The sequence below is a fragment of the Pelobates fuscus genome, chromosome 2 (assembly GCF_036172605.1).
Source record: "Pelobates fuscus isolate aPelFus1 chromosome 2, aPelFus1.pri, whole genome shotgun sequence".
Lineage (NCBI taxonomy): Eukaryota > Metazoa > Chordata > Amphibia > Anura > Pelobatidae > Pelobates > Pelobates fuscus.
This window is the reverse complement of record NC_086318.1, coordinates 369,713,795-369,857,973: the sequence shown is the minus strand read 5'-3', so window position 1 is coordinate 369,857,973 and position 144,179 is coordinate 369,713,795. Positions and strand designations below refer to the sequence as shown.

The window sequence follows — 144,179 nt, the reverse complement described above, 5'->3', positions numbered from 1 at the left end:
TCATGACTTTGTCTACATTACCCCGCCTGTGTCTGCTGTCGCGGCATCACAGGCCTGTTTGTAAACTTTATTGCACCAAAAATAAAGAATAAAAAAAAAAAAAAAAAATCCTAGTAGGAGCTGCCCTTTAATTAGTACTTTTGATTTGCAGTTTTTTTTTTTTTTAACCCAGTTGCATTGGGGTAGGAAGTGGATGGGAGAGGTAAGATTTGAGTGAGATATAGAGATAACCTATTCATTTAATTGATCCTAACGTGGCGGATTGCAAGCTTATTTTAATTAACAGTAATACACAGGCCCGGACTGGCCATCGGGCACACCGGGCAAATGCCCGGTGGGCCGCGGTGGCCATGGGCCGAGGCCGGCAGGGGAAGTCCCAGGATCTCTCCTGCCTGTCTATGCAGGGCTGGCACTATCCGAGCGCCGGCCCCGCTGTTTTCAATGAAGGGCCGGTGAGGAGATCAGAGATCTCCCTCACCGGCCCCCTTGGAGAGACGTGTGGCTGGGGAGGGAGGGAGAGGACCCGGTGGAGCTCTAATTTGCAGCTCCGCCGGATTCCTCTCGCGAGATATATATATATACAGGGAGTGCAGAATTATTAGGCAAGTTGTATTTTTGAGGATTAATTTTATTATTGAACAACAACCATGTTCTCAATGAACCCAAAAAACTAATTAATCAAACTAAACTAATCAAAGCTGAATATTTTTGGAAGTAGTTTTTAGTTTGTTTTTAGTTTTAGATATTTTAGGGGGATATCTGTGTGTGCAGGTGACTATTACTGTGCATAATTATTAGGCAACTTAACAAAAAACAAATATATACCCATTTAAATTATTTATTTTTACCAGTGAAACCAATATAACATCTCAACATTCACAAATATACATTTCTGACATTCAAAAACAAAACAAAAACAAATCAGTGACCAATTTAGCCACCTTTCTTTGCAAGGACACTCAAAAGCCTACCATCCATGGATTCTGTCAGTGTTTTGATCTGTTCACCATCAACATTGCGTGCAGAGGCAACCACAGCTTCCCAGTCACTGTTCAGAGAGGTGTACTGTTTTCCCTCCTTGTAAATCTCACATTTGATGATGGACCACAGGTTCTCAATGGGGTTCAGATCAGGTGAACAAGGATGCCATGTCATTAGATTTTCTTCTTTTATACCCTTTCTTGCCAGCCACGCTGTGGAGTACTTGGACGCGTGTGATGGAGCATTGTCCTGCATGAAAATCATGTTTTTTTCTTGAAGGATGCAGACTTCTTCCTGTACCACTGCTTGAAGAAGGTGTCTTCCAGAAACTGTCAGTAGGACTGGGAGTTGAGCTTGACTCCATCCTCAACCCGAAAAGGCCCCACAAGCTCATCTTTGATGATACCAGCCCAAACCAGTACTCCACCTCCACCTTGCTGGCGTCTGAGTCGGACTGGAGCTCTCTGCCCTTTACCAATCCAGCCACGGGCCCATCCATCTGGCCCATCAAGACTCACTCTCATTTCATCAGTCCATAAAACCTTAGAAAAATCAGTCTTGAGATATTTCTTGGCCCAGTCTTGACGTTTCAGCTTGTGTGTCTTGTTCAGTGGTGGTCGTCTTTCAGCCTTTCTTACCTTGGCCATGTCTCTGAGTATTGCACACCTTGTGCTTTTGGGCACTCCAGTGATGTTGCAGCTCTGAAATATGGCCAAACTGGTGGCAGGTGGCATCTTGGCAGCTGCACGCTTGACTTTTCTCAGTTCATTGGCAGTTATTTTGCGCCTTGGTTTTTCCACACGCTTCTTGCGACCCTGTTGACTATTTTGAATGAAACGCTTGATTGTTCGATGATCACGCTTCAGAAGCTTTGCAATTTTAAGAGTGCTGCATCCCTCTGCAAGATATCTCACCATTTTTGACTTTTCTGAGCCTGTCAAGTCCTTCTTTTGACCCATTTTGCCAAAGGAAAGGAAGTTGCCTAATAATTATGCACACCTGATATAGGGTGTTGATGTCATTAGACCACAGCCCTTCTCATTACAGAGATGCACATCACCTAATATGCTTAATTGGTAGTAGGCTTTCGAGCCTATACAGCTTGGAGTAAGACAACATGCATAAAGAGGATGATGTGGTCAAAATACTCATTTGCCTAATAATTCTGCACTCCCTGTATACTACAGCACCCCTCACACACATACTGCACTTCTAAACACTTTACGTTCCAGACACACACTAGATCCCTTACCCAACTCTGGATCATATACACACACTAGATCCCTTTATACACTCTGAATCCATTATATACACACACTCAGTAGATCTCACACACATTTTGGGTCCTTCAAACACACACTAGACTCCTGTATACACACACACTGCACCTAAAATACACACTCTGGATCCCTTATAAACACACTAGATTCATTGTAAACAAACACATACTACACCCCTAAACACACACTCTCTACAACTCCTACAAACACTACATCACCTATATACACACACACACACACACCATAGCCTGTATGCACACACTTACTACATCCCCTATAAACACATTCTCTACAGCCCCTAGCCACATATGCATTACATTACACCAAAAACACAACACAACTAAAACCGACCTTATTACACAATACCACACCACAATCAGCTCACTCTACACACACGCAATCCCACAAGCAGGCTCCAAACACATGCACAATACTCTTTCCTGGCTCTTTTGTCTCCTGGTATCCATTTATAGAGACACCAGAGACAAATTGCAAGGAAACAGAGTGCAAGCATGTTATTAAATTTGCTTGCACTGTGCAGAACAAATACAGGGCTTTTTTTCTCATGCTAGAGCTCTTTAGCAGAGTTCTGCGCATGGTCTGCCCTGGAAGAGCATTGAACCAACATGCTCACTTTGAGAGGGGGCGTGTTTGTCATTGGTGATAACGAAACACACCCTCTCTGCCCCGCCCCCTTCTTAGTGGCCGCTGTGATAAAAAACTCCACTCCTTAGATGGCTGTTAGAAATCCTTCCTGGGTCATGGCTGCCTAAAATGCATCCAAACATTCAGTATCTCCTCCCTCTGCATGCAGACACTGAACTTTCCTCATAGAGATTCATTGATTCAATTCTTCTCTATGAGAAGATGCTGATTGGCCAGGGCTGTGTTTGAATCATGCTGGCTCTGCCCCTGATCTGCCTCTTTGTCAGTCTCAGCCAATCCTATGGTGAAGTACTGTGATTGGATCAGGCCACCACTTCTAATGATGTCAGCAGACTGCTTGTTTTTCTGAGTCAGCATGCAGAGTTACAGCTTCAGGCTTGAATACAGTAAGATTTTGCTATATTAATGGAGGCATGAGGGGCCCAGGGGGGCTAGATGGTGGTGTTAAAACTATAGGGTCATGAATTCATGTTTGTGTTCCTGACCCTATAGTGATCCTTTAAGGTAATGCAGACGCTGGTCTCTCTAACACTGTGGCATGTTCCCTTTCACTACATACAGCTTTTCTCTGTCCCAGACTATATACCAGGAGCTTCTACCTGCTAGTAAGAAGGTAAGGAGACAAGTGGACCAGCGAGTGCTAGGGGACAGTCCCTAGAAAGCGTTGAGCGAGCGCATCATTAGATGCATTTATGCCAAGCTCGGGTGCTGTCTGCATAGTATGCCCTTAGTTGGCCAGCTGCATGATGGGCAGGCAGCCTGACATGCATTCATGCCAGGCTGGCCTAATTCTTTGGGCAGACATGTCCTCTTTTTGGGCATGTTCGCCCCTTTTGGCAGGTTACGTGATTTGTGTCAGTGGCACACCATTTTACCGTGCCCATTGACTTCCTGCTTGACTGGACACTGCTGTAAGGGGTTATGGATTTGCTTGAAAGATGAAAACATAAATTAGTGAGAGATTAGCCTAGGGCAGGGATAGGCAACCTTCGGCACTCCAGATGTTGTGGACTACATCCCCTATAATGCTCTTACACCCGTAATACTGGCAAAGCATCATGGAAGGTGTAGTCCAAAACATCTGGAGTGCCGAAAGTTGCCTATGCCTGGCCTAGGGTATGTGTTTTATTATAGCTGCTGTTTTCTTTCTCTCCAGCACCATCTCCATCAGATACATGATGCTTGGGAGTGTTTTACTGTTTTTGGTCGATATGATCCTGTAATTAGGTCCGTCATAATTGTCAGCACCAGGCCCACTGGGCTCTTAATCTGGCCCTGATCGTACTACATCTAAGTTTAAATGTGTACCTATCTTGATTCCTAACAAAAATGTGCACCAGTATTGACTATATGCCATCACTATTCAGCTTCATGTTAAAACGTATCTTGTTTTTGCTGTTGTGGCAAAGTGAGAATGCATGTAACCCTCAAGCACGTCAAAAATAAAGAATTAAAAAAATATATATATATATAGTAAAAACCAAAGAAAAGAAATAGTTACCTGCGCTCTCTCCTTAATCCCTATGTATATTTAGACCAATGGAGGTCATTTAGTTGCTCCAATGGCCATTGGAGGGAATGCCCGCCTGCCAACGTCAAGGCAGACCCCCCTACACTCACTCACTGACCGACAGACACACACACTCACTGACAGACACAAACTGACATGCACTGACAGACATACACTCACACACACTCACTGACAGACATACACTCACTCACTGACAGACACACACAGACACTCGTTGACAGACATATACTCACTGACAGACACACACACACTGACAGGCATACACTTACTCAATGACATACATACACTCACTGACAGACACTCACTGACATACATACACTCACTGACAGACACACACAGGCAGACACTCACTCACTGACAAACACTGACATACATACACTCACTGACAGACACACACACTCACACACAGGCAGACACTCACTCACTGACATACATGCACTCACTGACAGACACACACAGGCAGACACTCACCTCCCTGAGGTCCAATGTGAGGCAGCTCCTCACGCCTCCCACCTGCTGTTTAGTATGCCGGGGCCGGAATGACGTCATATTCCAGCTCCCAGAATCACAGAGGGCATATGAGGGAGGAGTGAGAGGCTGCAAGTAGAGCCTCCCTCGCTGCCTGCCTTCTCCGTCCTCCTCTCCTCCGGTCACCGGCATTTGATGGCAGAGCAGGCACCTGTCATCAAGGTAAGAAGGTGCCTGCTCTGCCATACTGTGACAGGGCTCCTCTGGTCGCCCCCACATTCGGGTACCTGGAGGAGCAGCCCGGCGCTGAGGGGGGAGGCTCTAGAGCCACTCGCCCAGTGCTGCGGTTCAAGACAGGGGGAGCCCACCAGGAAATATCCCGGTTGTCACCCCCAGCAGGTCGCCCTGCTGGTAGACAGCCACTGAGGGCAGACTTGGTGCAACTGAGGGCAGAATCTGGAACTGCAATGTTTAACATTGCAGCACTAAGTGCAAAAGGGTCACAGCACCCAGATCACTTTAATGAGTTGAAGTGGTCTGGGTGCCTACAATGTTAAATAAATAGAAAAATATTGATTATCTGGTCCATAGGCGTGCGCACGGGGTGTGCCGGGTGTGCCTGGGCACACCCTAATCCCCGCGGCACGCCTATGGAGTGAGACCGGCAGGGGAGATCTCAGGATCTCCCCTGTCGGCTCATGCAGAGCCGGCGCTATCCGAGCGCCGGCTCTGCTCTCAGCCTCCCTCCCCACCGACCCACAGGCAGGGAGGGAGGGAGGCAGGAGAGGACCCGGGGAGCTCAACCAGCAGCTCCGCCGGGTTCCTCTTGCGAGATCTGAGCGTTGCCGCAGCAACGCTCGAATCTCGCGAGAGTGAACTCTAGCCCCGCAGGGTAGAGTTCACTCTCCACTGGACCACCAGGGAAGTGGCGGTAGCATGGTCCCCCCTCCCTACATAAGGTAACAAGGGAGGGGGGATATTAACTAAACGGCACCTCACCTCCACTGGACCACCAGGGAAGGCAGCAGGAACAAGAATCCCCCCTCCCTACATAAGGTAAGAAGGGAGGGGGGATATTGAGTCATGTACCCCCACCTCCACCCCCCACAATCACCCACACACATACAGCACACACACCCACACACACAGCACCTACACACATACAGCACCTTCACACATACAGCACCCTCACACAGCACACACACACATACAGCATCTTCACACATACAGCACACACACACATACATCACACACACACAGCACACACACAGCACCTACACACATACAGCACACACACACACAGGACCTACACACATACAGCACTTTCACACATACAGCACCCACACACATACAGCACACACACACAGCACCCACACACATACAGCGCCCTTACACACATACAGCGCCCTTACACACACACACACACACACACACATACAGCACCCACACACATACAGCACACACACACATACAGCACACACACACACATACAGCACACACACGGCACCCACACACAAACAGCACCCTTACACACACACACACACAGCGCCCTTACACGCACACACACAGCAGTGTGTGTGTGTGTATAAATATATATATATATATACACACATACATATACACGCGGCGTGTGTTTGTGCTTTAGGGTGCACACCCTAATGCAATAGGCTGCGCACGCCTATGATCTGGTCTCATAAATTTGTACCCATAGATTTCCAGCTTCTTTCATTGTTTCAAGTCTGCCAAAATATATTACAGACATTGATGTACATAGACACAAACATACAAACTACCAGGCACACAGACATACTCATGCAGACATCCACATTCAGGCACAAAGAAATGCAAGCCCAAACACACAATCATATAGTGATATAATTATACAGACACAGACATGCAAGTGCAGGCACACCAATCAACAGAAATATGGCCACAGACACACAATCATACATGCACACAGTTATAGAGACACAGACATACAGCCATACACAGATTTAGAGATGCATACTAAGCTATATGTACAAACAAGGCCAGTCACATAACAGGGCACTGAGAGCTAAAATTAATAAAGGAAACATTTTAGACCAGGGCTTTTCGGGGGCACACTCAGGGCTCTAGCCTGGGTCCACGCTCACTGCCGATGCCCCTGCCTTAAGGAATATCTGACCTCAAATAAACATTTCCTGTAGTGGTTCCGTCTCGCACTTAAACGTTCATGATGTGTGGCTTCCACTATAAAGAACTTATTGAGCTCTAACATCTGAAGGTTTCCACAAATGGACAGATCGCTTAACTTGGGGTTTATGTCCAGATTTTCACTGGGCCATGCCAGAAGACTTCACCTTCCTCCAGAGCCACGGTTTCATAGATCTGTTTGTTTTGGATCATTGGATAACCCACCTATTTTAGATTTAACTTTGGATCACAACCCAAATAGCCTCAAAATAGCCAAACTGGAAACATTTCAAATTAAAGAATGTTTCCAATATTGCTATTTTTGGCCTAAACTCGCTTAGAATGAACTGTTTACATGTAATATCAACATAAAAGCAAAAGATGTAAATAACAATGTGTTCACAGCGGTTTGTTTGCAGGTGTACTTTTAATATCACGTGTGCTTATTGAAAAGTAGAACAAAACCACAAGAGTTTCAGTATGTAACCCCTTTCTCAGTATGTTCCCACTCGTTCACTGAATTGGAATTTTTTTTTGTTATTTCAAATTTTTCATGAATGCAATAATAAAAATTTGACATTGCAACTAAAGAGTCATTATTGGTTGCATAAGAATAGCAAGTTTTGCAGAGTAGTACCAGGGTGGATTGCAGATTATAACCATACCCCATTTGGTATGAACCCTATGTTGGGAATAGATGAAGAGGAACAGTTGTGTAACCAACTAAGCTAACCATCCTTGAGGCCCCTGAAATAGTCAGACAGCAGGCAGATGTCTACAGTAATGATTAACTGAAAAAGTGACAAATATAATAATGAATTGTGCTTGCATAGCAAGACCACTTAATGTTATCTCACATATTTATTATTATTATTATAGCCAAATTTACCACCCTAACTCCTCCCACAGTTTTTACACTACATAGACAGAAATATACCAAAACGTGCGGATTGTTCCCCATTGGATTGCTATTACTTTGTGGAACGTTTCGTCGAATGGTTCACGGAATATCGTCGTTCTTGTGGCGAAATTGGTCCCATAGGAATGGGGCTGATGTGTACTGTAGTGGCTCCCACTGCAGAAATAAAATGTGCACGTGGCGCCCACCATTTTAAATAGGGCTGTATATTCCGCTTGTGCTTCAACCTTCATGGTGTAGACCGGGATCATGCCGACTGGTCCAAAAGGGTGGAGAAATAGGACTAAAGCTAGCAATATGGGCAGCTTGGGTCTCTCTGGGACGTTGGAATCAATCGCCTCTCTCCTTCTCAGGGCTCTCCAGTCCTCAAATCAGTTTTCCGAACATGTTCGTTTAGAGTGAGAATTACTGATATTGAGTTCAGTGCAGACTATTGTTGCTCAAATGTCCACCTGAAGCATTGTTTGAGTAAAAAAAAAAACAGCCAGAAATCCTTGAATAGTTATTTGAACGTCTGAAGCTCACTCAGGATGCATCAGTCTGGAGTGGCAGCCCCCACTGAACTGGAAGTTCACCAAATCATTTCTGGAAACTTCATATACATTTTCTGTATAATAAATAACTTAGTTTTCTTTACCAAGACTGAGTAGCAATGTACTATATTCAATTAGATTTTTTAATAAAGCTGCATTTTTAGCTCATCTTATCCTGTTAAGCAGATTTAAAAAATTTAAAAAGAAAGGTTACCAACATGCTTGAGAAGTTAAGCTGCCAAATAAGGTGAAGTGCTCCATCTAGTGGTACACCATATGTACTCCTGTCCTGATGCTTGGAAGCGTTTTAATGATGGCTGCTATACATGTCTTATTTTAAAGTGTGCCTACACTGAAAATATAGCAAAAGTAGAGTGTAAAATTTTTTCCCCTTTTTAAACAATGAGGTGTTTCCAAGTATCCAAGCTGTGACTGTAGCTTAGTTGGAATATTTTTTTCAACATTGCAACTTTTGCGTAAATTTTGCAATTCAGTCAATGTTTAGTAAATAAACCCCTAGAATCTGACGAACACGGTACAGGATCAAATTCAAGATGAAAGAGTCTGAAGATGAGTGGGAATCTGAGTGCTATCGTTTGTGCACTTATTAAAGGAATACTTCAAGCACAATAATCTCTACAGTGAGCTGTAGTGATTATGGTCCCAGTAGTGTCAGTGTCCTGATGCCAGTGGTGCCATTGCACCCTACCCTCTCCCCCAATGTAAAGAGTAAAGCTGTTTAAAAACAGTTTGACTTCTTACCTGGGGGTGCCGATGTGATTTCCTGCCTCCACTATGACTTAGTGGGAGTAGCATCCAGCAAACCCCAGGTAAGATGCCAAACCTTTCTGAAACAGTATAACTCCTTACAATGGGCTGGGGAGAAGGGGTTCCAGGACATTCCTGACACCATAACCACTATAACCTAGCTTAATGTAGTGGTTATAGTGCTAGGAGCATTTCCTCAATACCTGTAATTGTATATGGCATGCCAAGGTGCAAATATGCAGTTGGCAAAAAGTAAAATCCAATAGTTTGTCTGCCAGTAACAATTACATACATGCAGCATTCTAAATTCACCCAATATTTATTAGTTTTCTGTACAATATGTGTTTATACAACATACAATATACAACTGTGTTTTTTCGGCACAGTGAATGTTGTTGACTATACCCACTGTAAATGCTTTGCCAGTCTGTGGGAGATATTATTATGCTATTATTATGTAATTATGTATATAGCACACAGGAATTTGTTGGCGCTATATACATAATGACATAATAATAGCATAATAATATCTCCCACAGACTGGCAAAGCATCAGGGGAGACGTACTCCACAACAGGCCTGTGTTTTGCTTTTCTGATTTATTTATTACAAATTGGTATTATAATTTTTGTACACACTGGTATGTTCAACCATTAGAGAGCATAACTTACTGTCTGTGATTTCACCCATCTCTGTTCTAAAGCATGTCCTCTGTTTTTAAAATTTCTGGTGGCACCGCCAAACCACGCTGCCTTATAATGTTGAAGGGCCAGGTGCATTGTGGAGCAATGGAGTGTGGTACAGTTTTTACATTTGTTTTGAATGTTTTTATTGTTGTCATGTCATAAACTTGTACATCAAACATATTTACGTTAAAGCAGGTTGTCGCCTGCGCAGAGGTGCGGGTATTGGTATACGAAGATAAATGCAGATTGTCGCCTGCGCAGAGGCGAGTATATCGGATCACTTAACCGTGCATAAACTTTGCGAGGATTTATATGTCTAGGCTTAAAACAAACATGTGACAGTAGTGTTCTGGCGCTGTGTTCCAACCTTTATAACAATATGAAAGGCAATTAATGGCATGTGTCTGGCTAATTACTCAGTCACGGTTGCTGATGCAGAATTTCTCATCATGAACATATAACGTATATCGGTCTGCGTGTGACAAATGATTATTAACCAAATCTAAACCGAAGTAAGTATGCTGTTGCATTGACAGGTCAAACTTACTTAGGGCAAATAACAGTTTAGGTCAATCCTTATCGAACCCTCAAAGAAATACAGTGTTGCAGTAAGGGGGCAAATAGAGGCAGTGACGTTTGGTAAGACTATCTAAGAGAATAATGAAAAAGCAAGGCCTTTTATATTGCTTACAGCTATTCCGAGTGAGGTAGTGTGTGCAATAATTTACGACCTTAAACTTCAGCTCATATGGGCACTGCAGCATAAACAGCGTATACATGGCTAAAACAATATATTAAGCAGGCATCGTGAGGCTGTGATAGGTCGTAGCTGTTTGTCCTAAAGCAGCACCTAGTGAATTCTGACACAGGCATGCGATAATAATGAATGCATAAAGAATAGAAATCAATAATAAGAACTATAACAATATGGGAGCAAGGCTGGTAGTAACTTGTGTGGAGGCAGACCTCCCGCTCCATGCACCTCCCCAGCACCACATTGTTCCCTATGGAGCGAGCACTCCCGTGTCTCTCCCAGTGCCGGCCTCACACTTAAAGCTGGTACACAACCCGTCCGCCGGCAGGGCAGTGCACTCCCGCCTCACAGGGCTCATGGCAGCGGGGACATGGTTCTCCGGGAACCCCCGTACCCAGAGACTGGGGTGCTCACTGCTCCGGTCGGCAGTGAGTGGCCTCCGTTAGTTCGGGGTCTGTGTGCCTCCCCACTAGAGCTCTCCATTCCCTCCGTGTCGGTGTCGACTTCTGCTGGCTTGCTGCTTCACATACAGCTTTTGCCAGTGTAGGCGGCCAGCGTGCACCCCACGCAGGAGCTCTCGCCATGGCATGAGTCGCCGCCATGTAGCCGGGATAACCACCGCCGGCCAGGGGGGGCAGGGCTGTGCCCCAGGCCGGGGGTGAACTCATGTCAGGAGGAATTATCTGTGCGGTGTCTCCCGCTTGGGTGTCTCGGGGCTGCGCCTCTCTGCGGCGCCATGCCGCGTGTTGTGACCGCGGGCGGTCGGGTGCTCTGCCGCGTGTAAGTCGGGCACGGCCTCCATTGCCCGTCCGGCTTGTGATAGGCTTTGTGCCGGCGTCAGAGATGCGCTGGGGCTGTTCCCTGTTAATTGCTGTCGACTTTTAAGCAGTCTGGAACGGCTTTTTGTGCCTTTTTGCTCGGGTTAGTGCTGGAGCCCATGCATATGGCGTCTATTCGGCCCGGCCCCGCCCCCCAGTTTTTACATTTGTATATTATTAATATACCATAGAGAGGTGAAATCTCCACAGTTTAATAATGAAGTAAAATCAATCTTAGGCCCAACGGTCTAACAAGACGCTCCCTTTAATGGTTTGTAACTATCTATATAAGAGCTGCTAAATATGAGGGAATGGCTAAGGAAATGTTTATGGAATAGGGGTCACTGCAAATAATGGGATTTAATTTACAAGTTTAATAATCTCACTTCAGTCACAAATACAAAGTCTACACCCTGTTCCAAATTATTAGGCAAATTATATTTTTCTCCTTTACCTAAATAATTGATGTAAATAACAGTCAGCATAACTCTCATGTTATCAACTATTAAGAGTACAATTAAAATGTTATTGAACAAACCTCCTAATGACTAAACAGTATTTTTTTTAAACATAAAAAACTTACAATGCACTGTTCCAAATTATTATGCATAGTAAGTTTCAAAACACTTTATAGGTTGTAAAGAACTGAAAATTGTAATTTGTTGTGTTTGCAGCATATTTACTGAAATCAAAAGTTATTTCAATCAAACTTATAACAACATTTTAACTTTTTAAACATTTTAACAGGTCACGTTACATTTTAACATAGGTCCCCTTATTTGATAGCAGCTTCACAAGTCTTGCATCCATTGAACTTGTGAGTTTTTGGACAGTTTCTGCTTGAATTTGTTTGCAAGATGTCAAAATAGCCTCCCAGAGCTGCTTTTTGGATGTAAACTGCCTCCCACCCTTATGGATCTTTTGCTTGAGGATGCTCCAAAGGTTCTCAATAGGATTGAGGTCAGGGGAGGGTGGAGGCCACACCATGACTTTCTCTCCTTTTATCCCCATAGCAGCAATTGATGCAGAGGTATTCTTTGCAGCATGAGATTGTGCATGAAGATGATTTTATTACAGAAAGCATAGCTCTTCCTTCTGTACCAGGGAAGAAAGTGGTCAGTCAGATACAGTGGCGGCTCTAGACTTTGTGAGGCCTTAGGCGAAACTCAAACATGAGGCCCCCACTAACATCTAAAGTTAAAAATAGGATTTGCATTGTGTGTATAAGGTGCTGTTGCAGAGGGTGGTAGGGTGGCTGTGGCAGAGGGGGGTAGCGTGGCTGGGGCAGAGGGTGGTAAGGTGGCTGGGACAGAGGTGGTAAGGTGGCTGGGGCAGAGGGTGGTAAGGTGGCTGAGGCAGAGGGTGGTAGGAGGACAGTGACAGGCTAGTGGGGTGGTAGGAGGGCAGAGGGTGGTAGGGTGGCTGGGGCAGAGGGTGGTAGGGTGGCTGGGGCAGAGGGTGGTAGGGTTTCTGGGGCAGAGGGTGGTAGGGTGGCTGGGGCAGAGGGTGGTAGGGTGGCTGGGGCAGAGGGTGGTAGGAGGACAGTGACAGGGTAGTGGGGTGGTAGGAGGGCAGAGGGTGGTAGGGGCAAAGGGTGGTAGGGTTTCTGGGGCAGAGGGTGGTAGGGTGGCTGGGGCGGTAGGGTGGCTGGGGCAGAGGGTGGTAGGGTGGCTGGGCAGAGGGTGGTAGGGTGGCGGGGCAGAGGGTGGTAGCGTGGCTGGGGCAGAGGGTGGTAGCGTGGCTGGGGCAGAGGGTGGTAGCGTGGCTGGGGCAGAGGGTGGTAGGAGGACAGTGACAGGGTAGTGGGGTGGTAGGAGGGCAGAGGGTGGTAGGGTTTCTGGGGCAGAGGGTGGTAGGGTGGCTGGGGCAGTAGGGTGGCTGGGGCAGAAGGGTGGTAGGGTGGCTGGGGCAGGAGGGTGGTAGGGTGGCTGGGGCAGAGGGTGGCTGGGGCAGAGGTGGGGTGGTTGTGGGTGGCTGGGGCAGAGGTGGTGGGGTGGGTGGTGGGGTGGCTGGGGCAGAGGGTGGAAAGGGTGGCTGCAGGTGGTGGGGTGGCTGGGGCAGAGGGTGGTGGGGTGGCTGGGGCAGAGGGTGGTGGGGTGGCTGTGGGTGGTGGGGTGGCTGGTGGGGTGGCTGGGGCAGAGGGTGGTGGGGTGGCTGGGGCAGAGGGTGGCTGTGGCAGAGGGTGGTGGGGTGGCTGGGGCAGAGGGTGGTGGGGTGGCTGTGGATGGTGGGGTGGCTGGTGGGGTGGCTGGGGCAGAGGGTGGTGGGGTGGCTGTGGGTGGTGGGGTGGCTGGGGGAGAGGGTGGTGGGGTGGCTGTGGGTGGTGGGGTGGCTGGGGCAGAGGGTGGTGGGGTGGCTGTGGGTGGTGGGGTGGCTGGGGCAGAGGGTGGTGGGGTGGCTGTGGGTGGTGGGGTGGCTGGGGCAGAGGGTGGTGGGGTGGCTGTGGGTGGTGGGATGGCTGGGGCAGAGGGTGGTGGGGTTGCTGGGGCGGCTGGTGGGGTGGCTGGGGCAGAGGGTGGTGGGGTGGCTGTGGGTGGTGGGGTGGCTGGGGCAGAGGGTGGTGGGGTGGCTGGTGGGGTGGCTGGGACAGAGGGTGGTGGGGTGGCTGGGGCAGAGCGTGGTGGGGTGACTGGTGGGGTGGCTGTGGGTGGTGGGGTGGCTGGGGCAGAGGGTGGTGGGGTTGCTGAGGTGGCTGGTGGGGTGGCCGGGGCAGAGGGTGGTGGGGTGGCTGTGGGTGGTGGGGTGGCTGGGGAGAGGGTGGTGGGGTGGCTGTGGGTGGTGGGGTGGCTGGGGCAGAGGGTGGTGGGGTGGCTGTGGGTGGTGGGGTGGCTGGGGCAGAGGGTGGTGGGGTGGCTGTGGGTGGTGGGGTGGCTGTGGGTGGTGGGGTGGCTGGTGGGGTGGCTGGGGCAGAGTGTGGTGGGGTGGCTGGGGCAGAGGGTGGTGGGGGCAGAGGGTGGCATAAATACCTTATGTTTCCCTGGTGGTCCAGTGGGCGGCCAGGCTGTTTCCCTGGTGGTCCAGATGGCGGCCAGGCTGTTTCCCTGGTGGTCCAGTGGGCGACCAGGCTGTTTCCCTGGTGGTCCGGTGGGCTCCATTTACAGTCTGCAGCTCCGCCGGGTGCAGAGCTGCAGACCACGTGGTGAGTTTAGTCTCGCGATCTCGCGATCGCGAGACCCACTCAGTCTGCAGCTCTGCACTCGGCGGAGCTGCAGACAGGCTGGCTCTCTCCCGGGCAGGCATAGGAGGGGCCTCGCACCCGGCGGCATTAAGGGCAAGCCGCCGGGCCCCATCCTGTGTCGGGTCCTCGGTCTCTGACCGAGGACCCAACCTGTCACACTGCCCTAAGGCGATTTAGGCGGCCGCGAGGCCCCCATCAGCGCGAGGCCTTAGGCGGCCGCCTAAATCGCCTAATTAGAGAGCCGTCTCTGGTCAGATACTCCACATACTTTGCAGAGGTCATCTTTACACCTTCGGGGACCCTAAAGGTGCCGACCAGCTCTCTTCCCATGATTCCGGACCAAAACATGACTCCACCACCGCCTTGCTGACATCGCAGCCTTGTTGGAACAGGGTGGCCGTCCACCAACCATCCACTACTCCATCCATCTGGACCATCCAGGGTTGCACGGCACTCAGCAGTGAACAGGACTGTTTGAAAGTTAGTCTTTGTTGTGGACATGAAATATTAACCTAATTCAAGTTAGTAAAATGTCTATTTACATTATATAGTTTCAATCAGTATTAATCAATTTATATGTGATTTACCTAAAATGGCCGCTAGGGCCAGGGAGTTTCCCTTTGACATCGACTAACACCCTCACTAACAAGATGGCGCTGGAATCTGGGGGAGACCTGCAAGATACCAATGACATCACACCCGGTAGGAAGAGCAATAAATCAACCACTTAATCCCTAACCAATTATTGATGTATTATTCCATGTTATCTCTGACAAAGCATATGATGTAATTTTGCTTTATAAGGGGCATGCCACCCCCTCTAAATAAACATTCCTTAAGTTTTTCATTAACTTGAAACTTGTGTCTGGTGTGAATTACTTCGGGAGCGTGCACGCACAATTTCTTTAATTTGGCCAGGGGCAGATACACAAAATAATCAATCAATTGAATTGATATCCACTTCATTCTTCATGTATTTTTCTGCCCAATGCAGCCGTTTCTGCTTGTGAGCATTGGTTTGTGGTGGCCGAATAGAAGGTTTATGCACAGTTGCAAGACTCTGGAGGACTCTACACCTTGATGTCCGTGGGACTCCAGAGGCACCAGCAGCTTCAAATATCTGTTTGCTGCTATGTAATGGTATTTTAGCAGCTGCTCTCTTGATCCGATGCATGGATCTGGCAGAAATCTTCCTCAATATGCCTTTATCTGCACGAACCCGTCTGTGCTCTGAATCGGCCACAAATCTCTTAATAGTGAGATGATCACGCTTAAGTTTTCGTGAAAGATCTAATGTTTTCATACCTCGTCCAAGGCATTGAACTATTTCACTCTTTTCGGCAGCAGAGAGATCCTTTTTCTTCCCCATATTGCATGAAAATGGTGCTCTGCTTAAAGGAGCACTATAGTCACCTAAATTACTTTAAATAAATAAAGCAGTTTTAGTGTATAGATCATTCTCCTGCAATTTTACTGCTCAATTCACTGTCATTTAGGAGTTAAATAACTTTGTTTCAGTTTATGCAGCCCTAGCCACACCTCCCCGGGCTATGATTGACGGAGCCGGCATGAAAAAAAAAACTGGTTTCACTTTCAAATAGATGTAATTTACCTTAAATAATTGTATCTCAATCTCTAAATTGAACTTTAATCACATACAGGAGGCTCTTGCAGGGTCTAGCAAGCTATTAACATAGCAGGGGATAAGAAATTCTTTATTAAACAGAACTGCAATAAAGAAAGCCTAAATAGGGCTCTCTTTACAGGAAGTGTTTATGGAAGGCTGTGCAAGTCACATGGAGGGAGGTGTGACTAGGGTTCATAAACAAAATAATTTAACTCCTAAATGGCAGAGGATTGAGCAGTGAGGCTGCAGGGGCATGTTCTATACACCAAAACTGCTTCTTTAAGCTAAAGTAGTTCAGGTGACTATAGTGTCCCTTTAATAATGTGGAACACCCTCTAGTAGTTTTTCCGTAAATTGGGCTCACCTGGCAATCTAATTATCACAGGTGTCCGAGATTGTTTTCAGTGATCAAAAGAGCCCTGAGACACAATGCCATCCATGAGTTAAACTGAAAAACAAAATATTCAATCTTTGTGACACTTAAATAGAATTTGCATAATAATTTGGAACAGGGTTTAGTGTGGGACCACCATTGTAAGTGGAAAAGGGGACAGTTTGTGTAAAGTCCAACGCTTGCATCATGGAAAGTAGGTCTTACCCAAACCGTGAAACATTAATATCCACCAGAATAAGCCATAAGCAATCATCTAAAACTAGTCCATACACCAGCTCTGAGAATTTCTGAAGAAATAGCTCCCCAGGAGGACAATAGATCAGAAGAAAATATTTTGGATGTCCGACTGTACAAAAATTGGAAAGTTTTTTTCACTTTTAAAGGGGGGCTAAATCTAAATCTGCAGGAAAGAACTTTAATGGTAAACATACATGTTTGTAACATTAGAGTTTCCCCTTAAATATTTACTCAGTTAACTATGGCACAAAATCTTGTATTAGAATTCTGCGGTGCCTACAGGCACCTGACAAGGAGTTGAAATGCAGCAAAGCTGGAGTGTCCAAGATTGACTTACTTTTGTCACCTTTATTTTGAGTGCCATCCATATCTTTAAGCCAAATAAGGCAATCTATTATACATGGGGCTTATGTACAATGTGTGTTATCCTCAATGTTCTAATGGAATTCAGAAAAACATTCTAAGGGAGGGATAAGCAAAAGTAAGTTTTTGTAATCACTGGAGTGAGAAAATAAACAAATGCCTTCAGCTAATCCTGTGATCATCATGGCTTTTAGTGGTCTAAACTCTTTAACCCAGATAGACTTGAAGAAGGGCTCACTTTAATGGACGTGATCCTTGCACACATCCCTTGATCTTAATAATGCCTTGAACTATTTTCAGGTCTTATCGGCTGTCTGGAACCAAAGCAGTGCAGTCATTTAATGGTTGCCTTAGGTCATGTATTAAGATGCCGTCAACATATTTCAATTACCTTTAATTGTTTTGATATAATCAGGGGGAAAAAATAAAGCTGACTTATTGCAGCCGCCAAATCTAAATGATATTAAAGGGAACGATAAAGCAAAACATATATTGGAACGCTCAGATTACCGTATAGGGAAAGAACACAGTTTATATTTTATTTTTAGAGTGAAATTGTCATAAGTAAGATCTTTTAGCACAACGTGCTGGTTAACAAAAATGTTGCTATGGGATGTGCTTTAAAAAAAATCTCAATGTTTTATATATTTTAAAATTTGTGTTGTGTGCCTGGTTGTATTGACTCTGCCATGGCACACCATGCAAATTAATGAAATTTTAATTTTGCATCTCACCTGCACTACACACGTCAGTAAACATTTCAAGCTCCTCACTAAGTGCATGCTCTATTCACTGCCACAGCATAAAACATCATTGATGAAGTAACATAGAAATTATTTTCCTTCATATAGGAGGATGTTAATGCAGCCCTTCCCAAATATGCAAGTCGCTCTACACAAATTGCCCTGACGTTTGGTTGGCAGGTAAAAGTATTTTTACACTTCCAGTCATGCCCTGGGACTGTTTATGTACTGCAACAACGGTCTCAAGTAGGCTGAGAGTGTATTCATGTTGTATCTCTGATTATCTGGTTTTCGACTTTGGCTTGTTTTCTGACCTTCCTGATTACTCCTATTCTGACCTTGGCTAGTCTCATCACCATCTTGTTGCTATCTGTAATCCCTTGACCATACTTACTAATGCCTCACAAGTCTGGCAGGACACAAAGAGGGGCTGGAGAATCGGCTAAAGAGGCACATATGGGTTAAAGTGGGAAACACCCAGAGGGGCTGGGGACACACAAATAGACACAGAGGGGCTGGGGGGGGGGGGGGGGGGAGACAGAGACAAATTCTTACCCTCAATTGTCTGGATTGGATATGTGAGTGTAATGTGTCCCTCTTAGTGTATCAGTGTGAATGCTGTGTGTTGCTGTCATTCTACCAAAGTAAGTACAAACCAGCGTGTCCCTTTGAGTGTATTAGTGTAATAGCAGTGTGTCCCTGTTTGTGTGACTGCTATGTGTGTCTGTCAGTGTATTAAAGTAAGTGCAGTGTGTCACTGTCAGTGCATTAATGTGAGTGCAGTGTGTCCCTGTCAGTGCATTAAAGGAGCTCTATAATGTTAGTTTTACAACACTGTGTTCCTAACACTATATATAGTGTTGCACTGTCCCCGCACCCCCTAGTGAATAAAGGGTTAGTTTTTTAAAAACTTTTTTCACTTACCTGATTCCAGAGCCAAGGTACTAAACCTGGATCTCTCTCTGCCTCCTCCAGCCATAGGGGGAACCTAATGCACAAGTGCGGAGAGCTCCACGTAACCATTAGGCCTTCCCCATAGATAAACATTTTGTGAGCTTTGAATTTGGTGTTTAATGACTTTAATTGGCCATAGAGTACCCTTAGAATGTATGCATGTTCAGGTGACTGCAGCCCTCTTGGTTTCATACAGCCAGGTAATGGAGTTGATGGTGTGGAAGACCCAGTCTGCCTTGGTTTTGGGCAGATAAAGTATATTTCAGTGCACAATATGGAGCCTTCGCTGCCATATACAGTTATAACTGGCATCTAGAGATTGGTCGTCTTTTTTATTGTAACTGCTATCGGAAGAGTCTGAAATAAAAAGAAGACATTAATTTTAATAGTGTGTAATCAATCCAAGAGATAGGCCGATTATGCCAGCGAAACAATGGTCTGGTCGCCAGGGTGTAATTGGCTCTGTAGAGCTCAGCTGGATCTGCAGTTAAATTGAACCCCAGCCAATGCCATTTAAAGGATGTTTGGGAAATTTGTATGTAGTAGTTCGACTCCACGAGTGCCACATCCCTAGCTGACATGTTATGGGACATGGCTATAGAGTTATCTATGTTTACCCCAAAATTTGTGAGCAGGGTATGTGAATTAAGCATGGAGATGGTTGGATTTGTCAAAGTTATGAGTATGACACAGTAAATTTTGTCCGTGCTATTTTAATAAGTTTTATGTCTGAATCTGTCCGAAATGCCTGAATTCTTAAGCCCAAATACGATTTTTCATATGGTTTAAGTAAGCAGTGCAACAAAAACAAATGTCTACAACCAGTGCATAATTGCTCTACAATAAAGCATAGAAACCGCAATGCCACAACCCATTCAGTAGGGGTCGCTGCAGATTCTTACACTTTCAGGGTTATTCACTAAAGTCTAACTCCCCCACTCATTTTTCTCTCTCTCCTTTTCCTCCTTTCACCACTATATGGAGCTATGTGCTGTTTTGCCAGAGGAAATGGATACAGGCAGGAGATCTTAGATGTGTCTTTGATATGATGGACTGTTTGTATACTGCCGTCCTTGTTTTTTCACAATTTGATTTCATTTTGGCATATAATCAAAGTATTTCATGTATTGGACGCTGCACAATCTTCAATAAACATAATTTTATACAATAGCATTGGGACAGGTTGAAATCTGATGAACAATCATTGTTTGTTCTGAACCTGTATAGTACCTGCCTGGAAATCTTAAGGAAGGGAGGACATGACTGCTGGCAGGGATAAGGGGTTGGGTCATAAGGGGATACATTGTGGCACATGGGGGACATTAAGATGGGGAAAAAGGGGAGGGTACTCACCAGTTCCCGGGCAGAGGTGTAGTGTTGCTAGCTTCAGGTGCGAGAGGTCCTGGGGGGGGGGGGGGGGGGGGGGGGGAGACAGAGACAAATTCTTACCCTCAATTGTCTGGATTGGATATGTGAGTGTAATGTGTCCCTCTTAGTGTATCAGTGTGAATGCTGTGTGTTGCTGTCATTCTACCAAAGTAAGTACAAACCAGCGTGTCCCTTTGAGTGTATTAGTGTAATAGCAGTGTGTCCCTGTTTGTGTGACTGCTATGTGTGTCTGTCAGTGTATTAAAGTAAGTGCAGTGTGTCACTGTCAGTGCATTAATGTGAGTGCAGTGTGTCCCTGTCAGTGCATTAAAGGAGCTCTATAATGTTAGTTTTACAACACTGTGTTCCTAACACTATATATAGTGTTGCACTGTCCCCGCACCCCCTAGTGAATAAAGGGTTAGTTTTTTTAAAACTTTTTTCACTTACCTGATTCCAGAGCCAAGGTACTAAACCTGGATCTCTCTCTGCCTCCTCCAGCCATAGGGGGAACCTAATGCACAAGTGCGGAGAGCTCCACGTAACCATTAGGCCTTCCCCATAGATAAACATTTTGTGAGCTTTGAATTTGGTGTTTAATGACTTTAATTGGCCATAGAGTACCTCTTAAGGAAGGGAGGACATGACTGCTGGCAGGGATAAGGGGTTGGGTCATAAGGGGATACATTGTGGCACATGGGGGACATTAAGATGGGGAAAAAGGGGAGGGTACTCACCAGTTCCCGGGCAGAGGTGTAGTGTTGCTAGCTTCAGGTGCGAGAGGTCCCGGGTTCAAATCCCGGACGAGCCCTCTTTTGTTTTGTTCTGTTTTTATCTTATATTATTATGAATAAATGATCATGGACCTCTATTTATAAGGAGGTCCAGGCGTTCCAAGCCTCCTACGCGCCTGTCCCCCAGTCCGGTGTCCAGACGAAGATGTCGCCAGCGGGGTGAGCGGATTGGCACCGCCAGGTCTTCCCCGGCGAGAGGTGGACGGAGATCGGTGGAGGCCATCATCGTTGGTGGACAAGATGGCGGCGTGGCGGGAAGATCTCGTAGCCCGCCGTCTCCTCCGGTCCCAACGGCGGGAAGAGAGAGGACACCGGAAGTGAGTGTCAGTGTCGGCGTGCGTCAAGGCACCGGACGTCATCATCGGGCGCAAGCGGAAGTAACGCGCACCGGCGGCGCACAGAATCCGGAAATGACGTGTAACGTCGGCGCCCTGTCCAGAACACAGAGTTCCCAGGGCGCCGGACGCAGAGGATGATCGGCAGGGAGGAGAGGAGACAACAGGAGCGCCCAGACATCCGGAAGCAACCTCCATCACCCTGAGGCAGCCGGTTTCGGTGTTGTTCACCTGGAGCACAGCTCAGGTCCTGCTGCAGATGTCCCTAGGAGGTCTTGGTCGGATTCTGCTTCAGAAGAAGAGGAGGTTTCGGTGCCAGCAGTTCCCCAGCGGTCCGGTGAGTGGTTACATTGCGCTGGCGTGCCAGGGGCTGGGGCCCAAGATCAGTCTAGTGAGTGTTTGCGCCTGCTTAGGACCCTAGTGGCCAGTTTCCCTTCACATCTTACTGGGCAGAATAATAGGGAGGTTCAGCTACAGGGATTCCCAGGGCAGGCTCAGGTACAGGTGCAGGGATGTTCCCAAACCCCTATGGGTCAGCCTGCTGCAGGGGCTTTTCGTGCGGGTTCGGTGGGATGTGATCTTGCACCATTAGGTTTGCATGTCCCTATGGACATGCAAGAGAAAATATGGAGAGGTGAGTATGTGGATATGCTGTCCATGGTCTCTCATGACAAGGATTCCGTGGAAAGACCGCGCCGTGGGGAGGTTCCCGAGGCAGAAAAAGGTAAGCAGATACCCAGAACCTTTGGCAATTGGTTGCAAGGGTTTAACATATTTGCCAGTATCCTAGTGCGCCGTTTCCCAGATAAGGCTCCTGCCCTGTTCGGGTACTTAGACCTAATTTGGGGAGCCTATAAAATCTATGGCGGGCAATGCTGGTATCGCTATGACCAGCAATTCCGACAAAAGTTGGCGGTGTGCCCAGGTATGGATTTCGGCGTTCAGGATGGCAGTCTCTGGCTGTTAATTATGACTCCCAGTAGACCATCCCCTTTTCCCGGGCCTGCCGGAGGGACCTCCGGCTCCTCTGCAGGGCAAAGAAAAGGTGTGTGTTGGCTCTTTAATGAGAGGCACTGCCACAGCTCCTGCAGGTTCCGCCATGAATGTGCACATTGCGGGGAGCTCACCCAGCTGTGCGCTGCTTCAGAAAGGGTCTGGAAAGGGTCCCTCTCGAGACAATATACCTAGGGGAGAGGACGCCGGTGGACGCCCTATGGATGCGCCCGTGGCTCGCCCGGTATCATAGATGTCGCGATACGCAGACATTGTTTGATGGTTTTCAGGTAGGTTTCTGGATCCCCTTTGTTCCCTCTTCCTTGCCTCAGTTTGCGGACAATCTTCGCTCGGTTAAGGGCAAGGAAGATATTTTACAGAAAAAAAATGCAGGTTGAGGTGCAGGCGGGTCGCATGGCTGGCCCATTTATTGCGCCACCTTTTCCTAACTTACGGGTCTCCCCTCTGGGCTTGGATCCCAAAAAGGACCCAGGTTACTTTTGTTTGATCCAGTACCTGTCCTATCCGTCGGGTGAGTCGGTAAATGATGCCATTGGCAAGGACATTTGTCGCGTGCGATATGCATCATTTGATAGGGCTTTGGAGTTAGTTCGTCGGGCCGGTCACGGTGCTTTGTTGGCAAAATCCGACATAGCATCGGCTTTCCGTCTTTTGCCTATTCACCCCTCCTGTTTTCACCTATTAGGCTGTTTTTTCCAGGGTTTTTTTTTACTACGACATGTGTTTACCCATGGGTTGTTCTATTTCTTGTTTTTATTTTGAAATGTTTTCCTGTTTTCTGGATTGGGTAACGAGACAGGAGGCGGGTTTGGAATCGGCTACTCATTACTTGGATGATTTCCTTTTCGTTGGCCCTCCGGGTTCGGGTGAGTGTGAGCGGCTTTTACAAACGTTTAGGGCAGTTATGGGATATTTCGGGGTCCCCGTCGCGGAGGCTAAGACGGTGGGCCCGGTTCAGGTTCTGTCGTTTTTAGGGATTGAGATCGACTCTGTCGATATGGTTTTCCGGCTGCCGGATGAAAAGTTGTCAGTCCTCTTGAGGCTGATTGACCTGGTTCGAGGGGCGAGGAAGGTTCAGTTGCGACAAATGCAGGTGCTTCTGGGGCACTTGGCCTTCGCGTGCCGAGTTCTTCCCATGGGACGTGTGTTCTGCAGGCGCCTTTCTCTGTCCACGGTAGGGGTTCAGGAGACTTTTCATTTTATCCAAGTCACGAGGCGTCTGCGCGCGGACCTCCAGGTGTGGAGCTCCTTTTTGGAGCGATACAATGGGCGCTCCTGCTGGTTGCTGGAGGCTGCATCTAACTCGGAGTTGAACCTCTTCACGGACGCATCCAGCTCTGTGGGGTTTGCGGCATACTTTCAGGGTAAGTGGTGCGCAGAGGCATGGCCAGCACACTGGCTGGGTTTGGATGTTATGCGCAACCTGACGTTTTTAGAGCTGTTTCCCATTGTGGTCTCTTTGGAGCTCTGGGAGGAGGCTCTAGGCAACATGACAGTGGTTTTTCACACAGACAACATGAGTGTTGTCCATGTGATAAACCGTTCCACCGCCAGTTCCCCTCCAGTTCTTGCGCTACTGCGACGGTTGGTACTTCTTTCCTTAAAGTTTAATGTTTGGATTAAAGCTTGTCATGTCCCGGGTGTTCATAACGTGGTAGCTGACTCTCTTTCTCGGTTTCAGTGGGACCGTTTTCGGGAGTCGGCGCCAGCCACGGAGGCAGTGGGTATCCGATGTCCGGTTTCCTTATGGGAGATCGATTTGGAGGATTGAGAAGCTTGGTGTCGGACTCCTTAGCTGACTCTTCCTGGAAGGCATATCAAGCCGTCTGGCGGACATGGCTGTCCTCGTTTTCGCAGGGCCTGGTGCTGGGGTCGGAGTCCGGGCGATTGGAGGCGACTCTGATAATGTTGGAGTCGATGATTGCGCAGGGTAAGTCTTGTTCTGCGGCCGAGAAAGCATTAACCGCCCTATCCTTTCTGTGTCGGTCAATGGGTTGGCAAGACGTTTCTCGGTGGTTCGGAATACAGCAAGTTATCCGGGGTTGGAGACTTAGGAGGGCCCCAGACCGCCGCCGCCCCGGTGTCTGCCGACTTGCTGGGACGGATTCAGGCGGCTCTGGGGGCAGTTTGTTTCTCAGACTACGAAGCCTCATTATTTCGGGTTGCATTTGCATTTTGTTTTTTTGGTAGGTCGGTTGGGCCGCTGCTTCTGGCGGATATCCGGTGGTCCGAGGACTATGTAGATGCTTTCATAAGGCGTTCCAAGACGGACCAGGTAGGTAGGGGTTCATGGGTATGTATCGGGGCCACGGGCGGCAGGTTCTGTCCAGTCCGTCTTTTCTCAGATTATTTGCAGATTAGGCCGATGTGGTGTCTCTCTTTTCTGGTTCATAGGGATGGGTCCCCCCTCACACATTATCAGTTCTCAGCCCGGTTCCGTGCTGCCTTGGTTGCATACGGGGTGAAATCCTCGTCATTACTTTGCTCATTCTATCCGGATAGGGGCGGCCACCCAGGCTAGTTTGTGGGGTTTCTCGGACGCAGCGATCCAGCGCTTGGGTAGATGGGGTTCACAGCGCTACAGGTCCTATGTCAGACCTCATTTACTATAATGCATTTTCTCCGTAGGTCCTCGTCCCCGCTGCATTTGGATACTGGGACATTCATACGTTTATTGGGCAGCGCGGCGAGCTGAGGAGCGTCACTATGGGAGAAATTTGGGTTTTTCCTATGAGATAGCCAGGGTAAGGTGGAGGGGTATTAGGGGTATGTTGTGGCAGCAGCTGTATTCTGAATGCGTATCCCTTCGGAGGTACGTGTCGGAGCCAGTGACTCTAGTGATTCATGCAGGGGGAAATGACCTAGGGCGCAGTAGGTCAGTGGACCTCCTGCATGCAATTAGACACGATCTGGCTCGGTGTATGGCTCTTTCCCCCGAGTTGACCCTTATTTGGTCGGACATAGTTTCCAGGACATGTTGGCATTCTGTCACGTTCACAGTAAATGATGTGGAACACAACTGCAGATTTCTTAGGACTTTGATCTTTTATTAAGACACTTAGATGGAACTGAGACTTCAGTTCCAGAATTACAGTTACTGTTTCTTTAAATAATAAACGGTTTGTTTCATTTAGCATTGACAAGGTTCAGAATTCATTAGAGTCCGTTATTCTTGTTAACAGTTCAAATTATAAGAGATTACCGTATATACTCGAGTATAAGCCGAGTTTTTCAGCACATTTTTTGTGCTGAAAAACCGGAACTCGGCTTATACTCGAGTCAATAGTCTGTATTATGGCAATTTGCATTGCCATAATACAGACTGAGGGAGAGGGGGCTGGCAGAGATCTTACTTACCCATCCTGCAGCTCCTGTCAGCTCTCTCCTCCTCTGCGCCGTCCGTTCAGCACCTCGGTCATCTCCCAGTGTAAATCTCGCGAGAGCCGCGGCTCTCGCGAGACTTACAGTGTGAGCTGACAGAGGGAGCTGCACGGACGGCGCGGAGGAGGAGAGAGCTGACAGGAGCTGCAGGACGGGTAAGTAAGATCTCTGCCAGCCCACTCTCCCCCAACCACTGAACTGCCAATGCTGGACCACTAGGGAAGGAGCCCCCCTCCCTGCCATGTATCAAGCAGGGAGGGGGGACGAAAATAAAAATAATTAAATAAAAAATAATAAGGAAAAAAATATATTAAAATAATACAAAATAATAATAAATAAAATAATAAAATTGCCCACCCCCCCACCACTGCAACACACACACACACACACACTGCACACACACATACACACACACTGCACTCATATACACACACTGCACTCATACACACACACACTGCACTCATACACACACTGCATTCATACACACACACTGCATTCATTATACACACACTGCATTCATTATACACACACTGTAAATAAATATGCAATTAATATATTTTTTTTAGGATCTAATTTTATTTAGAAATTTACCAGTAGCTGCTGCATTTCCCACCCTAGTCTTATACTCGAGTCAATAAGTTTTCCCAGTTTTTTGGGGTAAAATTAAAGGCCTCGGCTTATATTCGGGTCGGCTTATACTCGAGTATATACGGTATATACATTGGAATTATCAGTAGCAAGAATGGTGCAGCAAAACTTAAATAGTACTTGTTTTGAGGGATGCTGTAGCAGGCTTGCTGGACAACTTGATAGCAGACTTTAGTATGAAGAAATAAGATTATCTGTAGCAAGACAGATACAGCTGAACTTGAATAATACTTGATGTGGGGAAAGCTGTAGCAGGCTTGCTGGAGAACTTGATAGCAGACTTTAGTATGAAGAAATAAGATTATCTGTAGCAAGACAGGTACAGCTGAACTTGAATAATACTTGATTTGAGGAAAGCTGTAGCAGGCTTGCTGGACAACTTGATAGCAGACTTTAGTATGAAGAAATAAGATTATCTGTAGCAAGACAGATACAGCTGAACTTGAATAATACTTGATTTGGGGAAAGCTGTAGCAGGCTTGCTGGAGAACTTGATAGCAGACTTTAGTATGAAGAAATAAGATTATCTGTAGCAAGACAGGTACAGCTGAACTTGAATAATACTTGATTTGAGGAAAGCTGTAGCAGGCTTGCTGGAGAACTTGATAGCAGACTTTAGTAAGTTGAAATAAAGCTTTAGCATTATTAGCTCTTAACTCAGAGACTGTAAGTTACTTAACTTCTAGAAGTAGAGGGATTATGTCCCCAGCTCTCCTCCGAGGCGGTTGCTTCAGTGAATGGTTGCCGAGAGTGCTGGTATCTGTCTCTGATGAGGAGAGATGTTGGGGACTTGAATATTCCTCCGGTCCGGTCTAGTAGCGAGTGGTCGTCTCAGCGAGGTATGTGAGCCGGTGAGTTTGGCGCAGTACGCGTTTCAATAATCCAGCATCTATCAGCTGGTGCGGTCGCATTAAATAGCAGACCGCGGCAATGGGGGTGTGGCTAAGCTCCGTCAAACCCGGAAGCATGAGCAGACATCGGGAGGCTTAAGGCCTGACACATTCGCTGCCTCATGCAAAGGGTGTGGAGCGTAGTAGGCGCAAGCTAAGCGTGGCCATTGGTAAATTTGTCCGCCGGATTGGCGGTTTTGTCATTAGGCACAGGGAGCTGGAAGGGGACAATTCCAACTTGATGCGGAAGGATCGGGTACACCTCTCCCTCATAGGGTTGGATACTCCAAAAGAGTGTTTATGATGGTGTTGTTTTGGTTGTGTGCTGTTGTTTCTTTGTTTTGTCACAGCTCGCGGTAGTCCTGGCCAGCGAAGAGGTTTGGAAGAAAGTGCCCAAGCAGCTTGGGGAGTCGCAGCCTGCTGAGAGCTGATGGCGGGGGCAGGCTGCATCGGACTCGTGGGTCATTTGATAGAGCTGTCTTTTGGTAATCCCCCAACAGCTGACAGGTTGTGGACGCTGGTGATGACTTATGTTAATTCTGTTAATAAAGCTGTGGCCATTGCCCTTACCCATACAAAAGGTGTTGTGTATTTATTGGGCAACGGGTGGTGGGAGTTTTGGTCCGGGGTCAGCAGTCATGCAAAATCTAAACATCTTTCTCTCTAACAAATCTTGTGAACATTGTCAGGGTTTTGACATCCAAATGTCCCAGATTATTTTTGTAATTTAAACTGAGAATATTCAGACGTTAGTAAATAAATTTGGAAGTGGTACTGTGCGCCTTTATTTGGGCTACCTAATATATCCCTATCTATAGCCACTATACCCCTTGTCCTCCCGCTACAGACACTATGACCAACCCCACAGCTCATATCCTTGCACTATAGCCCCTACCTCCCCGCCCGCCCCCCAACTCTTATTCTCCCACCACGACTCCTATCTTGCCCAGCGCAGCCCCCACCCCCCACTATAGACCCTATCATTCCCTTCACAGTCCTATAGCCCATTATAGCTCTATCCCCCCACTATAGCCACTATCCTCCCTCCATAGCCACTGTCCACCCACCACAGCCCTTATCACCACACCACTGCCTCTATCCCCCACTACAGCCACTATGTCCCAACTACAGCACCCATACTATTTTTTTCCAATCCACAGCCCCTCCTCCCCCTCAACACACACACAACAGTCCCTATCATCCCAACTTGCACACTACAACTCCTATTCCCTGCAAACATTCCCCTAAGGGCAGCAATGTGTGCATAGTATATGCATATTTAAAGAAAATTCCAGCATACTTTAGTAAATTATTATATATTATATTTATGCAGACTAATTATTGTGAAGAGTACTAACAAGTCAAGCAATTTCATTAGAAAACAGAAAGAAAGTTCTTGATGACCGTTTCACTTTCAGAACTCAGAAAATGACTGTATGTAAGGAAAAAAGTTCATTTTTCCTGTCCTTATTACAGGAACACTCCAATTTTTTAAAAAAAAATCAGTACTTTTTTATTTAAAAGTGTAAAAAAAACTACAAGACACCCTTATTCCATCACCTGGGTAGTCTCCTTGTTTCAGTTCCAATCCATATCCTGTTATGTGATGTAATTCCAGTAAAATACAAGTTTAGCAGGCTAAGATTGCCACAAGGCATATGTATGTATATGTGTTTGTAGTATCAGTTAGTTAATTACACGTAGCTAAGATACTGTCATCACTGTACTGACCAGGTGCAGGAATGTAAGAACTGGAATTACGCGTCCCTCTCCTTTGTATCAGATGAGCCACGTGGTTAGACCGGATGGATGAGTTTAGACTCTATTCATTAAATAGGTTAAGGGTATGTGTGGGTGTAGTTAATTGTGGGAGGAGCTACAGTGCTATATAAGGAATGTACTCTATGTATTCAGTACTCAGACTTTGCTGTATTTTGGTGACGCTAGTCCCTCTGAGTCCCGATCGGTGATCCAATAAAGAATCTCTTCCTTCCTGAAGAAACCTGTGTCCATCTCTCTGTGCTTGGCTTCCGTCAGTTTCTCCGGTATCATTTGGTGCATTGGCCGGGAAGCTCATCGTTCAACGGTAGCTGAGAGGCAGAGGCGTGAGACGGTCTATCTTTGCCCACGTTCTCTACGGCTGCACCCCTGAACTTCTGCGTGGACCTCCCTTCGTCTCGGCGCCACTGGTCTGTTGTCCAGGAGATCATCGGCCTCTACGTGAGAAGTGCTGGGGTGTCCCCGTCGATGAGTGTGAACTCAGGTTCAGGAACGAGGAGGTAAGATAACTGCTGTTTTAGACGGCAGGACCCGCTAGGGGTATACCGATTGTGCGGTAGGCCCAAAGGGGTTTTTGAATCTGTATCTGCCCCCTCTGTCGGAGGGAAGGAGCGAAGGCGCACCGCTCGATCGAACGCTCTTTAGTCAGACCGTTTGATTTGGTTAGTCAGGCGGGGTCCTGGTGTAAGATAGCCCTAGCCGGACACCGGTGTCTTGTCTAGACTAGCGTTCTAGGGTGTATATTACGTTCGCTAGGTCGGAGGGACCGGGAGACTAAGCGGCGCCTGTGTAAATTCGGTTCGCTAGTTCTCATCCTATCTGGGCTAAGTGGGAAGGCGTGTAAATTTGGAACCCACTAGACTTTTGATAGTACGACTAAGAGGCGCCTGTGTAAATTCGGATCTCTAGCTCGTTGTATAGTGCGACTAAGAGGCGCCTGTGTAAATTCGGTTCTCTAGCTCGCTATGTATATGTGGTGATTGGGCAGTGTGGCTAACCAAAACGGGTGTATATAGTTTTAGGTAGTCCATTCAAGGTACTGGCCAATAGTTTAGTTGGGAATTGTAAATGTGTTAACGATTGTTTTAGTAAAGTGTATATCTTGTTAGATAGCGCGAGCTCAGCCGTCTAGCGAGAGTGTTAATAGTGTGTTGCTGTATTATAGTGCACGGTACCATAACCCTGTATATTTACTGACATTATATAATAAGTACTAATCATTGTCGTCCATTGCATGTTTAACACCATAACCACTAATAATTGTATTGTGACCTTAACTTGTGCTTTGACCTATGCTAACCGTACTGTAACCGCTATTTGTAAAAGACGATGTTACTGGGGTGTGTTATAGACGGGTAATTCGTATATAGAGAATTATAGCGTGGGTGACTGTGTAGTTACGCCAAAGGGCATAATATTGATTATATAGTGACTGGTGTAGCAGCTGTGTGTGTACGGGAATTCCCTGAGTGTTTATTGTTATTGTGTACGTTTCACTTGGTAACCATACCACGTGGTGCTGTTGCCAGAGGAAACGGGTGTGACTGTTGAATAGTACGCGTGTATAGTATTCGTTGTCGACGACGTTCCATTGTTAAGTATGGGTGCGTCGCAGTCAACGATTCCGGATCCCTTAGGATGTATGGTTAAGAATTTTAAAAAGGGATTCAAAGTTTGTGATTTTGGGGTAAAGATGTCTCCTGTACGTTTGGTCACTTTGTGTACTAGGGAGTGGCCTACTTTGGTTGCGGCATGGCCGCCACGTGGCAGTTTGGATCCAACTCTGGTACAGCGCTTACACGTGGCTGTATCAGGTAGGCCTGAACTTTACGGCCAGTTTCCTTATATTGATTGTTGGAGACAGGCCGTAAATGACTCGCCAAAATGGCTCCGGACATGCCACGAGGAACAGTGTCGCCTCATGGTAGCTAGGACTTGTTCGTCCACTAGGGCTGGTGTTAGGCCCATTTTGGACACGCCCCCTGAGTCCGAGATCCCTTTGCCGCCCCCTTACTTTCCGGTAAGAGGAAGTGACGCAAATACAGGAAGTCCTGTAACCCTTCCCTCATTACCCTCATCCACTTCCGCTTCCTCCTCCAGTACAGGATCCACCCCCCCTCGTACTAAATCTCCCCTTCCGGAACCAGAACCCACCCCCATTAGAAACGAATATCCTGATTTGGCGCCACTTCAGACTTCCGGTCAAGCTTCATCTAGCTCGGCCCGAAGTGTTCTATTCACTACCTTTTCCCAAAACCAACCTCCCACATCCCCATACCCTATATCTCTCCCCGACCGGAACCCATGACTGACGCCTCTCTACGTAGCCCCATCCAAACCCGACAGTTGACTGGTGCCCAACAATTAAAGCACTATCAGATGCCTCTTCGCTTAAATCCCGGGTCAGCTTATATCGATGCCGCAGGTCAAATGGCACACGCTGACCCTGTCTTCGTATATGTCCCTTTCACCACTACCGACCTTTTAAACTGGAAGACCCATAATTCCTCGTATACTGAGAAACCACAAGCCATGACTGATCTGTTCACCTCAATAGTACAGACACATAATCCGACATGGGCTGATTGCCAGCAGTTACTAATGACTTTATTTAACAATGAGGAAAGGACAAGAATAAATCAAGCAGCCATTAAAGCATTAGAGGATAGAGCCCGTGCTTTGAACCAAGCTAATCCAGCAGCATGGGCCGCAACACATTATCCCAACACTGATCCCGATTGGAACGTAAATGGTGCTGATATGGTTCAACTCAGAGCCTATAGAGACGCTATAATTGCTGGCATGAAAGCCGGAGGAAAGAAAGCCATTAACATGTCGAAGACAGTTGAGGTGATCCAGAAAAGCGATGAAGCGCCCAGTGTCTTTTATGACCGATTATTGGAGGCGTACCGCTTGTACACCCCCTTTAATCCGGAAGACGCAGACAATTCCCGAATGGTTAACTCCGCCTTTGTCAGCCAAGCTTACGGAGATATTAAGCGCAAGCTACAAAAGTTAGAAGGGTTTGCAGGTATGTCAATCTCCCAACTAATGGAGGTAGCTAATAAGGTCTATATGAATAGGGAAACAGAAAGCAAGAAAGAGGAGGAGCGCAAGATGCGTAAAAAGGCTGATATGCTAGCGGTAGCGATCGCAGGCGTAGATAAACGGGGCCCAGATAGAGGCAATAATAGATGGAGTAGGGAGCCTTTGAGTAGGGATCAGTGTGCGTATTGCAAGGAAGAAGGGCATTGGAGGAACGAATGTCCGCAAAGAGAGCAGTACGAGAGAGACCAACCCAGGGCAGGCTACGGAAACTTTAGAGGCAGAGCGAGAGGTAGAGGAGGCCCCGGAGGGAGTAATGGGTATAGAGGGAGTAATGGGAACAGAGGAAGTGTTAGGGAAGATAGGTATATTCCAGCAGCGCAAAGGTCCCGCGATAGAGAAGGTAGGGACTTCGTAGGATTGGCTGACACGGTCATGGAGGACTATTGATACCGACCGGGCTCCATCCCCCTTGGTCGAGCGGAGCCTATGGTCGATGTATCAATAGGGGGGAAAAGGAGTGCGTTCATGATCGACACTGGTGCTGAACATTCAGTGGTGACTAATCTAGTTGCTCCTCCATCTGGAAGGACTATTACTGTGATAGGAGCAACTGGAAGAAGTGCTGAAAGACCGGTTCTTAAAAGTCGACTCTGTACATTGGGAGGCCACGTAGTAAAACACCAATTCCTTTATATGCCTGAATGTCCAGTCCAATTGCTGGGACGTGATATGCTATCCAAATTACAAGCGCAGATTACGTTCCTACCAGATGGAACAACATCTTTAAAGTTTAATGGACCTTCAGGTATTATGACTTTATCCGTACCAAAGGAAGAAGAGTGGCGACTTTATACAGTGTTGACTAGCCAAAACCCTAGGAGTGATGAGACATTGTTTAACATACCAGGAGTTTGGGCAGAGAACAACCCACCAGGACTGGCCCGCAATATTCCACCAATAAAAATTGAACTGAAACATGGGGTTTATCCAGTGAGCCTAAGACAATATCACATTCCGCAGAAGGCTAAGAAGAACATCCAATCCTATCTGGATAAGTTCATACGGTATGGTATCCTAAAATTCTGTACTTCCCCCTGGAACACCCCATTGCTGCCTGTTCAAAAGCCCGGCACAGATGAGTATCGACCTGTGCAGGACTTAAGAGCAGTCAATGATGCGGTTGTTAGCATACATCCAGTTGTACCCAATCCATATAACCTGCTTGCTTTAATTCCGGGCGGGGCTACTTACTTCACAGTCTTAGATCTCAAAGATGCCTTCTTTTGCCTCCGAATTGCCGCAGAAAGTCAATGTATTTTCGCTTTCCAATGGGAGAACGCTGTAACGGGCTCAAAACGCCAAATGACTTGGACAAGACTGCCCCAAGGGTTTAAAAATTCACCTACCCTATTTGGTTCAGCCCTAAGTCAAGATCTATTGGATTTCGAGTCCATCCCAGGAGAGTGTGTATTGTTACAATATGTAGATGACTTGTTGATAGCAGCAGTTACAAAAGAAAAATGTCAGCAAGCAACGCACGATCTACTACACATTCTCTGGAAGGCAGGATACAAGGTGTCCAGGAAGAAGGCTCAGTTGTGTTTGCCAACTGTCAAGTATCTAGGATTCCATATCTCTGAAGGTCAAAGGATTATGGGGCCAGAGAGAAAAGAAGCTGTCTGCCAAATACCAATACCCAAGAATAGAAGACAAGTGCGAGAATTCTTGGGGGCAGCAGGCTTCTGTAGGATATGGATTCCCAGTTATGCGATACTAGCAAAACCTCTGTACGCAGCTATCAAAGGTACAGAGCACGACCCCTTCCTATGGACCCAAGAACAGCAAACGGCATTTGAAGATGTGAAGAAGGCTTTGATGAGTGCCCCAGCATTAGGTCTACCTGATCACACACGACCATTCTACCTGTATGTACACGAGCAAAGAAGAATGGCTGTGGGAGTATTGACACAGTACTTGGGATCATGGCAAAGACCTGTTGCCTACATGTCTAAGCAACTGGATGCAGTGGCCAGCGGACTTCCACCTTGTCTAAGAGCCGTAGCTGCAGCCGCCCTGCTAGTAGCTGAAGCCGATAAACTCACTCTGGGTCAAGAACTTTATGTACGAGTCCCACATGCAGTACAGACGTTGTTGGATTACAAAGGAAATCATTGGTTTAGTAACAGCCGTATGACCAAGTATCAAGCAATGTTGTGTGAAAACCCAAGAGTGCATTTAGAGACTGTAAACACCTTAAATCCAGCTACCCTTTTGCCGCAACCTACTGAAAGTCAACATGATTGTTTGGAAGTAATGGATGAAGTATTCTCAAGTAGACCAGATCTTCGTGATTTTCCCATCCAGAACCCCGATGTTCAATATTACACCGACGGCAGTAGTTATGTGAAAGAAGGGATCCGCTATGCAGGATATGCAGTGACAACAATAGACAAGGTGATAGAAGCTCGGCCACTGGCGAAAGGAACATCAGCACAAAAGGCAGAATTAATAGCACTAACACGAGCGTTACAATTGGCTGAAGGTTTAAGAGTAAATATCTATACGGACTCTAAGTATGCGTTTTTAACCACTCATGCCCACGGAGCTTTGTATAAAGAAAGAGGACTACTGAATTCAGAAGGCAAAGAAATCAAGTACGCAGCTGAAATCCTACAACTATTGGAAGCAGTGTGGGAGCCGAAAGAAGTCGGTATCATACATTGTCGAGCGCATCTGAGAGGAGATGGTGATGTAACCAAGGGAAATCGGATGGCAGATAGTGCAGCTAAGCGTGCTGCTGAATCAGGAAGACAGGAGTATGTAGGGCATATAGCTGCTCTTATACCAACTCCACTGTCCCAATGGACTCCAGTTTATACAGCTCAAGAAGAGGAGTGGTTAAAGACTGAACCGGGAAAGTATTTGGAGAACAAGTGGTATCAGCTAGAAGATGGAAGAATAGTCATACCAGCATCACTAGCGGTAGAAATTGTCCAAAATTATCACAACGGGACACATTCTGGGAGAGACAGTACTGAAGAATCTCTCAGGAAACATTTCTACATACCAAGATTGTCCAACTTGACTCAGGCCATTGTACGCAGATGTGTAACGTGTGCTAAGAATAATGCAAGACAAGGACCAGTAAAGCCACCAGGAGTCCAGTTTATGGGGGGACTCCCCATGTCCGATCTACAAATAGACTTTACAGTAATGCCTAAATCGGGTGGACATCGTTACCTGTTGGTAATTGTGTGCACCTATTCAGGCTGGGTAGAAGCATGTCCTACTCGTACAGAGAAAGCAGGAGAAGTTGTAAGATTCCTGCTACGAGAAATAATACCCCGATATGGACTACCCTGTTCTATAGGATCGGACAATGGTCCAGCTTTTGTTCACCAGTGCCTACAACAACTGACTCATATGCTTGGTATAAAGTGGAGGCTTCATACTGCATATAGACCCCAGAGTTCTGGTAAGGTAGAGAGAATGAATAGAACTATAAAGAACCAGTTGGCTAAAATGTGTCAGGAAACCCAACTTAAGTGGAACGTTCTCTTACCTATAGCCTTATTGCGAATCCGCAGTACCCCTACCAGAAGGATGGGCCTCTCTCCTTTTGAAATCATGTATGGGCGACCACCTCCCGTACTTGGTAACTTAAGGGGGGACTTGAGTCAGTTGGGAGAAGGAATTACCCGGCAGCAGGTTGTAGAGTTGGGTAAGACTATGGAGGAGGTACAGAAATGGGTACAAGATAGATTACCTGTGAATATTTATCCCCCTGTTCATAGTTATCATCCAGGAGACCAAGTGTGGATTAAAGAGTGGAATAATGTACCGTTAGGGCCCAAGTGGAGAGGTCCTTATGTTGTTCTTTTGTCTACCCCTACAGCGATAAAAGTAGCCGAAGTAACTCCGTGGATACATCACTCCAGGGTTAAACCAGCAGCAGTCGATTCTTGGCAAGTTACAGCAGATCCAGAGAATCCCTGCAAGATCCGGTTAAAACGCACTACTCAGTCGGAGTAACGAGGAATTATTGTGGATTACAAATTTTATTGTTACAGGTGTGAGTGAGAAGGCCATAATAAAGCCTGTCCGCTTACCATCACATAGTGTATAAGCCAGGAAAGTCTCGAAGGGACACCTGTGAAGACGAGCAGAACTCCATTCCCTGCAGCCCTCACATCCTGGAAGCTGAGGCGCCATCGCACGGACGAAGACTGAGGATGACGGCGAAAGATGTGCTTTTGATTGTGTTTATTTATATGTGTTTTTATATTCAGGAAGGTAGAGGTACCGACACTCCTAGCTGTGAGGTATGCATTAAGACTATGAGAACAGGTAACCATATTTCCCAAACCCTAATTTGGCATTCACAATACGAATGTAAAGGAGATGTATCGAGATGTAGATACTTAAATATAGATTATAGTGTGTGCCATTTAGGAGTAGGAGAACCTAAGTGCTTCAGTCCGGAGTATCAGCCTCGTACAATTTGGTTGACTCTCAGGAATGGAGATCCTCAGGGGACCCTAATTAATAAAACGGTGTTAGAATCCGTACATTCTTCGGGTGTTCTGCTATTTGATGCGTGTAAAGCGATATCAAGTGGTAGAAAACCGTGGAATGTATGTGGGGATCTTAGATGGGAGAGGACGTATGGGTCTAATGATAAATATATTTGTCCCAGTAGTAAAAATAAATATGTAAGTCCTAGATGCCCAAATAGAGATTATAACTTTTGCCCATATTGGTCTTGTGTGGGGTGGGCGACTTGGGGACAGACAGTAGATAAAGACATGATAGTGACTAAGTTGCCGACTAGCCCTTATTGTAAGTCTATGGAATGCAACCCAGTCCATATACTCATTAATAACCCCGACAAGTTCTTAGATAAGTATGGAAATTTATTTGGGTTTCAAATATACGGGACGGGTTTAGATCCTGGGACATTATTGTTTATAGGAATAGAGACTGATACGGTATCCTCCCAGACTCATCAAGTATACCATTCCTTTTACGAAGAGATGAGTATAGATAATAAGATCCCCCATAACGCTAAAAACCTGTTCATCGATTTAGCTGAAAGTATTGCCGGTAGTCTTAATGTTACCAACTGCTATGTGTGTGGAGGTACTAACATGGGAGACCAATGGCCTTGGGAAGCAAAGGAGGTAATGTCCGGTTCTGAGGCAGTTGACCAACTAATATCTACACAAGCCGATTATCATTTGAGTGTTAGAGGTAAATCTGAGTGGAGATTAAAGACCTCCATCATAGGTTATGTTTGCATAGCAAGGAAAGGAATGATGTATAATACTTCTGTAGGAGAATTAACTTGTCTAGGGCAAAAAGCTTATGATGATGATACAAAGAATACAACTTGGTGGTCGGCTTCAAATGTCTCAGAACCATCTAACCCGTTTGCTAGATATGCCAATTTAAAGGATGTGTGGTTTGATCTATCCATCACATCTACCTGGAGAGCCCCAGCAAATTTGTACTGGATCTGTGGTAAGAAAGCCTATTCGGAGTTGCCACAGGACTGGGAAGGGGCATGTGTGTTGGGTATGCTCAAACCATCCTTCTTCTTGTTACCGATTGAAACAGGTGAGACTTTAGGTGTTAAAGTGTATGATGTGAATCATAGGAAGAAAAGGGGACCCTTAGAGATAGGCACCTGGGAAGATAATGAATGGCCTCCCCAGCGTATCATAGATTATTATGGGCCAGCCACGTGGGCAGAAGATGGTACCTTTGGTTATAGAACCCCAATTTATATGCTCAACCGTATTATAAGATTACAGGCGGTGGTTGAGATTATCACAAATGAGACATCACAAGCGCTCAATCTTCTAGCGAAGCATAACACCAGGATGAGGACAGCAGTCTACCAAAATAGATTAGCCTTGGATTACCTTTTGGCAGTAGAGGGAGGTGTATGTGGGAAGTTTAACCTAAGTAATTGCTGTCTTCAAATAGATGACGAAGGGCAAGCAATAGCTGAGCTTACTAGCCATATGGTTAAACTAGCGCATGTGCCTACTCAGGTATGGAAAGGGTACAATCCAAGTAGTTGGTTTGGTAGCTGGTATGAGTGGTTTGGAGGGCTTAAGGCAGTGGTAGGTGGAGTCCTACTGATTTTACTGTTGTGTCTACTCCTGCCGTGTCTTATACCCTTAGTAGTTAGGTCTGTGCAAAGCCTGATAGGAACTATAGCAGAGAGGAAGGCTGCTGCACAGATAATGGCGATATATAAGTATAAGGCTCTAGATCAGGGAGAACCAATGCAGGAAGATGAATGTTGAAGATTCACATCATAAGATAAGTCTGGTCGGGTTCATGGTAACCTGAGGTATATGCAAACCAAGGTTAAGTGATGCCTCAAGTAATTGTGAAATATCAGAGGCATCAAAGGGGGGAATGTGATGTAATTCCAGTAAAATACAAGTTTAGCAGGCTAAGATTGCCACAAGGCATATGTATGTATATGTGTTTGTAGTATCAGTTAGTTAATTACACGTAGCTAAGATACTGTCATCACTGTACTGACCAGGTGCAGGAATGTAAGAACTGGAATTACGCGTCCCTCTCCTTTGTATCAGATGAGCCACGTGGTTAGACCGGATGGATGAGTTTAGACTCTATTCATTAAATAGGTTAAGGGTATGTGTGGGTGTAGTTAATTGTGGGAGGAGCTACAGTGCTATATAAGGAATGTACTCTATGTATTCAGTACTCAGACTTTGCTGTATTTTGGTGACGCTAGTCCCTCTGAGTCCCGATCGGTGATCCAATAAAGAATCTCTTCCTTCCTGAAGAAACCTGTGTCCATCTCTCTGTGCTTGGCTTCCGTCAGTTTCTCCGGTATCAGTTAAGTCATCATTAATGATTACTTGTGTCCAATATGACGTTTCTTATAGAGCAGCATTGGGACACACGGTGCATGCGCAACAATGCTTCTCTATGACAAGCACTGAAACTAATGCTTTGCTACGAGAAGCTCTTAGTTCCACTAAACTACAATCCAGATCAGTGAGGCAGGAAACCCCCAGCTGATAGGAGTTATTAAGGGGACTTCTGAAAGTGGCAGTTTCTCTTGAAATCAGCACTTTTATAAACTAAGCCAGTGGGGACATACAATTAACCCTTAACTTCAGCAAACTTTAAAGGGTTTGGCCAACCATCTTTATATAAGTCTGTTTTTTTTTTTTCAATTTGCAATGTTGGACATTACTAATTAGGTCCCCCCTTCCCCCCTTTAAAACCTGCAAAAAAAAAAGCAATACATTTACTTGGAATTTATCTTTCGGCGCTGGCTTCCACTCCTCCGTCGACATTAGTGCCTTCGTTGCGAGGTCCTGTCAAATGCTTTTTATAGAGAAGCATTTGATTTGACCGCTCACACTGGCTCAAGGCGCGAGAGGAGGGAGGGAATGGACAAGCAAAATAAAATAAAGTTTCACTAAATAAAGGGAAGGGACACTGAAGCCTTCCTTTGCAGATGTGCAGTCTGCAAGGGAGCAGTTCATTACATCTGTCATTAGAATGCAGTGCATGCTCACAACAACCATAATTTATGCACAGAATTGATATATTGTAAAGCGCTACGGAATCTGTTGGCGCTATATAAATGGCAATAATAATAATAATAATATTAAAACTAGGATCCCCAGAACTCTCTGTTGTGGGCTGCCAGTCACATGTGGCAGCAGTGCAACTAGCCCCGTGCACAAAAGTGCAGATTACACTAAATGTGCATTGTTTCAATCAGAAACGCTGCACATAGATCTTCCTACCACCATGAGCACTTCTAAAAGCAGAGGTAAGGCAAGGGAATGCAAAATGTCCATCTCAGCTATTTTTTTCCAGCCAGTATATTTTGACATAAAACTTCTAATAACCTCACAATACTCCAAAATGTCCTGCTTAATGAATAAGCTCCTATTATGTACTTGCATCACTTGCATCAAACTACATAAAACATTAGCAACATGAAAATTACCCTTGAGTTTCCAAAACAAAAAAAAATTAAGTAGTTATTTATACAGGAATTTTAAAAATGCAATCGAAATTCCACTAACAAATAATAAAAAATAAAAGTAAAACTACAGCAATGAAAATCATTAACTTTTTGTTCAAATGGGCTTTTGTGAATTGTGTTTATGTAAACCCGTGTAAACATGATTGTAGCAATGACAGACAAACACCATTGCAAATAACATAGAGTGAAACTGTCCGGGTACTTTCTGTAAAGTGTTGTGGTAATCAGAAATGGAGCAGATATGATGACAAAAGCACATGTTGCAAAGTGGGTGTGTGATGTGATCAGGATCCAGAGCGGGAAAACCCTGAAAACTCAACAAACGGGACCTTATCTCATCAACAGAAGGATCAGAGGAGGGGACATTATATTGCAACGTAGTGCAAAAAAAAAAAAAGTTGCTATTACATTTCCTGGATATGAAATGAGGAGGAGCTGCAGGCTAATGAAATTCTAGTAGTACAGACGCAGCAGATGGCTTTTTGCAGTGGTGGTTATCATCATCAACACTGAAGCAACTCCAAGTATAATTCTGGACTCTGCTGCAACTTTTTAATCCCTTAATTCCTGAGCAATGATACAGGGTAAAACTTTTGGACCACAATATAAATAATCCTGATAAACTACAGCTATGGCAGCAACATTTACTAACAGAATCATCTTGACCCAGTTCCTCGGGAAACACCATGTTCCTGCAAGAATTTGCCCCTGGAGAAGAGTTGGAGCTAGATACTGTGTCTCCTTCCAACAGCAGAAGGTCCAGCCATCCCACCAACAGACTGTTACCCCCCAATGGGATGTCCACTCTTACATGCCAGAATCAGTGGCCCTACCAAGTGTTCAGTCCTATCAGGATCTCCTGCAGCTGTCAGTGGAAGACTCAGAGAATTTTTGGGGTGTGCTTGCCAGGGAAAGGCTGACATGGGTGAGACCCTACCAGACCGTTAAGGATTGTGACTTCACCCAAGGCAGGGTGAGATGGTTCCTTGGTGGCCAACTCAACGTGTCTGGTGAGTATATTATGCCAGGAGAGCCTCCTCTTGTCCCCAAGTGGCCGCAGTGACGTCATGTGACGCAATATAACCTGGATACTGCGTCAACACTTAAATTTGTGTTACATAATGCAATAAAGTGCTGCAAAATCCCAGCCATATGTTGTTATTTATAGCGTCATGGGCGTGATACTTCCTTGTAAGGATCTTGTGCACCAGTACTTTGTTTTATTCAGTTTTGTACATAAGGCAAACAAATTCATAAAATCACAATTCTGCTGTTTGTAAATAGACCCAAACTAATTTACGGACTTACTCTAAATGCATGTATGTTTTTTTAAGAAATACGCGGTAACTTTTTTGTTTTGGTAGTAAAGTTTTTTTTTAATTCCGATTTGCATGTGGAGTACATCTGTTGATGGGTTACCTTTTTCCTGCAGCTGTTGTATTTTGCATTCAGCTAGTTAATTAGTGAAGATCATTTGGCGTATTCACAGTTTATAATATTTTAAGACACCACTGAAAACTGAACTTTGGTTTGCAGATTTAAGGAAAAAAGACTAATAGTGTATCTAGAATTCAATGTGCCTTTTGCATGCGTTTAACCCCTTCCTCTCTGTGCTTGCTGGAAGCGAACTAGTTAAACTAAAGTCATTTTTTTCCCTGGCTTCTAGAATCCTAACGATCCCGTGTTGCATTCATAAGAATGGGATGGGCTGTTATAGCGGCTTTGATTGGCTAAGACACTGATGAGTGGCTGTGGCGTTCTTGAATACAATTCCCTGTTCTTGAGAACGCCTACTGCACTGCTGTCACATGCCCAGAGATGCCCACTGGCTTCTATGTACAATGCTGGCACCTTGCCATCTGTAGTTAGTTTAAGGAACAAGGAACATTATAATAAGTGGTTAAATCCCTCAGCTTAATTATTGTTTTGGTGTAATGGGCAGTTCTCATCTCCAGCTCAACTTCAAGTTATATAAGTTGTTGATTTTATCTCCATATTTCCCTTAATATTCTAATTAGATCCCTGCCAGCATGTTCAATCAGCAGGGGAACATACATTAATTTGAGGGTGCCCTTTTATTTTCTTGAGCATCCACTGTAAAGACAAACAGGAGGATATTTTGGAATTGGGAATTGTAGAGATGTTTCAAAAGGAATTGAAAATTGTAGGACTAAATAGCTTAATTGTTAAGGATTCTCCAACTTGGCTGGTTTTCCAGCTTATGTATGGAGGCCTACATTTTAAAGTTTCCTTTTCGATCTTCAGCACTTCCGGATTTAGACCTCAATTTAATAAGCTTTTTAAATGATTTATCTACAAACATTCCTGTAGATTTTAATGATGACGTCTGTAGGTAAATCACTTGGAAACTTTTATAACTGCATTGACTCATTTGGAAAGCGTATTAAATCGAGACCTAAGTGAATAAACACTGTCTTCAATTTAGAGAGAACAGTAACTGGTTTAAAAAGACAAGGTTTGTTGATCTTGTGTAGTAAAAGTTCTTCTAACGCCTACCTAAAAGCAGCTCTGTAATTTTGTAAAAAAAAAAATTCTAAAGATAAAATTGATATGAAAATGTCATGGACACCGTGGAGGAATTTTATTAAAATTGCAGTACAGTCCAAAGTACGGGTGACACATCTTGTGCATGACATTTGCACTGTCGTTATTCGGCATGTGCTATACTTTGACTTTAAAATAATACACGGACACATTTTATTCTGTTGGATTATAACGTCCACAGCTTTATTAATATTCATAAATTAACATATTTAGGGTCATTGTCAAACTGACATTATTTACTATCCCCCCGCACAATACCCCTGACAATGACCCTACCACATGAACAATAATTAACATAAATTACCAATAAACTTGCAAACACCCGGCCTACCAACGAGGCCCCATATCATGATGATAACTGTAGGGGTGTACCCAGACACCCCTACACCCCCAGGTTCGTCGCCACCGAAGAGCTAGAACCTGCCAACACATGACACCGTCTGGCCTACTCCAGCCTAGGCCCTGGCCTGTACAGTTCTAATTCCCCGATAACTTCCAACTTAGCCACGCCCTGTTCCCGCCGCTGTGACAAAACGGGAAAATCACCTCAAAAACAGGGAGGGTGGGTGGGACAATTAACAGGTAAGTGAAGCTCTGATTAGAATAGCCACTCTCTAAGATGGCCGCTATTTTAACCCCCTTAACCCACCCCCAAGCTCCATTAGCTTAACCCAACCCCCAAACTGACTGCACTTGCCCACTCCTGGCTCTGTCAAGGCCCACTCCCCTTACTTCGTTGTTCCATGGGCTTCACTACAGTTGGTGCAAACAGACATCTTAGTTATGCATGTGCAAATTTATCTATGGAAGATCCTGTGGTCGTGTAGGCTCTTCCATAAACTCCTGTTTTATTATCTAGTAGTGCATGCATGAAAATTGTATATTTCATAGATAATTACACCTTCACAACTTTGCACCAAATTTATAAACACAAACATTTCAGTCTTTTCCATTGTATCAGAGTTGCACTTTGGCATGACCTCAAGTTTGATGGTTGTATACAAAGCTGTTTGGAAATGAATTCTCCCAACTTTCATTTTTTAAAAGAGCAAGTCTATACCTGCCCTGTTCACAGGAGTTGCATACATAACTTCTGTGACTGCTGGCATTTTAACATGCAATTTAAACATGCGAGGTTGGATCAGTTAAACTACGAATGGAGCTATTAAATAGATATACTGTACAAGTTGGTTTAGACAACCCCCCAATATGCATCTAATGCATGATGCGTTAAAATAATTCCCTAAAATCTTAGTTAACCACTTAAAAAAGTAGCAGTGTGTCACTTAAGCATTTTTTTCCATTTATAAAAAATTGAATGAAACTACTTAGCTAGCAAATACCTGTAGTACAGCTTTTCTTAGCGTACTGAGTTGTTGCATTCATGTATATTTATGAATGAAGTTATTAGCAGCTGCACTTGATTGTTACTCATGTACAATCTCTCGCATGAAAAATATATAAGCTCGCCTAGACGTCAAGTAGAGCGATTGTACTAAAGCTGAGACCTCACTGGAGAGGATGTGGAATTTGGGCATATATCTGCAGCAATGTGTGGGATTGGCTCCAGCTGAACTGAATATGATGAAGTGAGACAGGAAGCTCCCGCATTATATATCTTGCACAAAAACAGTAGGTGGCTATGGTGCTTGGGGGCATGCTTTTGTAAATCAGGTGATGCAAAAGTGAATTCAATAAGTTAATCAGTATTTTAATGGATGGAATAGTGAGAATTTTGCTAGCAACGTCTCCAGTCCATGTTGACCTTCAAATAAATTGTCAATGGACTGTGCATTCTCGAGCCGGGAAGGAATTTTCAACGTCACCAGTTTTGTATCTCAGCGGGAGAAGGACATATTTCAGTTGGCAATGCTGCTCCAGTTACAGCAATTCTGCGAGGTCGTTTATTTAATAAACCAGAAATTGTGGAGATTTGGGAAGGAAATTGCACATTTGAGATCTGACTTGAGTTTTTTTTCCAATTTGTCGATTTTGGCTTTGTAATTGCAACCTTATATTCAAACCTATGCAATTTTGGATCTATTCAATAAACCCTTTAGTGTTAATTTTCATTTATTGTTTTGCTCCACAGCTACTGTGTTTGAGAATAGGAGAGTTCTATAATCATGCAGTTGGCTTCTCTATGTGATGTAAAAAGGGCCTTTCAATAAAATTGCACCGAATTAAAATCTCTGCATGACCTAATTGAGGCTAGCATAGTCTTGATGTAACTATAACTGAATTGGAGAATGTTTGCAAATAAGCTATTTTTACCTCAGTTTTACAATTTGGATTTTAATTTGGCGTTTAGTGAATTACCCAGCTATATATTTTCTGAGCTACATCTGACAACATTGTCATGCAATTCGCACCTATTCCCTAATCAATCAACACTCCTTTGTCTCTTTTCATTTGTTTCCAGGGTGGGTACTTCCTATAACTGGGCCTAATCAATCTAAGGCCATAGAAGTTAAACCAGGCCTCAGTTACACAATTCATAAGATCTTTCAGTTCTTTTTAATCAAAACGTTACACCTACTCTTTAGTCTTCATACGGCTTTAATGCCTAATGATTTCCCAAATACTTTACCCTTGCACTGCTTGCTCTCCTCTACCCTTACAGCACTGACTGTAATACCTGCTGGATCACCACCATCTGACAGTTCTCTAAGCTATACGGTTAAATATAAAAATTGTCACTTTTGCATTAATTTTTGCACCAGTTCCTATGTATTAAAGGATCACTATAGTGTCAGTTAAAACCCCTTCAGCCAATTACCTTAATCCAGCACCGGGGTCCCTCGGCGCTGGTGACCTCTCCTCCCCCGCCGACGTCAGTCCCTCTGCCGACGTCAGCGGAGCCGAATGCTTTCCTATGGACACTCTGCGCGATGGAGGGATAATATGCCTCCAGCGTCGCAGATGCGCCTCTAGTGGCTGTCCGGAAGACAGTCAAAACAGGCTGGCTTAACCCCAAATGTAAACATAGCATTTTCTCTGAAACTGCTATGTTTTCATCTGAAGGGTTAAAACCTGAGAGACCTGGCACCCAGACCACTTAATTGGTGTTCAAACGGCTTTTATTTGTGTCATCGAAAATGTACAACAGTGCGATAGGATAGCAAAATAGGAGACACGCAGGTCTCGCAAAATCGGGAACAGCCATATGATTATAAAGAAATTAAAACCTAAACAATATTAACAATTAGAAGGTAGTACAGTATCAGTATCGGTAACTTCGTTATGTTACATGTATTAAATATGCAAACGTCTGCATCTTATGGTCGTACATTAAGGGGTGAGTGTGTCACCTCTGGGTGAGCCAGGTAGTGACTGTGTAGTACATGGTCAAGATTCGCCAGTCATCATAATGGTTGCATATAGCCTAGAAGTATCTTCTAGGCGGATAGGGGCCATTATAACGTCTGTGGTATAGCTAACCTGAAGGTTTAATTCGTAGACTGGACTCGTCGTCCCATATAATATTGACAAATAGTGGGTTTCCATTGGGTCTTATTGCCTTTGGCTGCGCAGTTCCTGTTTTGTCGTGCGGGCGGTATAATCTGTTGGTTTAGTCTATAATAGTGGGCAGTAGCGAGTTAGCGGAGCATCCGTATAACACCTGAGGCCCAAGCCTGCCATACCCTCCCGTTTGACTGTTGTTGAGACTAGTGTGCACGGTCAGTGAGGTCAGACACTTGCATGGGGGCAGGGAAAGAGAGCAAGTGGTGTAGAAAGGAGAACACAAAAACAGGAGGGGATGGGGAGAGAGAGGAAAGATAAGAAAGGAGAGGGAAAAAAAGGGGGGGGATCTCGAGGAGCACCCTCGTCGTGCCCGTGGTAGATTCAGATCCGTGGTGTTCCGTGCAGTTCGGTGTCACCCGACCTGGGGCGCGGGTGGAGGGGGGGGGAGAGGGGCACCCCTCACGGGCCACGCCTCCATCCGGCCCCCGCCACGTAAGCCAGCCACGGCCGCCACCTCTCAACATGCTTCTCCTCCATACCTATCAATGAGGCGTGGATCGATTCCGCCCTGTGTATCTCCTCCACCCCTTCCATCCATAGTTGTCAGGGTACCTGTGGTCTCTACCTCCGAAAGAGGTAGAGACTTAGCTGTTCCTCCATCCAGACGGCCTGATGGCTCCCTTCCCCACGGTCTATCCGGTCATGCAAGGCCGGCCGCGAGGGAGTGACTGCCTTTTACAGCATCTAGGCAGGAAGTTGTCATCAGGACACTCCTCCGGAACGACCTGTCACTCAATTGCTGCAGGACCAATCAGGACGCCTTGGAGGCGTGGTTACTGCTCTGAACAGGGTATTTAACAGAGCTTCTTTCATTAGCTCATTGCCCTGTCGTGGTTCTAGCTTGTTCTAGTCACTCAGTGCTTGTGTATTCTATTATCCCTTTTGGTTTTGACCCGGCTTGTTTACCTTACTCTGCTTATCTCTGTTACCCTTGATTCGGCTTGTCTCTCGCTTACCTGTCTTCTGTTACCCTCGACCTCGGCTTGTCTTTGACCATTCTATACTGTACTACTTACGTTAGTCCGGCCATTCTAAGGTCCGGTATACGTATCTGGCTACTGTTTGTACTCTGCGTGTTGGATCCCTGTCCCGATCCTGACAATAGTCCAATCGTCGGGGTTACATCTTGCTTCCAGTGCAGTGGAATCAGAGTCTTGGCGGCGTTCAACAGGTGTCGGAGTATAGATCTTCTATACATCCCGATGGTGTCTGTTGTAGAGTGTAGGAGAGCTGCCTCTCTGTCGAACCTGCCGTCCGTCCCCAGTATTTCCTCCGTTCGTCGCTTGACCTCGTCTCAAAACGGCGTGATGCGTGGGCATTCCCACCAGATATGTAGGATCATTCCGCATCCCTCCCAGCATCTCCATCATGTGTCGGGTACCGCCGAGAAGATTCTGTGCAAGCTGTCGGGTGTTCTGTACCAGAACGATAGGAGCTTATAATTGGTTTGCTGATAGTTGGAGCTAGAGGAGCATTTGTGGTGTAGGACCAGGATCTTTTCCCATTGAGTTACGGTGAATGATGTACCCAGGATGCGTTCCCAGCGTCGGCGAAAGGTGTCCGCGTTCTCCAGGTGACTGTCAGGATTCACGCCTTGACCTCCAGACTGCCAGACGGGGTCGCCCTTTTATTGCCCGAAGAGGGATTTGAACCTGTATGCTTGGCAGTTCTGAACCTGCTCTTTAACATCTGAGCCATTTCAGGACTTGGGATAACTCCTGTTTTATCTTGTATTGCCTGCAGCACTAAGGGGCTGGACTTCACCTGGCTCAGACCTGTCGATCACTCTCCAGCTGAACCTGATATACTAATCATCAGGGTATAAGACACTGCTCCTCCCTAAGGGCAGTGTCAGTTCAATGACTCTGGTTAGAGAGTTGCTACTCCACGTGCTAAGTATTCTCCTGACCTTGGATTGTGACTCGTATCTCCTGAATTCTGGCATCCTTTGACCTTGGCTTGTTACTCGTATCCCCTGATTTCCGGCACCCTCTGACCATTGGCTTACCTACGACGATTCTCCTGGATTTCCTTGTCTGTACTGCGACTACAAGCATTCAGCTGCACAGCCCCCGTGCACAGATTCACAGGCCAGGTGAGTTCTACCTTGACCACCTCGGCCTGTGTCTAAATGCAAGGGTGAGCTTTTATCTCTGCATGTTGGACTCCCAGCAAGGTAAGCCTGACATATTGAACTGACCCTTATGGAGTCCACAGAGATAATGCTCACCTCCCTTGCTCAGCAAGTGTCCAGCCTGACCCAGACTGTTTCGGAACTGCAGCAAGAACTTTTATCTCTTAAAGGCACAGTACGCCCAGTTCCAGAACCGTTTGTTGTGATGCCTGACCGCTTTGATGGTTCCCGTGCCTCCTTCACAGCATTCAGACTGGATTGTGAACTTCTTTTTGCTCTCAAGCCTAAAACTTACAACAGTGACTTTGTCAAGGTCCGTTCGGCCATCAACTTACTTGTCGGACGGATCAAGGAGTGGGCATACCGGAAGCTACAGGAGAAAAGCACTGTCTTGGACAGTTGGGAGTCATTTATGTCCGCAATGGACTCTCAGAGCTCTACCTCCAGGAAAGCTACTCCCAAGCCTGCTCCATCTAACCGCAGATCGCTGTTACCTAAAGAAAAGGACTCCTACCAAGTCCCCATAAGGTCACAACGCAAACCCTCCTCCAGTAAACCTCCTTGTACCCCTGTTTTCCCTCAAGCTAGCTATGAAACTCCAATGGACATGGAGGAACCGCCTTGTGACCCTGGTTTTCCTCTAGCTAGCTGTGAATCTCCAGTGGACAGGGAGGAACCCATGGAGATAGGCTTCGTCCGCTCTAAAACAAGACTGCCATCTAGAGAAAGAGATCGAAGGAGGGCGCGTTGTCTCTGTTTTTATTGTGGTGAAGAAGGGCACTTTATCTCTCACTGCCCTATTCGCCCAACTCGGCCTGAACCTCTTCAAGTGGGTACAATTCAGCTGCACCCTGTTATTCCGGCAACACGACCTAAAAAATGTCAAAGGTGCTGTCGGATATTTCCACGTTCCGTGATGCAGAAGAGTACCCAGACTACGATGGCTGCTGATGCCAGTGGATCTCAAGACCACAAGAAATCACTACTTCCAGAAAACTCACCTATGGGAAATAGTTCAGATAAAATGGGTTGTGGGACTAAGTTTATTTCCGCCTGCACCAGGTCTCTGAATGGCCCAGACCTTTCTCCACCAGTACCCGACACTGATACCCCAAGGTCCCCGACTGAGGGACTCCACTCTGGATACTTCGATTACAAGGACTTCCTCAGTGATACGGAGTCCGAAGACGAGGAATACAGTTCCCAAAAGGAACCTGTTCACGCCCAGAGTGCGTTCTTAAGGGGAGGGTACTGTCAGGATTCACGCCTTGACCTCCAGACTGCCAGACGGGGTCGCCCTTTTATTGCCCGAAGAGGGATTTGAACCTGTATGCTTGGCAGTTCTGAACCTGCTCTTTAACATCTGAGCCATTTCAGGACTTGGGATAACTCCTGTTTTATCTTGTATTGCCTGCAGCACTAAGGGGCTGGACTTCACCTGGCTCAGACCTGTCGATCACTCTCCAGCTGAACCTGATATACTAATCATCAGGGTATAAGACACTGCTCCTCCCTAAGGGCAGTGTCAGTTCAATGACTCTGGTTAGAGAGTTGCTACTCCACGTGCTAAGTATTCTCCTGACCTTGGATTGTGACTCGTATCTCCTGAATTCTGGCATCCTTTGACCTTGGCTTGTTACTCGTATCCCCTGATTTCCGGCACCCTCTGACCATTGGCTTACCTACGACGATTCTCCTGGATTTCCTTGTCTGTACTGCGACTACAAGCATTCAGCTGCACAGCCCCCGTGCACAGATTCACAGGCCAGGTGAGTTCTACCTTGACCACCTCGGCCTGTGTCTAAATGCAAGGGTGAGCTTTTATCTCTGCATGTTGGACTCCCAGCAAGGTAAGCCTGACAGTGACCTATAAGGAGGTGTTGGTAAATGAGGGATGTGGACTTGGCTAGGTTGGTCCTTTGGTCACAGAGTGCCTCAAACCACGTCAGGTCCCTATGTAGGGCTTCTCTGTATGATAGGGTTTGGTATAAATATTTAATTTGTGTGTAGCGGAAGATTTGCATTGCGGACGGTTGGTTGTTGTCTATCAATTCCCGTAGTGGTATTATGCCTGTGTTATTCAGAATCTTATGGATGGGGAGGGATTCTCCCCCACCTAGGATACGCCAAGATGTCGGCGGCAGCCCACCTCCTATTTGAGGGTTATATGACAGCTGTATCATCGGGCTCGGTGTTGGAGACAGCTGTGGAATTCTTCTGATGCTGTCCCATGTTTTTAGCGTCTGTGCCACAGTGGAGGTGCAGTCTAGGGGCGTCATCAGAGGTCTCTTCGAGTTCCATACTGTAGTGAGAAGTGACGACCCCATGTGGTTCTTATCTAGTTTAATCCATTGTTTGTGTGCTGGGTGAGTATGCCATTCCAAGACCCGTTGTAGCACTGTAGCATGATGGTATTTGCAGAGATGCGGCGATGCCCAGGTATTGCATGTGGGTCGGGCACCATCTGAATGGAAATTGGCGCTTCAGTACATCGACCTCTGTCGGCGAGGTCGAAATGTTAAGTACCTCACATTTGGGTATATTCAGTTTAAATCCCGATATCTCCCCATAGGTCTCAAATGTCGACATCAAGTGAGGTAGGGTGGTCTCGGGTTTGTTGATAATAAATAAGAGATCGTCCGCATACGCCGCTACTTTGTGGGTAGTGTCCTTGTCGGAGAATCCTAGGATCTCATCTGATCTGCGCACCACTTCCAGGAATGGTTCAAGGGTGAGGGCGAAGAGCATAGGAGAGAGCGGACATCCCTGCTGTGTTCCGTTCTGGATCTGAAAGGGTTCGGTGAGTGCACCGTTCACTCTTACTTTGGCACTTGGGCAATGATATAGCGCTCCTATCCACTTCATTATGTTCTCCCCAAAGCCCATCTCCCCAGACCACTTAATTGAGCTGAAGTGGTCTGGGTGACTATAGTGTCCCTTTAAACTGTTACTCCACCTACTAGGGGGACTTTTGTTCCATCTTTTCTATTATGCAACAAAATATTCAGTTTTTCTGATACATTTTATTCCTCTTTTTTTTTTTTGACTGTGGTGGGAAAAAAAGCACCTATTTGTTTTAGACATCGACAGTGACACTATTTAAAGTACAAAAAGGAGGTGTAGGACAAAACTGTTGGGAAAGGAAAAATGTGTTGCAGGCTAAGGAAAATATTGGAGCAAATAGAAAACGTGGGAAAATTTTGGCTTGACAACAGCCGAGCCACTTTACATAATCCCTATATCTTTTATTTACTTCTCCAAAATAGTTTTTAGTATCCAATAACAAAACAAGTAAAACACAGTCAAAACAAAGAAACAGAAACACATGTTGATTGGTGATGCTCACTTTTTACATATGTGATTTTCTTTCTTGAAAGAATAACATAACTTCAGGGTGCTGCAAACTTTTAATTTGAGAGAGCTTGCGATTGCATGCATGTTGGTCCCCCGGCATCTCATTTGTGTTTTGTGTCTTGTTGCCAGGGAGATGATTTTCCATGCAGCTTTTGTTACCATGCCTATTTACAACGTTTTACATGATTGCAAAAAAAATAATATCCAAACTACATTTTACATTTTTTTCTCAATTAATACAAGGATAGGACATAATAACTGGGTGGGTGAAGTTATTTTAAGAGAAAGGCAATGATTGATTGTTAATAAGCTAATTATATAACCAACTTTATATGGAGCTGGTCTTAAATGACAAACAAACAAAGATCTAGAAGTGATTGTTGACTGCTGAGATCAACATAGCATTCTTAATATAGAAAGATTATGATTCTGGGAAATAACAGAGCTGACATCTCCGTGAATAAGTGGACCGACTTGTCACATTATCTTAGGAGGCATATCTTCTTGCTGAGCTAAACAGTTTAATAAAATATACAGAGAAACAAAATGGAAATTTAACTTGCATTTTCCATAACAATGTAAATCCTTAACACTCCATCATTTTGCGGACTGCCTGGGTCACCAACAGGTGCTCATTGCAACGACTAGTGAGCCAGTCGGATTTCTAAGTTATCAGTAACAGAGCCCTTTCTAGATTCTCATACAATTGAAAGCACAGACAACGTTGTTTAAAGGACCACTCTAGGCACCCAGACCACTTCAGCTTAATGAAGTGGTCTGGGTGCCTGGTCCAGCCAGGTTTAACCCTTTTTTATATAAACATAGCAGTTTCAGAGAAACTGCTATGTTTATATAAGGGTTAAGCCAGCCTCTAAATCCTCTAGTGGCTGTCTCACTGACAGCCGCTAGAGGCGCTTGCGTGATTCTCACTGTGAAAATCACAGTGAGAGCATGCAAGCGTCCATAGGAAAGCATTGATAATGCTTTCCTATGCGACCGGCTGAATTCGCGCGCAGCTCTTGCCGCGCATGCGCATTCAGCCGAAAGGGAGGATCGGAGGCGGAGAGGAGGAGGAGAGCTCCCCGCCCGGCGCTGGAATAAAGGTAAGTTTTAACCCTTTACTCTCCCCAGAGCCGGGGGGAAGGGGGTCCCTGAGGGTGGGGGCACCCTCAGGGCACTATAGTGCCAGGAAAACGAGTATGTTTTCCTGGCTCTATAGTGGTCCTTTAACTGTAGAACCACCCTTTCTGTGAGAGCTGTGGCTTAAATAGCACCTTGTTCCTGCCACATCAGCTGTTGCTACACGTGTAAATAGGCAAAAATACATGCCACGTTTTACACTGGTCAAAATTCTTTGTGAATTGCTACTTTGTAACTTTTGACTTGTTTCTATTGTAGCAATATAAAAAATATGAATTCTACTTTAAGTGTATTATTTTTATCTCATTTCACTGGAAGGAGAAGAATTATGTGGTTAAACCTTTTTAATATAAAGTGTTTTGACTATTAAATACCCTATATGCCACTGTTAACAATGTCCACCCCCTTACTTAAACTTACACCTATGACATCATGCCACGTCACTGCGAGGTCCAGTCAAATGCTTCTCATAGAAGAGCATGGCTCAGTGCGCATGGCTCAAAGCGCATGCGCGTGCTTTGATTTGGAGAAGGATGGGAGGGAGTGGGCGTGGACAGTGAGGAAAGGGAGGAGATACTTAAATAAAGAGGAAGAGGAGACTTGACTTTTCCCATGCCCTGCTTGCAAGGGAAGAAGCCGAGAACATCAGTTGTAAGTTTGCAGTGAGTGCAGACGGCAGATGTATTTTTTGCAAAGAATTGACATTAGCTGTCTAAATCACTGATGCAACTAGTCCCCAACACAATAGTGCAGATTACTTGGTGTGTGCAGTGTTTCAAGCAGAACCACTGTACACACAGATTGTGGTTATGGTGGTTGGAGTAACCCTTTAAGCACACATGATATATTATTATCTCAGGATTAGAGAACCCCATTGACTCAGATAGCTAAAGTTTCCTAAAGTATTACTGCTACCGATAAAAAACCTTGATGAGTATTTTTTGTAGGTAAATTAATATAATCATGCTCTTGGAGTATACAAAAGTTTGTAAACTTACGTTAAAGTGGATCTTTCATCAAGCTAAATTTTGTAAACATTTACCAGTGACAAGCCTACTAAAACCTGTTACCTTTGAGAAAACAAGAAGGGATCTAATCACCCGATCTCAATTAAAATTAACACTTTAATATAAAATAGTTATCAATGGATACTCCCGGGAGACAGTTGACACTGTCATCAATTTCATGGGAAAAAAACAGTGACATCAGCAGTCATTGAATGATGGCTGACACTCCTGGGATGAGTTACCAGTAATTATGCTGGATGTGTCTCATTTTAACATTTCCAAAGTCAAACTAAACAAAAATGAGGCTGTGAAATTCAAACACAACTTACTCACAATTTTATTAAATCATTTATCTTCATGAAAAACTCAATGTTAGATCTTCATGAACTATCTTCTACTAATAACATTCAATATTTTGAGGCCTAGAGACATTTTTTGCCAACCAGATCAGACTTGCTGTAACAACTCACCTTCAGCTTTTGCCAAAGGAGAGCTGATGACATTGTTTGCATTTGTAAGTCAATACCGTGAAAAATGACACAAATTCTTTGACTTCCTTTGTGAACATGTGACAAACTTGTAAACTCAGGTATAACAAGCTAAACATATTAAAATAGCGAATATCATATTGGATTGGGTTCCTTGTTTATTGTGGCTGCACGTGCTCCCAACAAAACAGCAATAAAACTATAACTCTTAGAGTGAATGGCTGTGGTTTTTATTGCAGTCACCCTTACTACTCTGCCTTCTACTGCCATTTACAAACTTAGTATCAAAATGCATTGAGTTTTGTAGGTCACAATAAAATTGTTATAGATGTAGTGTATTACGTGGTTGAAGAATTTTACAGAAATATATAGCGGCGCCGGCTACAAACTAAAGAATTCTATTGATGTGCTGAATGGATATATAGACAGTATATACTGTAGTAACAGTGGAAATGTTACACAAGAAGGATGGAATTGTGTTTTAGGTTATCTCCTTTCCTTCCTGCTCTCTTTTTCCTTGGTTGTCTAAATTCAAGAACATATTCTTGAAAGGTCTAACAGTTTCTCCTTTTTCAACAGTGGTTTCTTCTCAATACTTGGTCCTACGTTTTTGACAAAGTTGAAGCACATTTTCTTCTCCTCATATACCATACGTTTGTGCTATGGATTTATTACCAGGCACAATGCCCCTCAAAGGTAGATTTATGAAAGGAGAACAAAATAATAGAGGAGCACATTCAAGAGACCCATGCCTCCTCACCTGCAGGAACAGTGTTCTTATTTCTATAAAAAAAAGGAAGGTGATCTGAAGCTCTCTATCGATTACAAGGGGGTAAATAAAGAATATATACCCAACCTGATGCTGCTTGCCGGTTCTTCTCACTTAAGTCAAATCCTGCTGAAAGGAACTATGATATCAGTAACAGTGAACGATTAGCCAACAGTTTATCTTTGAAAGAATGGTGTCACTTATTGGAAAGATCAGTAATCTCCGTCATGATACTAATGGGTAATAAAGATTTATACAACATAGGTGACGAGAAAAGACTCTCTTCCAGAGAAACCTGTTGATCCCTCCTCTTCCCTAGAGTTAATTATCCGATTACCTGTCGGCCAGGAAACCAACTATCAAGAGAGTATGAAATGCTTGACAGACAAAAAGATGAGATTATGCCAATAGTTTCCTCAGAAAAAAAGATTGCTCTCACTAGAACCTCTGTGACATCACAGCTTTTGAATAAAGTCCAGGAGGCTCAAAATATAGCTCTGTTGACACCCAGAATGATAGGTTCTTCATACTGTGCACTGTTACTTGCATTAGTATTGAATACTCTTTGCTGTAAGGTTTGCATGTTGGGGTGTCTAGCCTTAACATCAATCTAACATTGTGGTGGTAGATAAGGAAAGACTGCAGTGAGGCTGGATGAATAAATTCATAGACCACACGATTGTGTTATGAATTTATTACCGGGCACAATGCCCCTCAAAGGTAGATTCACAAAAGGAGAATGTGGATGTGGCAGTACTCAGTGACCATAATATCAAGAAGAAGTTGCATCAGATGGTGGACCAATACCAATGGCTGAAAGAAGAGCAAGAAAGGATGTGGAAAATAAAGGCAGTAGTAGTCCCAGTTGTTATAGGAGCACTCAGGCCGCATCTCCCAAGTTGGACCTCGGCAGATTCCAGGATTCTGCGCAGAACCGTAAGATTTCCAGGCTGCTGGTAATGGACCAGAAGATGAGGAGCAAACAAAAATACTTCCATGAGAGTTGGAGTCATAGTTCGACCCAGCGTGTAGAGCTGGCAGGGTATTGTCTCGGGAGACCGGTAAGTCTGTGGAGTTCCTGCCGTCTGGCTGCCGGGTGCATTAGCCGATTCCTACAGGAGGAGGCATGGTTACCCTTAGGTGTGGCGGTAGTAGGCAGTGGGAAGGGGTGTTGTTGACAGTCCCAGTGGGTCTTAGGTTATTCCATGCCCTCTCACCCTTACCAGCCTGGGTCGTGTAGGGGTCCCGTGCTTGATGAGGAAGGGTCCGCCGGCTTGGCGCTGTAAGGTGGAAGTACCGTGATCTCGGGTGGCGGTAGTTCCTCCGCTTACGCGGTCTGTAGGCTTGTATTTGGGGCCGCTTGATCCTCCGTTTGGGAGTAGGTCGCCGCGCCAGAGCTCCGCCTGTCGGGTGTGACTCAGGGGCGACTATGGTCGGCTGCTGCTTCCGTGCCTCCACTCTCCTCCAAAACCGCTGGCAGATGTCGTTGAACTTTTCCAGGAATCTGGTTTCCCAGTCTGGGGCGAGTACCCCTGTATCATGCTTCGTGACTGGGTAGTTGGCCGCCATCTTGAGCTGCGTGGGTGCTGCTTCAGCCAGGCTACTCTGTGCAGGGAGTTGAGGTTTGTCTCTGCTTGGACCGGGATAACCCCCACCGGTCTGAGGGGGGGAACGGGTGCCCTTCTTGGGAGTCTACGTCAATTGCAGCGGCGGGGGAGCGGCCGCCTCTCCCGCGCTGAACAGGCTTGTAGGCCGCAGGGGCCGCATGGCATGGGTCAGCATGGAATCAGCCTAGTTTGGTATGAGTCGGTAGCTTATGCCGTCACCTGGCTCCCGGTAGCCGGTTTTGTGCTCGTGGGAGCGTATTTCAGTCGGTTGATGGGTAAAAATCACCCTCGGGAGCAGGAGCTGTGGAACCATGCGGCTGCTCTGCTCCGAGGTCAGGCCCTGCCCCCACTTCCCAATTTTAATATATAGATAGAATCCAATTATCACAGCAAGAACGAACAGTCCAATCTTCTGCCCAGGTGCTAATCCAGCAATTTATGTATATACACATAAATTAGATTTTAGTCAGCGTTTCATCCTCTAGAACCTTTGTCATGTCTTAGTTTGCTAAATCAAAGGTCCATGAACTGTTGACCAACAGATTCCCATTGGTATATCTATGTTGTATTAAGTTCTAGCAGGTGACAATTTGGCCCTGTAACAGAGTAATATTGAGAACGTCTGTCCACCTACTGTTGCTATTGTTGTTTCACCTGGTTTGCTTAAACCATGATTACTGATTACATTGAATATACGGGTAAACCATAAAGCCATCTCAGGGGTATCCATTCTGTTGGCCTCAGTTACTACAATCAGTCTATATTAATCTCAACAATTCCAGATATCCAACATATGAACACTGGCCTGCCTGCCACGCTATAAATCAAAATGCTCTATTACAGTGAGGGTCATGTTTGGCTCATCTTTCAAAGTGATAATTCAATGTGACTATTGATATACAAGAGTTCTATCATTGGCTTTATGATAATTTATGAAACAAAACAAAATATCATTAAAAGTAAAAAAAAAAATTAAAAAATTTCCATCCACCACTGTACTTTAAAATGAGTTTCACATATGCTTCACGTTTGACTACTTTGATATTCCCTTTGAATTCTCACTTGAGAGTGTGTGTGAAAAAAACTGCTCATTTTTAAAGGGACACAGTCATTACACTGTATACCATGGCAAGTTCTTGTTTTGTAGTCTTGGTAATTTTAGATATGCATTGTGCTAGAAAACTTACAAAGTACGGTAATATTATTTAGCAAAAATAACTGCTGGAAATCTGCCTGCACGGTCCCAAATGATAGTGTGCAAGATGTATTTGCTTCCTCATGTATTTTCATCCATCTCCAGTATCAGATGCAGTCTTAGTGAGTATATGTTTTAAACAATACAATTTCTCCAGCAAAACATTAAGATTATGGGCACATCTGAAACTGTAATAACCCTCCCTTTTCAAAACACGTGCAATAGTTCCTATTTTATGGACAAGAGAGTCCAGCTAGCATGAGGTTTACCATGCGTAGTACACTTCCTTAAATTAAAGTTCTACTTTTTAAAATACAACTGAAAGTAAAAAAAATATACACATGAAAAATTTGCCTGTCGCACTTTGTTCAATTAAATGGTCACTCTAACATCTTAGGCTACATATACATCTAAACACTTTGTTATTCTTTCGTGACACGTTCTACTATTCAGGAACAATTTATGGTTGAGTTAATAAAAACGACTTACAGGGAGCCAAATTCAAGCAGACCGTTCCAGGACAAAGGTAGTACAGTAGTGTGATATTTATTTTCCTTCTTTTTTTTCAATGCTCTGATTGACAGATGCAAAGGGCAGAGCTTATAACAAAGATTAAGAAAATTCAAGATAAAGTGGTGTGGATTCCTACATTAAATGTTATTTTTCAGCCCTCAAAAACATGTATTTAATGCGTGGGATAAGTAAGCATGGTATTAGAAATCCTTAAAAGTAACTTTTCCTCTTTAAGATATCAAAAAAAGTGCATTCGGCTCATGATTGGCAAATCTGCTGAATGGTAATGGTCCCTGAGCTGGTGAATTTCCATGAGCTCAGCTTCTTAGACATGCCAGTTTATTTGGTTGGATTTGTGCTGGGTCAAGTGTAACTCCGAAGTCACCTTAAATTGAACCATATTTTTCTAGCATTCCAAAAAATGAATGCTATTCTAATGATGTAATTATCACTGCTCTAGATCACTCCAAATTCTGACTTTAACTCAACTCAAAGCACATTTTGGCTCACCCTAACTACAACTAAATTCTTCACTTTTTTTTTTTCTGCAGTGAATTGCCTAGACAAGCATGTCCATCAATGCCCAGAAAGAGTTGCATTAATCTGGGAGAAGGATGAACCTGGTACCCATGTTAACATCACATACAGGTAGGTCAAGTATAGCTTCCATTTACAAACAAATACACTAAAAATAATAACGGTTAGATAGAAAAAAAAACTGTTTATAATATTGCTTTCGAAAAAACGGCTAAGGTCAATTAAGTTTAAACAACCGTTACCTCAAAAATATAATATAGAGGGTTTCATAAACCGATTGTTCATACCTACCACATGACAATGGATTCCCCTTTTTCACTTGCCTTACTTTACCCCTTCTTACCTTTCCCCCCTTTTTCTCTTTGTCAAATTATACATTTATTTTTGCTTATGTTTACTTAAAAAAATAGTTATGCCATGCTGATTATCATCTGTATTTGTGTGCTTTGTTTAAGATACAAATAATTAAAATATGATAATCCTTTCTACAAGTATTGAAATTTAGATTTTTTTAAAATAAGTATTTCTAAAAAAATAAATAAGAAAAACTAATTCCTCCCTTTAGTATATGATAGGATCATTCAGCCATATACATGCACCTTGGTTCTTTTGACCTATTGATGTGCCTTGCTGGCCACTGTTAGTGGCGAACCACTTTGATTAAAAGCTGGAATATCATTTCCTAACTGGAGTACTACCAGTATATTTCAGGAGACCGATAACCAGTGTATGTATATTATCTCATTGGTGATCCTCACACCTGTAGTTGGAGCACACCACACCATTTCTTTTGCCTTTTGTGTTTATCACGTTTTTTTTTTTGAGTTAACCGGGGTGTAGGAGACTCACTATACGTCTTGTGCTTTTGTATCTACCATATGATCATGTGCTGCTAGGACAAATGGATGAGCTCCTCCGTGGCCCTTGAGCTTACAACTGCTTTGAACCAATCCTGTACTTGAGGCGTCTTGTTGTTTAGAACAGTCTTAAAGGGTTAGTCCAACCACCATGACCACTTCATCTTGAAGCACTGCACATACTTTGATATTTTTTTATTGTGTGTTATTGGTTAGCTGAATACCCTACACACGTGATATTAGCAGCCCACACCTCCATGCTTCCAGGCTACCATTGTCAATTCTGTGTATATTTTGCATCTATCATTAGTGCGCACAGCGCACTGGCCAAAGACATGAACATCTTCTCCTGCAAGAGGAGGATTGCTTCCCCCCCTCCCACCCACTGGGTGCTCTCTTACTCCATTGCACACAGTTATTTTTTTTTCTGTTAAACCGTCATTCACATCGTGCGCAAATGCGCTCTGAGACAGCAAAACGGTCCAATCACCTATGATTCTCTGTGAAAAGCCAGGGATTAGACTGCACGAGGCCTATGTGACGTCGGAGAGGGTATGGAAATCAGCACCTGGAGCTTCGCCTGGCGCTGGATTCTAGGTAAGTAAAAATTATCTTTTTGGCAGTTTTTTTTCTGCAAATCAAGGCAAGGGAACTTCTCCACGTTGCCAAATAGGGCACATTACACAGCAAAGATCCCCCTCATAGAGTTGGAGTAGCCCTTTAAAAGAACACTACAACCACTACAAACATTATTTTTCTCCATAATCTGCCCTGTTTGTCTTGCCTCCAATCATGCTTAGAAATAACAGAATTGGAATGCAATCTTTATCTCCCAGTTAAAAGGTTAAACAGTTCTTTATATTAGTTCTGTTCCTGTTTGCCTTAAATCTTAGTAATCCTCGGTCACAGTAACCTTGAAATCCTGCTTGTAATATCTAAAGATACCAGTACATATTTCATTAAAGACTTCACATGATGTGGAATGCATGTTATCGTTAAACAGCTCTTCAGCTTGTTAAAGCTGTTGAAGCAGCTGTGATCTAGTCCATATTAACCAGAACTACTGTTTACTGCGTCAGGACAATAACAGTTATAGAGTATAAATTTCAACCTAGGAAAGTTATCACAGTCTGTTATTTAACAGTCTGTTTTAGCCAGATTAAATAAACCCTCGGAGTAGCCTAGTTCAGCAATGTAACTACTAGACCTTTTAGCAGCACTTTGCCAGAACATGATTTTGACATGTGTGTTGCCATATGCTACTTGCGTTATGTAAGGATGCTGCAGCTGCTTTGTAGGGTTGTATTTGTGCATGTGTGAGCTGTGTTATAATGTGTACGTGTGTGAGCGGCTTGTTGTATTGTGAATCCCTCCAATACACACTGCCAGGGTACACAGTTACACATTGCTACATACTCTGCTAGACTCACATACAATACTACACACGCTGCTGCACAGACACAATACACAAACAAACTTCAAACACACAGCACTATACCCAAATATTGACAATGCTGTTAATGCTAACCACCCTCCTTTTTGCTTACCATTTAGCAGCTTAAGGCTGACTTCCCTGGTGTTTAGTGGGGACTGGGCTGGCGAGGTACGGGTCACGGCAAGTACTTTGGCGGGTTGCTCTCCTCCCACATTGTTTCTACGACACAAGCATTGGGAGGAAGTGATTGGAGATCACTTCCTACCAGCGATGCCACAATTGAATTAAGGATTGCCCTCTCACTGCCCGCTTTGGACACTAGCAGATATAGGAAGAGGAGCTACTGGGACCTCTTACTGGCCAGCTCTGAGGCAGATCCATTGATTTCGAAAGACTGTTTGAGTCTGGCAGCCTTGTGTGCTATGTAAAGGCACCTTGCTTGCCATGCAAGGGACGTGTACCATAGGCTGCTAACCCTGTAATAAATTTAAAAAAACTTGATGCTCACTGGAAAGAGAGAGAGAGAGAAGCAAATAGAATATTTTCACCTTGCCAAAGCCTTCAATGGTAGAAGTTGTACTGTTCTCATATAAGGAAAGTACCATATCTCTGTACATCCAATTGTTGTGATTTATGGGAAATTTGTTTTTATGGTAGCAGGGATTTATATGAAAAACACAGCACTGTTTGCAATGATCTCTTTAAAAAAAAAAATGTGAATAAAAACCTCTTGAGAAAATGAAAGGAATTCATTGAAAGTTTTTTTTATTGCCCGTGAATTGTCCCGATCTAATCTCTGAATCAGATACACAATTTCAGCAATGCATTGAAGAAGTTTGCTTCATGGTAGAATTGCAAGTGTGGTTGATACCATTGTGAAAAGTCCTTAGACTTTGATTAACCTTGTCTGTTATACAGCATAACAAGCTAGGAACTGGCAAAAGGTTTGGTTAGACAGAAAATAGATCTGGGTAAATGGATTAATTTGTTTGAGCAATGACCAGATCAAATAATAGTGAAAATGAAACAGAATCATAAAAAAAAAATAATATGTGGCACACATATGATCAGTCATGCCGTGGCAAGATTTCAAGGGGACTGAACCCTAAAGCATTTTACCTTGCTGAAATGCTTTGGTTTTTTTAATTTTACTAAATATTCAGATTTTAAATTGACACTTTTATAAATAAACCTTGTAACGCCCCCATGGTTTTCAAGCAGACAGGGGGTCCTGTTACTTCCTGGTTTGGTTAGCTTATTGGAGCTAAACTCAAGAGGCAGCAATTGCACAGAGCACCTGCCTCGCAAAGACTTCTCAGTAAACTGCATTGGTAAGCGGAGATTAGAAGGTGATTGGACAGTCACAGAAAGTCTGGGCTGGGTTAGAGGGGTGGACTTGCAAATGCAGAAGATTGGAGATTTACAGCTTTGGCAAACTGTTTTTAGATATAACCCTATAAAAAACGCATAACTAAATGTAAGAATGTTTTCATTTGGGGGTATATTTCCTAAACAGTGATTTATTTTGTTTGTATGTGGGCAGTGGAGTGTCCCTTTGATATTAACCGAGGCGTTACATAGCGGATAGGGCATGAAGAGTGGTTGCATGATACATTTGCTTATTGCATTCCAAAAGTGTGCCCACATTACATTTTATATTATTATTGCACAACTATTGTAGATTGTCAGGTGCCTCAGTCTTCTTGAAGCAGAGAGAATCGAACCTACATATTCTATCTTCCTTGTGAGCACCTGGAATTTGAGAATGGCTTTGTGAAAAGGGTTTGCAAGACCAAAAATGCAGTGATGCAAAAGTAAACAGTGATTCCCTGATTATTTTTGGTGTTGTAAGAGCAAGCACATTTGTTATTGATATTTAAAGGGACACTCCAGGCATCCAGACCACTTCTGCCCATTGGAGTGGTCTGGGTGGCAACTCCCACTACCCTTAACCCTGCAAGTGTAATTATTGCAGTTTTTTATAAACTGCAATAATTACCTTGCAGGGTTAACTCCACCTCTAGTGGCTGTCTACTAGACAGCCACTAGAGGGCACTTCCGTGTCCATAGCACAGGAAACCTATGCTAGAGCGTCGCTGGACGTCCTCACGCCGTGTGAGGACCTCCAGCGTCGCTCAGTTCCCCATAGGAAAGCATTGAAAAACATTTTCAATGCTTTCCTATGGAGAGCTCTAATGCACGTGCGCGGCATTGCTGCGCATGCACATTAGGTTTCCTCAGCCGGCGGGCGGAATCAGTCTCGCCCACCGTCTGACGTAATCACTGGGAGGAGTGGCAGCGAGCAGAAACCACCGCCGAGTGGTTTCTGTAAGTGACCTGAAGGGGTTTTCACCCCTTCAGCTACCGGGGATGGGTGGTGGGAGGGAGAGGGGACCTGCAGTGCCAGGAAAACGGATTGTTTTCCTGGCACTGGAGAGTCCCTTTAAGGACCGTCCCTTTGGCATATTCGACAATTAGCTGTGTTTGTATTTAGTCTTCCATACCAACCCATGGAAACTTTAAAAAATAAAAATGATTACATAAGTTCCGTAGCTGTTTTTAATATAAATAGGACGCATTGTTCTTTCTGTCATTTCTTGGAATCTGATTGTCTTCTGTATTTTTCTAGACGTGTCTTATTACCTTTCTCTAAAGAGGTGCTGCCGCCAACAAACAGCAGCCAATAAAAATCTGGGATTTATTGGAAAGCTACCATGCTGTCAGTTTGCAGAAAAATTGCAGGATTTTGTTCAGTTTAATGATGCAAACTTCCCAAGTTCAATTTTATAACAGAAAAAAAATAAGATTTAAAAATAGGTCAGTTAATTAAGTCCTGATGTGAAAATGTGATGTAGTTGCTGGCATGTTTTTGCTGAGCTGGGAGATAATTTGAGTTACTCCTTAGGTCATAGAAACACATTTTGAAATGTATCACTACATCAGATCTCACAATTTCCACTAGTCATTGGCAAGTGAAAATGTAGCCCTGTTGAGTTGCAATTTACCCCTGTTTAGTGTGTCATGCACTCTCCAGGCTTACAGTAGAGAGTAACTGTTAAGGCCTGGCTACTTGAGCATGACTTAAAAATGTAAACCCTGTTAAACGTGATATTAGCTATTTTCTAGATGGTACTACAATATTTACAGTGTAAAAAAGCCATTTTTTAATGTAAATCCCACTAGCCATATGATACCAATCATGCTACCTAGCCAATTCTGACATTGCACATATGCCAGACTACAAAGTAATCTTCTGAGCGCCATTGCTAAGCTATTCCACTTCCTTTCCTTCAACTGGGTCAATTCAGGATCTCATCTTCTCTAAACTCATCTTGCAACCAATTTTTTCTGTGTATGAAATGTCCCTGTCTGGTTTAATATTACCTCCACCCCCTGAACATGGGCTCGTGGTGGTGGAAGAGAGCAGACTCTACTAAATCTTGGTCTCAGAACCACATGTCTTAGTTTCTGGAATATCTCATTTCATGTACCGTTCTTTTACAGGCAAGTATAGGCAGAAGTTCTATATCATTCTGAATCAAACATGTCTGATGCCAAAGCCAGTTTATGGGCATACCTATCAGAAGCATTATAGAAACATAAGACATTTTTGCAGCTCTAGGCAAGAGGTTGGGGCTTAGGGCGCCAACAATCATAATATGAAGTATTCTTTCCATTCCAAATACCAAAGAGATCATTTAAAAGCATTGTGGATAATATAATACAGTGTAGTGGTTATGGTGTTCGGATTGTCCCTTCAATGCAACTAGTATCAGAACTAATCATTTGCTTTCTGCTATGTAAATAAAGGAGTCTATATGCAGTTATTTCCAAGGCAGTCAAACATGTCTTTCCACTTTGATTGTTGACTAAACAAAGCACATTGTTTAATTTCCAAAGCAACTGACACCATAAACATACATACCGAATCCATTGTATATTCACTTTCAGATGCAGTAAAGTTTGATAAGAAGAGAAAGAAGAAACTGATTTTGTTAGTACTCGTAATTCATAATATTGGTGGGTACAATTCCATTACACTGATGCCACACCTGCAGCACAATCACCTGATGTTGCCATGTGAACGCCAAAGAAACTAATAATTATAATGTTACGAAATAGATCAATTTTACTTTAGGATTGCAGATTCTTCATAAACTTGGCATGGAAATGGCATAAGTTGTACAACAAAATCTGACCCTTTCCCTTGCCTGATTTGTTAAATGGCTTGTTTTAGGACAAATTATGTTATTATGATCTATTAAAGGGACACACAGTATAGGCAGAAGTACTATATCATCCTGAATAGAACGTTTCCGATTCCAGAGCCAACAACAGCGTTAACATTTCATTTAAACCTTGTTCTTAATAAGTTTTTTTTAACCGCTAGGTGAGGACCAGAATTTGGGTCCCAGTGCTATTATAGTGGGCACCTGTGGGTTGAAACAGAGTATGTTCATCATGCTATAGACAACTGATTACAGTAAACTATTTATTGTTACAGCTCTTCCCTCCCAGGTACAATGAAATCCTCGTTTGATTATGGGAGTGTAATGAATAATTATATAGATTGTTTTTTTTTTTTTATAAACATATATACTATTACATTGAAGCTATGCGGCACTAAACTAATTTACAAATGAGTTGTCAAACCCATGCCACATGTATAATTCGGGTCAAAATCAGATTAACATTCAGTATTTTAAAATTATGCTTTTATTTTTATTTTTTTTAATTCTTTATTTTTGGTATGCAGGTAGGTACAACAGTGCCTGTATCGCCACAACAGCATCAGCAGGCTCGATTTTCATAGTCAGAGTATAACAATATTGTGGCGTGTTGGGTACGCATACATTTTTAAATGAAAAGGTAACGATAAAGGAAACAAGCTATGAGCAATATGATTTAAGTTACATTGGAGTAGGTGAACAAGCATAAGTGTACAAGCTTAAGGGGGTTAAGCATGGTAACACTTTCTCTATTTAAAGTGGGTTTCTAAGCTCTGTGGTTTGCTAGTGTGATTTTCTAGAGTGTGTTCCTCGCTTGGTGCTTTGTGTAAATCATGCTGCGTTATCTGTAGGCAGTGTGTCTGGCTAAGCATAGTTGGAGTTGATGCTAGGGCAAATAGTTACGAGCATAAGTCAATGTCCATGGATGGAAGCTTAGCAACAAGAGTCCGCCAGGTTGAGTAGGATTTAAGGTTCATCTGTGCTGGCGTCTTCACCGCGGTCAGCCAGCAGGCAGACCGTGTCTTTTTGCCTGCTTATCCGATTCCCAATCTGTGGGGAGGTTGTTGGGCGCCCTGCCTTGGGTATGCTGTGTGTGGGGCACTCTGGTTTGGTAGAGTGTGAGGGTGTTTAATTATGCTCTGCCATGATGGATCGCCATCTAGAGGGGTTGTGTTTGTCGGGGCCCTTAGAGTTTGGCCCTCTCCAGCCCTGTGCTTGTTTGGTAGGTGCCTCTTGTTGTGCCCCGGTGGTGCAGTGGTGTTGTCCTGCGCTGTTTCATTGGCGTGTGGCGGTAGTTGTGGTGTTGCAGGCCCAGTCAGGTGGGGTGGGCTGATTCTAGCCGGGTGCAAGGTGGGTGGTTTGGGGTTTCGGTCCCTGTGACCTGTCTTGTCGGGACTGGCAGTTCTGGGGTCTTGTGGCCCCTGTAGGTCTGCTTTATAAGGGCTGTTCAGTGGGTTCCCGCTCTGTGTGCCCCCCATTTCATCCTGGTTGATGCCCGCAACCTGTACCTTAATTTGCCCTGTGTAGTCCGCCAACACAGACCTGGGGAAGGTTGTCATGGTGGTCGGGTGGTGTTGGGTTAGCTCCCCTTCGATCTGCTCTCCTGCACTGGCGGTCTGCGCACATGGCTGGCGTGCAACGGCCATCTTGTAGAATGGTGCACGTGGATGTTCCTCGCTCAAACAATTGTTTATGCCCAGATTGGTGTTCTGCTGGTCCCCTGCAGACCGGGATGATCCCCCGGGTCCAGAGGGGGGGGAAAGCGAGACGCCTGCCGGAGACCCGAGAGAGCGGCCGTCTCGTCCCGGCTCAAGCTCCAACTAACTCCGGGCCCCTGTCGGGTTACTCTAGCCGCAGGACAGGGTCGTGTGCGGTGTCCCCGCTTGCCCCAGTGACTGGGGGTCAGTATGGTCACCGGTATAGAGAAATGGTCGCGGTTGACCTCCAATTTAGGCCGATTTTCTGGCCCTGGAGCGGGAGCTCAGACAGAGCACGTCTGATCCCACTGGTGGTCAGGCCCTGCCCCCGCTTTTATTTTTTTTAGGTGGGTGAACTCATTGTGTGATTCCACTTGTATTGATTAATATTCCATCAATTATTTAACTAGTTACATTTTTTTTTTTAGACACTCTTTATTTTCGATTTTGTTTTTCGTATAGATATGTAGAAAAGAGTGTACAATACATGTAGAGAAAAAAGTGATATTCTATAAACACATTTTATTAGATACATGTAGCAGTAGGCAGCAAGCATACCCATATTAGTTAATTTTTCAACTGTATGTATACATGCTGCCAATTTTGACCAAAATGATGATAAAAATATTTCCATTATCTTGAGTTTGGGGGCTCGCAGACCATATTGAACTTGTGTTTCAATTTACAGTATAAAAGGGGCCGTTCACCTCTTTAATTCCGTATGACGTTGGTTCGTAGGTTCAGTAACGTTGTGAATATCTTTCCTACCCATAAATAAAACATTGAATGTATACACAGGGACAGCAGCTTGAGAAATGGTTATATATTACTACCAGACACGTCCCAGACTAGGGACCATTTTGGCATATTGATAAATTGTTTCATTTTTATTGAACCTTTTGCTTGAGATTTGCAGCTTGTGGAGGACGCAGATAAGTTGTTCTAAAGTAGGAGAAATATCTGCCAGGTTTAAAGTATAATAGGGCATGTCAAGGTTAACTTTCTCTCAATAACAATAGCATGTGGTGGAAAGAATGTCAGAAGAATGCAAATGCATAGAAAGCTCAGAATAGTAAGCCGAGACCGTGCTGGAATGAAATCCTTCCTTCCTCGGCAGTTACGGTTTAACATCTGCAATTTGCATATATGTTTGAAGAGCACATCTCTCAGGAAATAATATGCTAATACTCAGAATTTTAAAGGGTCAGTCTAGGCCACTTTGTCCATTCTATTTTTTTTTTTTGTAAATAGTTTTTTTATTGAAGTAAATAGATTACATACAGACTAAGCGTTACAAATGAAGCAATATTAATTAACACTCCTTTACACAAGAGAGAAATAGCAGGACAACGCTAATTACATGGCTTTCAATAGAGCTACAGGAATACCTCTTTTTTTTAATCGTAGAGACCAGCTGAAAGAGACTGATAGTTAACTACTGGAGCAACTGTGTGTGAGAGACTTGTAAAATAGCCATACTCAAAGATTTCCAGGTGAGACAAAAGGCAATACATAAGATACACACTCAACAGGTATTAACTTGTGCTGGGACACCCTTTGTGCCTGCCTTAATATAAGTCAGCCGATGGCCCTTCGAGAAAGTTGAGGAACAAGCTTGCGGTGAGACATGGGGTCTTTGAAATGAGTGAGGAGAGTTGTCAGACAACACACTTCACTGGATCCATGTGTACAACAGTGCCCAATCTTGAAACACACCAGACACGTAGGGCACTGTTCTGGAGTTAAAGGACCACTCAAGTGCCAGGAAAACATACTCGTTTTCCTGGCACTAGAGTACCCTGAGGGTGCCCCCACCCTCAGGGACCCCCTCCCGCCGGGCTCTGGAGAGAGGAAGGGGTTAAACTTACCTCTTTTTCCAGCGCCGGGCGGGGAGCTTTCCTCCTCCTCTCCATCTTGATCGCGACGTCATCGGCTGAATGCGCATGCGCGGCAGGAGCCGCGCTCGCATTCAGCCGGTCGCATAGGAAAGCATTTACAATGCTTTCCTATGGACGCTTGCGTGCTCTCACTGTGATTTTCACAGTGAGAAGCACGCAAGCGCCTCTAGCGGCTGTCAATGAGACAGCCACTAGAGGATTTGGAGGCTGGATTAACCCTCATTATAAACATAGCAGTTTCTCTGAAACTGCTATGTTTATAAAAAAAAGGGTTAATCCTAGAGGTACCTGGCACCCAGACCACTTAATTAAGCTGAAGTCGTCTGGGTGCCTAGAGTGGTCCTTTAACTTGCAATGTATTTAGGCAAGGATCAGCAGCACCAACAGGTAACCCTCCAAAAGTGCAGGCAGAGCACAGTGGTATAGATCTCAAAGGTTCTTGGCCCAGGTGAATAAGGAAGAGTGGTGTTCGCTGTAAGAACCTAATCCTAGGTCTCTTGGCTAACAAGCCCTGTGGAAGGCTGAGGCGAGTGTTCACTCCAGGCTCGCTTGGCTAAGTGACCCCAGAACCTGTAACACAGGGCATCAAAAATGTGTAGGAAGGCCATCATCTGTTGGTGCGTGGTTTCCCACGCCTATTGAGGGACCAACATGAACCCAGCAGCCATCTTGGTTGTTTGCCTCAATGCCGAGGAGGTCAACTGAAGAAAGGAGATGCTCCAGAGAGAGCCAAGATTTCCCCCTCCAGTCCAAAGAGGGGGAAGTGAGGGCCGTAGGACTATGGCAAGAGGGGGCTGGTGTGCTTCTAGGATAGTCCCTGATCGTAAAAGCGGCAGTCTTTACGTAGAGTTTCCGTAACTTGTAGGAATGGTACAGGAGTTTTTTCATTGTTATGTCAAGTTTAATGTGATGACTATGTGCTTATGCATCACTGATGTGCAGCATGTGTGTGGCTACTTAAGTACATGCACACTAACATTTTTGTCCATGGACCAGGGACATTGTTAGGTGACAAAAAGTCCATGGTTTAGTTCAAAGGTTGTTATATATCGACTGAAGCCCTCGTAAAAAAGCCTTAACATGTTCTTTAAATCTCATTGTGACACCAAATCCTTTAATTAATTCTGAATATGATATAAACCTATATTTTTTAACATGTACACATACTGTATTAACCCTAAACCATGCTGTGTTAGCTAACCCTGCGTCCACTGCATTACAACCCTGAACCCACAGCAATACCCCCACACTTTGATTTATAATTTATAACTTAAAACATGATCACAAATTATAAAATTGGAGGTGTTATTTTTCTATCAGCATTATAAAGGACTTGTGGCTATCAGTGACATGGGGCCACAATTAGATATGAAGTTTTAAGACCCCATCCTGAGTTCCAGTACATATCATCTCCCAGGCAACACGCCTGCCCTTGGCCAAATGCAAGCCAGGTTAAGCACAAAAAGTATGAAATTAAACCTGTTGAAGTGCTTTACATGTGAAGAGTGTCTCGTCTTTCTTACATTTAACAACCAGTGTAGATTTCAATAGAAATTTACACTATAAAAAAGTTACTTGACTATATCACAATGTGACATGTTCAAGCTTATGACCGCTGTCGTGGCAGAGTAAGCTATGTTGTAATCCTCATGCACTCAAAAATAAAGAATTAAAAAAAAAAAAAAAAAAAAAGTTACTTGGTTACACCCTCCTGGCTTTCAATCAGACAAGTCCTGTTACTTCCTGGTGTATTTAGGTCAGTGGAGCTAAACTCAAGAGGCAGCAATTACCCAGAGCACCTGTCTTGCAAAGACTTCTCATTGAGCTGCATTGGGAAGTCTGTGTTTGGTTAGCCACAGAAAGTCTGGACAGGGTTAGAAGGTGAGGACTTGCATAGGTAGCACACTAGAGAACTGCAGGTTTTGCAAGCTGTATGTAGATTCACCCTCAATAAAAAAATTAAAATGCATAATTAGATGCATGCAAGTTTTCATTTGTGGTATATGTACTACACAGTGATACAGTGATTTACATATTTTTTGTATTTGGACAGTGAAATATCCATTTTAGTAATTAAGATATATTGTATACTCAAAGAAATGTTTATCAAAGGGTTTTAAGAGACACAAAATGGACTAAGGGGCTAAATAGGCAAAGAACGTGGGGATGGGACAAGAGACATACATAAGGTCTTGAGGAGGGGCATATACATAAATGGGTCAGTATGACATACAAAAAGCAAAACACAAGTCTGTCTTGGGTGCCACATAACCTAGGGGCCCCTGGGATGGTGTGCAGGTAACTTGTTAATTCTAGGGTTTGTTTTAGCCTATAGTATACGTGGCACAAACAGTTTGACATTCATTGACATTCAGTAGCTCTTATCTGACATTGCCTTGTTAGGAACCAGCTTTTTGGACAGTCATATGATTAAATTATATAGCTGGTTTCAACAGGCTGCTTCTGTTATGCTGTGATTGATTATGTATATATCTTGAGGTATGCTATGTGTTTATACAGCAAGCACCGAACATCATTGTTTCTAATAAGTGCAAAAACTTGTAACCTTAATTATAGATAATGATGGAAGATTAGATAGTGTTGAAATGGAAATGTACTGCAGAATGTATATTACTGTGAAATTGCTAAATAAATGTGTATACATAGCATTTTGTAGGTGAATTATATTGAATAAGTAAGTTAAACAGTTACTTTTATATCACGTGTGCAGCTTCATGACTGTAACAATTTTGTTTTCTCTCTCTTCTCCTGGGTTATTCATGAAAGGGTATATTGTTAAAAATTGTAAACTAATTGAAAGTGTATTAAAAATTTAAACCAGAAGAGCTAAAATAGAACAAATCTTCAGATTTGCTAGTTTGGCCTAAAATTTAAATTCCCTTTGAGTTTTACAGTCTCTCCTTCTTTTCTATACCTGTCCATTTTGTCTTCTCAGTTTAAAATAGTTTAGTAGAAAGGCCATTATGGGGCCATTTTAGTGAAACAATAAAAACGCAACCTTACAGAAAGGATGAGGGATGCATAAATACCCCCCTTTTTTTTGTTTAGCAGAAATAGTCAGGAATTACTGGTGCTTTAAATGAAAAACCCTGTCAGCAAATGAATAATTATAATAAATAGACATCAACTGTCAAGTACCAATTTGTGTCCAGTGTGCCTTTGGAATACTCCAAACACCATAACTTCAACAGAGTGTTTGCAAACGGTTTGACTTCATACCTGGGGTCCACCTGATGCTGGTCACTGCCTGTATGACAGCTGGATTCTGATGCTCTCATCAGCATGCTGAAGTGGATATGGTACTTGGAGTGGATATGGTACTTGGAGTGAACATTTAAAAGGACACTGTAAGCAACATAAAAACTACAACTCTGCATTGTGGTTTTGTTTTTTTAAGAATTTACAAAAATACTGGGACTCTAAAACCCCAAAAACCACTTCTTCTCTCCAGATCATTTAGTACTACCTGAATGGTAGTGATTGGATGAGAGAGCTTGGCTTTCCTGTCCCAGCACTTGTTAGCCAACCACTGTCAATTTTGCAATCTCATCTAATACCTAATACACGATTCTTGGGGGGGTGGGGGGTCAAAGGTAGGTTTCCGGATCTGGTATTACACCTCGTAATATTAAGGGGTGCTCGACCTCCGCCCTACAGACAGCTGTTTTTCATCATACTATGCCCATGCTCATGAATTCTGGGCATTTGTTGGAAACCTGTTTTAGCTCTTTCATCCTCCAAAATTAATGCAGACCATAAATTCAAAATAGTTTAGAAAATAAATATAGCAATCCCGAGGAGAAAACACATTTGTTACAAAAAGGAAATATTTGTCAGAGAGAAAGTGTTGAATCTGTGGAATGTGAAGTTTTCTGAAATGCCTGCAAGTGCACAACTATCCTAAGAAGGAAATAAAATACATTTTGGCTACCTTTTCACTTATCGAACAGGCTTGGCCGGATTTATAACTCCGCTTCAATATGTATTACCAAGGGCCCCCCTCTATGTCGTCATAAAAACAAAATCTCTTTTTCTCTCTTCTAGCAACTTTCTTAGTACAAGGCAGCTTCCTACTGACATAGACAGCATTATCAAGAGGGAAACAAAATGATTTTGTTGTTTCTTACTCTCTCATCAGTCTATTTAATATGTTCTTCTGACATTCTTCACACAAGGAGATTTTTTGGGATTAGAAATGTCAATACATTATTTCCTCAATCCAAACTGTCAGGGTTGTTCACTATACTGGGCTCTAAAAACTGCAAAGTGAATTTTTTTTTTATTTTGTGTGTGGCTAAACTGGAAAAATCTCCAAGTCCATTTCAGCTATTTGGCCTGTAATTTATTATTATTATTATTGCCATTTATAAAGAACCAACGCATTCTGCAAATCTGTACAATTAGAGAAAAAGACATTACAATATACAAGTTAGAATTCCTATAAGTCAGACATAAGTCAATAACTTTTTTAATCTTTCTTGTAAATGGGCGTTAAATATCAAGTACTTGTGCATTTTTAAAAATATATATTTATTGTAATATTTGCCGTATAGACTTCTTGTGAGGAACCGTTATTAGAGAACTGTAGCCACGCAAGGCAAGTTTTATTTAGAAATATGACACAGTGAAATTGAAGATGACATGTAGCTAAGTGGATTCTGCCATGTGTTGTGTACACAGGGAAATCACAAATATACTGCCATGGGTTCTTGAAGGAAAACACAGTAACGAAAAATCTACTTCATACTTCATACTGAAATTGCTTACAAGTAGTGCATGCAGACTTTATTTGTGTTAAAGGGACTCTCCAGTGCCAGGAAAACATATGCGTGCAGGACCATGCAGTGCCCCTCTCCCTCCCACCCCCCATCCCACTTTATCTGAATCCAGCGCTGATGTCCCTCGGAGCTGTGTTAGGCTCCGCCCACGCTCCTCCCTCAACAAAGGCCGTGCACCCACATTAGACCTTCCCATAGGAAAGCATTATTCAATGCTTTCCTGTGGGTATTCCGGCGTCACTGGAGGTTCTCATGCATAGCGTGAGGACGTCCAGCGTCGTTTAAAACACTTTTCGTGTTCTAAAAATACAGAAGCCCCTCTAGTGGCTGTCTATCAGACAGAGGGCTTAACCCTGCAAGGTAATTATTGCAGTTTATAAAAACTGCAATAATTACACTTGCAGGGTTAAGGGTGATAGGAGTTGGCACCCAGACCACTCCAATGGGCAGAAGTGGTCTGGGTGCCTGGAGTGTCCCTTTAAGTACTATATTTTATTGTGCAAGATCACAGAACATATTACTACAATATTAATATATTTATTCCCAGTTATTGACAATAAATGTAAAGTGTAACAAGTATTAGTTTGATTGATTAACCCAATACATTATTATAATGCAGTAGGCACTTAAAACAGTACTCTAAGCACCATAACCACTACAGCACAGTGTAATTTATTGTGCCAGTAGTACCCTGGCTCCATCTCACAATAAGAAGTGAAATAATTTTCAAATGGTTGGACACTTATCTGGGCCCACCAGGTACTTGCAGTCCTTTCCCTTCTCTGATATCACTAAAGTGGATGTTACTCTTCAGCATTATATATACTTTGACATAATTCACTGGCCCAGAGTGTCAGATTGAACGCTCAGTGAATGTGTTCTAATACGCCTGGAATTGCTATTGCCGAAGGGGAATCTACAGCTTAGCAATATCTGTTAAAAGGGACAGACCTTGGGACCCCCTTTCAAAATGCTTTGGCTTCTTATGGCGTGGCACCAAGGGACTCCTGGCACCTTCATCTACTACAGCTCACTGTATAAATACTGTTCATGATGTCATGATATGTCAGGTTTGTGGGAGACCCGAATGGGTCGAAACGTCGGTCATTTAACTGTATACCTTTTGATGGATTAAATACGTTTTCGCTACTTGAAAGACCAGAGAGTGCATCCTTTTTCTACATATATTATATATAACTCAGCGTGGGAGTGCACCATATATATAAAATGTTTTTACTTTAACCCCTTAAGAACCAAACTTCTGGAATAAAAGGGAATCATGACATGTCACACATGTCATGTGTCCTTAAGGGGTTAAAGGGACACTCCACTTCTCAAATAAAATAAAAAAGAACAACAACAATATTTTGCTTCTTAACAAACTCATAAAAAAATTTAAAATAGATTGTATGTTTCTCAAACTTTATTTACAAGTAAGTGAAAAAGAAAAACCTTTAACACAATGCATACAATAAGCCCAGTAATTTCAATTGATTTTGATTTTCAAGTAAAGGACATTAGCTGAGCCCTTAGTAATGATTTGCTAATTAGTAATGATAAGAGAAAGGTTGCGTGAGTATTTCAAACGAAGGCGTTTTTTCACATCTCCTGTGCCAGGAACATGGAAGTACATTTTTTTTTTTTTTTTTAAATCTCAATATATTTTCCATATTGCAGACTATTTATGTAAAACCTTGTTATAAATAAGGATGTGAACTACTACCAGTTGCTCTGCAAGCATATCATTGTACTATAACCACTTCAGACTTGCAAATATTTATGGTATTGGTTATATTCATTGCTACAGGTTATTGTGTGGCATTATTATTAAATTACTGTGCATTTTAATATGTTATTCTTGCTTACCTAGGGAAGTAGAATTGAGACCCCAATACTTGTTTTTAGGCTGAGACTTATAAAATTCCAAAAGCACTTTTGCAAGCCATGAAAATAATAATATAAAAAAATACATACTGGTCTCGTGGTTTATTATGATGCCTCCACATACCCTTAATAGCGTTATTTTATCCAGAATATAAGGCTCACTGGTATGCTTTATATTAATATTAATTTATAGACAAATGGAGAATTACGTAAAAAAACGGTTTTGTCGATTTTATGTAAGGTAAGTAACAAATTCCCTTTAAGATATGTTAATATTTCAGATAATAGAACATCGTGATTATGTGTTCGATGGAGTCCTTTATAGCTTGAACCTGAGGGTAATTTAACCAAAAACACAGGAAAGGTTCACCTAATCCACAATCAAGTGGACAAAGTAAAAACTGGAAAAATATAATCAGTATCCTGAGGTAAAGGGGATCACAGTCCACTCTGTATGCACCAATACATACACAAACCACATATATCCATAGTGCAAGTGAAACATACTAGCCGTGTAAGGCTACTCCCCTACCTAGTATAGATAATGGAGAACCATTGGATTATGCGGACAGGTGCTTAAAATAGTAATATACCAGCTTTATTAATAAGGCTTATTTGTAGCACTTTTGATAACCCTTTGTAAGTAAGTAGTGCACTGGAAAATAAACCAGTGTACCAAGGTAGACAAGGGGTTAAACCATAGTATTCGTGTTAAAAAACAGGGATTAACTAGAGGTTAAACCATAGTTCAGTCCGATTAAAGCAGCAAGTTAATATTACCTTCGTTGGCTCTTGGTAGGTAAATAGTGCACTGGGAAAGTAAAAGTATAAAGTAAAAGTATAACAGCCACTAGAGGAAAAACTGCAATAATTACTATTGCAGGGTTATCAACATTGCACCCAGACCACTTCAATGAGCTGAAGTGATCTGGGTGTTTACACCTATAAGTGAGTAGCCAGAGATCTCTAGTGGAATAAAACAGTGGATGGTAAAGCCAAGCACAGATTATAAACTACAGTGGAACCTCGGTTCTGGAACGCTCCCTCACTCGAACAATTTGGTATTCAAACAAAATATTTCAGAAAAAAATGTCTCCGTATTAGAACAAAATCACACAGCATTAACCTTGTTAGTATCGCTTTGGAACATCGTTGGTATGACACATCGGCCTCCTAGCACTAGACAAAGCGAACAGAGCTCCATTCTGTCAGCAAACAGAGCTGACAGGTAAAGTGAAGTTACATTTTAATTTCATTAACATTGTGTTTATTTGTTTTATGCATTTAAGCTATTATTAAACTGTAATATTTGTGTTAAAATGCTGTAATATAGGGGGTCTTGAGTTTCGAGGTTCCACTGTATGTAAAACCCTTTACTCAATTAAGCATATTGATCCACTCACTATAAGTAAAAGTTACCACTCCCCATGAGGCACAAAGCTATACCAAGTAACATTGTTATCAGACATCAGTGTGTTGTAACAAATCAACAACGATTTAGGTTTAATTTGTGTATGTCATTGCAGATTTACATCAAATTATACTTTTTAATTGGAGATAAAAAAAGAGATATTGATATGGCAGAGCAAAATTAAGCTGCAATGTGGCAAAGGGATTATATCACCATCCTTGTCCACCTGGCGGATCTAGGTAATACCCTTAATAACCCACGGGCTTAATGAAACGTCAGATGACAGTGACAGGTTGGAGGGCTGTTAATGACGCACTTTTGGTGGATAACGTTTACTGATAGTATTATGATATAATTTTTATAGAGAGGGCTGTGGACAGGAAGAGGTTTGGAGTTTTTTTTCCAAAACAAAACAGAGTTCTCCATGTCAACATTTTAAGGGTTTCCAGGATGAGCATGCCAATTCACTTTCTGGGCTAAAATAACTGCTCTAAAATAGTTAACCACATTGAGGACTTCCTCCCATGCAACCATGAGAGGGTTGTTGTAATAATTTATATGATAGCCTCACCATTTGTTATTCCAAATGAAGCAATTAATAAATCCTTCAACTTCTGGGCAAAAGGATGAAGGGAGTGGAATTAGTAATGTGCAAAAGACATAGTTTAGGAACAATCATCATCAATTGTATATAGTCTGCCCAGAACACCATGATATGTTTACAAGGATTTAAAGTCTGTCTGATTCATTTATGTAGAGTTATCGCAGAGTCAGTAGTTCAAGTCCCCAGATAAATTAAGAACTCTGAATTCCACACAAAGATGCATGGTTACCTTAAGTCTGACAATAATGTGGTCGGTATCCCTATCAGCAGGTCTTGGGTTTTAGTGGTGTTGTATCTGTAGAAAGATACATTTCCAAAATCATCTGTATGGAGGGACATGATGAGGGGAAAGGGACAATTCTGGTTGTGAAAGCTTAAAAGAAAATGTCGTCAGCGAACAGGGAAATGAGTGAAATGTCAAAGGTTTTGACCATGATAAGATTTCCTTGGTTTTGGAAGGGTGACAATATGTGTAGGGAACATTTATGTTGAGATGGAACCCTGACAATAGCTAAAATGTTACATTCTAGTCAAATATGGACCCAGGATCTGTTTGAACGTTTGGTAGTAAATGTTACCAGTCCTAGAGATTTTTGTTATGGGATCTTTGTAATACCTTCTATAATTTTTGATTGTCAAATTTCTTTGTTAGCTGGCTGTAAGCCAAGCTGGACAGGGTAGGCATGTTGAAGGTATTTAATAAAGTATCTATTTACGTTATGGACAGATTATGTGTTGTAGAATCATTTTTCAGATTATATACATCTGTGTAATTATATCATATTGAGCACTTGGTAAGTCATCAAGTTAAGGGACTGGGATTTGGATCAATGTGCAAACTAGCTGGTAATTGCCCGAGTGAGATGAAGGCAAGGAATCACATGCCCTTCCTCATTGACGTCCAGGCCATGGCTTAGCATATACACCTTTTATATAAGTTTTTCTTAGAAAAACTTGGTTTGATGCATTACTGGAGTACAACAAAGTGGGCAGAGCTTTTCTTTTATATCTGCTCCATTTGGCTTGTAAATTTGTGGTCAAGGCCACTAATTCTGTCACTTTATTTCTATCACACACAGTTATCGATACCATTTCAATGTACCTAATGGCAAAATATGGTTGGAACTGCATAATAAATATTATAAAAAATATAAAATTATAAATATTATAAAAAATAACAAGAATTAAACAAGAAATGTATATGATTGAGAGCAAGGGCTGAGTGTGCAGTCGGTGTTTGTGGTGTAAAATAATTTAACGATTTAAAATTGATGTCATATATTTTTGAATAAACCAAAAGTTGCAAAATCAAGTTTTACTAAACAAACACATGACATAGGCACTGTCGTTATTCGGCAGGTGTTAGTTTAAAATTACCTTTAATAAGACTCGGACACCGGTTATTCTGTTGGAGTATAACGTCCACAGCTTTATTAAATCTCAAACAAATTAACAAATTTAGGGTCATTGTCATTTCTGACATTTTGTTACTATCCCCCCATACAATACCCCTGACAATGACCCTAGCACTTAAACAATAAATAACATTTCAATAACATTTAACTTATAACACACGGCCTACCAAAGAGGCCCCAACCAAACGTTACTGTAGGGGTGTACCCAGACACCCCTACCCCCTAGGTTCGTAGCCACCGAAGAGCTTGAACCTACCAACACTCTTATCCACCTGGCCTACTCCGGCCTAGGCCTTGGCCTATCCACTTCCAATTCCAGCCAACTTCCGACTTTACCATGCCCTGTTCCCGCCGCTGTGACCAAACGGGAACACAACCAAACCTAAAGGGAGGGTGGGTGGGACAAAGAACAGGTGAGTGAATTTCTGTTAAAATGGCTCCTCTCTAAGATGGCCGCTATTTAACTCGCTCTTAGACCACCCCCACGCTGCATTACCCTAAGCCCACCCCCCAATTCTTTACCCTGCCCACTCTCTGGCCCTGTCAAGGCCCACTCCCCCTCTGCGTTGTTCCGTGGGCTTCACACCCTGTGTCATAACACAATACTTAACTTGGTTGAAACAGAATTCTCATGTTTGCCAAGTTCAATCTTTGAAAATCTCTGTTGATCCAAAATAAGACGAAAAATACAACTTGGGACAGTTGACAAAATGTGTCAGCACTAGGGAAAAAATAATTTTTGACTCCATAATTGCAATGAGATTTTGACTTGGATTAAGAAGCTGTTTCCATGCATATTAATTATATCCTTGAATATTCTGCTTTTCAATAAAGCATTAAAACATTTAAAAAAGTAATCTATGGATTTGAATAACAGAAACTCTTTAGACAAAGAATTCCACATCTTCATCTTCACTTGCTGTAGGCAAAAGTGACTTTCAGCATTTCTCAATGGATGACCTCTTGTCCTTTGTATTATTCTGTAAATAACCAGGTTGCCAAAGACTAGTTTGGACTAGCCCTGTATGTATTTCTGTAATACTTTCTAGTGCTATCAACGTGTGAGGCCAGTGGGAAGCATACATTCATGTCATCTGGGTCAGATCCTTTTGCTGCAGGAGATTTAATAACAGTTTAGTTCCTCTTGACTTAAAAGTTTTTCTCCAGTGCTTTTGTTAACCCCTTAAGGACCAAACTTCTGGAATAAAAGGGAATCATGTCATGTGTCTTTATGGGGTTAAATGCATTATTTCTCAAAAATCTCTAGCAAACACAAAATAATCTTCCGAACACCTTATGAAAACCACATCTGCTGCCGATAAAAGCTTGTGTTTCAATCCAGGATGACTTCAAGTGATTTTGGGAATAGTGAATTTAGAGAGTTTTGGCTAAATTGACCCCCTCTGAGACAAAGCAGTCTGGAGAGAATGATCCGTTAACTTGTGAATTGTCGAGAATTTTTCATGGAATTTAAAATTATATTACAATATACCCAGTTTGGGAAAAAACAATAATAATCCTGAAGTTTTTATTATAGTGAATTGCAAACCGATTTGCATAATTAAAGGACCACTATAGGCACCCAGACCACTTCAGCTTAATGAAGTGGTCTGGGTGCCAGGTCCAGCTAGGATTAACCTTTTTTTCTATAAACTGCTATGTTTATAATAGGGTTAATCCAGCCTCTAGTAGCTGTCTCATTGACAGCCGCTAGAGGCGCTTCCGTGCTTCTCACTGTGATTTTCACAGTGAGAAGACCCCAGCGTCCATAGGAAAGCATTGAGAATGCTTTCCTATGGACTGGCTATATGCGCGCGCAGCTCTTGCCGCGCATTCAGCCGATGACGACGAGAAGGAGGAGGAGAGTCCCCTGCCCGGCACTGGAAAAATAGGCAAATTTAACCCCTTCCACCCCCTAGAGCCCGGCGGGAGGGGGGCCCTGAGGGTGAGGGCACCCTCAGGGCACTATAGTGCCAGGAAAACGAATATGTTTTCCTGGCACTATAGTGGTCCTTTAAAATACCAATATAGTCACCCAGTCCACTTGGGAACAATGGTCCTGTCAATTTAATTCTTCAAAGGAAAACATTGCTGTCCATGCACACATGGAGCTCATCAGATCTCCAATCCTCCTCTATGAGAAGCATTGGCTTGAACCATTGTGTAAGAGGCCATGTCTCTTCCATGATGTTGTGGGAGGAAAAGAGGTAAGTAGTGCTGAGGGAGCATCAAAGCTGTATAATATGAGTAAAAATACTAATTTTATTATTTATATGGAATACGGCTGCATGTGCTATCTAATAATGGACCATGACATTAAAGCTTTAGGAATACAGGTATTCATAACGCATTAGTGTTCCTTTAAGGATAAAATATAGCGAAGATGTGACTTTAGCTGAGCTCTGCTATTGTAGAATGTTGAAAAGTTTGCAATTTTTATTTTCTGTTTATTAGATTCCGGTGTTTACTGAATAAACCCCTACAAGTTAATAGATTGTCATCACTTCAGAAAAAAACTGTGTAATACAATATACATGAATATTTCTCTCTATCTTTACAGAGAGCTCCTAGATATGACATGCCGGATTGGTAACACACTGCGCAAATTTGGAGTGCAGAAAGGAGACAGAGTGGCCATTTATATGCCCGTGTCGCCGCTAGCCGTGGCTGCGATGCTGGCGTGCGCCAGAATCGGTGCTGTGCACACTGTGGTGTTTGCTGGATTCAGCGCCGAATCTTTGGCAGGAAGAATCAATGACGGTGAGTGAGATGTGACTTGTGGCTGGCTCTGTCTAATCACAGTCTAATTTATTGACATTGAGAGTACAGTTCAGTACTATGAATCTGCTTGGCCATGTGGATCTTCATTAACTACATGTCTACAGCTCTTGGAATTAATAGCTGGCTATTCATGATTCTATTTATGGTCCACAAATATGTTCCGTCAACATATAAGAGAAATGCAAAGTAATTTAAGTCACAGACGTGTATTCAGCTATCATGTAACCCACACTTTAAACATTGTCCTCTGTGGCACATAAAGGGTTAATTGGCAGGCCATCTTCTGCAAATAGAATCTGATTCCTTTCAGGAAGGCCATTCCTCTAACAATTTAAAGAGGAACACTATCCAAATGTATCTTGCATAGTTTATGGTGCACAGAGCACTATGTCCCCTTTGCACCTTGCTTATTATTGCTGCAAAAAGTCTCTCAGTGCCCTATATGTAATGTTTGATATTATCTTGCCTGGCAGTTTATTTTATATCTTCACAAATTAAAGTACTTGCGACATGTAAACTATATATTCTATGCTGGGCTCCTGTTAAAGCAGTGGGAAGCCTAGATTTACTGAGAAAACACAAGCACTCCCTTGTTGCAGCGTACCCCTGGAGATTTACAGTAAATGAAGGTTCCCAAAACAGTTCTGTGCTCTACATAGAAACATAGGTTCTGTTCTTCACATTGTTTTGTTAAAGGACCACTATAGTGCCAGGAAAACATACTCGTTTTCCTGGCACTATAGTGCCCTGAGGGTGCCCCCACCCTCAGGGACCCCCTCCCGCCGGGCTCTGGGGAGAGTAAAGGGTTAAAACTTACCTTTATTCCAGCGCCGGGCGGGGAGCTCTCCGCCTCCGATCCTCCCTTTCGGCTGAATGCGCATGCGCAGCAAGAGCTGCGCACGCATTCAGCCGGTCTCATAGGAAAGCATTTACAATGCTTTCCTATGGACGCTTGCGTGCTCTCACTGTGATTTTCACAGTGAGAATCACGCAAGCGCCTCTAGCGGCTGTCAGTGAGACAGCCACTAGAGGATTTGGAGGCTGGATTAACCCTATTATAAATATGTTTATAAAAAAAAGGGTTAATCCTAGAGGGACCTGGCACCCAGACCACTTCATTAAGCTGAAGTGGTCTGGGTGCCTAGAGTGGCCCTTTAAGGATTCCATGTACTCTCTCCAAAGTTCTCCTGAACTGTTACACTATGTAACGAAACGTAACCCCTCACACCCATGTGAACAAGACTCTCAGGCTTAATTTACCTCAAAGTTAAACGGTAATGTTATACACATTAGTGGAATTGACTGTGCTTTAAGTGGTTTAAGTTTGTTTCAATTAACTGTTTTTAAATTAGTGGTAAATTAGATGTAAAAATGCTCAACGTATGGAGATTAAATGCAAACCAAAATCCAGGTTTGTCTCATTTTTTGACCCACATTCCTTAAAGGGACATGCTATGCCATCAAAACTACTATTTTAATGGAATGATTTTGGTGCGTAGATCCTGGCTGTTTTCTCTGGCAATGTGAAACTGCCGTTTGAGAGATTGGGAAGCATGTGCCATAGGTCCTCAGTGCTTCTCTATGAGAAGCATTGGATTAGTCAGAGGTCATCAGGATTGTCCTGACAGTGCATTTCAGGTAGGTTTTATTACTTTTTTTATTTAAAGCAGGGGGAGCCCTTAATCTAAAAATAACAAATAACACATCTTGCTTTAAAAAATAAGTTAGAGTGTTATTTTAAGATTAAGTGTGGTGAAGTCCACATCACCATGTATTGTCCTCTGTCATGTCTGGGTGATTACATAATCCTCTAGTTGTTATCGATTATTTACTTTGTATATTTATATGCAATTTGTTGCCTATTTTTTTTTTGAGGGCAAATTACCGGTATTTTCTTTTTTTTCCGCGTTTACCTTTGCCTTTCTATTCTCCTCTCTATTTTTAGTATTACCTTGCCTTAGGATCTTTAGAGAATATAAGAGGCCAAATATGTGTTTAGAATACTTTCAATGCAAACACGTGTATTTCAGAATGTAGGAGGAGCTTGTATCTTTAGTTTGGTAGTAACCTTGAAACAATAAGATATACATATACAAAAAGATAGAGACATTTATTCCTACGGCCTTTAGTTCTGCTGAACCCTTTTAATGTATTTTCTTATATTAACATTTCATGGAATCCCTTTTGTAACTTAACTTAAAGTTTGTTTTAGAGTCTCCCATTAACACAAATGACTCCAAAACATACAGAAAAGCCAGGTTAAAGGGTTATTCCAACCACAATGATCACTTTAGTGACTTTTTGGTAGGAGTCAGTATGTGCAGTGTTCCAGCTTGAAACACGGCACATACAGAGATACTTTTAATTGTGTGTTGGGGGCTAGTTGCCCATCACACATAACATTGGCAACCCAGAACTCTGTCCCGGGCTGCCAATGTCAATTCTGTGCATATTTAATGTCTGTTGTCAACGCGCATGGCACGCTGCCGACATACATTAAAATCTTCCCCTTGCAGGCAGAAGAAACGAGCTCTTCCCACCCTCCCTTCCTGTGGGCGCTACCTCCTGTGGTTTAAAAAGTTTGAGAACTTCTCCCTCCACCTCCCCATACTTCTTACCCCAATCTCCGTCCCGGAGCATGCGCGTGGGCTCTAAGCCGGTGAATTGGTCCAATCACAGGCTTCCCTATGAGAAGCCTGTGATTGGACCGCAGAGGTGCCAACTGACTTCACAAAAGAGCAGGTTATTATCTGGGGGAGGTACCTAATGGGTATAGAATGCAAATCAATTAGTTTATAATCAGGGATGGAGTAATACTATGACTAATTTCTTGAAACTCTGACTTTGCTTTTAAAATTATTGTGTAACAAGATTTCTGTTGGTTAATGCAATTAATATTATGTGTTTTCAAATTGGTTATCTCAATAGCCAGCTGCAAAGCAGTGATCACATTCAATCAGGGAGTAAGAGGTGGACGCCTAATAGAGCTGAAAAAGACTGTGGATGAAGCTGTCAAAAGTTGCCCTTCCATCAAGCATGTATTTGTAGCACAGAGGACCGACAACAAAGTCCACATGGGTAATCTTGACATACCTCTTGAAGAAGTACGTCATTCAATGTGTAGTTGTACATTGGTATTAAGGTGTCTGATGAAACAGTAAATCTCTTGCTATAAAAAACGCCTCATGCAGCAGCATCGCCCAGAACACCACGCTAATATGCCACTCCTAATAAGAAAAATATTTAGCTAACGTATACAATTTTTAAAATGAAGTGATAGAGAAGGCAATTATTTGTAAAAAAAATAAATAATTTTATTCAAAATTATGCAGTATCAGCATCAGTTTGGATTATAAGAGACAGCAATTGTATCTCTTAAGTATGCATTACACTATTAGTAATATCTACAACTGCAGTGCCACTTTGTGCATTTTGTTAAAAATTAGCACTAAACACGACAGAGGTGACATTTTTTTAAAGGGAGGATAATGCCATTGAGGGTTTCTGCAGAGGGTTTCCACAAACCAGATTATTTTTTTTGTATGGCTCAGCTGGGGTATACTTTCATTCAATCGATCTCCTGATAATGATATGCTGAAAGAGATGCTGGGGAGACAGAATCCTGCATTTTCTGTCTCCTCAGTGTCTCTCTTAACATAGAGTTCACTAATGGGACAAGGCTAAATTAAAATGGTGTCAGCTTCAAATAGTAGCCAATACTCAGGAATATAGCTCCCACTAATCTTGGGTAGACTGGGTCATGTATGTCCTGTTATTGACCTTGAGATTAGGAGTCTCTTTATTGTTCTGTGTCAATAAAGCTGTGCACCTCAAAGAAAAAACAAAACAGATTAGGTCACTCAGTATATGTAGTATATGGTTTGAAAACAGGGTCATCCTGTTATTATATTTAATATATATATACATCTGAAATGCAGGGTAAAATTGTATTTTCATATATTACCTCGTGTACAACAAGGGATGCTTACAAGTATTTAATATTTGGCATTGCCTTAGTGGCACTGGGGAAAGTTTTGAGGTTGCATTTTATCCTGAACTGAAGATCATTTGATCTACTAAAACAGTGTTAGAGATATATATACCTGCAGATCAATTTACAAAAAGGTGGAATGCATATAATATGGATATCGTGAGTTACATTTTTAAAGCGCACATGCAGTGAGCAATAATGGGAAAGATGTGAGTGATAAATGTAAAGATGTCTGCCAATCAAACTAATAGATGTGTTTACTATATTATGAAGTAACTGAATGAATTATTAGTGTTGTATGCCTATACAGTAATTTGGGGGGAAGTGCAAAGTGTGGATCAGTCACCGTGGAAACCAATGGACCGTTGAAGCTGATTCCAAGATAGTGTATTTAGTACTTTGCCACTGAATGGCTCTTTATATGTCTGATCCAGTGTACAGTTATGGAGAACAAATTAATATAAGGAGTGCACACATTTTAGCTTGATACTGTGTAGGTTGGAATATTTCAAGTTAGGGTGATAGTTTACTATAAATTTATTAGGACATGACCCTCTGCACTTTTTGTTTGGACCTTTAACTGTTTGGCATAATTTATTTGTTAGTTTTGTGTTATACGCCATAAGATCATCTCGCTAGAATATGCTGGTGCCCGATAAATAATAAAAATAGACATTGTCCCAAGCTGCATGAATTATAATGCAGTCTTTCGGCTCACAATCTCCATTACTGTCTCCATTTACATGTAGTGGTTGTTGGCCCTTCTATTAGCTTGCATTCAGAAAAACAAAGACTACCTTTTGACACCAGTTCACTGAATGGAAACACATGTAATAATATTAATATGCTTCTGCTATAATGCTTTTCTTTCCAGAACCCTCACATTTCATAGCTGACACAATCTGACTTAATGAAATATTCACTTGTTAAAAGAACATCTCATTGTCCAGTAGAAACTTGCTATATTAGATATAACAGAATTACAAGAAAGAATGTGTATAAAGCTGCAATGGCTAAGGAAACTTATTAACTTATAATATAAGCAAGATAAAATATAGCCTTTGTTAAATTGATTGGTCAGTACTTTGTGTATCTGTTTTTGACAGGAGATGGCCAGGGCAGATTCTGTCTGTACTCCGGAAACGATGAACAGTGAAGACATGCTTTTTATGCTGTACACCTCGGGCAGCACCGGGAAGCCTAAAGGCATTGTACATACCCAGGCAGGATACCTACTGTATGCTGCATTAACACACAAGGTATGTATGAATTTTTAAGTCCTGCCTAATTCAAAATTTAGAAAAACTCACACCATTATTATATACCTCTTATATTGTTTGTAAGTGAATGGAACGGACAACTGTTGGCCCTTTTTGTTAAAGACAATGGATTAAAGCTGAGGGGTAACTATATAAAACCTACTGAACTACATATTTTATTTATTAGATTTGAAGGGTATAAAATTCCACTCTGAATCGTTTATTTCTTAGGAAATTCTATGAAACATTTAAAGCTAAATTAAGTGGTATAGTTTCTCAGTTCTTGTGGTGAGAAGACAAAAATAGAACACTGGATTCTAAAGTTCGTTTTTGATGTTTACTGTGTTTTTAGACAATACAATCTATGAAATGTAAAATCTGTCCATCTATGTAAATCCTGCTTTCCTCCACCCTCTCCACTATAATTGGGTTTCCAACCATGGTGCTCTTTGTTGACCTTTATCATTTGTCCTGTGACCAGAAGTCACTTATTTGCAGTACTTGAGACTCATCATTTATAGTCTCTGACTTTCTTCTGCTCAATGCTAGTTTTCATATTTTTACTGAATGGATAATTAATGTGTTGTGCTGGTGTGACATCAGGCTGTCTACATGTATACACTGGAGAAATACTAGGAAGTACCTGAAGAAAAACATTAAAAGATTAAATTATGACAGTTCTAGAATTAAGATTCAGCTCATCTACTGGGCTACAGAAATTAAGATTTAGCTCATCTACTGGGCTACATAACTATTAAACCATACTAAGACCAAGCCTTGGTACCTATAGACCCATATACAGAATGCTTAAAAAACAGAACTATAAATTTAAATAGACTTGCACCAGGTGTTTGTTATGTTCTCTTGAATCCTACCACATTCTGCCTTCAGCTAAGGACAGATGGTGGTTTGAGTTTGGAGTGTGAGTGGAAGTGAGGTTGATGTGTTAGCTGCTTGCCTACCTACCTCCCAAGCTTTGCCCGATAAACTGCTTACTGTGACTGTTTTGTCTGCTGACCAGGCAACTTACAGTTAACTTTTTTTTTTACACTGGTAATTTTATAATTTACTTACATTAAACATGTTATTTCCTTTATTCTCTTCAGTATGTGTTTGACTATAAACAAGGAGATGTATTTAGCTGTGTGGCAGACATTGGCTGGATAACTGGACACAGCTATGTGGTGTACGGCCCTCTATTTAACGGAGCAACCACTGTACTGTTTGAGAGCACGCCAATATATCCCAACCCCGGTGAGTGAGCTGAAAATGATAGATCATATCATATGTAAATAAATAGCTTTCTTGGAATAGAACATTCTTTGCAGTAAACTAAATACATGTTTATTCTATGTCAAAGCTTACAATGTGCCACACATAAGTATCAGACCTGCTTGACATTCGGCTCGCCTTCTCAGTGGTCGAGTAAAAACCTGTATTATCCAGTGAATACGTTGTCCATGAACAAAAGATGATCCAAGCACCTGATGCTACATGTGCCAACTGTCTGGATAGACATTAACATACAAAGTAACGTTGGCAGAACCAGTAGGTGAAGAGGGCCCTGCTCAAACGAGTTTACAATCTAGAAGATAAATTATCTGTGGTCAGGATTCCAAAAAATCATTATTAACTGAGATCAAGAAAGTTAAAAAGTAGCCAGGTCAAAAGACAAGAAATACTGTTGATTAAATTCTATCAGAAACTATTAAAGGGCAACGATAATTGAGTGGTTAAAAAAAAAAAAAAAAAAAAAATTGGGACAATGTCAGATTGAGCAAAATGTGACTGAATGGGTGGCCTTGTGATGAGGCACTATGGGCATTACCGACAGCAACACAACATTGCACACTCAGTTTACACACATTTTGTGTAAATAAAAGTATTCTATAAAAGCATTGCATACTTATTCTAGAATAGTACTGCCTCTAAAATGTAACAGTCTAGCCCAGAAGTGATGATCCAGTGTGTGAGAAAGCAATAGCAGGGCTCATTTGTCATACTTACATAACTGCTATTTCTTGATTTGCTAAGCATAACTTGTTTAACATTGTGGTTTTAAAGAATGGATTATAGCACAGAAAAACGGAGAGACATTCTCTGCTTGATATCGGTGATGCTTTGTTCACACATGATCAGTAACAAATGATTTGGCACGCAAACATTCATGCTCACTAAGGTTTTTCACTACAAGAATTGACAAGGCAATTACCAAATAGATGCACTAGAAAAATAGCTGTTTTGAAGACTTTTTTAATATAGCTATTTTGGCTTACAAGTTTCAATACCCTTGACATAATTCCATGAATCTCATTTTAGAGAATAACCCCTGGTCTGTGCTACACAGAAATGTAACGTATGCATCTAGACTTCATGCCTCTCTATTTATCCTTTATGATAACAGTTTTTGGGAGCTTTTTCTCCTGCTACCTACGTTAAATTGACCTGATTGTCTGTAGTGTGTACATTGTAACAAACATTACACAAATCTACCTGAATAAGTATGACTTGAATAAACCATAATTTCTACTATTACACCAGATTGTGCACAATATTTATGTAAATATGGGTTTGTTTTTGGACCCGTTTACTTAGTTTCCATTACAAAAGCTGTACCTTTAAGTCTCATTTAGCTGAAATTATGCACCCAAACAGCTTTAATGTTGAGTAGTTTAGGTATCCGCTTTGGAAAAATCTCTGGTGGATTTTCCTAGGGATTTTACTGATTTGAAGACCCTAGTCCACTCTGGGTATCTTATAGTTCAGTACATTGACTCCTGTATGACTCTAACGAGTTTCCCTTTAAATTTAAACTATAGTGCCAGGAACAAAAAGTTTTTTCTTGGCACTATAGATGACTATAGTGCCCTGCTCCCTCACAGCCTCCCCTCCGTGGTACAGAAGGGGTTAAGCCCCTTTTGTCACTTATCTGCAGGGTTTGAATCCATTTTCCCTATCATCACTGCCAATAAAAACGTGAATTGGATTAATTACATATATTATAACCAGCAACAGTTCATAAATTGCCCTTCAAGGGCTTGCTGAGCAACTACAGACCACTTCCCAGATGACCTTCCAGAATAGGATGGCCCTAGACATGAGTCCAGCGCCGATGTCCCTCGGTGCTGGTTTGGGCTTCGCCTCCACTCCTCCCCTGCCAATGTCAGCTAACGTAGGAGACCTAATGCACATGCATTAGTATTTCCCCAGTGCACATGTATTCGTATTTCCTTCATAGAAAAGCATGTACAATGCTTTCCTATGGGGATTTGGGTGACACTGCATAGCATGAGGACGTCCAGCATCAGTTAGGCGACCAAAAGTCGCCTAAAGAAAGGGAAGTCTCGGTGGGGCGTGTCTGACAGCCGGCGCGAACGGTCGCATGGAGTAAGAGCTCCCGGCCGCGATTAAAAAGCGGATAAGACGACCAGAAACCCGGCAAAACCTTACCCGCCGACAGGTATCGACACCATGGCCCCATCCAAGCAATTGAAGATGACGGATCAAATAAGATCCGCCAAAAAAGACAAGGGCAAATCTCTACAAGATGGCGACGAAAGCATGGGCCTTTCTCCTGCACCAGACCAGCTAACTGAAACTGACACATCCTCATATTCCTACACAGAGGCACCAGTTAGTGAAAAAAGGCTGTTTACCATGCTGCAAGATTTAAGAACAACTTTAAATGCGGGCATGAAAAAAATGACTGCAGAATTTAAACGGGAATTGACCGACATAGGTGATCGCACAGACCGCCTGGAAGTGCGGATGGAAATCTGCGCTTCACAAAATGAGTTTGCAGAGCAGCTGCGCACGGTCCGAGAAGAGCACATACCTCTAAAGAGAAAAAACGCAGACATAGAAGACCGCGGGATAATGTAAGATTCCGGGGAATCCCAGACAGGGTCACCAATGATGCTCTCCCTGACTACATAATGGGCCTATGCACCACCTTAGCACTGGCCAAAGAGAAAGAAGGGTGGCTCATGGACCGGGCTCACCGCATTCCGAGACCCCCGTGTTTCACAACAGACACACCAAGGGACACGGGGGTCAGATTTCACTACTTCAAATCTAAAGAGGCACTGATGACCGCGGCACGCAAAATGCAACGACTACCAGAGCCGTACCAAGGCATCCAAGTATTTGCTGATTTATCGGCGCTCACCATGGAAAAAAGACGGGAATTCATCTCTGTCACGAAAACGCTGAGCAATCACAACATACAATATCGCTGGGGATACCTGACCAAACTCTTGATATGGAAAGACAACAAACACCACAACATCGAGGAACCAGCTGAAGGCCTGAAACTTCTACGGGACTGGGGACTGTTTAGATCTCAGGACTCCCCTGCACAAAGCTCTAAGATGCCTAGGCGACTGTCGACGGAATGGCACATGGCGGGCTCGCCCAGAAAACAGCAATGTGATACTTAATGGGACTAAATGTTTGCAGTACTCGAAGGACCAGGACTGTGTGTGACATCCCTCAACTGACTGATGCCAATATGTATGTATGCCATGACACACTTCACCGCACAAATACGACATACATCAGATGTTTTTGAATAAGTCCCTCTTCTAAGAGGATACACACGCAGGCCTGAGCAAGGCGACACATATTTAACCCGTTAACGCCGTTACGGCGTTCCATGCCGTCCCCATTATAATGGGCTTTAAAGCCGTTGCGGCGGCATGGAACGCCGTAACGGCTTTGAGCCCCAGGAGGTAAGTTATACTTACCTCCGCCGCGATCCTCTTCTGGGGGGCTGCCTGACAGCCCAGGCAGCCCTCCCACGGCAAATGAGGCCCCCGGGGGCCATGTGATCGCTCTCAAAGAGCGATCACATGGCCCTCTATAGCTGGCTGTGGATCTGCCTGCAGGGGGACTGTCTAAAATATCAGACAGTCCCCCTGCTGGTAAGAAAGTATAAAAAAAGAAATTAAACATGTTAAAAAATAAATTGAAAATATTTTTATATATATATAATATGTATATATATTATATATATAATATATATACATATTATATATATGTAACGTCATACAAAGTGTATTTTAATACTAATATAAGTATATATATTAGCATTAAAATACACTTAGAATGATGTTACATATATATAATATGTATATATATTATATATATAATAGATGTACATATATATATTATATATATATACGTATAATTAAAATAATAAATAAATAAAATAATAAAATAAATAAATAAAATATTGAAACAAAATTTAATATAAATTATATATTCATATGTAATTTCATTCTAACTGTATTTTGTTATTAATATATATATATTGGTAACAAAATACACTTAGAATGACATTCTATATATATCTATCTATATATAAAATACAAATAACCGCAAATATATATATATAGATAAATACATATAATTACATAAAAGATTACATTAGTATACACGTAGAATTTAAATACATATATATGTATATATATTAAAATTCTACATGTATATTGAAATAATCTTTTAACATAATTATGTGATTTGATTAATTAAAATTTGATTGACATGCCTGACAACACAGGGAGAAAGTGCAGAGAATTTAATTTGCAAGCACTATATTTGACCCTGTAATACTCCACGACACCATAAAACCTGTACATAGGGGGTACTGTTTTACTCGGGAGACTTCGCTGAACTCAAATATTAGTGTTTCAAACTGGTAAATTGTATTACAACGATGATATTTTAAGTAAAAGTGACGTTTTTTGCATTTTTTACAAACAAACGGCACTTTTATGGACTATGTTATTGTTGTAATATGTTTTACTGTTTTAAAACACTAATATTTGTGTTTAGTGAAGTCTCCCGAGAATAACAGTACCCCCCATGTACAGGTTTTATGGTGTTTTGGAAAGTTAGAGAGTCACATATAAGGCTTGCGTTTCATTTTTTTCACATTGAAATTTGCTAGATTGGTTATGTTGCCTTTGAGAGCGTATGGTAGCCCAGGAATGAGAATTACCCCCATGATGGCATACCATTTGCAAAAGTAGACAACCCGAGGTATTGCAAGTGGGGTATGTCCAGTCTTTCTTAGTAGCCACTTAGTCACAAACACTGGCCAAATATTCGTTTTTTGCTTTTTTCACACAAAAAAAAATATGAACGCTAACTTTGGCCAGTGTTTGTGACTAAGTGGCTACTAACAAAGACTAAACATACCCCACTTTCAATACCTTGGCTTGTCTACTTTTTCAAATGGTATGCCATTATGGGGGTAATTCTCATTCCTGGGCTACCACACCGTCTCAAAGGTAACATTACTAATCTGGCAAATTTCAATTTGAAAATGGAACGTTCTATATTTGACCCTGTAACTTTCCAAAACAACATAAAACCTGTTAATGGGGGGTACTGTTGTACTCGTGAGACATCGCTGATTACAAATATGTGCATTTTGTTGCAGTAAAACCTAACAGTATTATGACATTTACAGCTAAAATGTGAGGCGGAACTACACATTTTTAAAAAATAAATACATTTCTCACAGTTTTTTTTATTTTATTCATAATAAATTATATTCCATATATGAATAGTTAATGGTAAATTAAAGCCCTGTTTCTCCTGAACAAAATGATATATAATAAGTGTGGGTGCATATAATATGAAAGAGGGGAACTACGGGTGAACAGACATATAGCGCAAATTCCAGTTTTTGTTTACGTTTTGTTTTGATCAGAACGTGCACTATTGACTCCGTCCTGAAGGGGTTAATGACGACACACCACACACCGGTAAAACACACGAAGGTCCTAACAAACCAACAAAGTCTTATGTTTGAAACCATGTTTAAAGGGTCGTTAACACGGCTGCTCTCCTTAGACCACTCCTCCCGGATTGACCTGCTGCCCGGCTGCGGCACGGGTTGCAGACCAATCGCGTAGAATGCCCATGACCAAAGGGGCACCTTGTAGGTACTTTATTTACTTATTTTTACTTATGTTTATGTTTTTGTTTACGTTTATGTCTCTACCCAATATCTGGTTGTACTGCTTGATAACCTGTAGGCCTGAACACAATGTGCAAACCCCAACCAATTCCCACAGAACGCGGCCCGTAAACCGCCATGAACCAACACGCACTATCACAGGGAATTCCTCCAAAGACAGACTAGCACTTGCCAAACAGAATAGTCCAAATCTTAATCCCAATGGTTAACTCAATGCAGTTATTCTCCCTTAACGTCAAAGGCCGTAACAGCCCCCACAAACGAAGGCTGGCAGCGCAGGAAATGCGCTCGTCCAAAGCGGCGATAGCCTGTCTGCAGGAAACCCATTTTTGTAGACGTAACCCGACTAAATTTTCAGTGAAACAATATACGCAGGCCTTTCACGCATTCTCCCTAACAAAATCCAGAGGGGTCTCTATATTTTTCCATGATGACTGTGCATTTACGATGAGCAAACAACACGCAAACAGGGATGGCCGGCTACTCATATTGGTGGGATCCTTAAATGACATAGAGATCACGATAGCCTCACTATACCCCCCAATGAAGACCAAAAATCCTTCCTTAACTCAGCACTAAGAAAACTGGACAGATATAAACGAGGACACGTAATCCTATGCGGTGACTTTAACTGCACAACTGACCCACACATGGACATGAGACGAACAAGGAACAAAGCTCCCAAAAGGTCATCCATCTCATTAGGACAACACCTCACCAAACTACTCCTGACACATGACTTGTATGATTCATGGAGATGCATATACCCTGCGGATAGGGACTACACATATTATTCCCCGGTCCACATGACATACTCCAGGATAGACCTATGCCTCACCGACAAAAGTACCCTAACACACTTCACTGACGTTTCTATAGGTCCAATAACGTGGTCAGACCACGCGCCGCTCACGGTTACGCTCCGCGTCCCGTACCCGGCTCGTGGCAGAGGCATCCCGCCAGAAATGCTAGAAGCCCACATAGTGACACTCCCTAAACCCAATAAAACACCTACAATGTGTGCTAATCTCAGACCTATTTCCCTACTGAATGCCAATACAAAACTCTACGCTAAGCTGTTAGCAAATAGGATGAAACCACTTCTACCCAAGCTAGTTTCGAAGGAGCAAGCAGGGTTTGTGCCCGGTAGGCAGGTGGGAGATAATACTAGACACTTCATCAACCTAGTTGAATAGGCACACACATCAAACCAGCAAGGAGTCCTCTTGGCACTCGACGCAGAAAAAGCGTTCGACCGCCTGAATTGGAGATACATGAGAAAGACCCTTGAAACTCCGGGATTTTCCCAGCCCTTTATAACTAGTATCCTAGCACTATACAGCTGTCCTTCGGCAAAGATCTATAATACGGGTTTCCGCTCTAGACCTTTCCACATCCGCAATGGCACACGCCAAGGATGCCCACTATCCCCACTCATCTTTATTCTGTGTCTGGAGCCCCTTATCTATAACATTAAACACAACCCACTAATCCGGGGGCTTGACACCCCTGCGGGCGAACACAAACTAGCCCTATTTGCGGACGACATACTGGTATTCCTGACAGACCCAATACAGTCTATCCCAGTCCTAATACAAATGCTGAACAAGTATAGCTCAGTGTCGTACTACAAAAATAATACAGCCAAAACCCAGGCTCTCCCCATACGACTACCAAAGGCCACGATTAAAAAATTAGAAGAAACACACACATTCGAATGGCGAACTAAATCGATCCAATACTTAGGCATAAAACTAACAAAGTCCGTACACTCACTAACTACAGAAAACCACACACCTATGATCCACAAACTTGCATCCCAAATGAGTCAATGGGAAGGATCGGAAGTATCGTGGCTGGGGCGCATTAACGCCATTAAAATGATGATTATGCCCCACGTGCTTTATCTCTTCCGCACACTTCCCATACCACTGTCGACCAAAATACTAAAAAGATTCCAGACTATCATTAAAGCCCACATATGGAAAAGGAAGCCTCCCAGACTGGCCACCGCCAAACTTAGCCTACCATATACGAGAGGAGGCTTGGGTGTTTCGGACATCCGTAATTACTACCGGGCATCTCTACTAGCACAAGGACTATGATTAATCAGATCTCTAGGCGCAGATAAACCCCTCTATGGTTAGCTCTCGAGGATGCCTGCATACACCCAGCCACTCTGACTAATACCCTCTGGACACCCGAACCAACAACCATAGAGAATACCGCACTATGGTGCACAAAAACCACACTGAACACTTGGAGACAGTGGGCCTCAGAGGTCATGGACACGCAAACACCATTCAAAGGAGCACCACTCACAGCATTGCAGGCTAGCTCACCCGACCTCCCGCTACAAACATGGACGGCCCTTGGGATCTGTAAAATACAGGACCTATATAACCAGAACATGCTGAAAGCATTCCCAACCCTGCAAAGCGTGTTCTCCCTGAACTCCAGAGACATATTCAAATATTTAAGGGTCAAGCACATACTACAGACACACACCAAGCTGACAGCACCCACAAAACGACCAGAAACATCTTCTGCCCGGTACATATTGACATCCCGCTCCATCAAACCTCTAGCCCTATGCTATAATGCATAGTATTGCAAACCCAGAGCCTGGGGTGATAGGGCTCTGGTAAATGTGAGTTATTTCCCCATATCCCCCCTTTCACATATTTTGGACCTTGTTCAGATAGTCTGCACTATTTGTTGTCATTTTCTATTTACAGATCAGTTTAGCGTGCTTTTTTGGTAAATACTATGCTATAATGCACTAGAGAGAGGGAAGTCCGAGCACAAACTTCCTTACATGGATAAATGGGAAGGAAACATAGGGAAACCACTCACATTACAACAATGGCATGAAGCCTTTTATATCACAAAACAAGCGTCTAAAAGCTTGTCCCTATGGGAAGCATATTGCAAAATTGCAATGCGTTGGTATTTGGTCCCCTTAAGACTAGCTAGACTGTATCCCAACACTGCCCCGCTATGCTGGAGGTGCAATCGCACATCAGGGTCGCTGCTACACATATTTTGGGACTGCCCAATCATAACTCCGTTCTGGAACTCTGTCCAAACACTCATACACGAAACTACTAGCATAACAATACCACCGGACCCTGTACATTACTTGCTTCATATGCTCCCCGCGAGCAATCCAGTGAGACACCCAGCAACCACGACTGCATTAAACATATTAACCACAGCCAAAATTGCGATAGCCTCACAATGGAAGGTCGAGACGCCTCCAACCTTAGAGGAGGTAGCAAAACGGGTGGATAGCATATGCCTGTACGAGAAGATGGCACACAAATTGCAAGTAACACCTGAAAAACATGGTATCCAACGGGGCGGGGGGCTCAGCGTCCGAGCAAAGGACGGAACAGACCAATAAGGTACTAAGGCACAACGGCACACGCTCCAGGGGAATGGATAGGGGGGACATGTCACGAGTCATAAGCACCAAAGGGTCCGGTAGCGGAACCAAAGCAATATGCACAACAGGAAAAGCCCAGGTCACACGGTTACACAAGTTGAGTTAAAGTTGAATGTTACCCTTCCCTTAACCTTTTCTCTTTCTGTACCCGGTTGCATGATGCGATAGAGAATAAGCCAAGTACGCCCACCAACAATAGAAAGCACGAGTGACTACAGCTCCATGTCAAAAATGCCTCAAACGAGCTGTCACACAAGCAAAGATATAACACAACACCGATGAAAAGTAGAATCAGTGTTGCATAAATGTTGTTATCAATGTTAATGCTACTGTACGTGTTATAATGTATGTGGTACGTAGCAAACTGGTAATGCCGTACCTGATCAATGAGCTGCTGCGTCAGCAATTGTATTATGCAAATGTATTATGCACTGGAGTACTACTAAAAACTAATAAAAAAGAGATGAAAAAAAAGAAAGGGAAGTCTCTTTAGACAGCCACTAGAGGTGTAGGAAATCTTCAAAGGTAATTATAGCAGTTTATTTAAAAACTGCAATAACTACCACTGCAGTGTTAAGGATGCTGGGTCTATGCACCCAGACTACTTCAATGAGCTGAAGTGGTCTGGGTGTCTATAGTGTCCCTTTAAGTGATTTCCTTATTTGTCTTGCATTCTCCAACAAATTTTATGATGTGAGCCTGACCATTTGCTCCAGTGATCCTTTACCTGGTTAATGTTTTTGGATAAACTTTTAAAAGTATGGAATATTTAAAGGTTTCAAAAAATTTTTTTAGATGTGATGTCTTTTTTTAAAAAAAATATTTTAATATATTGAAAAAGTAATTTTAAGAGTTTATCCAAAAATATTAAATTAAGTGTTGAGTTATGTCTGCAAAAATTGCCCTTGATTCGACCCTAGATAATAGCACCAGGTTATTATTGATTGCTGTGACTTAAATATCCTTGGAATTTTTTTCAGGTAGATATTGGGAAACTGTCGAGCGGTTGAAGATTAATCAGTTTTATGGCGCTCCGACTGCAATTCGCCTGCTGCTTAAATATGGAGATGAATGGGTGAAGAAATATGATAGATCTTCCTTAAACATGCTAGGATCTGGTGTGTATACAAGGATTCTATACCATGCATTTATACTGGTTGCAGAGTATCTGGTAATATTTAGTAATAAATTATATTTCAACCTGCACGTTTTAGAATGAAAAAAAAACCCAACAAAACATTAAATGAATATGGTATGTAGTAAAACATTGACTATATACAGTGGAAAGTTAAACATTAACATTTATGGTCTTACATTATGAAATGCATTGTTGCCAATGACAGTATTTGTGTATGCTTCACTAATATTTCTTTGAACAGTTTGTAATATTGTATTATAAATGGATTTTATGTGAAATTGTAAACCAAAACAAGTTTAAAATATATGTAAAAGTTATAAGACTGCATGCATTTTTCACATGTTACAAATTCAGGATTTGGGAGAAACCAGTGAAGAAAGCTGGAGGGAAAAGTGGGAGTTAACCAAAAGTAACACTAATCTGTTATTCCAATCAGCTTCTTGATGTTCTTAACCAAAAAAATAATAAAATCAGAATATTGTTAGTGACTAGTCAGAAACCAAGACATTGTTGGTCAGTAAGGAAAAAAGTCAATCATGTCTGCATTTTATCCGCATTTTATTTTCATGACTGATGGGATAAAATGTATAAGTGAGAATATATATATAAAGCAAATGGATGTTCCATTGTGCTGAGATATCATCTGAGAATTTGGATACCTGTGTGTTCCTGTATGAGGTTATCCGATACACATGAGTTAGGCCTCATAGATTGGTCAGATAAAGGAAAACTTCCTTTAAAGTTGCCTCTGGTATTAGGCAACTTGTATCCTGCCGAGATAATTGGCCAATTTCCTCTTGGAGTCTGGAAGGTAAGTGACAGTCAATCCTTGGCAGTATTTCTGGGATCAATCCATTGTAACTCTCCTGTAATAACAACTGGCTGTTTATTCGACCCTGATGGTTGAGATAAAATGAGGTTCTGTTGTCAGTATTTATCCTGCTCTAATTTTGTTTGAGAAACAAGAAAATATTCTCAGTTCCAGAAAATTGACTGCTAGTATTGACTCTTCCATTGGCTATCGATCTACCTTAGACAACATGGCTCTTGTAATGAGCTTTCCTACATGTTTGCAAGAGTCTGTCATTTCAAATGCCCAAGGGAAGTTGTTTAACCCCTTAAGGACACATGACATGTGTGACATGTCATGATTCCCTTTTATTCCAGAAGTGTGGTCCTTAAGGGGTTAATGTAAATCTGTTGGACAAATTGGCAGCATCTAGGCCCAAGGTAAGATCCCTATTGAGATACTCTAGAACCACATTCCAATCCAGATTCAAGTTGTTGAATTGAGTTAAGAATAACTCTCTAGCCAATTTTAGATAACACTGTGATATCTTGTATCTTCTTAGAAACATGTGAATTTGAATCCTTTGTACAATCCTCTTTTTCCTTATGTATGATAGACACACCAGACTCCTTGATTTATGCAACAGATCTCCCAGAAAAATAAATAGTTGGTGAGAAGGAGTTGACTGGGTCATTTTGTAGTTCAGTAGCATGTGTGTCTGATTTGCTATCCCCTTAAATGGGTCCACTAACATAATATTGTCCAGATAATGAAAGGCAAGTATTCCCATGTCACTAAAACTGGCAATAACTGTAATAATATTTTTGGAAAAAGTCCTGGGAGAGGTATTTATGACAAAAGGTAGGCCATTAAAGATGGACATCTCCTACTGTGAAAGCAGCTATAAAACTCTGTGAACACTCCCCAGTATTCCACAAATACAAATATACCAAAAACAAACCTTAATGTTTAGGTGATAAAATCTACGAAAAGTCCCCAAAAATAATTAGTAAATTGCACTTACCCAACAAATAAAAAATATATTACATGAATTTAAATGTAAACAGTGAGTGGTTAGTGATGAGAAATCACATTTGGTAGAGACTGTTATGAATATAGACCAGTGATGGCGAACATTTTTGAGCCGAGTGCCCAAACCGCGAAACAAACAAACTCTTTTTCCTCAAAGTGCCAACACAGCAATTAAACCTAAATACTGAGATTTAAATTTAGAAAAAACAACTCATACAGTTGTCTGAACTAGGGGTGTAGTGTGTGCATGGGAGTGCAGTGTATATATGGGGTGCAGTGGGAATACTGTGTGTATGGGGCCAGTGTGTTTATGAGGGTGTAGTGGAGGCAGTTTGTGTATGGGAGTGCAGTGGGGGCAGTGTGTGTATGGGGGCACAGTGGGGGCAGTGTGTGTATGGGGGCACAGTGGAGGCAGTGTGTGTATGGGGGCACAGTAGGGGCAGTGTGTGTATGGGAGTACAGTGGGGGCGGTGTGTGTATGGGGGCACAGTGGGGGCAGTGTGTGTATGGGGGCACAGTGGGGGCAGTGTGTGTATGGGGGCACAGTAGGGGCAGTGTGTGTATGGGAGTACAGTGGGGGCGGTGTGTGTATGGGGGTGCAGTGTGTGTGTGGGGGCATTGTGTGTGGGGTGCAGTGTGTATATGGGGAGAAGTGTGTGTATGGGAGTACAGTGGGGGCAGTGTGTGTATGGGGGTGCAGTGGGGGCAATGTGTGTGTAGTTGGGGGCTGATTAAAACAAATAATGTTTTTTTTAATTTAAAAAAATATGCTTTATATCACCCTCCCTTCTTACCTTTGCCCAGGGAGGGGGGTATCGACTGTGAAGCCCTGGTGGTCTGGTGAAGTATCCCTGGCGGTTCTAGTGGGGAGTAAACTCTAGCCTGCAGCTCCTGGGCTAGAGCTCACTCTCATGAGAACACCGCGTTGCCATGGTAACCGCGGCAATGCTCCGTGCTCGCAAGAGGAGTCCCGGCGGAGCTACAAGCTAGAGCTCCCGGGCCTCCTCTCCCTCCCTTGCCGGCAATGTGCCTGTGGACCGGTTAGGGAGTTCTCTGATCTCCCCTCCGGTCCGTGAAGGCACCCAGCAGGATAGCACCGGCCCTGCAGGAGAGATCATCGGCTCTTGGGGGGGATTGCAACGCCCCCATTGTGACCTATGGCTACATGCCCACAGAGAGGGCTCGGCGTGCCAGCGGTGGCACGCGTGCCATTGGTTCGCCATCACTGATCTAGGCTCTAAAATATGGGTCGTCTGTGCCTTTTAGGCAGCAGCACTACCTTCTTGGATTGCTATGAAGCATTTAACTCTAGCAGTATATAGGTAAAGACAAAAAGCAATGTAAAGTACACCATAGAAAAAAACATCATATGTGTTTACAGGTAGTCTATAGTATGCTAACCTTCTGTTGGAGCCCATAAATGACTGACTCCAAGTTTGTAGCGGCGGTGCCAAATTGCAGGGTGACACTACCCTTCTTTCACAACTTATTTTAAATTCTCACCTGGAACAGGCTTTTTCAGTCAGTATTTGCCAGGAAATTATTACCATAACAGTAACTATTACTGGTAATATAGAATTTTCTACATTTAAATAAACGGAAAATATTTGTTTAAGTAATTTTTTTTTACCTTGTACTCTAAAAATACCTTTCTAGGAAATTGATCTGTTGAACTTGAGTTACTGGTGAACGGCTGCGGCATATTTAAGGAGAAATTTCAGTGAATGGCACATCCAAACTAACGGAAATCTGCTATTTTATACTTTTTAATTTAATGCGTTCTCCGCATTAATCTGTTCTGGAGGTCAGAAAAAAAGTCAAAATGAGCTGGCATGGAAACCAACCCACAATGCAGAACACACAGTAAAAGGCATGCAAACGACGAAGCTCAGCGCACGACCTTTCCATAGCTTGAGAAATGCACCAAAAAGTCCTAAAACAACTGCAAACATTTTCCAGAATGGCTCCAAAACTCGATGCAAAAGCCACTCCAACATCTCCCCACTCGACGCCACATGCTACCCACAGGCTCCAGCATGCACGGGGCAGTGCTTTAAACCTCCCAGGTGCAATGCATCCTGGGAAAACTTTGTATTGCAAAAAAAAATGTGTGTATGTATATATATTTTAGTCCTTTTTTTGTGTTATTCGACTTTAAACCACATGAAGGCCTGCTCTGGCATTTGCTACACGTTCCAGAAGCCTGGCGTGTGAGTCAGATTTGCATGGTGCTGTTAGTCAATCAATTGGATCAAATTGACAATGCTAAAGACAGTTATGCCCAAACGTATTGACTTGAAACTAGGTTTCATTGTCAGGGCACTCTACGCAGCATAACTACTACAGTGGCCACATTTTATTTAGTTAATAAAATGAGCCTTTCCCTCTGAAGTGACTGATCCTGTTTAATATTCTGCAATAGTGCACCTGTAACCTAAGTACTTGGTCCACAGAGCCTGTTCCTAGAAAAGGATTCCTAGAACTCAAGGTTATGTAATAAGACACATTTTATCTGCAGCCAAGTTCCCTTAAATGTTACCTTAAAGCGGCACTGTCATGCCGAATCCCGTTTTTTTTTTAACCCCCCTCCCGCCTCCACTACATCCAATTGACCCCCTAGTCACCCCCAAATGCCCCTAAGCCCCCCACATTACCTCTTTTTAATTCTTTATCTTCTGCCCCGATCTTTATTCAGGGCGCCGCCATCTTTGTGTGGGTAGGTGAAGTCCCTGTGGGACACGTCATCTACCCACACTACACAGACTGTGAGATTCCCGCACATGCCCAGTGAAACACCTGGACATGCGAACGGGAATTTCATCTATTCATTCATTCATGCACCTACTGTCCTCCCCCCCGGCCCCCACCCCTGCGCGGTGGGTGGGGGCACTAATAAAATAATAAGGGGGGGGACCTACTGTCCTCCCCCTGGCCCCCACTCCTGCGTGGTGCGTGGGGGCCCTAATAAAACAATAAGGGGGGGGGACCTACTGTCCTCCCCCCCCCGGCCCCCACCCCTGCGCGGTGGGTGGGGGCCCTAATAAAATAATAAGGGGGGGGACCTACTGTCCTCCCCCCCCTGGCCCCCACCCCTGCGCGGTGGGTGGGGGCCCTAATAAAATAATAAAAAGGGGGGGGGGACCTACTGTCCTCCCCCCTGGCCCCCACCCCTGAGCGCTGGGTGGGGGCCTTAAATAAAGATAGGGGGGGGGACCTACTGTCCTCCCCCCTGGCCCCCACCCCTGAGCGGTGGGTGGGGGCCCTAAATGAACCCCCCCCCATCAAGGTGACTAGGGGTCCCAAGCCCCTAGTCACCCCCCCCCCCCCCCACCCCAAAACATTCTAACCCCTACCTACCCCCCTCACCCTAAAAATAGTGAGGGGGGAATAAAATAACTAACCTGTAAAAAAAATAATTAAACTTACCATTTGACGTCTTCTTTTTTCTAAATTCTTCTTTCTTCAGCCCCCAAAAAGGCCAAATAAAAATCCATCATACCCGTCGCACTTTAAAAAAAAAAAAAAAAACGAGCGCAAAAAAAAAAATTTATCCATGTTCACCCATGGAGGGCACGCCGCGTACTGAGCTCCGCAGGGCGGGTCAAGGCTTATATAGCCTTGCCCCGCCCTGCAATTAGGCTTAGAACACACTGATTGGTTGGTTTAATTGGTTGGTTGGTTTAAGAACTTTCCCACGCTGTGTAAAATGACAGATCACTGTGATTGGATGGTTTTCAAGCCATCCAATCACAGTGCTCTGTGTAATTTTACAAGCTTGGGAAAGTTCTTTGGAATTTCCCCACGCTTGTAAAATGACACAGAGCACTGTGATTGGATGGCTTGAAAACCATCCAATCACAGTGATCTGTCATTTTACACAGCGTGGGAAAGTTCTTTAGAATTTTCCCACGCTGTGTAAAATGACACAGAGCACTCTGATTGGCTTAAACCAACCAATCAGTGTGTTCTAAGCCTAATTGCAGGGCGGGGCAAGGCTATATAAGCCTTGATCCGCCCTGCGGAGCTCAGTACGCGGCGTGCCCTCCATGGGTGAACATGGATTAATTTTTTTTTGCGCTCGTTTTTTTTTTGTTTTTTTTTAAAGTGCGACGGGTATGATGGATTTTTATTTGGCTTTTTTGGGGGCTGAAGAAAGAAGAATTTAGAAAAAAGAAGACGTCAAATGGTAAGTTTAATTTTTTTTTTTTACAGGTTAGTTATTTTATTCCCCCCTCACTATTTTTAGGGTGAGGGGGGTAGGTAGGGGATAGAATGTTTTGGGTGGGGGGGGGTGACTAGGGGCTTGGGACCCCTAGTCACCTTAATGGGGGGGGGGGTTCATTTAGGGCCCCCACCCACCGCTCAGGGGTGGGGGCCAGGGGGGGGAGGACAGTAGGTCCCCCCCCTTATTATTTTATTAGGGCCCCCACCCACAGCGCAGGGGTGGGGGCCAGGGGGGGAGGACAGTAGGTCCCCCCCCCCTTATTATTTTACTAGGGCCCCCACCCACCGCGCAGGGGTGGGGGCCAGGGGGGGAGGACAGTAGGTCCCCCCCCCTTATTATTTTATTAGGGCCCCCACCCACAGCGCAGGGGTGGGGGCCAGGGGGGGAGGACAGTAGGTCCCCCCCCTTATTATTTTACTAGGGCCCCCACCCACCGCGCAGGGGTGGGGGCCAGGGGGGGAGGACAGTAGGTCCCCCCCCCTTATTGTTTTATTAGGGCCCCCACCCACCACGCAGGAGTGGGGGCCGGGGGGAGGACAGTAGGTCCCCCCCTTATTGTTTTATTAGGGCCCCCACCCACCGCGCAGGGGTGGGGGCCGGGGGGGAGGACAGTAGGTCCCCCCCCTTATTATTTTATTAGGGCCCCCACCCACAGCGCAGGGGTGGGGGCCAGGGGGGAGGACAATAGGTCCCCCCCCCTTATTATTTTATTAGGGCCCCCACCCACAGCGCAGGGGTGGGGGCCAGGGGGGAGGACAGTAGGTCCCCCCCTTATTATTTTATTAGGGCCCCCACCCACCGCGCAGGGGTGGGGGCCAGGGGGGGAGGACAGTAGGTCCCCCCCCTTATTATTTTATTAGGGCCCCCACCCACCGCGCAGGGGTGGGGGCCAGGGGGGGGAGGACAGTAGGTCCCCCCCCCTTATTATTTTTTTTAGGGCCCCCACCCACAGCGCAGGGGTGGGGGCCAGGGGGGAGAACAGTAGGTCCCCCCCCTTATTATTTTATTAGGGCCCCCACCCACAGCGCAGGGGTGGGGGGCAGGGGGGGAGGACAGTAGGTCCCCCCAATCTTTAACCCCCGCGCGGGGGGGGGGGGGGGGGGGGGGGTTTATTAGGTGTTTTTTGTTTTTTTTTACAGTGAGCAGCCACAGGCTGCTCACTGCCTACTAGACATGCACCTACTCGCGGTATAGCGAGTAGGGGCATATTATTTACTAATACTAAGTAATCTTTACTTAGTATTAGTACATTTGGCTTCAAGACCAATTCAGGTCTTTCAGCCTTTTAGTAGATAGCTCCCTGATACCGTGGGAATTAGGGAGTTATCTACTAAGCGGCTGCAAGATGCAGCCACAGCAATGAATAGGATCGGAGTTTCATTCATTAGAATGAAATTCCGATACGATCAAAGTACCGAATTGCATCCTAACACCAATGGAGAAACTCTTCTCATTCTGTTAGGATGCAATTCGGCAGTTTTGCCGGCCTTCTGTCTAAGTGACAGGACTTTCGGCAATACTGACAGGAAGTATTGTGGGAACTGGGAGGAAAGCTAGGGATCATGGGAAAATTGCTCTGACCAGCGGAAATGAAGCACACTTTGCTCCTCCGCTGGTCAGAGCTGGTCAAGCGGAGGAATCCTCCATAAGGCAAAGAGTCCCTACTTTGTCTTATAATTTTAAAGAAAACTAAAGAAGACAGGAAGAAAAGAATAACAGATCCTGAGAGAGGGGGAGAAGAGGAAGAGATTGAGGAAAGGTAAGTTCGGCATGACAGTGCCGCTTTAATTATTCATGTGGAGGGGTAATGGACTGAAGAGTTTTGACTGGGATTTGGTAAGTGCTCCATGGTTATAAATAAGTAATTAAGATCAGGTTTATCTCAATTAAAGGAATTTTAAAATATATATATATTTTTTTTTTAATGAAACATAAGTTTCAAGGAAAATTATTTCAAACGCTGATAAAATAGTGAAGATATGAAAACTACGGAAAAGGTAAAGGCAATTATTATAAGCAAAATATTATAAATCAAAATGGTATTAAAGTCGCTACAAAATAAAAAGTTACCCAGGTATTAATTGAATTATCTTATACAACAAACATTGTGGTAACATTTTACTAGCCCTGATGATTAAGTTTGCTGTGAGGATAAAGCTTTTGTGTTTTTTCATTGAACTTTCTAATTCCAACCTCAGTCGCTAATCTTCTTAATTTGGTTTTAATATTCCTTGATGTAAATACTACCAGAGTCATAATATAAGGGAGTTTAATCCCTTCATGGTTTTTGCAAGATCCCATGTGTTTGTGAGAGAGACCATTTTGGCACTTTCGCTTTGTATCTATTGCACCTTAATTTAATGCTTCTCTTTAAGAGCACCCATACATATTTTAAGTATTTTTTTAGATAAGGCTGTCTTCTAATACCCTATATTTAGGTACGCAACACTTGGCACACCAGATGTTGTTAACTACATCTTCCTTGGTGATTTGCCAGCATCATGGCTTTAAGAACATTACAATGATGTATTCTACAAAACTGACTGTGTATGTTATTCTAAACTTGACCCTAGCAAACCCAAATCCTAACAACAGCTTTCTGGGGCAATGTTGGAAAATCTATTGGTGGATGTCTCATGCTTGCTGCATCCAGACAACAGGCTGGTGCAAGTTGCATTGTGTTGCCATGTATTGGACATTTGTATTGCCATCGACAATACCCAGTAGGTGGCATGGCACCATGGTAATCAGATGCCTTGGACATCCTTAGGGTGTCTATTGCTGTATACCGTCAATAGTAAGGAGTCCAACAATAGCAATTGGTGATACTCGTGATATCAGAATTCTTATACAGCTACTGTACCCTGTACATTGGCTGTCACCAGGTGCAAGAGTAACAGTGACCTAGAGGGTAGGTCAAACGTTTAGTTAAAAGTTGTACACTTTTATTAAAACAAAGTCCTCAATCTAATATTTTTAGATAATCTTTTCAAATGATGTAATATTTTTTTTATAAACTTTTAACATTATTTAATGTTTTGAAAAATTTTTTTTTATATATATATATAATATTTTTTTGATATTTTAATATTTAAAAAAAATCATAATTTGAAAAGTTTATCCAAAAATATTAAATCATTTGAAAATATTACATTAAGGTCATAGTGCATTGATAAGGATATATTCACTAGCTTGTGAATTGTAGTGCAGAAAATCAAAGTGCTACAATTTGTTTTTCACAGTTTGATGAATAATCCCTTATATTTAAGTTATTGACCAAAAACTAATCAACACTTAATGCTATGTCATGTCATGTGGTGAAACGACTCTCCCATAATATTATGCAAATCATATGCATTGTATGCACTGTAGCCACCAAGAACCCATTAAGGAGTAACAGGGATCTATATCATCATGTCAATCTGTTTCAGTTTCAATAGTGATAGAGCTGGTCCTGTTAAATGAGGGTCACATTTTGTTGGCATGTGACATGCATGTTGTGTTTACAGCTTCTAAGCTGTTAAATTGTGTTAACAGCTAAGAATGGCACCAGCTAAGATGAGCCATTTGTTTCTTGTAGGAACTTTCCATCATTTTCACATATGTGCAAATGTTGTGATATTTCATTATAGGGAAACAGGAGCAATCAAAACGCAAGTGGGTGATTATCTTGTATTTCCTACAAATCTCTGGCAAAGATAATATAGACTTAATAGTGTGGACAATTAGGGTTAAATATTTATCTCATTTTCAGGTCTCCTGGAATAGCAGGTGAGCAATTAAAGTGCAGGTTAACAGAGCTTAGCAATTTTTAGGCCAAATATCCAGCCACGCATGAAACCACACACTGGCCAATATCATTAGCATTCTACAAAAAAGCAACGCTCAAGGACAGATACCAGCATTCCCTTGTGCTATTGTCACATGTTATGGAAATTTCTGTCCTTGATAAAGTTCTATGTACAGTTTTACCTTCTTTCCAGCTAGATAGTAACTTGGTCAATAACATGTGATAGTTGTTAAAGACTTTTTTTGTTGTTACATTTTTAGTTGGTGAACCAATCAACCATGAAGCCTGGGAGTGGTTTTACAACGTGGTGGGGGAGAAGAGATGTACTCTTGTGGACACTTGGTGGCAAACAGGTAAAAATACCGTGAAAGGTTGACATTACTGCAGGAAACTGAATAAACTGTGATGAAGCACTTGATTAGTCCAAATAGGAAATAAATTAAAAAATATTGAGCTCCAAACACTCAAGAGAAAATCGTGTCGCACTCCTCGTAGAAGATAATTGGCGCCATTCCTTAAATGAAAGAAATTCCTCAGAATTACACAATTGGTGGAAAATCCCTGGTGTTATCTTGAAAGTGCAGTGGGGTTTTCACTAAATATAAAAAAAAAGTCTGTTGTTGAAATTATATTAATAACTTGTTCTCTTCTAAACCCCCAAATTCCCAAAGATCGGAATTCCATAATTTACCAATGAACTAACTCTGAATTGTTTTTGAATTTGAAAATTCAGAAATTTCTGCCGACCTTGTTTTTGCTGGTAAAAAAGTAGAAAGTCCATTGGTGGCTGGCCATGGTGTGGAAGATTTTGACCTACCAAACCTTTCCCCGCTAGTACCATGGGCACCACTAGATAAATTCTAACACAAAATAAATAAATGGAAAGTGGGTTACCTGGGCTTCCTGCTAACTGGGGATGTGGTATATCCATTTGGACACATCTTTTGTGGCAGTCCGTTGGTTAATATCATGAATAAATGGGCGGCCCCTGGGTTTTGTGCTTAAGGCTAAATAATATAATTGTGCATCCAACAGATCCCCTTTTAACACAGAGGACTTTTAGTGTTGGAGGTCTTTCCCTATCTCTCCCCATGATGTAATATAGGTTAAGACATATTAAGTACTGGGCAACTGCAACCTGCTACACATGAGGGGGGGGGGGGGGGGGGAGTACAGGGATATGACCAAGTTGTTTGTTTGTTTTTTCACCTCCCATCCCACATCCCAGAGTATGGAGAAATAAGCAGGTGGTTTACTGCTCTGTTCAAATATATTTATATTTTTATATTTGAACAGCTGAAAACAAATTAGTCATTACATTTAGCAAACATGTAGGTTTCTAGTAAACTTTTTATCAATATATTAAGTATTTATTGAATAACGTATTTTTCAGTTGTTTTCGTTTTTTTTACTTTTTTTCCAGAATTTCAGCTATTTCTAAAGACCTGTATTTACTGACATTAATTTTAGCGAGTGATTCTGGCTAATTTCCATATGTAATGGGAAAGTATTGCCCCATTTAATGCTTTGTTAACTAAATTCTGCATTGTAACCACTTGCTGTGACATGTCGTGCTCTAGAACTGAAGGCTGCTGTTAATATCTATAGACCCTGTAGACATTTTAATGTAAACACAACCTTTTCATAGAAGGCAGTGCTTACATTACTGCCTAGGGACAACTCCAGTGGCAGTCACTCAGATGGCCACTAGAGGTGCTTCCCGGGTCAGTGCTGAACAATATGCAGCACTGCAGTTCAGCTTTTGAACACTTTGCATGGAGATGCTGAACATTCCTCATAGAGATGCATTAATCCAGTGTTTTGTCGCACATGCACAGTAATCTTCCAATGCTTTCTTAAGGGAAATCATTGGATTGGCTGAGATCGTCAGTTTTGATGATCTCAACCGAGGAAGCAAATCAGGGGCAGAATCAGCACCGGCGTACCCTCATGCAGCTGGAATAAAGGTTAGTAAACTCGCATTTTACATAGGTTACAGGGAGGTGGTAAACCTAAATAGTGATATTACAGCTATAGCGAATAGGATGCATGTTTGTACACCTTTCACTCTAATGTTCCTTTAGATCTATAAAGCAACAATAAGCAAAACATAACGTCACGTGGAAAGGAGAAGAATACAATATATGGATTTTTACAGGTCATTGAGTTATGTAACATTGCACTCTGTAATAACACAGAAACCAGCATTAAAACATACCTCCCTTCTCCTGATATACTTGCATTATCGTATATCTATGTGCATCATAATAGCGCCTGGAAAATAACTTGAACACTTTCTCTTACAGTGTCTTTGGATGTATAAATTAATGTTTAACATTTATTACATCGTGCTGTGAAAGAGCATGTCACTTTATTAAAGGCATTCTTTTTACAGCAAAGAAATGTTACTGTTTATTTATTGCTATCTCCTGGAAATTTACTAAACAGCAGTAAAGAATATAAGCTACAGAAATGGCTGCTAAAAGAACAGTTTATAATTTTCGTATACGTGTATGGGAATGGTAGACTCTTGTGATGCAAATATTATCTTGGATTTATGTCATCTGAAGTTTTTGATTCATGCCAAAATGTATGGCTGAGAGTTAGTGTTAGCAGCAAGGGAAGAAAGAGCTTTGTCAAACCGTGAGGGTAGCTTATTCAACATCAGAATATAAAGAATGTAAAACAAAGCAACTGTATGTCAAGTCCCCACACCCCTGTGCAGTTGACACAGACCCACACCTCCCAAGTGTCCCTATTTAGGAAGGCCAGTCTCTATTTAGGGCCCAAATTTCTCTGTCCCTCTTTTCTTTCCTATGACATTTTATTTGTTTGACATTGTAGTAATTTGGGACCTTTTTTATGTGCTTATATAATTATAATAGGTTGCTATAATTATTCTTATTTGTACCTCTCCAATAGATGCAACCTAAAAAAATAAAATACACTCAAATCTTGCAGAGGGATAAACTGGCATTACCCATCGCTGCCTTACAAGGGTCCTGCTGTACCAATTACAGCTGAGCTTCACTTAAGGAGATTTAAAACGATTAAGTTATGATAATTAGTGGGGTCTCATTTGCATGTACTTAGTCAAATTAATTTGCAGAGCTTTAATTTTTGAGGTTTTGTCTTTTTAATTTGTTAAGTGGTGCTCATAGCTTTTGATTGTATTTTGTGCAAAAATATAATATAATATAGATAACATTTAACTTTGCATTCACACGCTATTTTGGATGGCGATATTCATAATATATAAACAGTTCAATTAAGTTTGATAATGTAGATTGCACAAATCTCTTCGTTATCTCATACTCGACTCGGCAGAATGAGAATGATTAAGAGTCATTGGTTTGAGAATGTAATAATCTCAGAACGCAGATAATGGGCAGGATATCCTAATGCCGCATAATAAAAGTAATTTAGTTGACTGAAGCGCTTTATCCATTCACTTTACTTCTTTACTGATAAACAAGAAGATAATTCATTCTCAGGATAAATGAGTTCACAAGGCTTGGTTAATTGTGCAGAATGGCTGCTCGTAATCTGACATTTCTGGTTTATGTTTAAATTTTATTATTGTTGTTATTTTTAAAGTACAATGATTTCCGTTGTGATTTAATGCAGGGTATAATTATGATAGGAGGACATTAGCAATAAGTCACAGTTCCATTCAGATAAATGCAAAGTCAGACTGCTAGTTCAGTAAATTAATTCACTAAGCATGCCAAAGGGTAGATGACTATTGCTTAAAGATGCCCTTCAGGCCCCCACACGTTCGGGGTAATGCAGGAATGATCCAAAAGGTAAATTCCCTGGTTGTAACAATAATAGAACTGACATGTTTCTTCACTTGCCTTTGGGCCTTTACAATAGCCACAGTGTAATTTTTAGTTAGGTTACAGTACATGAACGAAAAAAGACTCAAACAGACACGAAGGTCTGAATGGTTGGAGGCTAAGGCTAAAAGCCAGAAATTCTCTTTATTAAAGCTAATTAATAATTAAAGATAATTAATCCTTTTTAGTCTTACCCTTGTAACCTATCCGGCCTTAGTGTGCGTTTGGGTGTTTTTTGATGCCAGTTTACTGTGGGTTACCCCAATCTGGGTTTCAGGCTTGATTTGCTCTTCGCTTGCACTCTATGCTGTATTTGTAGGTCTATTCTAGATTACAGTAAATATGCTGCATGTTTTATTTGTTTGTTTTTTTTATTAACCTTGTTGTTTATTCTAAATGATAAATTGTTATGCTCCATGTGCCCACTCTTTCTGCCTCTCACTCCAAACTGTAGTTTTGCTTCACAAATGCAATTGTACATGATGCCCATCTGGGAGATGTAGTTAGGCATTTAGCTTTCTGCTACATAAATCTGCAAGTCAAACAGTATCTCTCAGAAACCTTTACTGTACCCATAGAGCACTGCTTTAAGACATGGAATACTCTAAGCACCATCACCACTACATCATGATATTGTGTTTACAGTGCCAGAAGTGCTCTGGGCCCCTTCAAGTGTAAGTAGTCAAACTGTTAAAGGTTTAAGCCTGGGCTGTGATTGGCAGGGAGCTTCCATTAGTTCCACTGAGCTAAGCCTGACTTATTGATTAGGACCATCAGCTAAGTACTACCAAATAATTTCTTATATACCCCAAGCACTAATTTCTTTCCCAAGATGTTAGTAAAACAAAAGATCAGAGGACTACAGATTCACAGAGCATATACACCTTGTGCACGATTCTTTTGCTATCAACTGCTGACTGTGCACTCTTGGGGACACCCCAATGTCTGGTTTATTTTATGAGAGCCATCAGTAAGTTAGTTCCTGAAAATCGAGGTATAATATTGTAGTATTAGACATTTTGTACTTTTTGTAGTCCCTTATTGCAGTAGTCAACATTGAGGAAAGTGTATGAAGAAGACCTGTTACCTTCTTCATTAGCTACTTTTAGGATTATGTTCATGCACTGTTGATTGTGTTTGTGAAATTTGAGACTGACGGTATTTGTATGTTTTCTTTATGTTTTGTGTTGAAACGGAACTACTCATGTGATATCTATCTATATCAGTATCTGTGACTATGAGTGCAATTAAAAGGAATAGTGTGTTATTGGTGTAGTGCTTTCTAAAGAAAAAAAGAATACTTATCACAATAATGAAGAGATGATTTAATTAGTGTATAACTGTTAGTACTCCCCAGTATTCTGCTTTGAATACAACAGTGTCTTCAAGTGGTTTTCCTTGTGTTGTTTAATGGCAGAAACTGGTGGGATCTGTATCTCTCCCCGTCCATCCGAAAAAGATGCAGAGGTCATCCCAGCCATGGCCATGAGACCTTTCTTTGGAATTCAACCCATTCTTCTGGATGAGAATGTAAGTATAACATTCACACGTCTGCACAAATGGCTTATGGTTCATGGCTTAGAACATGATTTGGCTACATCTAACATTTACAGATGTCTAAACACTGGCAGAGCATCTTTGGAAACACATTTTACAGCATCTGGAAAGGTTGCCTTCTCCTGATTCATAAATGATACGTCTGTCTATTTAGCACAGGATAGTGGTTGTGCCATCGCCTGAGAGACTTGTGGCCGTATGATGTATCATATTGGTCAGAAAACATTTTAGTTATACTGATCGATCTGTACTCAGCATATTTTTATTTCACAAAAATAAAGTTTTGGTCTAATCTAGTTTCAACACTCTTTTTTTTGTGTGTAAATAGTGCAAAACAGGGGGGATATGAGGGTGGTGTGGACGGGACAATGTGTAAGAAAATGGGAGATGACTCTTTCAGAAAAGAAGAGGACATCTTAAAATAAAATTCTAGACATATATTCCTAAATGATTAATTGAATTTTATCCTCCAGCATAAAATGTCATTTTGACTGGTCACAGGGATAGGACTGTCAGCCATTTCTGCTCACCAGGCGGCCAGTTCCCCAGGCTGAGCGATCTATTATATCACATTGTATTGCCTCCATACATGTGGAATTGGCCTCATCCCCAAGTTCATTTCAAATGAATGAAATATATGTTAAGTGGACTATTTATTTTAATTCATAATTTAGTTCATGATTTGAATAACATTAATATGTTATTATTAAATTATTTACCTTGTTCTGTTATTTGTATTATAGGGCAAGGTTATTCACGGTGGAGATGTTTCGGGAGCCCTGTGTATCGCACAGCCATGGCCTGGCATGGCAAGAACAATATATGGAGATCACCAAAGATTTTATGATGCTTACTTCAAAGCTTATCCAGGTAAGAGTTATTTTCGTAAGTACCGTATATACTCGAGTATAAGCCGACCCGAATATAAGCCGAGGCCCCTAATTTTACCCCAAAAAACTGGGAAAACTTATTGACTCGAGTATAAGACGAGGGTGGGAAATGCAGCAGCTACTGGTAAATTTCTAAATAAAATTAGATCCTAAAAAAATTATATTAATTGAATATTTATTTACAGTGTGTGTATATAATGAATGCAGTGTGTGCGTATGAGTGCAGTGCGTATGAGTGCAGTGCGTGTATGAGTGCAGTGTGTGTGTGTATGTGTATGAGTGCAGTGTGTGTGCGTATATATTAATTTAATATTTATTTCCAGTGTGTGTATATAATGAATGCAGTGTGTGTGTGTATGAGTGCAGTGTCTGTGAGTGCAGTGTCTGTGAGTGCAGTGTCTGTGAGTGCAGTGTGTGTATATGAATGAAGTGTGAGTGTGTGTGAGTGCAGTGTGTGTGAGTGCAGTGTGTGTATGAATGCAGTGTGTGTGAGTGCAGTGTGTGTGTGAGTGCAGTGTGTGTGAGTGCAGTGTGTATGAATGCAGTGTGTGTATGAATGCAGTGTGTGTATGAGTGCAGTGTGTGTGAGTGCAGTGTGTGTGAGTGCAGTGTGTGTATGAATGCAGTGTGCGTGAGTGCAGTGTGTGTATGAATGCAGTGTATGAATGCAGTGTGTGAGTGCAGTGTGTGTGTGCAGTGTGTGTGAGTGCAGTGTGTGTGAGTGCAGTGTGTGTGAGTGCAGTGTGTGTGAGTGCAGTGTGTGTGAGTGCAGTGTGTGTGAGTGCAGTGTGTGTGAGTGCAGTGTGTGTGAGTGCAGTGTGTGTGAGTGCAGTGTGTGTGAGTGCAGTGTGTGTGAGTGCAGTGTGTGTGAGTGCAGTGTGTGTGAGTGCAGTGTGTGTATATGAATGAAGTGTGAGTGTGTGTGATGCAGTGTGTGTGATGCAGTGTGTGTTTGTGTATGTGTTGGTGGGGGTGGGCATTTAATATATTATTAATTATTATTATTTTTATTTTTTTATATTATTTTTTTTTGTATTATTATTTAATTATTATTTTTTTTTTTTTTAATTATTTTTTTTTTTTCGTCCCCCCTCCCTGCTTGATACATAGCAGGGAGGGGGGCTCCTTCCCTGGTGGTCCAGTGTCATTGGTAGTTCAGTGGGGGGGAGAGGGGGGCTGGCAGAGCTGTACTTACCTTTCCTGCAGCTCCTGTCAGCTCTCTCCTCCTCCGCGCGGTCTGTGCAGCTCCCTCTGTCAGCTCCCAGTGTAAGTCTCGCGAGAGCCGCGGCTCTCGCGAGACTTACACTGGGAGCTGACCGAGGTGCTGAACGGACGGCACGGAGGAGGAGGGAGCTGCCAGGAGCTGCAGGAAAGGTAAGTACAGCTCTGCCAGCCCCCCTCTCCCCCAGTCTGTATTATGGCAATGCAAATTGCCATAATACAGACTATGACTCGAGTATAAGCCGAGTTGGGGTTTTTCAGCACAAAAAATGTGCTGAAAAACTCGGCTTATACTCGAGTATATACGGTAATCATAAATCTGGGTAGAGAAGTGCATTTGTTTTCAAAAAGTTGAAGTACCGCTGCCAATTAAAGAAACACTATAATCACCAAAACAAGCTCTAGCTTAATGAAGCAGTTTTGTGTATAGATCATGCCTCAGAAGTCTCACTGCTCAATTATCTGCCATTTAGAAGTTAAACTACTTTTGTTTCTATTTCTGCAGTCCTAGCCACACCTCAACTGACTGTGACTGACACAAAAACAAAATGATTTCATTTTTAATCAGATGTTAACTTATTCCAGATGTTTATATCTCCTGCTCTGAAAATCAAACTTTTATCACACACAGGAGGCTTCTGCAAGATCTAACAAGCTATTAAAAAAGCAGGAGACAAGAAATTATAAACTAAACAGAATTTGCAATAAAGGAAGTGTAAACATTAGATAACTCTTTACAGGAAGTGTTTTGGAAGACTGGTCAAGTCACATGCAGGGAGGTGTGCCTTGGTCTATATAAACAAGGTGATTTAACTCTTAAATGGCAGATAATTGCGCAGTGAGACTGCAGGGTCATGATCTTTACACCAAAGCTACTTCATTGAGCTAAAGTTCTCTAACATATTCTACCAGTCAAAAACAATTAGAGCAAAATAGGGGTCATACTATACGTCGGTGGCTAATCATTGGTGCTGCATATAGTTAAATTGATTAAACAATATATACTATCAAATCTTAATTGTTATTTTTATAACTGTGAGTTAATATAATAACAGAACTTGTCATTACTTTTTTTTTTTTTTTTTTTACTTTAAACTGAAATGGTTCCACAGTGCATTTGTACAGGACTATTTCATTTGTTAACCCTGTCCCTCCCAACCACATGTATTCGTGAGCATGTATGCCACATTTCACTTTTTATGATTTTTACTGAAGTACTGGTTTTCACCTAGTTTAGCTAAGACTTTCTCTGCACTGCTCAGTTCATTACTCTACATCTTTGCATAAGGACTGTAAATGGCAGTTCTGTCCACCTTCCTTGTTGTGTGTAGTAACTGTACAGTGCATGTAGACATTATGATGGCATTTGTATGAAGCATGCTTTCTGTTTCCTTACTAATGCATATATATATATATATATATATATATATATATATATATATATATATATATATACATATATGTATTACTCTATGCTGTTTGACCATTTCTAGTTATATAATTTTTTTTTTTTTAAATATGCTTTATGTGACAAACAATTTATTCCATACTGTGCCTGAAACAATGCAATAAAATCGATATACAACATAATATTTTACTCCAAATTAAATTTTTCTGTAATGTAAAAATGAATAAATAATGTAATATGACATAGCATAGTTACACTTGATCACCTATCGAATGGATTTTAATGGATTTTTACAATGTGCATTCTTATTTTATAATCTAAATATTCCTCTACATTTTAACCTGGTTTTAAAGTTCCATTGCTTTAGAATCCATCAGAAATTAGTATCAATCCAGACTTTGAAAACCGACGTGTTTGCATTATTAATGCAAATTATTGTTTAAAAACACCTTGCATTTATGGTTATAATATTTCATAATATTCATGAAATGTACACCAATCTATAGTAAATGGGCGCTCTTAGCACAAGAACAATTAGAGCCGGACCAAGCGTTCACTAGGCCAAATTCTGAGTTGTGGGTAAGCCCTTTTTTCACAAGCCACTCAAAAATGGTTTGGCCAAAAATGGAAGAAAAACACAAAAAATAAAAAATGGTGCCATTATATAACCATTGCAATTAGCTGTGCTGGTCAATGTACCCAAAGTTCAACTATTAAAGGTCCGTAAATAAATAAATCAGCAGAGTATTACAGGAGGTGTTTGCTAACAACACATGTCATTGAAATTAGATATAGACATTGTATCCAGGAACAACCAGTGAAATCTATTGTGCATATATAATCTGCAGAAATAACATGTATACAAGACATAGCGAACCCTAGTGAGAGACAAATGGATCCTTCTTGATTAATTAATTTGAGTTCATGCATGTGTTATCAGATTAATTATTAATAATATTAATTATTCATTGAAAGAGAAAATTGAGAAAAAAAAAGCATATTAAAAAAAGTGACACAAGAAAAACGTTTGCAGTAAATATTCAATACTGGTAGTAATAATAATAATGATAACAAAAAATAATAAATTAAAATCTGTCAAATTGTTTAGGTACTTGTATCCACTAATTTGGAATGAAATTTGAAATAGGGCAGTTAATTAGGTGAATTAAAAAAATCCAAAGCACCATTTATTATAATTAAATATACCGTCAATTACTCTATTCATTTGTAGGCTTTTATTTCACTGGGGACGGAGCTCACAGGTCGAGTGAAGGCTATTACCAGATAACGGGTCGAATGGACGACGTCATAAATATTAGCGGGCACCGCTTGGGCACGGCAGAAATTGAAGATGCTATGGTAAATCACAACATGGGTTTCATTGTTTAAATCTTTGGCTGACACCTTTCTCCTTTTCACACTCATTTTAATGGCCAGGACAGTAATATCTATTCACAAAGCAAGTACATTGAGAACTGATTTGCACATTTTAAAACAAAATATCTGCTTTTCAAAATCGCCATTGTACTTTATTTGGTGATTTGTTTCCAACTTGGCTATTATGATACATTTTTAAGTTGGGAGTTACAATAATTTGATGCTTAATAAATCGATCTGTTTAATTTTTATTTCTATCTGTCTGTCAAATCTTTACATAATGCAGGATTTGCTGGCAATATCTAAACAATGGTAATAATTATAATAAATAATTCTCTACATGACTATTCCCTTCATAGCTTGAATAATATATAGACACTATGTTTAGTTGAACAGACCTGCAGTTGTTGTCTCTAATTCAGCAGAATAGAATGAATTCACCAATTCTTTACTCTAACAGTTCAGATAGCAATGGATTTAATACTTCCCATCCTTCCAAAAGATTAACAAGGGAGAAGGGACTTATAGTAATTGAACTAATCTGTTTTGCTGTGTGCAGGGGATCAGAATCAATCTTCCCTTGTCATTAACAGGGATTGTACGGCCATGGCACAGGGATATTTATAAGGTTCAGAGAAATCACACAAGGTTAGAGGGTGGTCAAGGAGAAGCTTGGTTAGGGCACGTAGCTGGTATGGACTGGAAGCAAGATAGGCAATAGGCACAAAGAATAACCGAGAAGACGTAAAATATAAGGGTTACCAGAAAAATAAAAGACGATTCGAAACAATCATGCATCAAATAAATCACTTTATGACGTTTAAAACTAGGATTATTTCAACGCAATAAAATTCTGAGCTATGGATGCCGGGCTTAAATAAAGCAGTCAGCATTGATTGTACCATGGTAGACTGAAGACAGTACTCGGGTGTGATTCTGTGACTTGTGGAGGGTCCAGTATAGAACCAAACTGGAAGTATGAGGATCCATGTGTTGTAAAAGCTGTTGGATTCATGTTTTTAATCGTAATGAGCATAGCCATGTCTGGAAACGAGGGCATGACAACTGCTTTCCTTAAAATCAAAATCCATTCACATTTCTTGTTATACGCAAGTATTACTATGCTAGCATACCTAAGAACTGGAAGATAATGGTATTATAAATTATGACAGCTGTTGATGCAATCCATGAACAGTTTACCCATAGTGTTGGTTACCTTCTTGTTACACAGACAATCCTGCGTCAGTTTCCAGTATTTTTTAATAGAGATGTTTTGGCGTTGAAACTTATATTGAGCGCATACAGCTGTTAAAATGTACTTTAAGGCCATTTGCACAATGTGTTATTATAAGATGACATTTCAGTATTTTCCACTGCTCTGTTATTTGAAAGCAAATATTGCCAATCGATGGATAATATAAATATAAATGATTAAACATCCAGAAAATAGAGAATGTTGCACAATCTATTTGAGGCAAGGCTGCAGATAACGGATACAAGGTTAAAGGGCCATAAACCCTTTTTGTTTCCATGGGATCATTGTAACCTATATATAGCTGCAGGTTTTACTTTGACTGTGTTTTTTTTGCAAATCTTTCTGGCATATACAGATCAGACGTGCACAACAGTCAGGAGTAATTCTTGACCATTCCTCTTTACAGAACTGTTTCAGTTCAGCAATATTCTTGGGATGTCTGGTGTGAATCGCTTTCTTGAGGTCATGCCACAGCATCTCAATCGGGTTGAGGTCAGGACTCTGACTGGGCCACTTCAGAAGGCGTATTTTCTTCTGTTTAATCCATTCTGTTGTTGATTTACTTCTATGCTTTGGGTCACTGTCCTGTTGCAACACCCATCTTCTGTTGAGCTTCAGCGGGTAGACAGATGGCCTTAAGTTCTCCTGCAAAATGTCTTGATAAACTTGGGAATTCATTTTTCCTTCGATGATAGTAATCCGTCTAGGCCCTGACGCAGCAAAGCAGCCCCAAACCATGATGCCCCACCACCATACTTCACAGTTGGGATGAGGTTTTGATGTTGGTGTGCTGTGCCTCTTTTTCGCCACACATAGTGTTGTGTGTTTCTTCAAAACAACTCAACTTTGGTTTAATCTGTCCACAGAATCTTTTGCCAGTACTGCTGTGGAACATCCAGGTGCTCTTGTGCAAACTGTAAACGTGCAGCAATGTTTTGTTTGGACAGCAGTGGCTTCCTCTGTGGTATCCTCCCATGAAATCCATTCTTGTTTAGTGTTTTACGTATTGTAGATTCGCTAACAGGGATGTTAGCATTTGCCAGTGACTTTTGTAAGTCTTTAGCTGACACTCTAGGATTCTTCTTCACCTCATTGAGCAGTCTGTGCTGTGCTCTTGCAGTCAGCTTTACAGGACGGCCACTCCTAGGGAGAGTAGCAGCAGTGCTGAACTTTCTCCATTAATAGACAATTTGTCTTACCGTGGACTGATGAACAGCAAGGCTTTTGGAGATACTTTTATAACCCTTTCCAGCTTTATGCAAGTCAACAATTCTTAATCGTAGGTCTTCTGAGAGCTCTTTTGTGCGAGGCATCATTCACATCAGGCAATGCTTCTTGTGAAAAGCAAACCCAGAACTGGTGTGTGCTTTTTATAGGGCATAGCAGCTGTAACCAACACCTCCAATCAGTGGTGTATCCTGGTTTTGTGCTGCCCTAGGCCTCCTTACCTTTGGGAATGCTGGGGGGAGGGGGTTCTCTTTCTCCCTGGGGTCTAGTGGGGCTGCTGGGCGGGCAACGCTGGCGAGGGAGCACTTCCTCTGAGCTGTCATATATGACGTCATATTCCGGCTCCCAGCCTCACTCTGCAGACAGCGCGCGAGGGAGCTGAGCAGACAGCTCAGAGGAAGTGCTCCCTCGCCAGCTGCCCGCCCGCCCAGCAGCCCAGCATGTCAGTTAGCAGCAAGGCTAACAAGATATTTGCCCTGGGCGTTTGGGGGTGGCTTTTTTTGCCGCCCTCTGGAAAATGCCGCCCAAGGCAAATGTCCTGTTTGCTAAAACGTCCCTGCCTCCAATCTCATCTCATTGATTGGACTCCAGTTGCCTGACATCTCACTCCAATTAGCTCTTGGAGATGTCATTAGTCTAGGGGTTCACATACTTTTTCCACCTGCACTGTGAATGTTTACATGGTGTGCTCAATAAAAACATGGCAACATTTTATTCTTTGTGTGTTATTAGTTTAAGTAGACTGTGATTGTCTATTGTTGTTTCTTAGATGATGATCAGATCACATTTTATGACCAATTTGTGCAGAAATCTATATCATTCCAAAGAGTTCACATACTTTTTCTTGCAACTGTATGTCATTTTATTTTCTAATCTAAACATACAACATGCCAGGTGCCATACAAATGATGGTGACTTCACACAGGAGGAGAGGCAAGATTTCTCAAACACAGCAGGGTTAATTAAAAGGCCCAGAGACTCTGGGTCAAAATGCAGGGCTCGCGTGTTTGGTTAGTAAAACGTCTTTATTCATTTAAATTTATTTTTGCGCCTATTGTATTATTTCATACAATTTACCATTTGAGGGTTTTGGTGTTTTTTTTTTTTTCTTTTCTTTAAACATAAGATGTTTTACAATACATATAAAACAACAACAACAAAAAACAAAACAAGACTTTACAGTAATAGCTGCCAGGTCACGCCGGTGTTCTCGAATAGGAAAACCAGGCAGGGCCCTCCAGCCAGAACATACAATTTGATTGGCGGCCGGCCGGGAACAAGGATCGATTCAAAATGTAACATATGCTTATTTGAGGGACTATAACAATATTTTTTTTGTGCTAATGTCAAAACATTGTAAGATATTATACTTGATTTTCCCCCTGCCTCCACATACCATTTCCTCCCATTTTCCATCTTTTACTGCCACAGCAGTTGATTCGAAAGGGCTGATTTTGAAAAAGCATGTGTCTGCTTCCAGGCTCTTGCCATCAGACTTTTAACAGCTGCACATGTGTGGATAATTAAATATACTTGTTTTTTTTTTTTTAAATATTTTGATAAATTCATATTCAATAATCCAATTTCTGGAGCGATTTTTATGCTAATCCTCAAAACCTTTTTAATAAACTCAAAAGCCCATTACCATAGAGTGCAAACTTTTTTACATTCCCAGAATATATGCATAAAGGAACATGTTTCTTCTTCGCATCTCCAACATTTATTATTACTGATTAAAAAACATTTTGGCTAATCTAGTTGGAACATAAAGCCATCTATTAATGCACTTAAAGTGCATTTCTATTAGAGAAAGGTCATGAATATTCTTAGTAAAACTGGAAAATGACAAATTCCAGAAAGTCTCATCTATCAAATGATGGAGTTTTTCCCAAATGGTAATATTTCTATTTTTCTGTTCTTTATTATTCAATATTTTAATTAGGTTTACACATTTAGCCAATACTTTTTTATTATCTTTTTGCAGGAATATTTTTTTCTAGCATCAGTGATATTTCATTATTTTCCAACAAGGTGTGTCTGCTCAGAAAGCTTTTCACTCTGATATAATTAACCCCTTAAGGACAGATGACGGATATATTCCGTCATGATTCCCTTTTATTCTAGAAGTTGTGTCCTTAAGGGGTTAAATGCCTCTTTTGAAGGCAACCCATAAGTATGTTTCAAAACTGATTTTTTTTTTAATAGTATTATTTTCTATAAGGTGATACACTTTTTGTAATCCTGCATTTTTCCAGTGTTCTAACTTTGTTAGAACATTGTTTTCAATTTCTTGACTATTCAATAATTTCTGAATTTTATCAGATAAATTTGCTTTTTTTTTTTTTAAGAAAAAAATTATTTCACAATGGTAGTATTTGGTTAAGTATCATACCCTGGGTAGATGGGTGAAGGGCACAGGTTATTATCTGTATTTTGGTTTATTAAGATACTTTGTATTGTTTGATAGACTGTTGTATGTTTCTTTTATTTTTTTTGTGTGTAATCTGTGCCAAACCAATACCTATGTTGAGTGTGATGTATGTAAATGATTTTTATGTATGTATGATGAAACTAATAAAAATTAAAAAAAAAAAAAAAAAAGTATCATACCCCTATATTTATCAGTTGGTATAGTCCCTAAATTCCATATTAGAGTAGATACGTCTTTACAGTCAACATTTATTTTATCTCTAGATGATACCAGTCTTCATTGTTAAAAATTGGATTATACATCTTATGGATATGATATATACCGTATATACTCGGGTATAAGCCGACCCGAATATAAGCCGAGGCCCCTAATTTTACCCCAAAAAACTGGGAAAACTTATTGACTCGAGTATAAGACTAGGGTGGGAAATGCAGCAGCTACTGGTAAATTTCTAAATAAAATTAGATCCTAAAAAAAATATACTAATTGAATATTTATTTACAGTGTGTGTATAATGAATGCAGTGTGTGCGTATGAGTGCAGCGTGCGTATGAGTGCAGTGTGCATATGAGTGCAGCGTGTGTGTATGAATGCAGTGTGTGTGTATGAATGCAGTGTGTGTGTATGAATGCAGTGTGTGTGTATGAATGCAGTGTGTGTATGAATGCAGTGTGTGTATGAATGCAGTGTGTGTGTATGAATGCAGTGTGTGTGTACAGGGCCGTTTGAAGGAATTTGGGGGCCCCAAGCAAAACAGACATGGAGGCCCCCCCAAACTCCAACCCCCCCCACCCCCCACATGCACGCTCAAGGTCTGGGCCCCCTGGCGCCCCCCCCTGAGTCCGCCCACAGGGATGCAGTGTCTGCAGGGCCGGTGCAAGGATTTTTGCCGCCCTAGGCAAAAGTAAAGTTTGCCGCCCCCCAGTTGACATCACAGTGCCCCACCCATATGATCTGCCATGTTAACTAACACAGTGCTGCAGTGCCGCCGTGTTTACAATAAAAGGCCTGCAGGGACAGGCTATAGACACCAGAACCACTACATTAAGCTACAGTGGTTCTGGGGACTATAGTGTCCCTTTAATGTGAGGTAAATTAGAGATTAGTGCCACGAATAATATACTAGATTGCCTACTTACAACCAGATGAGGATGATGATGGGCTTCAGCTGCCGTCTGGCTCCACTGGTCTGGTGTAGAACAGGCTCTCTGGAGGCGGTTTGTAACTGTGGTCACAAAAATCAATGTTCTGGGAGAACGGGAAGCAGCTCCATTTTTTGAGGGCCATTTACACAGTTTAAGGTCTGGGTCCCAGGGGCCACCTTCATGTTCCACCAATGAGTTTGTTCACAGGGTTGTGTGTGTGTGTGGGGGGGGGGATGTCCTGATGTGTGTAAGGAATGCATTGTGTGAATCTGTGTTTGTATGTGTAAGGGCTGCAAGGTGAGTTTGTGTATGTATGGGATGCAGTGTGTGTGTCTGTAAGGCAGTGTTTCCCAGCCCAGTCCTCAAGGCACACCTACCAGTCCAGGATTTAAGGATTACCCAGTTTTGTCTAAGGTGTTTTTAGAAAAAAAAGAAAAAACACCTTAGACACAACTGGGTCACCCCTAAATCCTGGACTGGTAGGTGTGCCTTGAGGACTGGGTTGGGAAACACTGCTGTAAGGGATGCACTGAGTGTGTGGAAGGGGTGCATTGTGTGTTGCTGTGTGTAAGGGATGCATTGCTTGTGTATGTGTGTAATGCATTGTGTGTTTTTCTGTGTGCAAGGGGTGCATTGTGTGTGTGATGGATGGCAAACTCTCTCCCCCTACCCCCGTCAATTTCCTTCTTCTCCCCCCCCTCTCATTGCCTTCTCCCCCCTCCAATTTCCTTCTTCTCCCCCTCCCTCTCATTTCCTTCCTCCCCCCTCCAATTTCCTTCCTCCCCCCTCCAATTTATTTCCTCTCCCCCCTCCAATTTCCTTCCTCCCTCCCCCCCTCGAGTTTCCTTCCTCCCTCCCCCCTCAAATTTCCTTCCTCTCCCCCTCCCTCAAATTTCCTTCCTCTCCCCCCACTCCCTCAAATTTCCTCCCTCCCTCTCCCCCCCACTCCCTCAAATTTCCTCCCTCCCTCTCCCCCCCACTCCCTCAAATTTCCTCCCTCCCTCTCCCCCCCACTCCCTCAAATTTCCTCCCTCCCTCTCCCCCCCACTCCCTCAAATTTCCTCCCTCCCTCTCCCCCCACTCCCTCAAATTTCCTCCCTCCCTCTCCCCCCCACTCCCTCAAATTTTCTCCCTCTCCCCCCCACTCCCTCAAATTTCCTCCCTCCCTCCCCCCACTCAAATTTTCTCCCTCCCCCCACTCAAATTTTCTCCCTCCCCCCCACTCAAATTTTCTCCCCCCCCACTCAAATTTTCTCCCTCCCCCCACTCAAATTTTCTCTCTCCCCCCACTCAAAATTTTCTCCCTCCCCCCCCCCCCTCAAATGTTCTCCCTCCCTCTCCCCCCAAATGTCCTCCCTCCCTCTCCCCCACCCCCACTCACTGAAATGTCCTCCCTGAGTACCTGACACCCGGCGGGCGCGCGAGGGAGCACTCTCCCTGGCTGAGTGCTTCCTCTTCAGCTCCCTCGCGCGCCGCGTACTGATGCCGGAGCCGAAAGATGACGTCATCTTCCGGCTCCGGCATCAGTACGGTGCGCGAGGGAGCTGAAGAGGAAGCACTCAGAGGAGAGTGCTCCCTCGCGCGCCCGCCAGGTGTCAGCAGGGCCAGCCTCTGGGGGGCCCTGAGGTGACCGGCTGCTAGGCCCCCCAGGAGAAGAGGCTGGCCCAGTGGGTACATACCGGGCCCCCTGCGACCCGGGATGTACCCACTGAATGTGGGGCCCGGACGACCTGAGCAGTCCGGGCCCCGCAGGACCGCATGCCCCTGCCGGCTCTGCTTGGGGCCCCGGGCCAGCTCGGGGCCCCAAGCAGTTGCTTGTTTTGCCTGTCGGCTAGCGACGGGCCTGTGTGTGTATGAATGCAGTGTGTGTGTATGAATGCAGTGTGTGTGTGTATGTGTGCAGTGTGTGTGTGTGTGTGTGTGTGTGTGTGTGTGTTGCAGAGCTTTGGTGGGGGGTGGCCAATGTTATTATTATTTTTTTAATTATTTTCATATTTTTTTATTATTATTTCTTCTTATTATTATTTATTTAATTAAATTATTTTTTATTATTATTATAATTTTTTTTTTTTTTTTTCGTCCCCCCTCCCTGCTTGATATATGGCAGGGAGGGGGGCTCTCCTTCCCTGGTGGTCCAGCATTGGTAGTTCAGTGGGGGGGGGGGGCTGTGGGGGCTGTGAGAGAGCGTTACTTACCTCTCCTGCAGCTCCTGTCAGCTCTCTCCTCCTCCGCGCCGTCCGGTCAGCTCTTCTGTCAGCTCACACTGTAAGTCTCGCGAGAACCGCGGCTCTCGTGAGACTTACACTGGGAGCTGACCGAGGTGCTGAACGGACGGCGCGGAGGAGGGAGCTGACAGGAGCTGCAGGAGAGGTAAGTAACGCTCTCCCACAGCCCCAGTCTGTATTATGGCAATGCAAATTGCCATAATACAGACTACTGACTCGAGTATAAGCCGAGTTGGGGTTTTTCAGCACAAAAAATGTGCTGAAAAACTCGGCTTATACTCGAGTATATACGGTAATGCTTGCATCATGATATTGTTGGACAATAGGGAAGCCTAAACCACCCATTTTAATATTTTTTGACATTATATCAATATTGATGCGTGGTATTTTTCCTTTCCACACAAAATTTCTGAAGCTACGTTGGATTAGTTCTAACAAGGGAATTGGAAAGTTTAATGGTAGCATTCTAAATAAGTAAACCCATTGAGGTAGAATTTACGACTTTATGATGTTAATTCTACCATACCATGATATCTCTTTGTTAATCTATTCTTTCAACAATATATTCATGGTTCTTAAGTGTCACGTATTCATCCGCTTATAAAAATTTGGTTAATGGCATTTACTGTCCACACATGAAAAGTTGTGCCGAGCAGCAACCAAATCCACAGAAGGGTTAATGCTGAGCAGCAATTATGCAAATGGGAACCTGGTAACTGCCTTTGGGGTCAAAGGCCGGTTACAGCCTATCAGATCTAGAGGAGGGGTATTTAGGCCCAATTCTCATCCTGCTCAGTGCCCTGTCGTGGTTTCCCTTGTGGTTGTCCGAGAGTGCGTTATTGATTCTGGTTATTCTGGTTATTTGACTTTGGCATTGTTTTGACTTCCCTGTTTTCTGACATCCCTGACTCCTGGCTTTTCCTTATTGTTGTGTCTGTTTCTGTTTCCCTTGACCTCGGCTATTCCTGACTATTCTTTGGTACGTTAGTCCTGCCATTCTAAGGTCCGGTATACATTACCTATCAGTCCTCTGTGTTACACAATTCTACGTGCTGGATCATTCTGTAATCCTGACATTAAGTTGTCCGAGAAAAACATTTGACTATTTTTTAAATGTCTGATGGAATGATAACCTCCAAGTAGGTGAAGTTCTTCTTTGAAAAATCAAAACTTTATTTACTGCAGATTCCCTCACGGTCATTTTTATCTATGTTATAAAGTTTTACTCATATTTCGTTTATAACCAGAAATATGACTAAATCTATTTAGTTCTTCCAACAGATCTTTCAATGATTTATTTGGATCAGTCAAGAATACAAGGACATCATCTGCATATAGGCATAGTTTTGACTGATGATTATTAATTGGGTACCCCTTTATGCATTTGTTTTCTCTAATTTTTGTAGCAAGTGGTTCAAAAGAAAAAAAAATATACAAAATAGGTCATAAAGGACATCCCTGTCTGGTTCCGTTTTTGTTTTTGTTAATTCTTTATTTTTGTAGTGCGTACGATTATAACAATTGCTTAAGAGGTACCCCAAAGGCATTCCTCTAGCGCATTATGAACAGTTGAAACATAGGGGTAGACAGTATGGTTCCGTTTTTTAATTCAAACCAGTCTGAACATAAATTTGTCCCCACCACGCTTGCTGTGGTGGGGACAATGATTGTGGGGACAACAGTATGGTGGGGACAATGTTGTGGGGACAACAGTATATAATGATTTTATAGCACTAAGCATCCAATCGCTCACACAGTATAGTTGTAATGTAGCGAACATGTACTCCCATCCCACCCTGTCAAATGCTTTTTTTGCGTATAACGACAGGGTAAGGAGGGGAGTACCTACCCGCTCAGCCGAGTCTAAAATATTGATTATTCTTCTAATATTATTACAAGAAGACCTTCCTGGCACATAGCCAATCTGGTCCAAATGTATGGTGTCTAACAAAATGTTATTCAAACATTCAGCTAATATTGAAGAAAATAACTTAGTATCAACATTTATCAGTGAAATAGGATGGTAACTGGTTAAATCTGCTGAATTCTTTCCCTGTTTTAATATAGGTAAGATATTTGCTTTTAGCATTTCATGAGCATTTCATTTATTTTATAATCTTTTCAAGAAAGCGAACTGGATATGTATTTGGTAAATAAACATTTACTAAAGTGAATAGCTGATTGTTAATCTCACACACTAAAATAATATAACGACCCTCTATATCCTTACTCTGATATTTTACATTTACTTGTATGGTTTTATCCACTATAATGGCCACTCCTCTTTTTTATAATCTGGTAGGGAAGCGGAATATACATGTCTGAACTTATTAGTCCCCCCTTTTTGGTTCATCGTTTGCCTTCCAGTGAGTTTATTGAACCATTAAAATATCTATTGCTTCCTTTTTCATTGTTTTTAGCACCATTTGTCGTTTGAAGTTAGAATTAAGTCCCAGTACATTTACTGTCATAAATCTAACCATAATCGAAAAAAACTTAAATTAAACCTCATTCCCTGACTATGGCCGGCAGCAAAAAAAACAACTTATATACATACATACATACATACATACAAAAGCCACATTTGTGGAAGTCTTTTTGACCCTCAAGAAAGGCATACCACAAACCAGTGGTGTATCCTGGTTTTGTGCTGCCCTAGGTAGTACAAAACTCAGACGCCCCCTCCACCCCCACCCAACCCTTCCCCCTGCCCCCCATTCTAAATACACACACATTTTCACTGACAGAAACACACACACACAGTCAGACACACACACACAGTCAGACACACACACACTAACAGACACACACACACTAACAGACACACACACACTATCAGACACACACACACTATCAGACACACACACTATCAGACACACACACACAGACACACACAAACAGACACACACACTAGCAGACAGACACACACTAGCAGACAGACACACACTAGCAGACACACACACACTAACAAACACACAGTCAGACACACAGTAAGACACACACTAACAGACACACACACACACTAACAGACAAACACACACTAGCAGACAAACACACACACTAACAGACACATACAGTCACTCACATTAACACTCACTTTTTAAAAAAAATTTAAACCCCCCCAGCCTCCTTACCTTTAGGAATGCTGGGGGGGGTTCTCCCTCTCCCTGGGGCTGCTGGGCGGGTGGCGCTGGCGAAGGAGCACTTTCCCCTGAGCTGTCTGCTAAGCTCCCTCGCGCGCCTCGCGCAGAGTGAGACTCCCGCCTGCCCAGCATCCAGCCCAGCATGTCTGTTAGCCACAAGGCTAACAAGACATTTGCCCTGGGCATTTGGGGGGTAGTATGACCGACTACCCCTGACATACCAAGGGAAGTGGGACAAACTACTAAGTTAACTGAACCTATGCCAGGGGTAATCTACCGGTTGAAGTGAACATTATCATTATTATTATATTGATATTTATTGGAGAGCCTAAGAAAATAGAGGGAAAAACCCACAAAACGTATAATAACTACCGTATATACTCGAGTATAAGTCGACCCGAATATAAGTCGAGACCCCTAATTTTACCCCCAAAAAACTGGGAAAACTTATTGACTTGAGTATAAGACTAGGGTGGGAAATGCAGCAGCTACTGGTAAATTTCTAAATAAAATTATATGCCCAAAAAATGATATTAATTGAATATTTATTTACAGTGTGTGTATATAATGAATGCAGTGTGTGTATATAATGCAGTGTGTTTGTATGAATGCAGTGTGTGTGTGTGTGTGTATATAATGCAGTGTGTTTGTATGAATACGGTGTGTGTGTATGAGTGCATTGTGTGTGTGTATGAATGCAGTGTGTTTGTGTATGAATGCAGTGTGTTTGTGTATGAATGCAGTGTGTGTGTGTATGAATGTAGTGTGTGTGTGTATGAGTGCAGTGTGTGTGTGTGTGTGTGTGTGTGTAAGAATGCAGTGTGTTTGTGTATGAATGCAGTGTGTGTATGAATGCAGTGTGTGTGTGTGTGTGATGCAGAGTGTATGTGTGAGTGCAGTGTGTGTGTGATGCAGAGTGTGTTTGTGTGTGTGATGCAGAGCCTTGGTGGGGGGTGGGCATTTTTATATTTTTTTTTAATATTATTATTATTATTATTTTAATATTATTATTTTTTATATTATTAATATTTTATTTAAATATTATTATTTCCATTTTTATTTATTTTGATTTTTTCGTCCCACTCCCTGCTTGTTAGCTGGCCAGGGAGGGGGGCTCTCATTCCCTGGTGGTCCAGTGGATGGGCTGTGCAGTGGGGGGGGAGGGGGGCTGGCAGAGAGCTGTAACTTACCTTTCCTGCAGCTCCTGTCAGCTCCCTTCTCTCTCCTCCGGTCCGGTCAGCTCCACTGTAAGTCTCGCAGTCTCTCGTAAGTTGCCATAATACAGACATTGACTCGAGTATAAGACGAGTGGGGGTTTTTCAGCACAAAAAATTTGCTGAAAAACTCGTCTTATACTCGAGTATATACGGTATTTCTTTAATTCCTAATTACAATATCTTATTATTATTAGTGCACTACATCATATCTCTACTAATTAGATATTACTCCATATTATAAAACGACTTGTGCTTGTGTTACAATATGTGATCATATTTGAATATGTGGTCATATTATAATGTGTTTGTTAAGAAAGAACCTCTTATGTTATGTCTATATATATATATATATATATATATATATATATATATATATATATATATATATATATATTCTAACTTATCTTATAGTTAGTAAAATTTAAACCATCCTTTCAATATACCCTCTTTGAAGTTCCGTCATAAAGTATTTGTGTAATATGTGAATTCTTCTAATTCACTATTACCATTGTATCTTGTGTCTATATAATACAGTGCAGTTTGTGCTATGCTCTATTGTGTTCCTATATATATGTGTTAAATATATTGTCTTTTGTCCCGGAAAGTTCAATCCTCTTATCGTGCCTTTGAGCCATCTATGATGCTTATCATAGTTGTTCCTATCAATACTACCACTAAATATATATAAAAAATTAAAGTCCCAATTTACTGCTCCGTTAGATAGAGTCTCTTCTGACTAAGATTTTAAGGTTTCTGGAGTTTGGAATACACATTTTTGGCCTTTCCAGAACAAATTGATGGACGTTGGGAAAACCTAGCTATAGCGAATATTCTTTTGTCTTAGTAACTGCAGAGCGTCCACAACATTTTTCCGGCGTAATCTAGTCTGGTATGAGAGGTTTGGACAAAACCAACCATCTTTAAATTTATCGTCCTTCACTTTATTTTTTCTTATAATTTTAAAGATGTTTTCTTTGAATGAAAAGGATTGAAAATTAGCAATGACATCTTTAGATGTGGTGTTTTTCATCGTGCTTGGTTTTGGTAGGCGATGTATTCGTTCGATTGTTGAGTTGAATTCTTTATCTTGGACCCCTAATTCCTTAAAATATTGGACCAGGTAATTTCCACAAATAGGACAAAATAACAGAAAAGGTAAATGTGCATAACTATTCACCCCCCCCCCCCCCCCTAAAGTCAGTACTTTGTAGAGCCACCTTTTGCGGCAATAACAGCTCCAAGTCGCTTTGGATAAGTTTCTATGAGCTTGCCACATCTTACCACTGTGATTTTTGCCCATTCCTCCTCGCAAAACTGCTCCAGCTTCTTCAAGTTGGATGGTTTGCGCTTGTGAACAGCAATCTTTAAGTCTGACCACAGATTTTCTATTGGATTGAGGTCTGGGCTTTGACTAGGCCATTCCAACACATTTACCCTTAAACCACTCAAGTTTTGCTTTAGCAGTGTGTTTGGGTTCATTGACCTGCTGGAAGTTGAACCTCCGTCCTAGACTCAAATCACGCACAGAGTGGTACAGGTTTTGCTCAAGAATATCCCTGTATTTAGCACCATCCATCTTTCCCTCAACTCTGACCAGTTTCCTAGTCCCGGCTGCTGAAAAACATCCCCACAGCGTAATGCTGTCACCACCATGTTTCACTGTGGGGATTGTCTTCTGTGGGTGATGTGATGTGTTGGGTTTGCGCCAGACATAGTGTTTTCTTTGATGGCCGAAAAGTTCAATTTTAGTCCCATCAGACCAGAGCACCTTCCTCCATACATTTTGGGAGTCTCCCACATGCTTTTTCGCAAACTCAAAACTTGCCATTTTGTTTTTTGCTGAAAGTAATGGCTTTCTTCTGGCTCCTCTGCCATAAAGCCCAACTCTATGGAGCATATGGCTTATTGTCATCCTATGTATAGATACTCCAGTCTCTCCTGTGAAACTCTGCAGCTCCTCCAGGGTTACCTTAGGTCTCCGTGCTGCCTTTCTGATTAATGTCCTCCTTGCCTGGTCCATGAGTTTTGTTGGGCGGCCGTCTCTTGGCAGGTTTGCTGTTGTGCCATGTTCTTTCCATTTGGTTATGATAGATTTGATGGTGCTCCTGGGGATCATCAAAGATTTGGATATTTTTTTATAACCTAACCCTGACTTGTACTTCTCAATAACATTGTCCCTTACTTGTTTGGAGAGTTCCTTGGTAATCATGGCAGTGTTTGGTTAGTGGTGCCTCTTGCTTAGGTGTTGCAGCCTCTGGAGCCTTTAAAAAAAGGTGTGTATATGTAATGACAGTTCATGTGACACACTGGTGGACATTATTTCACTAATTATGTGACTTTTGAAGGTAATTGGTTGCACCAGAGCTTTTTTATGGGCTTCATAACAAAGGGGGTGAATACATACGCACATGACAATTTTCTGTTTTCTATTTCTAAAAAATTGTTTTATGTATATATTTTTCTCATTTCACTTCACCAACTTAGACTAATATGTTCTGATCCATCACATAAAATTCAGATTAATAATACATTGAACTTAAGGCCGTAATGTAACAAAATAGGTAAAAAGTCAATGGGGTGAATAATTTTGCAAGGCACTGTACAGGTATAACCCAGTATATAAAACTGTAACATAAAAATGATACACTGCCTGGCAGATTATATACATTTATTTATGAATATAACTGTAAATCTACACATTTTCTTTGCAGGATGAGCACCCCAATGTCCCAGAAACTGCTGTCATAGGGTTTCCACATGACCTCAAAGGAGAAGGTAATAATGAACATGTTTGTTTTGTGCATACACTACTGTATATTAATGCATCCAAACATTGATCAACGAGCATCATTCCAGAATGATACTGTGCATGTGCTTCTTTAATAAGATTATTTCCCATTATATTCACAATTATATGGAGGCCAATGATGTTTACTGCCTGCAATTGAATTAGTGAGATAAGCTGTAGTGCTTCACAGATTGTTGTCCATTTGCATTAACAATGTTTGATTTTGATAGTTGTAATGAAATTTAGACAGCAAAATCAGGATCCGCCTTCAAAGTGTCTAATATATTACTTAATAAAATAGGCAGAGCATAACAAGAGTGATACATATAATAGTGCACTAAAAGAGTAAACAAATATAATCAAACTATCTCCGCATACACAGCAATACACTCAATACACTCCATTTACAATCAGTGATCAGGGTTATCTTTCATGCTCATAAATATTAAATATACAAAGGAGAATTGGAATATCTAATACCCAAGATACAACTTTCAGAACTGGGAGTCTATGCATTGAACTGTAAGATGCAATCAGTTGGCAAATTAATAGGATAATTAAGGTTGGAAAAAATATCAGACTAAAAAGTCAGCCATATTTGGAGCTTTTTGTTTTATAAACTTGATTTAGATGCTCAAAATTTGCAAGCTGGTTTTCAAATTACTAGGCTGTTTAGTGAGTACGTCCATCATGAAATTGAGGACCAGGCAACTCTTGGAGGTGGTGGTATTTCTTCTTCAACACCAACTCCATCAGTTGGCACTAGCTGTGGGAGGCCCAGAGCCATGATAAAGAGGTTGCTAACACTTCTGTGCTAACACTTCCTCAAATTACAACAGTTGGTGGAGATGAACATGGGTGAGTAGGGCTGTGAGGAGGTTAACTGACCAAATAGCTATGTGGGGAGATTAGCAGAGGGAATATGGATGTGGGAAAATGAGCAGGGATATTGCAGTAGGAAGATGAACTGGGAGTTATGGCAGTGGGGAGATGAGCTGGGTAATATGTCATTGGGGAGATGAGCTGGGTGATATGGCAGTAGAAAGATGAACTGGGAGTTATGGCAGTGGGGAGATGAGCTGGGTAATATGTCATTGGGGAGATGAGCTGGGTAATATGTAATTGGGGAGATGAGCTGGGTAATATGTCATTGGGGAGATGAGCTGGGTGATATGGCAGTGGGGAGATAAGCTGGGTGATATGGCAGTGGGGAGATAACCTGGGTGATATGTCAGTGGGGAGATGTGCTTCGAATATGGCAGTGGGCAGATAAGCTGGGTGATATGGCAGTGGATAGACTATGGGGAGGTGAATTGGGGGATAATGCAGTTGGGCAATAAACTAGGGATATTTTGTGTGGATAATTAATTGAAAGGGATATAACTGGGTGTATGAATTGGGGTAGTATGGACAGGAGGATAAGTTCCAGAAAAATCGAAAGGGGAGTGTATTGGAGGAATGTGACAGGTTAGATTAATTATAGGGGATATGACTGAAGGGATATCAATTGTGGGAATATAGCTAGAGTATGTGGATTTGGTGTATAAAGCTGGTGCGATAAATTGGGGTAAATGAATGGCTGATGGAAATTTCTTATAAGATGAACTGGAAAAAGGGCATGGATGATGCATATGGAGAATATGGTAATGTGGGAATAAAATGGGGAGTCAATGGAGATGCAGAGTGATGTGTAGAGGTAAAGAAAGGAACCAGTCATCTGAGGTGGCATCGGATGAAGTGAACTATAAGTGAGGTCAGAGGTGAGTTTGCTTTTAACTGTGGGTGTTGGCATTGCTTTGTGCACGGATTCAGAAAGTGGAGGTTTTTAGGTAGAAAGGTGGCAGCATTTTGTGGGAATGGCTCCCACATCCTGTCTGGGAAAGATGAGGATCCAGCGTAAGATGGCCAGTAGACGATTTGTCAGACATTTTAACTACAACCTTGCAAACACTAGAGTAAAGGAACTCCAGCCTTGGTAATGGCTCAGATAGGTAAAAGAAACAGTAACAAATTAAACAGAGAGAGTAGTCATCTTCAAGGGACAGCTCACTGAAATCAAAACTAGTATCCCTAACCCATTCCTAGGGCAATGAAGACGTTATTAGTGATAAAAGTAATTTGTATAAAAATATACTTGGCAAATCTATGTCAAAACACATTGTACCAAAAAAATAGTATTACAAATATGAGTACAGAAAACTACCACCACAAATGACTTTCTTCCAAAGCGAGAGCTGCGCTTGTAGCAACTGGCATACAAATGTTTTTCTCAACAATGTGATTTCTCTGCCAAGATAATGCTTTTTAGTCCAAGGCTGTCTGGACTTTTTTTTTTTTTTTTTTACGACATAATTATAGGATATCAAATACTATTCTAGAACTTGGACTCTCCATACTTCAGTGATATAACTAACAGAGAATACATATTCAGCAGCTCTTATGTTGCATGGTGACTAATCTTTAATTAGCAATTTGGCTTTATAATAGCACATTTGTAAAAAAAAAAAAAAAACTATTTTTTTTATACATTTTATTCTTTTTTACCAGCACAGCACTGACAACGTGCAACCATTTTGGGGACTCTTTGTGGCGTTTTAAATTATTTTTTATTTAACGAACATGTCACACACAGTTTATAAGTTCTGATATCAATACAAATATCTGTCTTTTTCATTATTGGGGGCGGGAACAATTTCCTGGGTATCGGAAAGAGGCAGGCAGGCTTGCTAAGCCAGACAGTGCCTCCCCACTCTTCCCCTGAAGTATTCCCTGACACAGACTGAACGGTTTCAGATAATTTGACTTTATATTTGTTTAGATATGCTCTCAAAGAAAACTTACAGAAATAAAAGCGTGAGTGTTTTCTTTAGAGATTTATCTACTAAATTATTAACAAAATGAGTGTTCCTTTAAGAAACTAACTACCCTAAGGTTCATGAACTCTAAGCTAGTTCTAGGTTCATTATCTAGTATTCATATTGATCATGAGCCCAGTAAAACAAATGTCCTACAATAAGGTGACAAGACTGTTAATAATTTACCCAAGTTATGCAAAGGTTTGATAGCTAACTACATTGTAAGACTATTAAAGAACACAGTTCATTTACTTTCCATATCTTTTGATTTTCTACCTTAGCCTTGGGTGTCATAATAGACAAGACTTTCACTCCAGACCTATCAATGGAAAGTGCACAGTCATATGGTGACATCAGTAATCAAGTTTGCAGAGTTTATCATTTGCTAGGTCTCCCATAATATAGAACCTCATTTAAAAGCATTTATCATTTATAAAGGTAAATTTGTTAGGGTCTTGGAGTTAGGTTAGGGTCTTGGAGACCCCTAACAACCCCAAGATGTCCCGGGGGGTGGGGGTAGCTGAAATGCCCAACATATTTTAGGGGTAGATAATGGTATAAAGGTCATTAGACCCTGCCTTCCATGGGTGGGTCCTGGGATGTACACTAGTCCCCCCCGCCCCCAGTTATTATATTTATTATAGCCTTCACCCACTAGCCATAGGATATGCACATTAAAGAAGAACTTATTACAAATGCATCCAAACTGAGACTTTAAGACATGTAATCTTTTATTTTAATTAATAATCAGAAATTATGACAGATGTCCTTTAATGCATGTTCCAACTAATGTTTTATTCCTGCAGCAGTTAGTTGATAAGATTCTTTTGTCTCCATGTCTCTGCAAACCAGGAATAACGAAAAAGCCAATACAACATGCTTACTACTAGTTTTACTTCTATGCCGATATGAGTACCTAGTTGTCTTAACAGAAGAAAAAGTAATCTTGCCAAAAAACCCTCCTTAATGACTCATCTTAATCAAACTATTCCAGTCTGACTTCAATCTTTTTTGTGCTGGTCGGCTGTTATCTATCGTAAAGTAAGCCATAACTCTACCTGAAAAAAATCAGAATGCCAATAAAATGGAATTCTCTGTCTTGGATGTTTGCCATTGGTGTAATCAAAATTCTCTAATCGCATATTGAACTTGGCTCTCATTGCCTCAGTCACCTTTTTTATTTCTCTACGCAGCAATTAACTCTGAGATAAGGGAATTAACCAGAAGAAGTTTATATAATATTTTACGTTGCTGGGTTACACAATAGCTATAAAACACAGTTTTAGCCTTCGTTTCCATTAAAATGCAGTACAATGGTAATTCATTAGTCACTAAATATGGCTTTATTAACATATCAAATGGAGGCGTGTGTTAATAAAGTAAATAAAAGTACAAAAAAAATTTCCTCTCTTATGAGCCTGACCAGAACAGGGGAATTGGGGTTTAGAGTAATGAATGGCAAAATAGCCCCAAAAAATGGGTGAGATGGTGCAGAGAGTACCTCTGCTACGAGCAAACTTTTGGCATGGCTCCTGTGAGTTTCAGCTGCTCAGAGTGTTGCTGCAGGTTACAAGGCAACAATCTGAACGCAGAAACTCACAAGATAAATTTACACTGTCTGCATCCAGAGGAGGTGCAGAGCAAATAAATTGAGCAAAGAGGGAAAGGCAGCCAATTGCTGGGGTCACAATGTGTGTATATGTATAATAGATTGTTACGTCAATGTGCGAATGTGTATAAGTGTGTCTTTGCGTTTATATGTGTAATAGTGTGTGTATCTGTAACAATTTGTGTGTATAAGTGAGTGTCTGAGTGTATATGTGTGTAATATTGGGTGTGTATGTGTAGCATTATTAGTGTGTGTGTAGATGATAGTATGTGTAACTGTTTGTGTGTCTTTTTTTTTTTTTTTTAAATTCTTTATTTTTGAGTCGGCACGGAGTGCGGCATTTCGAAATACAGTGGCTCACGCAGGGGCCGAGTACAAACATTTTTACAGGTTATACATCAGTAGACAGATGATGTTTTCGCATATTAGGTGTTGATTCATGCCGCTCCGTGTCGCTTTTAAATGAAATATAAAGGAAAAAAAAGGGGGGGGGGGGGGCCGTTTCAGCCCTGTATTCAGGGGAACAGGAAAAAACAATAGCATAAAAATAGAACTGTACAATACAATGAAAACATTGAAATGAATCAGAACAATGCAATGTAGATGAACAGTGTTATAGATAAGTCGCTTCACATGGAGTGAGTCATAATGGTGATTTACGGTCTGTGTTGCCTGTGGCCGTATAGGCTTTGACAACTGTGAGTCGTTTCGGTGCTGAGCTGGCTCTTTGAGGTGTTACGGCTCATACCGAGGTCGACCTCCATGATGTGATGTGTGTCCTACAGCGTAAGCTAGTTGTATATTAGCCTTTACGGTCTTTAGGCCGCGTATAGATAGAGAGGACAAGGTAATGCATTGTTGTGTTCGAGAGAAGCATAAGAATCTGTTGTAATATGTCCAGTTGTTTGTTGTTTGTGCAACCAACAACTGGAAATGGTGAAAAATAAGAACAATGGGGGGGGGGGGGAGGTGGGAAGGGTGGGTAGGGATAAGAGGCTGAGGGGTGGGGAGGGGGGGGGGGAAGCACCGGTCGTGAGGGGGGGTGCGGCGGAGTGAGGCCAATTCGGCAGTGTTTGTGTGTCTTTGAGTGTTTATCTGTAATGTTGTTTGTCCCTACAACCGTATGTGTAACACATAACTCCTCAGGTAAATCTCAGAAGGTTTGATTCGTCCATATATGGCATTTCATTCATATTTGCACATTCCTAATTTTATCTATATCGGTCTATCACAATTACTGGCACTCTACCTTACTTCCAAATAGCTTGGTATCTCCATTTAGCAATGCTTATGAAAATAAATTATAGGAGCACTCTCAGGACTTTTTATCCAAACAAAAATCTTTTATTCAGCAAATTTTTTATGTGATTATTACTTTGCGAGATCTTGTGAAAGGCCCATGGAGGGGCTGAAACATTGAATACTTCCTGCTTAGAATTTTTATTTTATTTCCACATTAAATTTGAAAGGATACATACAATCCCCTTCAATGAAACATTTAATACTTCCTGCTTAGAATTTTTATTTTATTTCCACATTTAATTTGGAAGGATACATACAATCCCCTTCAATGGAACCAACAGTGACCATAAAATTAGCACGATTAAAAGAGTGTCTGTATAGGTGGAAGCATAACTTTAACTTTGTTGAATAGGAAGGGTAATAACCAGGTGTATGAACGTAAACTTAGAATAACCAGCCGTATAAATGAATAGTTTTACCACAAAACCTGCAATTGAAATTTGCTGTATCTTTACTGTATTTTTTGCAGTTTACTAATGGTATACGACGTTCTATATGACATGGCATAGATTGATTGTACAGTGACTGGTAAACCAGATGCCGAGCTCCAAATAAAAACTCCACCCAATGCACTCTGAGGTTGGAGAGTAGGACAAACTACCAAGTTCAATACGGCCAAACCGGTCGTATTGTAAAAATTATCCAACTCAGCATGGGAATTTTAGACATAACATCTATAATGCACACACATTATTATTTATTCATAAACTGTTTGTATTTTTGTCTTTTAGCCGCGTTTGCTTTTGTTGTGTTGAAAGACAACCTGGATAGTCCTGAACAAGCAATCAAAGAAGAGCTCAAAACTATAGTAGCGACAAAAATTGCAAAGTATGCTATTCCTGATCACATCCTGGTGAGTGAAGGCTGTCGTATGATGAATAAAATAAATCATTGAAAAATTGTACTTTGTGTGTTACTGCGTGGGAAAAGACACGTCATTCGATTTAACACACTAGTTGTTTAAACCTTAAATACTGTTTAGATAGGTGATTGCTGTTGTGGGGACTGTCAAATGTAATATTTTATTACACTTTGTTTAGAACACAAAAGTAGATCGATACACAGATGGGTAAAATGATAGATGGATACAGACAGAATGACAGAATTCTCAGTGCATTTGTGGATCTCTGCTAGTTTATTAAACTTGACATTTGAAAAAGTTGAATAACATGGTTGTTCATAATTATAATATGTTTTTACTTCTTTTGTAGATTGTGAAACGTCTTCCTAAAACACGTTCCGGGAAAATCATGCGGCGAGTGCTGAGAAAGATTGCCACTGATCAAACGGATGACCTGGGTGATATAACCACACTGGAGGATCCAAATATTGTTACAGAAATACTGGAGGCACACCAGAAATACAAGACAGAGCAACTTAGCAAATAACAAACTGTAGCCTTCTATTTGTATATATATTAAAAAAAGAATGGATTAGGTAGGGGTTAGTGCCCTTAATAGATAACATTTTAAAAGGGAGCATATCACCAACACTTTGTTAAATCTGGTGTCTCTTTAAACACTTTATTGCTCTTTTAGGTGCCAAATTTAATGCAGGGCTATATTCATGACCGTTTATGTAAATGTGTCCATATGGCTCAGGTTACATTTCTAATATTCATTGTTAACTTCTGTTAAATTCTTTTTTTTTTTTTAATTCTTTATTTTTGTTGTGCTTTAGAGTTACAATCACGCATGTAATGCCCCATCAGCGGTAGCCGGAATATTGACATACAAAGTATAGCAGTGAAGAGCAGTTGACAAAACAGCACAGTATTTTTGTAAGAATAAATTTAGATAACCAGTATGCTTAATAAAACATCCTATGCTAAACCTTAGCGTGTTAACTGTATACAGCTTGCCAGTAAATAGATAGTCTAGATGTACGAAGAGACATGCATTCAGTATGTAGTCACTTATTAGTAAAGATCGTAATATATACTATCAGCTGTGATAAAGCATAGCTAAAGTAACGATATTACATGCAACAGTATAAATCAGTGAATAGAGCCACCGTTAGTAGACCTGGCTTTATGTAAGCCAGCCCCAGAAAATAATAAGAGAAGATGGACTATACATAAGAGTTCACGAGGAGGAACATACATCTATATTAAGAACGTCAAGAGTATTCGGTAGGTATATTTGTGCTGGTGTCGGTTTGGGGTCGGCAGTTAGGCAGGGTCAGGGTCTCAGCCAATGCCGCTGGTGGGCCACTTCAAGCAGTCCTTTTCCACTCCAGGTTTAAAGTATACAGGTTGGAAGGGATCTCCTTGAACTCCGTATCCTGTTGTCTCTCTCCATCTCCATCCCACACCGGCTCTCTGTGCAGCATGAAGGTAGGCTCCTAGTGGCGTCGGAAAGCTCTTTTGATAAAAGAGCCTGGGCCATTCATCTCCCAATGGGGCTGTTGTATTCCTCTTGTAAAAGGGGATCTCTGCAGGGGAGCTCTGTGAGTCGCTTTACCCCTTGAGGTTGTCCGCCCGGCTCGTGCTCTCCTCAGGCGCCTGGGTGTGAACCTGTTCCGCCGCTGTGGGATCGGCTTGGACCGCCTGGTTGCAGGAGGTGAGTGGCGTTGCAAGTTTGCACTTTGTTGCCTCTCTTCGAGCTTCCGCCAGAATTCCTCCAGAATCTTGTCCAGCTTTGTTAGGTTAGATGCTGTCGAGCCTCGTGGCATGGTGGGAGGCCTGGCGTCCGCCATCTTAGGTTGCCCGAGGTGGGAAGATTCAGGCTGCCGCGTGTGCTTGTGCGAGGCTGCTGGTACACCAGTGGCTGGAGTGATGAGGCCGGGATGACCCCCACCGGCAGGGGGGGAACGGGTGCCCGTACTGCGTCTGCTTATTCCAACAGGAGTTCAAGCGGGGAGAGCGGCCGCCTCTCCCGCACTCACCCCCGGGTAGGCCGCAACAAAGTTTCAAATTAAATTGCTTGACATGCGTCTGTAATGCTCCGGGTTAGAACAGGGTTGATTGTAGGCTATTTCTAGCTCACAGATTGCAGTGGTTGTGTTTGAAAAGATCAATAATGGTGCAATTTCGTATATTCTTGATCAGAGCTCACTCTGCATGCGTCCATTCCGTTTGGCAGCCAGGCCCCGCCCCCAACTTCTGTTAAATTCTATTCATGTCACAACTGTACAGCTAAGCTTTGCATGGATGTGTTGTATCCCTAATTACTGTGGCAATTAAATTGTTTATTCATTTAATCTCAATTGAGGAAGGGATACTATAATGCTGCACTAGTTATACGAAGGAGGCAGACAAAAAGTATTTTTTTTCTAGATTCTTAAACCCTTTTAAACTAATAAACTGTGAACTGAACTTTACTGTAAGATCAGGCCTTTGGATTCTATCATATATCTAAAGGTACAAAACACGCACACATATACTTTTATTTGTTAATTCTTTTGTCGAGCTACATTAAATAAGCAAATCAATTTTAAAAGCACTGTATGTATATATCCCACCAATGAAAACATGCATGCATTTAATTATGCATTTATTTATGTATTGGGTGTATAGCTTAAAATAGCTTGTAAAAGCTGCTGATCTCTTCTTTTGGCCTTTGCAAGCCCTCCTCTTCTACCCCAGCCCAGACTTTCTGTAGCTGTCCAATCACAGACTTCCCAAGAGGACCCAGCATCACATTTGGTTATTCTGACACAGTATCAACAGGATTATTTACTAAAACGAGAATTCAAAGTAAATTTAAAATGTAAGCCAAAGTAGCCAAACTAAAGCATTCAGCAAGTTTGACCTTAAATTTGAAATTCATGTTGAATTCTCAATTTGGTAAATAACCCTGTTAC

The 144,179-nt window shown here is 42.3% G+C and overlaps 1 protein-coding gene across 1 annotated transcript; it reads left to right on the top strand.

The window, feature by feature from the left end:
• The first annotated feature begins 40,794 nt into the window (after positions 1 to 40,794).
• On the top strand, positions 40,795 to 141,817 carry ACSS1 (acyl-CoA synthetase short chain family member 1). Its single transcript, XM_063443703.1, has 14 exons — positions 40,795 to 41,391; positions 59,230 to 59,326; positions 82,005 to 82,204; positions 85,154 to 85,329; positions 87,323 to 87,475; positions 88,582 to 88,729; positions 98,892 to 99,029; positions 109,147 to 109,239; positions 114,143 to 114,255; positions 115,026 to 115,152; positions 119,033 to 119,160; positions 134,533 to 134,596; positions 141,107 to 141,228; positions 141,587 to 141,817. Exons 1-14 carry the CDS (start codon positions 41,013 to 41,015, stop codon positions 141,761 to 141,763), a joined length of 2,115 nt encoding a protein of 704 aa, XP_063299773.1. The 5' UTR covers positions 40,795 to 41,012; the 3' UTR covers positions 141,764 to 141,817.
• Positions 141,818 to 144,179: the final 2,362 nt, after the last annotated feature.

Bases quoted from the DNA above. Each gene is read 5' to 3' on its own strand.
- ACSS1 (XM_063443703.1), top strand. From the start codon at position 41,013: ATGGCAGCAACATTTACTAACAGAATCATCTTGACCCAGTTCCTCGGG. The intron at 119,161-134,532 runs GTAAATCACAAC...TTTTCTTTGCAG, and splicing joins CAGAAATTGAAGATGCTATG to GATGAGCACCCCAATGTCCC. The intron at 141,229-141,586 runs GTGAGTGAAGGC...CTTCTTTTGTAG, and splicing joins CTATTCCTGATCACATCCTG to ATTGTGAAACGTCTTCCTAA.